Source organism: Strongylocentrotus purpuratus, unplaced genomic scaffold (genome assembly GCF_000002235.5).
Source record: "Strongylocentrotus purpuratus isolate Spur 01 unplaced genomic scaffold, Spur_5.0 spur5_scaffold_5, whole genome shotgun sequence".
NCBI lineage: Eukaryota > Metazoa > Echinodermata > Echinoidea > Camarodonta > Strongylocentrotidae > Strongylocentrotus > Strongylocentrotus purpuratus.
Window position 1 is genome coordinate 35,289,799 of NW_022145611.1, and position 122,158 is coordinate 35,411,956.

The 122,158-nt window shown below is 36.9% G+C and overlaps 1 protein-coding gene and 1 long non-coding RNA gene across 2 annotated transcripts; both read right to left on the bottom strand.

Annotated features, from left to right (window-relative positions):
* Positions 1-6,066: 6,066 nt before the first annotated feature.
* LOC105440438 lies at positions 6,067-7,983 on the bottom strand. Its single transcript, XR_971639.2, has 3 exons — positions 7,506-7,983; positions 6,723-6,792; positions 6,067-6,369 (listed from the first exon to the last, which is right to left on the bottom strand). It is a non-coding gene; the product is annotated as an uncharacterized LOC105440438 (long non-coding RNA).
* Positions 7,984-11,793: 3,810 nt separating this feature from the next.
* On the bottom strand, positions 11,794-117,676 carry LOC590972 (chromatin-remodeling ATPase INO80). The gene is made up of 31 exons (XM_030999185.1): positions 117,400-117,676; positions 106,204-106,428; positions 105,339-105,493; positions 104,436-104,503; positions 103,676-103,816; positions 103,234-103,357; positions 102,601-102,659; positions 102,063-102,203; positions 101,159-101,416; positions 100,139-100,334; positions 99,349-99,462; positions 98,711-98,913; positions 98,075-98,170; positions 97,256-97,549; positions 96,690-96,807; positions 96,219-96,304; positions 95,541-95,702; positions 94,496-94,623; positions 93,715-93,975; positions 92,911-93,238; positions 92,425-92,562; positions 91,721-91,940; positions 90,902-91,029; positions 89,128-89,222; positions 88,318-88,549; positions 71,543-71,645; positions 71,216-71,307; positions 70,765-70,881; positions 52,160-52,289; positions 44,359-44,559; positions 11,794-17,979 (listed from the first exon to the last, which is right to left on the bottom strand). Exons 2-31 carry the CDS (start codon positions 106,374-106,376, stop codon positions 16,397-16,399), a joined length of 6,144 nt encoding a protein of 2,047 aa, XP_030855045.1. The 5' UTR covers positions 106,377-106,428; positions 117,400-117,676; the 3' UTR covers positions 11,794-16,396.
* Between the last annotated feature and the right edge of the window lie 4,482 nt (positions 117,677-122,158).

Genomic DNA, 122,158 nt, shown 5'->3' on the forward strand with positions numbered 1-122,158 from the left:
TCATATATATATATATATATAAGATGGTGTCAAATGGAAAATATTAGTAATTGACTAAATTAGAATAGACTATTAAGATCATATTACAACTAAATAATATTTAGGAAAGTATCTAAAACAAACAAAAATTAAAAAATAATGTGCAAAAACAAAAAATTTCCCAACCATTACTTTTCTTCTCTGTTCCAGGGCTAAAATACAAAGCAGCATCGACACACTGGTTATAGAAACAATGATAACTTTAAGAACCCCCTCATAACCTCAGAAGTAAAAACAGACTTTTTAACCATTAGATTTCATATTAAATTATCAACTGGTTATTTCATGTTTCAGACATGCATAGGAAAGTAAGCTAAATTGTTCTGTTCGAAAGATTCCGTACATACTGTTCAGTCATATTTCTGATCCGTTTTATAATTTCTTAGAAATTATTATGCCCTCGAATTCTTACACACAAAACAATAGTCTAAATGAATTTTTTTATTTTATCAAACAGGATGGAAAGAACAGGTGCAACCAGTGGGTTATTGCAGTAGAAACCTTTCATGAAAACAGGGTCTAAATTAAATTCCATCATTTCACTTGCACATGTTCTGTATTGTTCTACAATATTTCATTAGTCCTTCACGAGAGGGGGCGTGTGATATACGTAACATTTAACGACACCGCTAGGTCAGGATGAATGAGGTTTCCAAAATGTCAGTGAGAGTTCTAAATGTCATTTATGTGTTTATCTAACTACAGTGACAATATGAATTCAATGGTTTCTAAGCGTTCAACCCTCAGCGTTAATTAAATTTCACCTTTCCTCATAAACCATTCATTTCTCCCTAAATTAATATCTGTAAGGCATTCAGTATGAAATCCTTCGTAATTGGGAACTGAATTGAGTTTCAGCTGGCAGGATGATATGAATGAGACCATAGCTGTGAAGTCAAGCAAATGGTGAATGTGAAAAAGGCTAAGTAGTTCATGGTGATATAAATGGAAAGTTTTGGCACCTCTTCTTCAAAGGGCAAATAAGATTGAAGACACAGATAAAATAGCATTCGAGGATAAGCACACACTTAAAATGTGTCAAGGTTAACATTCACATGAGGTAAGGAGGAACGGGTGGGGATACTAGCAAGGAGCGCTCAGTACAGGTATTCCTATTAACCATATTTGGTTGACCTTTGACATAGAATTAAAAACCAGTTTTTCTAGAAAATCTGACCTGAAAAATACTTGAATGGTTACTTAATATAAAAATTTGACTTCTGTGATAAACGATTTACATCTTGTCTTTTTCCATCATTAAAAACATGTTTATACCTGACACATGAATACATTGTGGGTTCACAATAAAAATTTCATAAATAAGAGGGTTTTTTCACTCAAAGAAAAGGCTTTAAAGATCAACTATACATAGATGTTTGCTTCAAAGGTAAACTGAAACAAAGAAAGTTTGAAAATGAAACACATGAACTCCCGTTACTTTTCTTTTGACTGTAGTTTAAATATCTCCTCTGCCTACATATCACCCTTCAACTGTCTCCATGTTTCACAGAGTGGTCTTTGTATACAGGTGGTCATACTATGCAGGTTTTAATTAGATGACCTTTAAGGTGGTAGTGGAAACTATAGGTCCAGCCAACAGATGGTCAGATAAGCAAAGCATAGCCAGAATGATGGCGTAGTGGTCAGGGAATGGTTTAACATCTGCATTAGATATGTAAATGACAGTGTGATACAATCACAATGCCTCTGGGAGCATGGTCAATACGTGTCATGTAATTAAAGCTATACTGGTTGCTAAGTAAATGTATTGAATTTTCTAATATCATAACTGACCTTTATATGCTAAATCATACGCAACAACTGGGATTTCCATTTATCATTGACATTATATTACAAGACTACCTATCTAGATTCATATTTGATCATGAAGAAATATAAACAATCTGAAGTGTTGTAAATGTATGACTACCAAATGTACACATTTTCACAAGGGATGCTTCCTCTACGACTTCATCATCAAATCAAGTCTGCCTTTTCATCACTCAATTTGAGCCATTTACAAATGTAGGTCAGAGAAGACATAACCCAATAGCGAAAACTCTGTTGATATTACGTCCAGGGCACCAACGTCAATTTAAGTATGTGCCGTTGCCATGTGCAGCGTTTGCTTGACATAAAAACCCATATAATGGTAATCTCTGACCCAGTGATACCCATCTACACTCTCTTGTTGTAACTAGGCTAATGCAGCATCGACTCCGATGCTCCCTCCTCTCCTCTCCTCTCCTCCGCCTCCTCTTCATCCAATGGAACCATCTTGTTTCATCTTCGTGTAGGTTCTCGTAAAATCAATTGGGTTGAAAATAAATAAAGGCTTGTCAGTTTCTAGCGGTCAGTAGCCTTTCTGATAAACAATTACTGGAAGGACCAAGGGTTCTGAGAAAGGTGACAAGAAGCCGCGGGTGGGCAAGAAGAAGAGAGAGTGATAGTATAGTAAAGAGTGAATGAGAAGGAGAAAGAAATAAAGAGGGAGAGAGACAGAGAGAGAGACAGAGAAACAGAATGAATGGAGAAGAGGAAGAGAGGGAGGATAGGAGAGCAAGATAAAAAGAGACAGAGAGAGTGGAGGAGAGAGAGAGAGAGAGAGAAAGGGTGAGAGGATAGAAAAGCCAGAAATGTACAAATACAAAAACTTGGGAAGAAAACTTTAGCAAAGAGGCAGAGAGAACACAGATTGAGAGAGAGAGGGAGGGAGGGAGGGAGGGAGGGAGGGGGAGAGAGAGAGAGAGAGAGAGAGAGAGAGAGAGGGAGAGAGAAAGAGAGAGTGTGTGTGTGTGTGTGTGTGTGTGTGTGTGTGTGTTACAAAGGGGAAGATATTGGGAATGACACCAATAGAGGTAAAAAAGAGATAGAAAGGAAAGCAAGAATTTCAGGAAAACAAGAGAGAGAGAGAGAGAGAGATGAAGGCACGTGGAGAGAGGATGAATGAGAAGAAGAAATTAGAGGGGAGGGTACCAATATCAACTTGCCATACACCACTGATAAAGAATGAAGAGGACATCAATAATAATCATGAGAGAAGACCTATTGTCTTAGCTAAGGCTTGACCTGAATACAAATAGATTGGAAGTCGTTTCTACATCTGTCTCAATCAACCCATTCTTAGTTTTGCCGTATAATTTGGGTGCCATTTATCCTCAGGGGTTTTACATGTATTGTCGGTAGAAATTGATTGGGTGAGATGGGCCAATACAAAAATGACCAGAGTCAATGAATGAGAGAGAGAGAGAGAAAGAGAGAGAGAGAGAGAGAGAGAGAAATGCTCATCATGTAAATGATATGCCACATTGTCTTATTCAGTAAGAAACCCACATGCATTGTACAAAATAGTGGTATCATAATCAAGTCTAAGATAGAACTTTAAAAAAATGTGAACCTATTTTCTGTTTCCTGCCTGCTATTCAAATTTCATTGTCACTCTCTCATTCTGTATTTTCATTCTCTTTCCTTCATTTCAAATGTTAGTTTTTCAGTATGAAAATTGCTAATAATCAAGTTTTGTTATTTCTTCATGGTTGTGAAGCAAAATAAAAATAGCCTGTCTCCCCAACCCCCTCTTAGAAAAAAGGGGCTCATAGATATCCTGAAAATTGAAATAATTGTGATACATCATCATCATTATCATTATCATAAGTTTGAATTAATTAAAAGCATTTTTGTTTTAGCTTAATGGCTTGCAAATAACAGATTATACATCTATCTATATAACTCTCCATGTCGTTTCACCTCATCACCCCTCATTTACATCAAGCCTACAGTTTTATTCCAAACTGAAGTAAACTGATATCATGCATTAGTCCAGATGGTATAATATGCAGTAAAATGAGCAACCATTAAAAACTGCATAAAATCGTCTTATTATCTGAAAAGTCAATAGCCCGGTTTCATGCCAAATTGAGAGTTGATTTGTATGCAGAAGTCTCTTTCTGTTTGCATTGCCTTACAGTCATCGGACCCATGCCACAAGACGATGACACAACAGTCAATTAAGCAAATTTTTATTGATCACCAAAAATCTATATGGGAAAACCAAATTACGTGGGGGCAATTACAGTGAATTAATCAGTCAAGTGTTAGAGACAATATGATTTTGTGCAGACATTTTTAGGTCTTGTGCCTTGGCTAAAATTGTTTTTCGTAGAGCGTATTAAGTAACTGGACCATGTGAATACAATGTAGAAGTAATAGATGTTCATGTAATGATAACATAGGATAAAAGCCATGTTCTATTGACATTTTGTAATTCTTATAGGCTTTGGATTACATACTTGTTTATTGTTCATTTATTATATTTAAGTCAAAGGCTAACTACATCTATAGAAAGCAACTAGTTATCAGACTACATCTTCAATATATAAGATGCCTGAAAAGAATATTACAATTGGACTCTGGTCTTCTTATTGTACATGTACATTATAATACATAATCTTAAATCTTGAAGTTAATCCATCAGATATTCAAGAAAATGAAATCTATACTTTCCTCTTTCATTAATACAATTCTAATCATCATTAACAGACCAATACTATCATTCATTGACTGAGCAACACCAATGGATTAATCAGTTACAAGTACCCATTCACTTCCCTTCTTAACTCTCATCCGCTCCCAAGCCACAGGAATAGAACCTAACACTGCAAGCAGCCCATGTTTGAAATTACAAACTGACGAAGAAGGCAACTCATCATCGCGCCTTAGAGAAACATCCTGCAAATTCCAAGCGGTCGTGCCGCTGCTGTAGCCGCGCGTCGGGTCGGAACGAGAAATGGATGGCTGATGAAGTGATAAAGTGGAAAGAGTTTAAAGAAAGGACAGTAATGAGACTGGAATTGAGATCAACACCAGGTTTTCTGACCATGGACTTAGGATTCAAGGGCATTAGCTTGGTGAGGTAAAGACAGTTTTCAGAGAGAAAGGTATATTAGAAGCAGAGAAGTAAGATGATACTCATAGATAGAAAGATAATAATGCAATAGGGGTAGAAGAAAGAAGGATTTATCAAATTAATATGGTTAAGTATTAAAAGGCCATTAACTTCAAGTGTTCCTATGTAGGTTATACATACAGCTCATACAGGTCAATTTCACCCATCTTGCATTTTGTTAGGTATGAACCGGGATATCTCTCTGCCGAGTCTTCAATGAGATTAGCATTTGCTTATTTCAGGAAAGAAAGACCCATTTGTATTAGGTAACAATTTCCATTGACTTGTGAAACATCTAATAGATATATCAGAGTGACACCAAGCAACTTATCTCTTTTCATATATGACAAAGGAGCTAAAAATAAAAAAAGGTGCGAGGATTGAAAAGGCATCGATGGAAAGTTACAAAGACATTATCATTCAGTAAATGATTTTGGCTTTTAACCCCATGTGCATTTGGTGTAAAGAGATAAGATAATTTATAAGATGTTTTTGCTTTGTTCAATTGGTTGTATTCCTACCATTCTCTCTTCAGCTGTTTGAGATACCAGGACAATTCATGGGGTAACTTGTACTACACACAACATACAGTCACGTCCCATTTCCAATCTAATACTCTAAACTTCGCTAATCATTTCTATAGGAACAGCATTAATAACATACCACAGATTCAGACTCTGTGCATCAAGTATGAGATCAGTTTTGTCTTTGAATAAAGTCGAAATTCCCAAGGACAGCTATTTGTCATTCTTGTCGGTTGAACATGTAAAATCTAATTCTCGACGCTGGTTCTACCAATCATCGTCGACCTTGGCTCCATTTTAAATCATCTCTAAGTCTGAGAGAGAAAAGTGATGTTCTCAATCAGCAATAACTTTATGAAATTGTGTCTGTTGCGCCGTGGTGCCCCTGCGGAGGCAAGCACTACGTGATGGTGCACCCATTGACGTCACCTGGGCAGGTCTAGTATGGTGTAACTTGCAGCCGGCTCCCCCCATGCGCAAGATGGATATCAACATGGGGTAGCCAGCTATCAATTTTCATAATAATCACACAAATTGAAACACCAAGGACGATGCATATTCACCGGTATATCTTATGTATTTGAGGGTTAGATTTATATATTAGAGTTATATTGATCTACACAAACATCCCAACAATGTTTACGGCTGGATCAAGATTACAATTCACATTGCTAAGTGACAGTATTTACCTCACAATGTCTATAGACTAGATAAACAAAAAACTAATGCATTTTAAAACCAATTTGAAACTTTTTTCACAATACTAAATCAATATCAAGAAATATAATTTAAATATTGAAGGATTAACTCACCACTTTAATCCCTTTCTCTGTCATGTTTTTAATGTTCTTGCTTCTTAACCTATACAGTTGGAAGAAGGAAAGGTAACAGGCATATAATGATAGGAAAATTAAAGTGATTTATTCTTCAGGATTACATATGTCAAAAGATTATTTCAATTTGTTGTTGTTTTAATTTCCCAATTTCTCTGTCTGATTGTCAGAAAAATAAAGAAACAAGCATGACAACATTTTTTTAAAAATTAATCAAGGAATAATTTTCTTGCTTGTGATTCCTAATTAAAAAAAGATGCAGTCTATGAGCTATGTATGGCTTTGTATCATTGAATATAATTATATAGCACTTAATTTCATTTGATTAATCAAATCATGATAATAAAGTAGAAACAAGAAACGAGCATGTACAGCACTTACCAAATAATTGTGATGTATGTCTGCATTAGGATGTAGATTGTACTTGGGTGATCAAGAAGCCCAGATTCATCTTCATATAAAATAGCAAAATACATTCATTAGAAAACCTCTTTAGATTTGACACTTCACATAGTGATATACCTCTAACATTGATTTCTATATCCCATTATTCTTCTCATTACTGCCAATGTACAAGATTGTTGTTAAAACATGTCATATTTATCTGGAGTGCCAAATTGGAAATTATTAGACATCTATTTTTTTCAAAGCAACACAAAGGTACTTCAGCACTTTACCTTACTGCATCTCATTAATGTAACTTCCCCATTCATGGCCATTTAAAGCATTCCTGAGTAGATTACAAGCATTCCTTTCATATACTTTAAATAGTGTTTACATTACAAGTACCATCAACAGCATCAAGTATTATGAGACATGCAATGTTTGTTTCAGCCTTTGAAAGAGGGTGAGAGTAAGTGATAGAGAGATGGACAGAAATAAACGAGGACAGAGTAAAAAGAGAAAAGAAGACAAAGAAGAAAGAGAGAGAAATAGGCACGGTTTAATGTTATCTTCAAACACAATGATAATCTATCATTCAGATCAAAGATGTTTCCTATCAAACTGCATGAAACGTCACAGACATGGTCCTAACAAGTATAAAACCGTACATCTGGAGTCTGACTTGAGTATGCACTGGCTACACATTTGCTGTTTTGCTGAGAAACGTTGAATCAGTAAGGTCATCTATCAAAACGATGTCAATCTCTGATCAGAACTCACCAGGGACCGTCATGTCTCTTTACTGCATGCCAGCAAGACGGTAGTCAACATTTTTAGGATGCTGGCAAGAAGCTTGGTGAAGAGTCATGCAGCTTATGTAGATCACTGCTTATGTACAGAGCTGCTAGAATTGGGAGAAGTTAATATTTCAAGGACAAAAACAGCAACATCAATCAATAAATGTGTTACAGCATAAAATGTATAATTCAAGTAATTGTATTATCCCTAAAACATCAATAACTACAAACAAACTTTTAAAATGGCTAGTACCATACATCTACTGCAGATGTGAATTCACTTTACATGTTTATTTTAACCACACATTACATTTTGTACTCCATGATTCTAGCTGTATATGAATTATCTTCTTTTCATAAACAGTATTTTTATTTGTTAAAAATGATCTTAAGCTTTAATTGACCCCTACAATAAACAGGTAAAGTGACAAACTCTATTTTGTAATAAGAAATTGATTCAAATGGTGGCAGATGAAATGATAATTGTTTTAACTGTTAGCTAATTGAATGCTTTCCTTTTAAAAAGAACTACGCAGCAATTACTATTAGGATGAAATATGAAGTGCACCTTATATTCTTTGCACACCTTTAGAGACCTGACAATGTGAACCAGAGGATGTAAACTGGGTGATGTCCTAGGAGGAAGATGAAGGCCGTCCTCAGCATGGTCTCTGGTAGGAGGGCTATGATACCAGCGGGTGGACTGCATCTCTATCGTACCATCACGACTTCTACTTCCCATTCAGAGGACTGTTTGTCAGCTTAAATTATGGACCAAGAGAGATCCTGTCCTGTGTTTGAGTTTAGGACAAGATCTACCTTGGGTTTTTCTTTTTTCTTTTTGATTTAAGGACACATTGGATGCAGAATCTTCTGCGTTTGAAGTGAAGTAGTGTCCTCTAGAATGGACTACAGTATAATTCATAGGATTGTTTGGTCAACCAAAATGTGGTCCTAGGAAGATCTTGTCCTAGTTTGGAGGCCATCTTGATTTCATTTCGACTATAAATAGTTTGTTTATATCATTTTTACATGGATGGCTGGATATACTACATGCAGAAACCTCTGCATTTAATGTGTTGCATCACCTCCATGAATGGACAACAGACTCACATTGTCAAAGTCATTTAGGAAGACAGTTAAACAAATATGCAACAACAATACTTCTAGTGTGTCTTTCCTTATGATTAAAGATCTGTTAAATTTGTAGAACTACCCAACAATGTCGGTAGTTGATACTTCTATCACATCATTAGAGAAAGGGCACTATGCTTTATGCTCATCCGTTGAGAGCCAGGTGGACAGTAACTCATTTAATTTTACAAGGCATTAACACCCTTCTGGCTCTCAGCAGACCATACAGTGTAACATGCAGTCTGCTCCCCCTGGTCCCCATCTACCCTATATACCTAATTTCATTTGCTAGAAAAAAAGCACAGATATAAATATCCTTTTTTCTGATAAATAAGATCTCATTTCATCAGGTTATCCTGCCCCAGGAAATAAAATTTGACACCAGCAACATTTGTGTTGCTTTACAAAGACTTTTGATATCACTTTGGACGACCATTCATATTATCTTCATTTAATGGCTCAAGCGCTAAACAAACATTATTCCTTATGGATAATGATTTGGGATTATAAAGCATTCAGACGATTTCATTTTCCCACATACATCACTGTCATGGCAAGGGAATCCCTCAGGCAATGTGAATGCGTCAGTGAACAAGTCACAACTCTAACGCATCATCCTTGAATTGGCAATGTCATACCCACGGTCGACATTTTCAACACCATCAACTTTTTTTTAATCAGTAAGGTAAATATCTTTTCTTTTCATCTAATGCATCATGAGACAGCTTTGTAAGAAGAGACATTACATACAAATTCACAAGAATGCTTATTACAAATTGCACAATAGTTTAAGTAAACAATTCAATGATAAAAGTGAATGCTTTGCTTGTAAACTCACATACAATAATACCCTGTTTGGGTTTGCTAAGAACATTCTACTTACATCAATATGCAATGGAGTAAGAAACAACTCTCAATAATTGCCGATGCTGCGAGACCCTAACCTCAACTGGATTGAATGGTAAACTAGGATGGCATGGAATTTTCAGATAATCTTATATACTGAATTTTCATTTTAATGTTTTGTCAATAGTTTGAAATGAACAGAAATAATAAGGACAACTACTTGTATAGGAAACTAACCTGTAAAAGCATTAGCTGCTTAGACAATACTAAGATGCCACTCTTAATAACCAACATGTTTGGAATGCTTAGAGTACCAATGCTTGTTGCTCTCTTCACACATCTATCTTCCTGGGAGTCCATCTCTTAAAGGTAACACACACCATTTATCAAGGACAATCGTCTTTCTAGATGTTTAACCCAATGCTTTCATGACTGACTGGTTCATGTATTAAGCCTATGGGAAAGAGAGAATCTGGTAGTCGGTGTCTTAAGATTAGAAGCCTGATCAATTTTTTTCTTCACAAAGCCTTAACAGGTGTATAAGGGGTCCTAGAAAGCTGGGATATATATCAAAGAAACAAATGGATTTACTCTTTGAATAATGTTTGAAATAAAAAATTCCCATTTAGAGTTTATGTTTGAGATTTATCATCATAATCAGAATCATATCATGTAAATTGCAAGCTCGCTAATCATTATATCTGTGAAATATTTAATGTTTAGTAGACAAGTTGTGAAGCAAATGATTTACAATTGGCAACACTACACTTAGAAATTTGAAAAAATGCAGTGATTCAAGAAGTTTTATTCTATCCTCTAGGAGTATTGAAACCATTGAAAATCAAGAAAAATTTAATTTTGAACCTTTTTGACAATGCCCAACTCCGTGCGCAACCTCCACACATATCTCTAAAATTTCTCTTCTTTTACATGCATGTTAAACACAGGCAAGCATTCTATTTTACACACTTAATCACTCACAACTTCTCTAGAAAACTCGTCATCACCATCATCATACAAACTATGAATGAAAATTGGCAATGCTATGCTACTTCTATTATTACCACAACTACGACAACAACCACTACCACCACTTCTACTACTAATTTTACTACTACTACTACTACTACTACTACTACTACTACTACTACTACTACTCCTACTCCTACTACTACTACTACTACTACTACTACTACTAATACTATTACTACTACAACTACTACTACTTCTACAATCATCAATATCATGCACTGCAATTTCTAAGAATATCACCATTTACCTAAATGTATATAAAAGTGACATTTCATATTTTCTCATCCTTATATGTGACTTTCATTTTTATAGAAACACAATTTTTTTCTTCTTTCAAAAACATTCTTATCATTGGATCAGCTGAAGTGACAAATCCTTACATTGTTCTAATTCCTCCTTATCTTTATCTACCATCAGTCATCCTACCCATAATGGAAACTAGATGTAGAGCATTCATTCACTCCACCCCCACCCCCCCCCCCATCCACATCGATCATCAAATATCCAAAGGGCTTTTTCACCGTTCCATACATAGCCATGATTTATTCAGCTTTCTAAAATTCTCCATTTCTCACTCAGTAACTCTGAAATTAGGGTTGAGAAGAAGGATGAATGCCCGGCCTGCCCATCATTTATCTTGTCTCGTTATCCTGCGTTATCCCGCATTACACAGCTCCCTTAAATTTGCTAATGTGTAAGGTGCTCTATAACATGGTTTAGATGCTCGGACAGACACCCATCTCTGCCTGCCTGTAGCGTACTGTCTCAATGTGAGGTGCATTTAAATGAAATCAGCTTATTTACAAGTGAATTGGGAGTTTGTTGGAGGAATTGGTTGATTCACTATTTTATCTGCCATCTGTGCTTGACTGAAGCAAGCCTAAGGCTGGGAGTAGGATGAAAACTGGATCTTCGTTTCCATTCATGAGACAACTAGTTAAAGGGATAGTCAACATATTATATTCTAATATAAGTGACTTTATATTGGTTTTGAATTTATACTTTAAGTAATTTTGTTAAGTGAAGGATTATTTTAAGGATCATCTTTGATCACTTAATAAAACAGAAAAGAACATGGGGTGTGAAATTGAAGTTTAGATTTAAGGATCATGATTTCATCATTATTTGTCATTCTTTTCAGTTGCCAATTTTCTAATTATTTCATACATATCCATCCCAAGATAAGTTCCTTCACATCTCTACTACTTCAATGTACAGACACATATACATAAGATTACATAATAACAGAAATAGCATTGTACATTTTTAGAATACATTAATCATTTATTCTTATTCAAAATCTTGATGCAGTACATCTCATAAACTTTCAGTCATACATAGAAGTGTCATCATCAGTCATATATACAATACCCCAAAATCATATCAGTTCCACTAAGTAGTACAAAAAGAAAGAAGACAAATTATATGTGATTAGGTGAAGTGCTACGTTCAACATGTGTGCATTGTGTGAAATACATTGCAATGACCAGTATGTTTCCTTTGAAGAAATATATGTAAAATTTGTCTATATATCATTATATATATATATATAACTTGACAAATATCTGCATAAACTTAAAAGATAATTCCCAGCTTGCCTACAATATCACAGAAAATAAAACAATGTGCCCTGATGGTACATGTATGTACCTATAATAATTGAAACCATTTCTACACAACAAAAGATTCTCAAAATGATAAAATTCAAATCAAATTCATCCTTACTGAGTGACAGGAAAACAAAGAAACAGTTATAACAAATAAAACAATACTTAAGACAATAGCAATTTCACACTGTAATTCAAGAATGTGCAATTTGATTTCAAAAGGAAACTCTTTCAAGTGCAGTTTAGTCTGTGCATCATTTATGGTCTTGGATTAAGAACCTAAGTTAAGAAGCATCTTTCTCCTAAACTTAGATCCTGAAAAAATAAATATTATGCCCTTTACTCAAGTAAATAAAGACATTTTCCCTTTTAAAAAGGGGCTAGCTTTGTAGTGATAGGTGTATATTACAATGAAACATATTTGTTCATACTATATCATTTGTTATTTTGACTTTGTAATAGATTAAAAGATCATTCATCACAGAAAACAAGCTGGTACATTTCTCTCAACATCGGTTTCTCAGTTGAAAATAGACCCTGTATGTGACTAGAAAAAAACCCTTCAATCTCATTAGATTTGAGAATGCTTGGTGGTGATATTAATATGGAATGACAGAGAGTGAATGAGTTCATGTTACCAATCAATTCAAAGCTCCATCTTCTTTAAACATCGATGACAGCAAACCTATTGGATCAAATGAGCCTTTCCTGATTCAATGTAATGCTCATTTCTCAATAAACTGATTGCACAGGATCAATGGAGAAGTCGCTGCCAATACACATTACTTAGAAATGTCCAGGGCAGTCAAGATTTGTTTTATATCACTCAAGCTTTCAAGTTTAAGTATCATCAGGAACAATCAAAAGGTTGCGTGTATTCAATTTCATGAAATATTTAGTTTTCAATGGTGGATAATTAATTCATGTATCATTGGCGAGGGGAACAACAGAACATACAACATTATACAAACAAAAAAACCTCAGAGAAAATGTGTTTTAGTCTAGGGCATCCCTATGCTAAACAGCCATAATAGTATTACAAGTGGCTTAACATATACAAACAGGTCCAAAATGTAAAATCGTTAGATATCATTTCAGTTAATGTTCTATGAAGCACCTCTATCATAGGCAAAAAGAGAGTAAGTAGGAATTTGAAATAACTGCTTTGTATGCATATGCATAAGTAAAGTATGCAATATCAACCATCCCAGTTTAAGAAATTTGTTATTAAATAGTAAATTTATGATTGGTGATCACATTTCACTGGGTAAATATATCTACTTATGGTATTATAGGAAATTTTATTCACAAATAGAAAAATAAAAAACACATAATATATGATAATCATCATAAACTTGTTAATTTGGGGTTGGGAATAGCCCCTTTCATAAGTTTTGAAGATCCCTCTCTGCTCTGCGAATTGTCAGTCTTCCTTTTTTATCTTTTAAGTAAGGTTGTCACTGTAGAGTTTGATGTTTTGAAATTAACCAAAACATCTCAGAGTACATTAGCAAACTGCTTCACCCAAAACACACCCATTTATGTTCTATGTATTGTTAAACATTTTTGTTCTGTAAGAATTTTTTTTCCCATCCATCAGTCACTGCTAGGTCATTCAACCCTTCTAGAGAGCTCATTTAACTGCCAAGATAATGATTTGCTTCACATGATAGATATAAAATATACAGTCTGTCAATTACTTATGCTATTGAGCAGAGGGGGTTCCCCCACTTAATACCCTTGCTGCATATAAATGAGATGCGATGCACGGCTAAAATAACATTCTGTGTAATCCTTTTAATGCATTTGAAAGCCTTCAGTTTAATTATTAACTGGATGAGGGATGTCTTTTCGAGCTTGTCATAGTAAAATAGCTATCGTAAATGCATATCTGCTAAGAAATTGCTTGCGAGATAGGACTTATCATCATCATCATATCGGTATATACTGCTAAGATAGTGTAATAGCAATGCACATGAGCTGTATCCCATCTCACCTTTATAAAATAAACTTTGAATTCTTTTATTTCTAGAATGTTTTTTTTAATCTCATAACGTAATGAAGAGTAAGCCTTTTGAAATATTGAATTGATAAATTTTCCAAATTATCAATATATTCTCATGAGAAGATTTATACAATCATATTGAAAGAAAAAAGCTGATGATCAACAGGAAGAGATAGAAATGAAGAAAGAGGGATAGAAAGAGTGAGATATGGAAAGATGTGAAAGATGAATAGATAACTAATAAATGGAATCATAGCGGAAAATGATTTGAGATTAATTCTGAGGGGACATTCATTGGAGAGTGTGAACAAGTCAATAAGATGCTGACCCTGGATTAGATCATGTTTTACCACCGAGATTTTAATTACATTGCCGCGGAAACATGATGTGGGCCGGGACACGTATCATGAACATGCACGTAACTTGGAGCCGACTTTGTTTGTGTTACACATACTGTTGCCACGACGACCATAAGATGCCTAGGAACACTATATGACGGCGATCAAACAACGCCTCTCGTCTGGTGGCATGTTGCTTTGCCCAACCCAATTACAACACAAATAGAGGAACAGTAGATGGCATAGAACAGAGCTGCTGGGATTGGGAGATAGTTGGATGATACAGGGTAAGGAGGTACAAGAAAAGAAACAAGAGTTAGAGAGAGCATTTAAGGGAGAGAAAAAAGAAAGAAAATGCAATAAATAGAGAGAAAGAGAGAGAGAGAGAGATGGAGGGGGAGAGATAGTTATAGTATACACACATATACCCATGCACACAAATATAAACAATTATAAAAGATTTTAAAAAAAATGAAATACAGCAAGAAAGAAAGGAGGAAAGAAAGAAGAAAAGAAAGAAGAAAAGAAAGAAAAAAGAAAAACCAATTCAGAAAAACAAGAAAGAAAGAAAGATATGAGCCCAACTCGTCTTTGGCAACCTACTTGTACAAAAATATACATAACATGGGTGATTTATCATCAAAGCTGGTGTGCATGGGTGAAAATACTTCATAGCCCCCCCCAAAAAAACAAAAAAAAACAAACAAACAAACAAACAACAACAACAACAACAAATGTTATGTAAATCAATCCTTTCAGTTGGCACATTAGTGCGCAGGCACCTACTGTCATAGAAAGATCACCCTCTGCCAAAAAAACAGTATGGAAGTAGAGAGAAAATGACATAAGTCAGATAGCTGGAATACCATGTCACTGTCAATGTCACTAGAATATGATGAGCTAGAAGAATGAGTTGAAATGAAATGGGCGTGTCATTAGAGGTAACATGCTTTCTCTGGCAGAGTAAATCTAGATCAGCGATAGCATCATCCTCTCAATCCTGTATTGCCTGATCCGCTATTATTAGGGCTTATCAAAACATCTTGGGGATTACGCTCCGGTGTACTCTGCCAACAGTGCAGCTAAACCCAGGCCAATTTAGACCCGTCAGCTCTCCTACGCTACAGCATCGGTGCTAAAGAGTCGTATAGGTTTCGACTTTGATGACTGAAATCATATCAACATGAATTTACCTTGCTAATGTATACACTCTCTGACATATCAAACATTCTGTGTTTGCAACATTCTTGTAGGATTGCATAGTGGTGAAGTGTAAGACACAACATACAGTAGTACCCATTTGTCAATATCCAACATTTTTCATTTAAGTCCAATGACAATGAAAATGACAATGACAAATACAATAAAAGTAATCACACCCAAAACATGATATTCTATTATGTAGAACATTACTTTTAAGTAGCTGTATTTAGAACCTATTTGTGCTAAGGATTTAACCAAGGTTGCACAAAGAAAATAATCAGTCTACATCTGATGTGATATCAGGCTTAATCTTCACTGATGACTCGGCTAGGATTTATCTTTAATCTTTGATGTTCTCCTTGCCCCTAGTCATGACATGATATTCCATCTAGTTTCTCCTCAAAAAATGGATATTACTTCACCAAAATAGCCCAAGCTTGGAATTGGAAATTAAAAATTCAGACTTCAAGGAAAGCGGCTTGGAATCTTCACATGAATGAGGAGTATCACATAGCTGCCTAAGGGGTGCTTGGCCTAGTTTATGAGTATGTCTTCTCACTACGAGTCTAATGCATCCTATCTCCTAAATCATAACTGAATGACTCAACAGAGGTAGATGACACCACATTATCTGTTGGTTTACGCAAACTGCCCAGTATTCCCTAGAGCATTTCATAGAGTGGATCCCTAGAGCATTGGATATAATGGATCAACTACTGTTCTGTATAGTAGTAGGAGGTCCTGTTGACGTAGCAGATGGCTTTGTGACAACAGGTTTTGAACGTAGATCTAGTGGGACTACTTGCCCAGGTGATTGCCTACCTGGGCTCTTATGAGAAGGAGACTTGGAGTTTGCATTGAGGCCAAGAGGGAACTTGCTACTTTGGGTTGCACTTACAGGAGACTTGCTACCATGGGCAGGGCTAACAGGAGACTTAGCACTTACAGGAGATTTGCTACGATGGGTAGAGCTGACAGGAGACTTACTGATTAGGGTAGGACTTACAGGAGACTTGCTACCATGGGCAGGGCTAACAGGAGACTTAGCACTTACAGGAGATTTGCTACGATAGGTAGAGCTGACAGGAGACTTACTGATTAGGGTAGCACTTACAGGAGACTTGCTACCATGGGCAGGGCTAACAGGGGACTTGCTGCTAAGAGCATTACTACCAGGAGCCGTGCTGCTACCAAGGGTAGAGCTTACTGGTGACTTGCTACGATGGGCAGAGTTAACAGGAGACTTGCTGCCATGGGCAGAGTTAACAGGAGACTTGCTGCCATGGACAGAGACAACAGGAGACTTGCTGTTATAGGCATCACTAACTGGAGATTTGCTACGATGACCAGAGCTACCAGGAGACTCACTACGATAAAAAGAGCTGATGGGTGACTTGGCACGGCGTGGTGAATATTGAACAGGAGACTTTGGAGGAGATGTCATTGCTAGCTCTCCTGATTGTCCTATAGTTTGAGGTTTAGATTGCTGCAGCATTGAAGACATCTGTGCTTGTTTTTCCAATTTCAGAGAATGCATACTCAAGGTTCCAGGCTGTTTCTGGGATTCCGTTGTCACAGTTACAAAATTATCAGGTTTCTTGTGCTGAATAGCATTTCCCAGTGATGTAGTGCTCTCAGGGTCGCTTGTCACCATTAGTTTGGACTCTTCGAGCAAAGCAGAAGTTGGGATTTGACCAGAAGCATTTTTGACAAGCGATATGGGGTTTGGATGTGACTCTTTGGGAGGACTCAGCCCATCGGATTTGGCCAGACTGATATGGTAAGCCATTCTCTCTTGATCAGCAGCTTTTAGGTTGCTTACTACCGACAGGATTGATTTGTTTTGTGTGTGACCTTTCGTCATGGTCAGCTCTTTGCCCAAGTCAGGTGACTTCCTGAGAGCATGGACTGTCCCTTCACTTGGACGAACTTGGAGTGATACTTTTCCTGGACTTGATGCTTTAGGAGGTGAGTTCTTTACCAAAGTTCCATCTGAATTTGATAAGAGAGAAGCAGATTTCTCTTGTTTGGGAGAGGTCTTTGTTCCCACCTTAGCATCACTTGCACTACATTCCTCTTGTGGCTTACTATCTCCTGTCTTTGTACCACCTCTGTCTTGAGTTGGCTCTGGTATTCCTGTTGCCTGTACTTCAAAAACTTGTTTCTTTGCAGGAGGAGATGTAGTAGAGCCAGCTATTGATTCTGTTGATGCGGATGGAGAAGTGAGCCCTTCTGATGTGGCTATGCTGGGAGGAGGAGTGGTGCTTGCTGGACTACTGGATTCTTGTTTACCTGGATAGTAGAAACAAACAGGGAAATTAAAAAAGATTCTACAACACTTATGTAATTTGATAATTCAGCTATAGAGATCTCAACTTTCCTATATATGGCATAAAAGCAAGCAAGGGTTGCTATGATAACTTCAATATGACTTATGTGATGCCTTGGAAAAAAAATTGAATATATTGAACTGAAACAATTACATTTCTAGTGGTAATTTTTCCTTCTTTCTGTAATTCATGACAATCTGAGTTTTTTCAAGACTACAAGTGAAATGTCCTTTAATCCTGCTGGTCACAACATTTAAGAAATAAAGGTTGTTGGTGTATACACAGAGATGAAATATAAACATTGCATTTTGGGCATCTCAAATTAATATCATGAAATTTAATAAATGTTTAAAGATGATTTGTTTACAATTACTTCTTTTAAAGTACAGTCAGCACACCTTGGAGTACATAACAAGATTTCACAATCATCTTGGCCATTAGAGAGAGGAAAATAAGGATCAATTCTTGAGTAATCTCTACGAAATGGAGTTTTGCTTGCCATTGCTTCTCAACCAACCCTAAGGGTGGGTGAGTAGAGCCTTTAAGAGCTTCCTGCCTGCCTGCCAACCATCCCATTCATTGTAGCAATGCATTGCGGCTAAGCAGTCACATGGGTATTTTCAGAATAAGCACACGCAACTGCCATCACATGATCACTTCAATTCTCAACATCATGCATCCCGGAGTCTCTAACCACGCCACCCTTTCTCTGTCTCCATCTCTCCCTCATCACTCTCCATCTCTCTCTTTCTCCGCTCCCTTCTCTTTCCTACCCGTCCACCTCTTCCACCCTCTTCTTTGGTCTCCTCCTCAACCTCCCTCTCTCTTTCCCGCCAGTCTCTCAACGGCATCCAGGGGCCGGGTAGTGAACATTTGTCGTATTTTGGCTCGCAGCCAGACCTTTCATCATCATCATCACTGGCATCATCGTCCTCCTCCTCTTGATCATGGCGATCCCTCTTGGTTGTCATTATGCATGCATGTGGCGTGCCCCCTGGCCGCGTGTGCTCCTTCCTGCCATGCTGATTTGCATGGAGAATCGGATCAAGCTATCATTCAACCGACTGCTTGCATTCAATCAGCCCTCATTACCAATGCACATCAACATCCTTATCTCTCACTCACTCTCTCTCTCTCTCTTTCTGCTTAGTATGCAGGAACCAATTCCTGTTTCTCTCAGAAAAATTCTCGAAAATTCCCTTCTTCAGTCAGGAAAAGAGACTTTGGAAGCTTAAAAGAAGTTTGTAGAATGGCCTCAATGTGAACACACTCCATACCTAATGCATGGTATATATCCTAACTCATTACTTTTCTTTCAGTTTTATTTTGAATACTTGAGAAACAGAAAAATTAATATAAGGAGCCGGAAAACTTAATAGATTCAAAACAAATTTGAATCACCCAAAAACATTTTGAAAATTAGCTGCAAATTTGTTCTTCTTCAAATAATGATTTTCATTACAGAGAATATCCAATTTCTTTTGGTGACCAATTTCAATTATGAAATTGTATATTCTATTAACAGGATCATTGACTTTCATTGTCATTTGCTGCAACTCGTCAGATCGTTGGAAGAGGAAAATTTAAAGTGATGAAAGTATAATGCCCCTAAATTGTTATACAAAAGCAAAACTATATATGGGATAGTGATAAAATGCCATTCAAAACGTCCACTAACATCCCCACTCTCTCTCTTCCTCTCTCTTTCTCTCTCTCTCTCTTACAAATTTCCTATCAACTCGTGCAACTGTATCCACTCTGCATCTTTCGTTCAGAAAATGGATCGCTGCCATCACTTCCATTCTGGTTGCATCTCTCTCAATTGCTCAAACCAATTTCCTTGAGAATGAGTTAGGTCTCCCTTCAGGCAAGCAGGCAGGCAGGTATAAACCAGTTGTCTCTTACACACGATGACGATACCAACTGAAATTCTCCAGGAAAGTGCTCAAATAGCGAATCATGCAAACAAGCCAATGATCAAATGGATGCATCCTTAAAAGGTATCCTTGTCCTTCTATATTGGGGGGAAAATGAGCTAAGCTTTCTGGTTTAATCAAACAGGGGAAAAGCTTGTGGAGTAGCAGGGTAATTCTTGAAACAAGTTTGGTTATCTGCATTCATGTATACAGTAGAAGCATAAACCTCATATGCAATACTAAGCAAAACAAATGTTAACTAATTATCTTTCATTTTTTCTTCTTCTTATATATTCATGTTTGGTAAAGCCAATATATTAGACCCATTATTCTACAGGTAACAGATTGACCATGCACATATACATGTAGATGCAACAGTTTGATAAAAGCTCGTTATAAATACATTCCCCTTTATGTACTAGTGCTTTGACTCTGAGACAATACTGTAGCACGTTATTGTTCAGGAATAATAGCAGGCACCTCTTGGGAGGTAAGGTGGAGGTAAAAAGGGGCAAGGATGCTTTTCTCCCTACTTTTTGTTATACAGTGTTTGACAGCGATCAGTATGAGATGAGGCTTCAAAACAAACCGGTGGGGGAAGGGAAAGGGGTTTTCCCCAATTTTCATAAAGTTCAATCTCATCTTACTCATTGCCAAGTGCACAGGCTAAAGCCTCACTCCTACATAACATGGTAAACCGCCTAGACAAACAAAAGTAAACACAAAATAAAACAAAACTGAACAATGACAACAAACCACCTTGGTAAAATATATGATATAAAATGTTGAGCACTACATTTCCCTGTAACACCAAACAGAGAAATGAGTACGTGTAATGGCCTAGCTTACTTGCCCACAGCTATTATTTTATCAACTACTCTTGCCAATCATTTATATAAAGTGGTTTTTATTTAACTTAACTTCAGACATGTGTTAAACTGTGAGGCTTTGCTTATGCAGGGATAGCCCATTACTGCTGCATTACAAAATACCCCTTTGATCAAAACTATCAATGTAAATATATATATATATATATATATATATATTTGGATTATATCTCACAGATTGAAATATCATCATCACATGGAGCTCACCAAAGACCCTTGTGTTTCTCATACATATCGTCAACGCATGCTGTACCTAGTGGTTCTTAAGATATCATAAAAGCTTTACTAAGCTAAGAGGGATTACATCTAAAAAAGCATTGATAAATCATGACTTGAAGGCTGTCAAAGTATCAATCTTTAAATCATTTCAAGATTATATTTGTGTGTGTGTTGGTGTTGGAGGCATAGTTTAATTCTCGATGGAACTCGCAGGAAATTTGCCACTAAGTTTTTTTAAAAGTTGAACAGTTCAACGTTGAACAAAAAAAAATGATATCCAATAAAATATAGAATGACTGTTATTTCTTTATATTTCATCAATTTATAATAGATATCTCTTAAAACCGTTACTTTGTTTTCAAGATTGAAACTGGTCTCCAATTGCTTAAACTATAGAGAAGATCCGGTCACATCGTCCTTGAGTCTGAAATCAAAGCTAGTGCTATCACAGCATCATCGTTTTCATGTATGCAGTTTGGTGTGATGGGTCGGGAGGCGGCGACACTACTGTCAAATTAGCTGCTTAATGGATTGCAGATGCAACGATCGGCACGTGCCACTTCAGCCAGTCCGTAACTCAACCCCACCATCCAAATTCACATCTCAATCCTACCAAAGGTGATTCATCTAGGTTGTCACATTATCAAGGCTTGTTTCTTAGAACATTCTAATGAGTTACATTCATCTAATCAATTGGATCAATTCAATGTGGTAATCGTAACCAAATCCCAATCAGTGCTATCCACTCTGGCGAGATGAATCATCCTATTCACTTTACCATAATCATCTTCCTAACCATCTCTTTAAGTGTTTTATCCTGGCTGTACTTCTCCTAATATAGTCCTAAAATATGATTTGAAGCGTAACTGTAATAGTAAACGATAAAGTGCCCTAATAAATTAATTCTACATAACAACGATATATGCCACCAATCGGAGTGCCTGAAAAAGAACCTTCAACTTCATAAAAGCTTAATTTTACACCATAAGAGTGGTGCACTGATGATCACGTCACTACTGGTTTAATGTCTTTCCAAGGACATAGCAGTATCAGTATCATTATACCAATTATATACTCTTCCCATTCTTAAGATGATACAACCTTGAACTTCATATCACACATCATGCATGTCTAATTAAATGCTTAGCAACCCGTCATCTACACATCTACAGACAGTACTTTCATTGCTTCATCTTGTTACTATGACAACGACCACCCTCTCCCTCCCACATCAATGAAGACACAAATTGGCTTTATGCATTACATTCATTTCGTTGATGCGCGTTTATACGTAGTGAAAAAGTGCAATGACATTTGCAGAGTTCCTCCCAATTTTTTCTGCTCAGCTGAGCATTGTGATAGCGAGGATTCGTACCAAACAGAATTAACGCCTAACAAGATTATTTCATATAAGTGACTCTGTACGAGCAAAGCAAACAAACGGATTACATGGCCGTGCAATGAGAGCCCTACAGATTAGCGGAATACACAGTTCTTGTAATCATTTGGCATGGTGACGCACCGTTTAAATAAAATAGGCACGAGTGAACTCTTCAGAGTGTTAGCCTCTTTTTGGTCATGCATTCAAACATCCGTACCCCTTGCCTATCCACTCATTCCCCACTCCAAAATTGGTCTTTAATAGTACTGCATCTACTTTCGCATCAATAGAGAACTATCAACGTCAGTGGTACATTATATAGGGTGGGTGATTGTGTGGGTGTAATGCTATATAAATATTTAATTCCCATGGATTGAATTATAATGGCATCATCGTCAAATATTAAAATTAAAGTTTTTCATCAACATTTTGCTCTTATAAATGTGCAATTTGCCATGAGAGGACATAATAGTAAAAGCTTGGAAGCAATAATATGAAGTCCTACTTTCTTCTTTCATTGTTCTTTGTTCCTGTTACACCTTTCTCAAAGCATTATACTAAAATACAGAGAAAATATGAAACACAAATACAGCATGCTACTAACCCATGCATTACATTACCATTATCTATTTTATTCAACTTAATGAAAAAACCCTGAAGTATAGAAAAAGTGTTCTAGGGCCATGTTTTTCCTTTTGTATGAAATTCAGTAATAGAGTGACAAGGAAACATTTTCATCTTGTCACTAAGTTGTATCAGGTTTTTCAATTCTAGGAATAAACTTTCAAAGGAGAATATAGAGCAATGAAATCAAAAGGCAGGAAAACAAATGATAAGTTGTATGCTTTCTAGCCAGACTTGAACTTTTGCAACCAACCTACAATGGTAAAGGTTATCGCAAGCAATAGTTTAATTTATTTATCTTTAGGGCTCAGTTGCTGTTGAATTCTCATGGTAACATTGGAAACGTAACAAATAAACAGCCCCTAATGTATCTTTTGTTTATAGAGTAAGGGAAATCTCCAAGGTGATTCAAGGCTTTAATACATAAGTGATGGAAATGGAAGTTTAAATAGACAGGCCGAGGATAAAATTGATAATAAAAAAAGGTAAAAGGATGAAGAAGAAAAAAGGCAGAAAAAAAGGCAGCAACAACAGCAAAGTTATGGAGTATTTTGTACAGTACATTTTTTTTGGAGTGAGTTTGTTTTCTTTGTTAAGTTAGTTCTTTAACAACTTACTTTACTATCAACTGATAGAAGCAATGTACAATGGTTTATGTCCATGATGATAAAATGGCCCATGTTTCTATCGCTGGAGCGAAGAGAGAATATGAAGGTGATGTGTTCCTCATGATCAATACATATTCACCTAATCTACATCTCGACTTCTGTAGCAATAAGAGAGCTTTAGCTCTGGCACTTGGAGGCGCATTAAAAATTCATGTTGTGCCTTATGTAAGGTGAGAGCCTGAGATCACTCCCCGAGACTGAGTTTGGCCTTGCTTGCCTTGCCATGCCTGTTCACTCCCTCAAAAAAAAAAAGCCCGTTCCTAATCCACCAATAACAGGGCACCTGGAGGATCTTCTAGCAATCCGATCTCAACGCGCCTCCGATTTCAAACGAACTGCTTTGACCGACTGTAACTCTACACCGTACCCTAAGCCATTATGATGCACCTTGCTAGTGTATCAGCTTCTTGCTCTTAGCAAGACACTCTTGTCTTCCCCTGCACCCGTCTAAAATCCCCCGTTTAACTAAGTTATGTCCCCAGGAAATCAATGTCTCTTCTTCTTTTTCTCAAATGGCTCCTTTTCCTGCCCCGGCTTCATTCAGTAAAAGGAACAGATGGATAGAGTCCTTCACACATGATATGTGTTTCACCAGAATTCCCATTTACGGGAGAAGGCCTTGTGATATTTGACTACTCCAGGCATTGTGCTAATGATAGATGAGACATCTTTAGAATCGCATTTAAGTGGATGCAACCTTCCTCTTTTGTTTTCTTCAATGAAAACCTGTCAATTTTATGGAATAATAGTTTTGCCTGTTGAAATAAGATCTTAAAATGCAGTCACATCTTTCAAGTAATCAACTCGCATACGAAGGCTTCATAATGTTCAACATTTCTCTTCTTTCACTTTATTAGCAAGCAGAATTCTAAATCCTTAAAAAGCATTTTCTTGAAAAACAAAACTGTTAAAAGGAACAAAAAAACTTTTGCACTTGCGGCATCCCCAGTTGCAGAAAAGCATTTTATAACATTAATAACAGAGGGACCACATGACTAATCTTCACTGGGAATTCATATGAACTTAGAACATTGCACTATTGCCGAGATGTTGCTTTACTAACCAGGTCTATCCCCACTGCTACGGGTTTAGTTTTTCAACAAAAAAATGCAACATGTGAATATAATCTCCATTTAATGCCTTAAAACATTGAATGCATGCATTCATGCATATAGCAATCACATATCTTGTTGTATACCACAAATATCATTTTATCCTACCCCAATTCTTCTTCCTCTTCAGAAAAATATACCCCCCAAATTCAACATCCCCCGTTCTGAAATAAAGCCCTTGCAGCACTCTGAGTGATCCAGGTGAACCATCCCTATATGCATAAACACTTTAAGTCCTTTAAAACAGAGATATATCCTACATACTGTAGATAAATTCTGAATTTGCAAACCATGTAATGAGTTCACATCTAAAGTAGAGAACCAAGCTACTCAGTAAATGGAAATGAGGATCTGGATGTGAGATGGTCTACAGAGGCATTCCTAGAAGATTGGTAATAGTATTTAAAGGGCATGTGTGAATTTAATGATCTACTTTAAGAATTAAAGAGGAAAAGGTAGACTGGGGGGGGGGGGATACAGAGATTATTAGGTACACAAAGGAGTATAGAACATAAACATTTTACCTCAAAGCAAAAAGCAGAAATGTTCACATCTTTACTTGATTTCATGATTATCATTTTTAGCTCAAATGCAAAGCTCAAAATAAGCTAAGGTGAAATCTATCACAGATAAGAAATAAAGCTACAATTAACCCATATCCAAATGGGTAAAATCTATTCCAGTCATTCAAAGTGCTAAAAGATATTTTGTCAGGTATAGTACAAAGTAAAAATCAACAACAAGCATTAAAAAATGGACTTTACAGCATCAAATAGTTCATGGACATAGTTAAGGAACTGTAGTAGAACTGACAGCATAAATTTCATTGCAAATTGAAATGGAATGATTTTTTATAGAATGAATTTGTGTGAGAGATGGAGATATGATTTGGATATGATGAACTTGAGTCTTATGAAGGTTGACACTACCCTATGGATGATGATCTTACCAAATGGTTTGAAATGAAATATATCCGAGTGAGGTCTGGGGCATGAACCTGGTCTCATGTTATGGTCTAATGACCTACAGATTAGAGGTGATGGGAACGGGAGGATTAGAGAGGGGTCACTGAGACATACAGGCAAAATAAAGAAGATGAGAGGGAGATGGATGTAGGGAGGGATAGAGGGAGAGAGAGAGAGAGGGGGAAGGAGGGAGAGAGAGAGGGGGAAGGAGGGAGAGAAGAGAGGGAGAGAAGAGAGAGAGAGAGAGAGAGAGAGAGAGAGAGAGAGAGAGAGAGAGAGAGAAATAAAGAGAGAGAAAGAGAGAGAGAGAGAGGTGGAAGAAAAAGAGGGGGAGAGATGGGCATGAGGAGACAGAAGAATATTGCATAGGTATAGATGGGAAAGGAGGAGAGAAGAATTTCACATAGATTACTATAGTTAGAGAATAATTTTGTTAATGTAAAGAGGGAAGAAGGAGCATAATGAATGGAAGGTAGAGATACAGAGCGAGAGCGGATAAACATTGAAGAAAGACAGAAAGAAATAGAGAGCAAGATGAGAATGAAAGAGATTGAGGAATAGAGAGAGAGGGAAAGAGGAGGTGAAAAGAGGGACCATGTACTGACTAAAGAAGAGATGGGGAGACAGAGAGAGGATATGGAAAGAAGGGAGGGGGGGGGGGGGTATTGCCAGGACCTGCATCGGAGGTTCAATGACCAGGAAGTCAAGACTTGATGCTGATTAACATTGCGTGACATTGAGATGAAATGGATGCAGGAAGGGTGACATGATGAGAACAGACAGACACACTCACTACACATTCATAGAAATTCTCTCTTTCTCTCTCCCTCCCTCTCTCCCTCTCTCTCTCTCTCTCTCTCTCTCTCTCTCTCTTTCTCTCTGTCTTATACTCTATCATATTATCTTAGGCTCCTATAATACAAGAATGATAATTTCTATCATGTTAATTTTTGTATGAAGAACGGCATTCTTCATAGAATAAATTTCTTTATAAACTTTCTTTTTTAAGATCTCCACTCCGACATATTGTATCCAATATGAACGTGATCAACATTTCCTCACACCACAACATCCTACTAACTCAATCGTTTCACTAGGCTGCAATGGTGTCAGAAGAATGGATATTTCCAAAGAGCAAACCAATCATTTACAAATTTAACAAACCATTCCTGATATTGGTGTCTTTGTATGTTTCTCTGTGTGAAGACATTTAAACTAAATAATAAATGTATTTCTTTCAATGCTGAAGTCCCAGAGTCAGGGTTTCATTAATAATTCACCAATATGGAGCTGTTACCCATAGTGAATGAATTATTTAATAAACAAAATGAACACTTAAATGTAATGGCTTCCGCTGTGACAATTTATGCCAATACATTTGAGATTATTAAAGTTTTCCTCTAGGGTAAGAACAACATTCTCACATTCTGTTCTTACATGTAGGTCAGTGAAAAACCTTTTACAATCCTTAAATGGAGAAATCCCCCTAAAATGTAAATATCTCACTTGGAGCAATATATCAAAACTTAAATACAAGCAAATGTTTTTTTCCCTTTGTTGTTGTTATTGTTTTATCATTACATTATTTTAAAGAAGAGATAGCAAAATATTTATGTCCATTATCCAAATCAAATTTAAGAGTGTTGTCCTCTGCTTTTACTAAGAAGAAGAAGTATATGTTTGATGGTTTAAAAGAAATTGAGTTCATTGAGAAGAACACTATTTACATTACCCGAGAGGTAAAATTAAACTAATCATACTATTTACAACTGCGCAACAAACACCCACATATACACACAAGCTCTGATACAGACGTAAATACATTTGTACATATGACACACACACTCACACACAACAGTTGTATATTTCAGTTGTGTATTTGATATGCATGTATACAGGTACCACAGAGTCAGACACGCTCTGTCACACATTGACATGTACTGGAGTACACGTGGGAAAGGCCGTCATGTGTCGTTCCCATATCATGAATCTAAGACACACAAGCACCGACACCAGTCCCATTAACCAAGTCACCATCTTATTCAAAAGAAACCTGACATGAAGAACTACTGGGTGATTTGCTTTTCTATGAAGGGTATTTTTTTCCTTCAATTCCCTTTCAAGCTGTATTTCTTCAGAACCAAATTAGCTGTGCACATGTTTGTAAACATCAGCATTTCGTGATTCTCTTTATCTGTGTTTTAGTCGTCATGGCGACATAATTTGATGGCGCACGAATGATTGATTGACTAATTCAATGCAGCAATACAGGGTGTGTTTGACATGACAGCATGTGAACTGCAATGTATAGTAATCTTTTCTCTTCATGCATGAAACCTACACCACCATGGGAGGTTTCTATAGAAAGTTGAAGGAACCCTTACCCCTAAATGTCCTTTATGTCTTCTTATTTGATCAAGTATCATTAAGCAGACACAAAACAAACATCCAATTTAACCTACCACAATCACACTCTAGCTTTTTATGCCTCGTCAAAATTTCCTCCAAGGTGTTTGACTTCTATGAGAAACACAGGAAACCAGAAAAAGATCTTGTAAGGATGGAAAACTAGAAGGCCTTCTCAAGCCATAGATCCTGCCTAACCCTTTGAATAATAACACCAGGAATACCTGGCCCAAACCTTGTCAAATATCCAATGAGACCGTCTTCAATGACTATTGAAGACAATGAAATCTAAGAAGGAATGAGGAAGAGGAAAAGTGTTGGCAAATTAAATGGATTAATGATTAAAGGGGAGAGATAATAGTATTAACAGGATTGAAATAATTAGATATCAAAGGATTAACTCTACTCGATAGAATGAGAACAGCATAGTAGTATAGAGAGAATGAGGAAACGTCAAATGCTGCTAAAAATCATGTCAATGCCATTCATCTTACAGACCAAGGTGACACCGTTCACACTGTCTTGCCAAGTGTGGGCGTTCAATTGGCAATGGTTGTCACAATGAACCTATTATTGGCCATGGGAATGCCGTCTTCTTCTACTGAATGATAACAATTAACCGCATCTGTTTGCGATAAGAGCATCTTTAGTATAGCCAGGAGCTGCAGCAAGGCAAACTTTGCCTGACCCCTTCTTCACTTTCTTGTCAACATCGTGGCATTGGCCAAAGTATGGATCACATGTTATAAATAGCGCATCTCACTGATTCGGGTCAATACCTGAGCCTTGTGGAGCAGCCATCTTGGCTGACTTCTGGGACCGTTCTACATGCATTTAGACTCTGCATACTAATTAAGTCAAACATCAGTATAATGCTGCTTTCCTTGAATTTAGATTTTCTTTGCTATAAACAAACAAGTTGATCAGTCTGAGGATCATGAGAAATTATTTAAAAGAGAAATGTGTTTTCTGAACTCAGAACAAAGAATTACCCGATGATGCACACTATTGCATTGTCAACATTGTCTATTATCTACTCGGAGGCAGACTAGTACCAACTCATGCACATTTACAAAGAGTTTTCATCCTTTTGCCTCTAAACAGATAATTTATACGCCTACTCCCCATTTTGTGTGTGCAAATGTCCTTTCCTTTCTTCTATAACTTTATTTTTGTATTCACTGTAAACTTTTCTATTCACTGTAAACACGATAGCAACTACTTTATTTTAAAAAAGGTATTAACCTAATACAATTTTAAATAGCCTCGTGCGTCGTCCATTGAAAAGTGTGAACATGATAATGATGTATTACGTAACCCGAACACACAATAGAGTATTGAGTTGATTTTCCAAAAATAGTTGCATCATTTTTGTATGTCTAAAAAAAAATGAAATGATAAAAAATGGAAAAGGTTTACCTAAAGATCAATAGAATTAGGACTTATCCATACTATTTTGTCATAACTGTTTTTGAATAAAAAAAGGTAGGGAAGAGCAAATTACCAGCAATATGATTGTGTAACTGCAATTTGCAGCAAAGAGAAAGAATGATGTGTTTATTCCCCCACTGCCTCTAGGTATCAGCGCCTTTATAATTGAACTCCTGCCTGCCATGGAATACCAAGGGCCAATTAGGGATGTATTTGTCCACCATATTGGCTAACTTGATCAACTGTGATTAAAGCACATAGGGTGACACTCACCTTGGCAACCAGAGACAACATGCATCTAGCGAGGTGGCAAAGGCTCCCAAATGCCTGTATAGGATCAGCATGAACAACTCTGTATGTCATGGTGGTGCACGATGGATGTGCCTAACTCTGGGACACTCAACTTTCACCTGCCTATCTGTACATACACAACTTATCAAGTATGATGATTGGTACATGGAAGAATAGTGTACCTTTGGAATGAGTCCCCAATGAAATAACTAAAAACTCATTCTATTGATGCATACTTTCCTCATCATTACCTCAGTAAAGTCTCACTCAAATATATTAACTGATTGAGGATTATGGATATCTAATGAATATTTGCCCCTTTTTACCCCTAGTCTTTTGAATAGGTAGTTATCACTTTTGTCATATTTTTTGTCACACTTTTTACACAAGTCTTTATCATATAGGATACCATTCACTTCATTTTAACTGATTGAGGATTATGGAAATCTAATGAATATTTGCCCCTTTAGTTTTAACCCCTTACCTTTTTAATTGGTAATTATCATTATTGTCATATTTCTTTATCATTTAGGATACCGTTCGCTTCTTTTTATTGGGAAAATTATTAATGTTGTATGGCTATTACTATACAAGCTCTTTGCAGAAAGAAATATTCTCTGAATGTTAGACTACATTACATAATGTTAATACCATCCTTGAAATTCTGATTGGATTAAATTGGAAGAAAACACAGCTCAATTTGGCTGGTACATGCAACATCTAAACCACAAGCCTGCATATTGCACAGACATAATCCATGTGAGATTTATGTGATTCATTTACGAGGTAGATTAAAAAGGGGGAATACCATTAACTTTGATTTCATCATGTCATGGAATGCTGATAGTGAGATTAGACCCATTGATACCCCTACAGCTGACCGACCGACCAGCCAGACATACAACAAGCACACACCTTATGTAATCAAAGATTTCCATTCTATTCTTGTAGCTCATATAGCAGTGAATCCCTGCTCTTGTTTACTGTCCCTCAATGAAAGGTGTTGTCTATATTCAGGTGAAATAGTGGCTCAGCTAAGCTTGGTGGGAATCCACCCTCTCCTGGGTTCTCATACTTGAGCCAAACAATAGAGCCACGCATCTTGTCATTGTTGGCGGATTTGGTAAGCAGCCATTGTTTGAGATTCTCCTGACTGGCACGGTACAAGAGGCTCTGCCCCCCCCCCCTTCAAATAACCCCCAGTGGCTAGTAGCCCCCCTGACTCGGGTCATTAAATAGAAGAGAAAAGGCACCAGACCATGGGACCAAACGTACCTCTACAGTCCAAGTGAATGCCCCCTCTTTTCTGCTGCATGCGATTATCAGGACTATCTACCTGACACAAGACTGTAAAGGTACTTAAGTGCTGTCTGTCATAGATATGCAAAGACAATGCATTGAATTTAGCTGTTGACTGCCCAGTGGATAATCTAGCTATCAATTCTGCCTAGCTATACAAATGCTCATGTTTACCTGCTACATACATTTTTCTGCAGGCTGTATAGGCACCTCTTCTATTTTCAGGATTGCAGCTATTTTCCTCTCGGATAGTATACCAAAATGTATTCCATGGAAGACATACAAACAAAACCATGAATAATTACACTCCAATGAGCTTGATGCACTGGATCAGGCTAAGAAACATTCTTGCTCAAAGACCACTGACACAGTATACAAGATCTATCTAAACTCTCCAGAAATGCATAGGACAGGGAACAGGGATGAGCAAGAAGAAGTCTTACCGTGTCTTATCAACCAGATGACAGAGGATATTGAAGAAGAGAATAGAAAGAAAGAGAAGAGGTTCAGGTTTCTAGGTATGGCTTACAAATCTGCATTGAAACTGTATCGGGGGTGATTTCCTAAGCAAGTCAAGGCATCCACGTAGCGGGATACTAGCTGCCTCAAATCATTGGAGAGGTCTTCTAAGGGAATGGGTGAAAGAGGGATCATGAGGTGGGTCAAAAGACAAGGATTGAATCAATTCATAGTAGAAAAAAAATAAGAAAAAATAACAATACATAAATCTGAAAAGGGGAAGTTTTCATGCTGAGCGAAACCCTTGATATGAGTACCATCACTTATTGGACTAGATTTAAAATCCCCCCTCCTTTGACATCTCATGGGAGGGGGGCTAATTGTTCCCTCATTCTGGCACGCAACCCCTTTAGATTGAGGAGACCCAGTACCCCCACTCAGTCCATCTGTATCCATTTTAAATCCAGTCCCCTATCTCTCACCATTCACTCCATTCACCTACTTCTTAAAGCTACCCTCTCCCACTCTCACAAGCTTATTCAACCAACAACTTTCCCACGCATCCTGGCAGTCTTTGATTGGATCCTTATTATCAATTCCTTTTTGACTTCCCCTTTCTATTAGGTATCATCAGATTATGGAGTCATGAGAAATGTTGGGGTATTTTGCTTTTTAATTCCAATCGCATAAAAGTACTCTTCTGTCATGGCTCTTTGATTAAGCTAAAGAAGGCACTTTTCACAGACCAGTCATCTTCATTTGGTATTTGTATTTTGAATGCTTGTAATTATGAAGCCTGAGAAACTACCAAGCAAGCCACTGGAATCCAACCTAAAACCCTTCACACAAACCTTTGTATTTTCTACAATACAATGCTTAGGCTGATGATGTTGGTGTGGTTTAGATGTTCTAAGTTTCTAAAAAAAATGCCATGCTTGCTATATTGTTATGTCAACATAAAGGAATATACAATGCAACAGTGACTTTTTAAAAGTTGACTGAGAGAGGATAAGAAGATAGGAGTTAAAAGAGATAATAGCTAGTACACATGTACATTTGAATGTTTGTCAAAATGGGGAACTCTTAATCTCTTTTCCATTTGTAATATAAAAGTCACAGCTGTATATCGCTTTCTGGTAGTTATTTAAATCATCTAAATATGTGAGAAATATATATATATATATATATCATTCATTTCTGTGAATCGTGTAGAAACCTATTTTATACTGGACAGATTCACATGCTGCACTTTGCTAAGTATGCAGTACAATAGTCATTCAAAAGCTTCAATATGACCAATCCATTTTCAAATTGCTCGTAAATAGAATGGAACAAGAAAATCACTGTCACTCAATCCAAATGTAGGGATTCTTCAATAATGTATGATATTCCCATAAATTTATGCAAGTAAATATCCATTGTAAACTGATGCTAATACATCAATCTAACCCAGTACAGTACATATGCTACCCTCCTGTACAGGAATCTCTACCAAACCATCAAACACCATCACAATTAGATTCTGCCGGTTCAAATAAATCAATACATTCACAGGTATTCAAACGAGACAGATGGTACTGGATTCATTAAAACGCTGCCTACAAAACAAGAAGCCTGCACTGGTGGTATAGGAAGCCTCATGAAAGCGGTGCCCATGTACTACCCCCAAAATAACAGGTAATAGTGTTTTGTAGTAGGAGCGAATTATTGTCACAAGCATTTTGGAGTCTGTCCAGTTTGAGATGCGACTTGGGGGGTTTCAGTTCTTATTTGTGAGCTTGCAGATCTGAATGAGTCATTGTCAAGATTTTTATGGGGCGAAAAATTGAGGATTGTATCAGGTTGGTGGGAAAAAAAGGAGAGGGGAATGGCTGATGAGAAAAAAAAATTGTCATACATGATGGAACTTTATTTGGATTTGTTTTTAAAGGAATAATCTGTTTTTAATGTCCAATTACTATGTGCAAGAAGTATGGATTCATGGTATTGGTACATATTTAAAAGTAAATATTAAACAAATTGCTGAGTGGTTGAAAAACTATATAAAACAATAAAAAGAGAAAGAGAAACTCAAACCTGTTATAAAAAAGGAGGAATGCAGTGTAAACATACATGTAAGAGAAAATCAATATCTGGTATTGATACATTATTACATATCTCTGATATCATGTTTCAGTGATTACTTTGGGAATCTCTGATGGTGCAGACAAATAAAGTCAGGTCTAATGATGAAGCTACTTCAATTGATAAGAAAATCATCATTTTCATTGTGAAGAGAGGGAACCAATTAGTAAAATTAAATGGAGCGGGCACAAAAATCCATTTCCAACTTGAATAAACGAGAAGAAGAACTTTGGCCTCAGTCAATGGGGCATGACACAAGCAGGAGACATGATCTAACTTTACCTTGGTTACCAAAAGCTATTTTGATGAATCAATTAGACCCTGTGGTTCCCAAAGTCATCTGGAATCATGAGAAATTCCCATGCTCTGAGAAAAACAGTCAGATTACTCACTCTGGGGTAAAATATGCCTTTTGTATGATTTCAATGAAATGAAATTTATAAATAAACATCACATGAGGTGGAATGGTTGAAATGTAGTGAAAGAACTACTTAGATCAGGGTGACTTCCTATGTCACAAGAACAGAGAATTATATCCATATTGGGAGATGTGGTGAAAGCGGTGCAAAGATAGTGTCATGAGGATTGTAATATCAACCATAATAGCAACACTTCCCTACTATTAAACTAACCACTAAGCTGGCATGAGGCATCACTTTAAAGCCCTTTTCTATCTGCTCCTGAACTGTCAGAGCAATGAGTTACCTCAAAGCTCAATAACAGTTGCAAGAACATCAATAACCATCCAAAACACAAAACAAAAAAAGACCAGGAAAAGTATAAAAAACATTTTATAAAGGCAAACATTAAAATCAAATACAAAACAATTTTCAATGACAAATCATTAACTCTGTATATACATACAACTTTTGCTGATATGAAGATTACAGGGCCTTTTTTTTTAAATCAAAATGCTTACCACGACATGCAAATTTAATTATCCAGAACCTGAATATAAAACAGAATTGACAAATTCAATCTTTGGCATGTAACCACAAATGCAATTTCTTTCAAAAACCTATTTATATTTGATATTGTCTATAGCCTGCAATGGTTTATAAAATTACATAATCTTGAATCAGACCTCTTACATGTATATTTCAAAAAAGGAGAAGTAATCATCAGCTCTTGCATGCTGCAATAAAATTGCCTTAAAAATCAGATATGATAAGAGGAAGATTAATAAACATGGCCTTGTTGTTTTGAAGCTGGGATAGTCAATAACGTATCAATATTACCATATATAAACTTAATACATTAAGAAATCTGGCTTCTAGATTTTAAGTATATTAGAGGGGTGAGGAAAGATTGAAGAAAATCAAATTTTTAAATTTTGAATATTTCAATCATGGTTATCTATAAAAATCTTTAACTGACTCATCTGTCATGCACCTGACTATCAAGGTTTGTTTCTCCTTTAAACGGTTAAAAGCCCAAAGAACTTGTAGACTGGATACAAACAAGTGTAAACCATGAACTACAATACTGTTTTTACCCCTCAATGATCTGATCAAATACACCAATCTGCAACCCAGGGGATCTTTCTTTCTAGCCTCATTGATACCAAACCTCTATTAAACTCCAATTACACAAGCATTCACCAGTCTCGCCCTTTCACGCTCCCTGATTTCTAATTGTGACTTTCATAAAGGGGACAATATAACATGCTTTACTGGGGACCTTCTCAGAGTTCAGGACGTGGGAAAATTAACAAATTCCTTTAGTAAGCCGACCATTCACAACTGAAACCAGAAAACAAATAAAGAGAAAACCAATCTATCTTACTTAAATTCATTAGCATAGAAAGGAAAGACAGAATGTGTTTCAATCTGTCTTAGATGCAATGACATCTATATCAATTATGGATCATTCTCACAAAAGAGTACCTAAACTGATTTGAACATGCTTTCTCAAGAAGGGTATCACCTATGCAATACTGACATGTTATCACAATGATGGGAAAATTCTGCGCTAGAGCCCACTCAGGCCACATGTTAAGCAATACCTTTACATAGAAATAATGACGATTTAACAATAGGATGGGCCTTGTTGATTCCCATGGTAGATTTCCACCACTATTAATAACACTACCTGACTAATCTCTAGCATTACTATCAAAACTCTTTTTCATCCCTTTCAGTTTCTATTTGAGCAGAAGAGAAAAGGGGGAAACAGGTGAATGGCGAGCATACAAACTTATTTGGATAAAGGTTTTTGAGAGTGCTAGTGAAGATTAGTGAAAGGATTAGTGAAAGAAATGAAAAAAGAAGCAGAGAAAACAGATTTTGTGAAGTGTGGCCAAGAATTCATCTCAAGCATGCGTACAACTTATTGCACAGTGAATCAGTGCATGAAAGACACAAGATATTTTGGAACATGCTAAGGGTTGAAATTGCCTAACTCTATGATTCAGTGATAGGATTGATGAATGGTTAAGCTCATGACTAACTGTGAAACAGTTGGGCTCATCACAATTTGTCTTCACTCGGGTGCATATATTTCATTCAGAAAGGGAAATCACATCTCATGTCAAAAGATATTAAATACAAGGTCATTCAATGTAATGAAATACCACAATAAAACAAAATCTACAGTAAATCTCTGTGTATAAGGCGCACCCCTTTTTTGAAGACAAAAAACAAAAAAAAAAATTCTGGAAAAAAAAAAATTCTGTCATCTTTAGTTTAAAAAAATAAATGATGTGTGTTCGAAAATACTTTCATTTTATTACGAGGCACAGTTGAAGTGTTTGTGAACTAAGTTAGACCTAGTAACAATGTTGTTTTTAAAACTAAAGATGACGGAAAAAATTTCATCGCGAGTCCAAACAGAAATTTAGACAGGCTAGTTTTCGTGAGTGAGTGAGCTGCATGATACAGGTGAGTGAGCTGAAGACACGGGAGAGTTTCGGCCGCAAAGTGCTTTGTGAAGGGGCATAATTTATCGTGACTGAAAAAAAAAAGAAAAAAAAAACTCTCTTCCCTTTAAATTAGGAACGTAGTTTAACTTCAAATAGTAGATCCTATTCTTTATTTGCATTATGTAATTCATGTTGAGACACAGAGATTTTCGAAAACCACCAAAAAGTGGCATTTTGAGGACTCAAATATCCTGTACCTGTGTATACGGCGCACCCCCGACTTTTGATTTTTGCCGACGGAAAAAAAGTGCGCCTTATACACGGAGATTTACGGTATATCTATTTGGTATTATAAGTAATAATGATAGAGATATTTCCTGTAAATTTATTTTTGCAAATATATATGAGATGTACACTAGAAATTAAATAAGTAGGTATGAATTCTGCAATAAAATAAATAGAATTATAGGGAATAAAGTTTAAAATAACTGTCCCATATTCTTCTGGTCTAAAGACTTTATTTTAGAAGAATCCAAGAGGATTTAATGCTGCATTAACATGCATGACCAGCTTAGTCAAATTGTACTCGAATGGACTTAATGCTTTCTTAGTAAACGTAGCAAATAAGCTAATCCATCTTATTTCAAACATAATGACATGTTAATCCCTCCAATATTTACAGCTTTCAATGAGATTTTGATGAAGAAAGAGAAAGATTTACACAATAAATACATGATAGCTTGGGACGTAGTCCATGTTAAAGTGCATTAATCACCAAAGAATAACTTGTTTTGTATAAAAATAAATATGACTTGTTAATAGACTACTCAACGCACCTGTAGAGGCTCGCTTCAATAGGGTTCGCACAGTAACGAAGACCGCCTTAGGTTTGGTGTGCAGGGTTTTCAGTTATTTCTTTATTTTATTTTTTAGGTTGGTTTGATACATTTTAAGTGTACACAAGTATTTTTTTTTGTGATTGGCATACTTTTAGCTCAAGTATACTGACAGCCATAAGGACAATAACTCATATATCTTTCTGGTTCTCAGCAGATGATTTGTACGTTACTAATGGAAATGTAGTTAATTGAAATTGAAAGATCACAATCATCTGTGTATTATTATCATGCTGTTGATAGGATATATTCAAGAGTGCTATTACTGAACTCATATTTCACACCAAATCTCTTAATTCATTTGTTTTTAGTAAAAAATAAATCATAATGAATGCTTAAAAGTTGGTAGATATGTGTTAAAGGGAAAGTTGAGTTTTGGTATAGAGGGCACTACACAAAATAATTTTTTGTGAGATAATAAAAAACTGATTGTCAAATTTGAAAAAGCATACAATTGAAATAACAAAATTATCATTGTTTGATCAAAATAGGGTGCTGAATTGGTACGATCATATTTCACACATTCTGGGGTCTATAATTACCTTCATAGCAATTTTAGGTCCTAAAATGGCACTAGAAATTTCATAAATAAGAATAAGAGCAATAACCTTTTACTTTGAAGGCATTTGCGATATGAAAGAGCTCAACTGTCCCTTTAAAAGGATAACTTTTAGAAAGTGCATTTTGAATGCACTCAAAATAAAGTAAAGAAATTTGTTTTTGTATCAACATAATGTGAGTTACTGGCCCTCAATACACACATCACTGAGAGGCTGGCCAACAAATCAAACAATCTGAATACACACTATACTCTCCTTCTTACGCCTGATTTCAATCTTGGCAAATTGTTAGAATATATGAAATTAGATTTGTATCTTTCATCAATTTGCACAAGGTAGCTTTTGGCAGTCAATAAATTATTTTATTTCAAATGCATTCATACATTTCATATCACCCCCAAATTATTCAAAATGAATTAAAGAACAAGCTGAATCAAATTAACAACAAATCTTTGTCAAATGAAAGTACACATCAACTCTGGTTCAAGAACAGAGTTTAAAGTAATTCATATTCCAGAAATGCATGTAGTTACTCGCAACGCTTACAAGTAGAGCAAATACTTTTACAAGGTATACTGGATTTTTCATTGGGGCTGTTTGTTGTTGACATCCCTCCCCCCTCTCAAGCCTGTCTCTGTCTCTGCCTGTCTCTCTCTGTTTCTCTCTTCCTCTCTCTCTCCCATACCATCATTTTGTCCACTTCAGTGGCAACTCTTTCTTATGGTCATCGCTCTTTTTGCAAAGCTTCTGCTGAACTTTGGAACAAACTACCTTTTCATGTCAAAAACTCTCAGTCTGTCAACCAATTCAAAATTTGTCTTAAGACACATCTATTCAAAATTGCTTGTAAGGATTAACTTACTCTGTTTACATTGATGTATATTTCATATGTATTTTAATTTGTAGGTTTATTTTTTATTTTTTCAATATGTAATTGTTTGTCATTGTATTTTGTTTGTTATAGCGCTTAGAAACTTTGGTTGAAAGTGCTTTATAAGCTTTGTTTTATTAGTAGTAGTAGTATGCATATACATGTATATGGCTACTAGTACTTGAACCTTATGCAATCATATGAACTAGGAGGCAGATACATGTTAATGCATTTTTTTCAAAACAATCCTATAGCTAAATATGTATGCACCTACTTGATCTATACGGTGATAAAAAGTGTTGTTATTCATTTTAAACTAATGCAAGTTTTGATTATGGATGATATCATTAACTCTACCTCTAACATTGGTTCTCCTATATTTGAGGTAAACTGGATACTATGATAAGGAAAATATGATAGACAAAGATAATGCCATATAATGACAGATATTTCTAACAGATATTCATATGAAAGTACTTTTACACTGCTGAAAAATACAATATGGGATTATGGGTAATCATATTTGAATAAATTCTCCAATATCTAATTCTCCATGCTTGAGTGATATATTACGATCATGTACAATCATATGGAAAAGTGACCATCTGCTTAAGACATTTGTAGCTCTATTTCAAGGTTGTTATAACGTTGATTGACACATGTTCTTCCAATTGATAGGCAAAACATTAACCTGTCTTATGACAGAGGTTGAAGTCTTCAACAAATGATGGCACAATGAAATAAGCTTAATCATTAATAGTCAGTCATTGGATCATGAATGCTCTACATCTAGAACATAGCCAGCGAGCCAATTCCATGTTAATTGGATGAGAGCATAGAAACGGGGATGGTCGGAGATCAGATGATGCAAATTTAGGTTTTCTAAATGTTGACAGATGTAGATATCATTGGCAGGATACCACAAATAACGGAGTGACAGTTTGTTATGAATCTCTACTCACATTCCATACCTGATAGAAGAGGTCTCAATGTGCCTAGTTATTCCCCTTTCGGCAAGCTCGGAAATGAGATGATTGGCTTTTGATCTATGAAACCTCCTCGGTAATTCATACTGGTTACACGCTAAAGATATTCACAGCCAAATACATGTTGTAGTTTATCACTCAAATGTTTCACATCAAAACTTCTCTGCTTTGCTGTGATAGATCATTTGTAATTAAATGGAAGACTAACAAAATGGGAAGTATACAAAATAGATATTTTCATAGAACATAAGAGATAGGGTAAGAGAGTATAGAAAAACAAACAAACAAACAATAAACAAACAAGCACACACAAAGAATCAAGTCCCTTCAATAATGAATGACCAAAGTATTGATATTAAGAAGACATTTATCTCTTTAAAAAACCCAAAGGATTAAATATAGCACCAGAAGTAGTGAGATTTCAAGGCAATGCAATGAATATTTAATTGCATCTTTAAAAATGCAGAAATGCCTCCGTATGTAGCGAACATAATTCAAAATTGTGACAATGCTTCTTTTTCTGTGTGTCTAAATCTGTTCTTCTCTTATTAACATGCAAATTTATAGACTCACTCTAAACAAGATAATTATCAGAGCCCCATTACGAGGGTCCCTAGAGAGGAACAGAGTAAGGCAGTCAGAGACAAGTGTAGCATTATGAGATGTTCACACTGGCAAACAAAAAATCTTTTCAGAGAAACATATGTTTAATATTTTTATTCATTAGATGAAGGTGTATGTAAATATTGGTTCATTCATTAGAAGAACCGGTAGGTAAATATTTATGAATCACAATGTATAATTTCTTGGACTAATGACATAATCACAATGATAAAAATCTTCTTAAAGAAGCACCAGGCTTCATATTTGCACGTCATATTGGATAAGTTACCTTACAATGTTGAAATTAAAGAAGCAAACACATTGCTTAAATGGTTATAATTCCCCCATTAGTTCTCCCTCTATCACCTTTCTATCTCTTTCTCCTCTTAAAATGATGGAAAAATGAATGCCACACTATCGGCATACAGATGAAGTCTATAATTAAGTTGAGGTAGTCTATTCAAAATTGTGTTTCATATCTGAAACTAATTCAAACTATACTATATATCTTGAAAAGCTGAACAAAATTCCTTGTTCTGACTTATTTTCATCATTACAACTCATAATCGTAAATAGGAAGTATTCTGACTATAATTTTTTAAGATTATCACTTTTATCCATGACATCACACCAAGCCAAAGCTTGCCAAGAGGATGAGAGCTGCACACACTTTATCGAGGACAAGGTTGACTTTTACATGATTTAAAAAAACATAAAGCTGTGCTTCAATGTCAACATCCAAGCCTTCTCCTGCAAAAGGTTATTGATTTTGTTTCTTGTGGCAAGCTCTAGTTGCAACCCTGATCAAGAGCTTCTCATCTGAACCTAGCCCAACCTGGACGGACACAAGAAGCTTTTTGGCAAATAGCCATTTATCATCTACCATTAGACAGCAAGCTTCATGAATAATGCATCGCTCATTAACATTTCACTTAGACACCATTCATAATTAATGAACATACATCAGCAAGTTCTTGACGTGTGTTACTGGCCTGCTCGGCTAAAGAACACACGCACCTCAGGCTGGGGGCGAAAGGTGCCACAACACAATTTGGAGAAAGGTGACAGATTTAGGAATAAAACACAACTGGAATTAGAAATGTCTCCCTCACACCATAGTTTTCCTGTTAATGTTCATTAATCCTTGATAACTACTTTGTATTTCCAAGTCTACTACCGTATTTGTAAAAAAGCAAACAATGGCAAATTATCACCAAATTAGTTCAAAATAAGTGTGTGAGAGAAAGAGAGAGAGAGAGAGAGAGAGAGAGAGAGAGAGAAGCAGTAGAAAGTCTTCACTGATGATTAGGCATCCTGGCAAAGCAAACTCAAGTGATTCTGCAACTACTATGCCACTGTTTCGCCTGTGTAAACTACCAAAACCTGCCCTTATCATATTAATAAGAAATTGAGTGACTTTCAATTGCTTCATGGTTCCTTTGATAATGAATTAGTAGCTATTATGTAACATTCAACCATGACCCATGTACCTACCTCCCTCACACCAATAACATGGCCATTGATCAATTGATCTTGTTACTACAAATTGGACAACACATATTACATAACGTGTCATTTGCACTTTCAAGATCAATTCTACAAATCTATTTCCGCAGGATTCTCGCAGCACTCTGTAAAATATTTTTATTACCGCTAGAAGACAAAAATCCAGGGACCATTTTGAGTGTGTGCGTGCGTGAGGAGGTATATATCGGAGTGATTGAATTCCTAAGTGGCCACTGCTTCATTTGTGATATGAGCATTTGGTAACAATCTCAAGTAATCATCAACAGAAGATCACTAGGTTACTTAATCCACAAGAATTGAATTTCTTTAAAATTAAACAAAATATGACTTTTATCCATTATGATCTCATTCACTTTCTAACTCAAGATTTTTTGGAGAGCTAATAACTTGCTGTAGGCTTTCTGAGATATTTCCCAAACAAAGGAAGAAAGGCATGTCCTCTTCAATCTAAACAAAATGGAAGTCTAAATTTTATTTTTAATCATTAGATTTTAAAAGACTTTCTATTCTTAATTATTGAAATGTCTATAACTGAACTAACTAAGGTTGCGTTTATCTAGCAAATTTTTGGCTAGAATCAGGTTTCTCAAACGTCTTTCTGGCAAATTTAGAAGTAGATAAACGCAAAGCCTTTTTCAAACGTCTTTAGATATGGGCATATCTAAAGACGCAAAAAGGTGCGTTTTGAATGTGACATACAGCCAGAATCACGTTTCTGAGAGATCGATAAACGCAAAGCTGTTTTGAACCTCACATACAAATATGACCACCCAGGTGTTGTGTACAAGCATACGTGTGAAGTTGACCTCCGAGAAACTGTCTGCTTCCCGGGTCAAAACAGCTGGGCAGACACAAGGCCTTTATTTTGAATCGTGAAGGGTAGATAAACGCGACATCCCGCAAATCACGATCGTATAGTGGGGTACGATAGTGGGGTTTGATAGTGGGGTACGATATGTACATATCTAGTGGCAAGCCTAGATAAACGCGCTCTAATATGATTTTGCAATGATAGAAAAGCTCACAAACCACTAGAAGGCATTTTCTTACTACAATTTTCCAATGGAATATATGATATTTGCATTTATGGCAATAAATATTCCTTCTTTTTGTTTGGTGAGTGTAAATGATTTTCTATTAATTTTTTGTCTTGTGTGAAACGTCTCCTCCTCGTGGTGCAGTGTCAATTTGAGGATTGTGAAAGGAGAACTGTGGGCAGCCCGAGGGCAGTCAACAGGAGATGGGAGCGCTGGGTCAGGCTTGATTGTAAATGTCAACAGAAGACTACCTGAGCCAACGCTTCTCCAATCAGCCATTTACTCACCTTATTACCTCACCTAGCTAGCCTAGCCTAGCCTAGGCCCGCGCCTATTTGGCTAAGGTGTGTTCACATTAACCACACAAGGTATGTTGAGAATCATATCATGCCTGCACATGAAGGAGTTTGTTTACATTACCATGAAACATGCATGGCATGAATTTTGAGGTGAATACCAACATGAAACTGATTCAACGATGTACCATCTTAATTTTTTTTGCAAATGAAAGGATAAATGTACATGTATAATTTTCGCAAACAGCACTTCTCAAACTGCACAACTGTCCTATAGCAGTAGTTCCATACTATTTGAATGTTGTCACAGCCACATGCTCCATTAAAAATATATTAGTCTCATGTACTCTTCAATGAACTTGTCATTTCACATTCCATTTTAGAACATCACTCATTTTTCATCTATTATGCTGCCACAAGTTCACTTTCATCACAAATCTCTCAAAGATCAAACCATTCATGCATTTTTCTGATCACTCTCTAACTCATCAGAAAACACAATGCTTGAAAAAGAACAATCCAAAGCAGAAACTTCTCATAAAGTGAATTATCTATCTACACAGGAATGCCTCTTTAGCCAAACTATATCAACTTCTTAAAAATAATAGCAAATACTGACAGAAAACAAAAATGAAAGAGATGGACTTAAAGTAAACTATACTTAAGTACCAGAAGAGATTTACTGCAATACTCTTGCAGCAATTGATCTATGATCAATTTCCTACACAAATCTAAGTTTGAACTTTAACCCAAGCTCAAACGTTACACCTAACGCTAACCCCAACCTTACACCCAACTTAAATCCTAATTGCAACCCAAACTCTAACTTATATTTTTCACTGAAAATAATGCCTGGAGCAATTATTGCCTTTAGAAGCATATGCTGGGTCAGGGACAGAGGAGTCCAGAAACTTTTGACTTACCCACAAGATTGAAGCCATAGGCAGCATAAGCAGCAGCAGTCCCGGCTACAGCCCCTGCTCTAGCTCCAGCCATTGCTGCAGCGGCTATCCCTTTCCTGGGTCTACCAATCCTCTGACTGGTCTTCTTCACTGCACCCGGGGATTGCTTGGTCCGCATGCCACGACCCACCCCAGCTCGAGATTTGCCAGCTGGTGATGTATCTGGAAGAAACAAATATGGTTGAAAATAATCATGGTATTTCATTACATAAATTCAGATCTCAAACACAATTAGTTCATGGGATAGTATTCTAATCAACATCAACAAGGAGTTCCTTGGTCTTTTCGTGACCAAGGAAAAAGGAGATTTTTTTCCCCCAACGGTAAGAATGTGTGCACTCTACAGTAAAAAAAAAAAAAGAAGACATTTTTGTCAAAAACCCAACTGCAACATCAGTTTAACTATTGGAAATATAAGCAGTAATACTTGTATGTATCTATTCTCAACACAGAGAATAAATACGCATCTGTAACATACAGAATAACATCATACTGGTTGTCTTTTTATTGTAGTAACAAGATTCCTCGTAAACTCTGCTTCAAGATTGAATGAATGGAACGAAAAAAGGATAGTTCTTCATATTTCCCACTATTTTGCCTCCAGGCAAGCCATCATATCTCACTAGTACTTACAACAAATATGCAATTAATTTTGTCTTCAATACTACAATAGATGCAGGGAAGTAGGCCTACAGTATTAACCTTGTATTAGTGCTTGAAATACAAATATTATGCAACAAGGACAATTTACAGCCTTATTAATTATGAGGTGCTTTCATCTTTGTACTGTACTCTCTTTCATTAGGATTATGAATGGTAGTAGCATTTGATGGACTGATAATAAGATAAATATGTTGACTAATACTATTTTCACACTTGTTTTGCTTAGCCCCATAATATCCTAAACCCCGGACTAACTTGTACGATTATAAACATGACCTTACGCACCGGTAGTGCTTTTTGGGAAATGCATATTCATGGATACGTTGTGTATGAGTGGACAGTGGGTTTCTTGCTTCACCTCTGGCCAACTCCGGACACGCCCCATTGCGTAGTACCAGACTTTTTTTCCATTTCTGTTTTTCATTCATTTGCTTGGCACCGGAAATGCAGAGTTAGCCCTGCTCTTTTGCAGGGCCAACTAACCCGTACTATAGGTGGGGCTAGCCCACTTTGGTAAATTTGTGTCTGAACAAAAAGTTGAATAGGCTTAACCCCGAACTATAGGTAGGGCTAAGACCCCCCTTTAGCCCCACCTATAGTAAGCGGCTAAGCAAAATTTTTACCAGTGTGAAAAGCCTATCCCAATGAGTTCGTAATGAAAAACTATCAGCAACAACCATGTCTGTAGCCCTAATAGACAAGAGCCAAATGCTATAACATATTATCCTTGGTGACAACATTAATACTATCAACATTTATATTACACATTCATACTGCCCCTATTGCTACATATATCTATATGTACATGTATCCCGGTGCCATGGTGTAGCTGTCCTTGCTTCTATTATGCAAAGCAACTGTCCTTGCAGCTCATAAAGAGGTAGGGACAACAGCATCAGTCACATGAATACGTCATACAAAGTAATAACAAGAAATTACATTGATTTGACATTTCTGTTTTAATTTCCTTTTCCCATCAATCTGTGACATCAGATAATACAATGATGAGCATGGACATTTCAGTTTGTGTTGTCCCATCAAAGTGTGATATATTAAAAATAGATCGGTGAAATCAAATAATACATGATACAGCAAAAATTTCCAATGTCTGGAAAAATTAAACATCTGCATTCAGGTAACTGTTGTTAATGAGATATTTTCATGCATATTTACATATATACATTATGAAAAAAAATATCCAGTTACTTGCCTCTCCTATGAAATGCAAATAAAAATATGCTCAAAATGTATGATTTATATTTATTTGCTCATATGCACTACATAATCTGAAATATTCTGTATCAATTGATAACGTACAGAAATCCAATGATTGTGAGAAAGATGTCAAATTCTTCACCCTTAATAACCTATCCTATTATAAATAGAAAGACATGACTGATACCCCACTATGTGATACAGCTAGCCCTTGTCTTATCATTACAACTTTCATTTTCCTAAAAATATACCCAGTATGCATCATTTACTAGTACGTGATACACACACTCTGCTATCTAGGTAAGATATGGAGTTCTTGTTCTATTCAAGAAGGGAAACCCTTTGACTTTACAACCTGAATACTGTACGAGGAAGGGTATGTTTGCTGAAGAAAAGAATGTTTACTTTCTGAACTTGTGTTATTCAAAATTAGATACCGGTAGCTCTTGCAGATATATGTACAAAGGTGTGATTGGTCCACAGCTCATCACATGAGCGAGGAATGTAAGTAGCATATTCACCCCCAATCATTTTTCAATGTTATATTGACCACTTGGTCTAATGAGTAAATTTTTGCGTCATACCGTATTCAAGCAACCCTGCGCGCACTGCGCTCACTAGCCCGTACTGATTGTTTGTATTGTCTTCATCGCGCATTTGACACAGAAAGTTAGGCGGCGCCAAGAAAAAAAAAAAAAAAATGTAATCCTCCCTCCACCCCTACCCCTGAGGCGGTCCTAAAATATGTTATATTATACACTCTACCAGTTAATATCTGTATACTATAAATAGGTTTTTATCTTTCTTATGACAATGATTTATCACCTCTCCATCTTCCCCGGGTGACTGGCCATAACAGGCATGCTCATCTGGTATACAAGGGTACAGCTGAGAGAAGTGGAATACTCTCCCAATATCTGAATCAAGTAGCACACATTGAATGTGTTTATTTTGCACAGACCAAAGAAGTGATGTCCTGTAAAACCTACAACCTTTTGTGACATGAAAATTACACATATTGTAAAAGACAGCTATTTCTGTAATTCAATAATCTTGTAGCATGGAAATTTCATGAATCAGAACCACTTGCAAATTGGCAAACAACAAATGCACACCAAAGTTTCTAGTTTTACAATAGTTGTCCACCCGCTGTAAGATGAAATGTGAAATAAACCTGTTCTATTTTCAAATGAGAAAATTAGCAACTAATGTTAGTGTCGTTTGGCATACAAAAACAAATATGTTAGATACGTCATACTTTTCCCCACTGCTATCAATGAAAATTGACCATACCTCAATTCATCCAGTAGTAAAAACATGTAATTCCAATAAAAATATAATCTCATTGGAAAACAAATATGAATGCGCTGATGCTGAGTCAGAGCTCTTGAGCGCCTCGTTACTACGATAAAGAGTTGCCTCGCATAGCCATCCTTCAAGAAAACATATTAAGACACACATTAGTACTGATGAATGACATAGATTAGGAAGATGCAGATTGAGGAGCCTGAATTCACAGAAACTCTCAAGTGTTATGAATGACATAAGAGAATCTTCATCATCCGCGAAACCAGAGGTGTAAAGGAAAGAGATACACATAGAATGATAAAGAGAGAAAAGGAGGGAGGGGGAGGGAGAGGGAGGGAGAGGGAGAGAGGGAGGAAGAGAGGGGAAGAGGAAGAGGGAGAGGAAGTGGGAGAGGGAGGGAGAGGGAGAGAGGGAGGAAGAGAGGGGAAGAGGAAGGGGGAGAGGAAGTGGGAGAGGGAGGGAGAGGGAGAGAGGGAGGAAGAGAGGGGAAGAGGAAGGGGGAGAGGAAGTGGGAGAGGGAGAGGAAGTGGGAGAGGGAGGGAGGGAGAGAGGGAGGGAGAGGGAGGGAGAGAGGGAGGGAGAGGGAGAGAGGGAGGGAGAGGGAGAGAGGGAGGGAGAGGGAGAGGGAGAGAGGGAGGGAGGTAGAGACGATACGAGGAAGGGAGGAAGGGAGAGGGAGAGGGGGAGAGAGGGAGGGAGGGGAATAGAGAGGGAGAGGGAGAGACGATAAGAGGGAGGGAGAAAGGGAGAGGGAGAGAGAGGGGAAGAGAAAGGGGGAGAGGGGGGGAGAGACATAAGACAGAAGAGACAAAAGAGAGAAAATATGGTAAGAGAAAGAGAGAAAGATAAATAACCGAGGCAGGGGAGGGGGGGGGGGGGGGGGGGGGGGACAAAGGAGGTTGGATCTACTGCCATAAAAAATGAAGTAGAAAGAAGTACGAAATCAACCTTCGCAAAGGCAAATCAATAATAGCGGGTTCTTGCGGAAAACTCAGAAAAGGTACAATTTACGAGGATAAGCAACAACTTCACTATCCTTCAAGGACGAAAAAAACAAATTCCCTGAAAGTCCAATTTGATCTTATTGCTCTTACTAACCAAGGCAGTGATAAAATGCTATTCTGTAGAGGGCACTGGCCATCTCGGGCGATTTTCACCTCCATTGAGAGGATATGATGGTTCTAAGAAACGAGCGGGGGCACGGGTCTGAAAAAACTAAAACCACAGAATGAACTGGGCAGGATGTAGGTCACGTGAAATGACGTTCAGCTAGTCTTATTTTCCAAGGAAGCGCACCGACTTCTAAGAAGAAGAGATGCAATCGTTCTTTTCAGGAGAACTGTCAATATAAGATACTTCCATTACTAGATTAATTCACATCCTATTTTCATATTGCATTGCTATTAAATATCTGAGTAATAAATATGTCACTGCTAATGGTTCCAATATCATTCCAGTGATGAATGGCAGCATCCGGTAGAAAGATGTTTCATACACCACATTAAGGATTGCATTTTCTGTCCTTTTAATCATATCTTTATGGCTCCATGACGAACACTATACATTTTGAGAGTTAACTCTCTCTTTCTCTCAATGTCACATGCTTCCAAATATTAGTGGATACTAAAATTTTCAGTACTGTTTTGTAGCATTCATTAAAAACAGTATACACCTACATTTGTATGATTCTTTCATTTCATAACTATTCTTCTTTCTCATTTAATATCTATATCATAGTCACAGATTTTTTTGCATTTTTTAATTCACTCTCTTTTCCTCCATCTCTCTGCCTTCTTTGCACTTATTTTCTATCATTTCATAACCTTTCTAAAGGAGAGCATATCCTCTCATCTCTCTCTATCTGTGTCTCTCTCTCCTCCCGAGCCTTTCTTTCAAGCTGGTATCACCCCATGAAAAGCTGGTAGATCATTGGAGAATGTGGGGCATTCCAACGACGTGAACTCCACAGACCCTGGCCGCCTGCAACCGCATAGCTCAGCTCCCGCCAAAAAAAGGGAAAAGAATAGATAGGAAAAAGGAGGCAGAAATATTTCCCATTATGATTTAAGGGATGTTTGGATGAAGAGGACTGCACACCAAGCTCACTACCCTGGATGCACTCCTCCATTTGTGTGGGCCAGAAATCCTCATCATTTCTGCATCATTTTTTTCTCAGCGCGACTTGGCATCTTTTCTCCCCCCCCTCTCTCCATGGTAGTCATAACATAGAGGTGTTGGCTATCAAATATCATTAAACTCTACCGTTGTGATGATTACACCCTACTGATGACGCTGACATCCTTTTCTTGTTTTTATCTGATTGCTTGTACAATCCAAGCTGTGAAGCAAGAATGATTTCTGGCTACCGAAAGACATCTACCGGTAACCTCAAAAATCTTTACAATCCAACTCGGATGCAAAAATATTAAATACTTTCATGAACTTAATATATATAAATTTAACATTAAATAATTCCATTCTGACATCAGACACACATGCACACATCTTTACTATCTTGCTATTAACTCATGAATACTAAGCCTGAGCTAAGTCTGGATGAAGTCTTTGGGAAAAGCTTGTTATACCAAAATCCAACAGCTTGATAATGTTTATAAATCTATACTTTTCATATTTATTATGTTATCTAATTACTGTTTTGAAAAAAAGAAGCATTCAGCTTATTCATAGATATTCCAAAAACAGCACAATAACTTTAAAGATTTATTTCATATTGAAATCTTTATTTTCAAATATTTCTAGCATAATTCAATTTACTTCCAAATAAAATTATCTATTATTACATGCCTTGTCAAAATTAGCTGAACAAATTCTCTATTGCTGAAAATTAAACACACATTTTATCCACCTGAATTTTCCCCATAAAAATGTTACTTTTAATATATCAACACAGGAAGAATTCCTGCAGTAATACTTGAGAAGGTCATTATCATCGCACTTGGTGATAGAGTTTGCTAGATTTTGATAAAATGACAGAGTTAAAAGCATCTACATGGTAAAGAGGTTCACATCTACTCAAGATTACCTGGTTAGTATACTGAACATGACTATTTTTACTCTAATGACAATAACTCTTCATTAATGTTATATCAAATCCAAACTATACAGATCATTGGTTGACTGTGCATAGGTGGCTGCTAGCACAGAAGACATCTATACCCACCGATATCAGTTTTAATATGAATTTGGTAAAAGAAGTTTCCTTTACTAAAATTAATCATGAAACAATTTTCAGAATACCATCCCTGATTATTATCTTGACTGGATGTCCAAAGCTACAAACATTAAGCCAACACACCCATCTCTTCCCTTCATTACAATCATACTCTTTTTCAGACGTTTTCCACTCAACCCGGATCCATTCAATTAATAACTCTATCCACTATAAAATAATACCCACATTTTTGGTAAATGTTTTCCTAATTTCTCAGTATTCACCCACACATTCTCTGAGTCATTAAGTAGTTCATTTGTATAACTGGTAGACATTCAATTAATAAATTTATCCATTATGAAATAATACCGGAATTTTTGATAAATGTTTTCCTAATTTCTCAGTATTCACCCACGCATTCTCTGGGCCATTAGGTAGTTCATTTGTAAAACTGGTAGACAGAGTACCTACCGGTATTTAATTCATTCATTAACAAGTTTTGCTACTTCTGATACATGAATTCATGCTGCATTCGGCAATACACGCATTCATTCAAACATCTTCCACCCTTATTCATGAAAAAGCTATTGACAAAAGATAACACAAAGCTGTGTAACCAGTGTTACATTCTACATGAAGTACACAATTTTCATGATCGCAAAGACTGTAACCTTGGCTACACTATAAATGCTTCCTAAACAATATCCAGAATGATCAAGTACTAGCTTCTACGTACCCTCAGGCTTTTCATGACCTACACTTAAATACTATTATCATTTGTCTTCTGTCAAGCAGAGGATAAAATTCGATTTTCCTACAATTAACAAGAAGGCTCCTCCTGTAAGCTTGCCATTGTATATCAATTACTGCCGATATGAAGGCAATAAATTGGATCCTTTGTTTCACCAGTCTTTTTAATTTCAAAGAACCTTTCGTTGCGACTTTAAATGAAATCCATTTTTACTCTTATTGTTTTCAAAGTCATCAGTATAACAACTTGTATGACAGGAAAATTAGATGAATTAAATCTTAACTCCTTTTCATTGATAGGATGCTTTCGCATATTTATGCAATTTTTTTTTATCAGTCGCAGCAATGCTTTTATAGGCTGTTCACAGCATCGTGTTTAAACCATACGTTAGGCCTAAAAAGAAGATGTTGTATTGCCATTTACGACCGACCTAAAAATCTTGAGTTTTTTTCTTCAAAACCTTTTTTTTAGAAGAAAAAATGTTTAATGAATAAAAAAAAAAAGCCATATCTGAAAAATATCAGCCCAAAGAGGGGGGAAAAATAGTTTAAAAAGTATTTTTTTAAAATTCTGACCGACCGACCCATGTTTAGCTCCTAAAGGGCAATACAACATCTTTTATTTAGCCCTATTATAAGGAGTGCTTTACTTACCATCGCCCTCTATGGACTGACTGGGTGAGGCTTCGTCAACGATGAGCAGACCATCGTTACTGTTCTCATCCTGTGGTACCGGTGTTAACGACAGGGAACGGGCGTGGTTGCTCTCACTTCCAACAGATACCTGAAACGAGAAGATGCATATTGAATAGAAATTTACATGAGGAGGTACATGAGGCAAGGCTGCTTTTGCCTACCCTTGACATATGGAATACAAAATGCCAAAATTGTTGAAATCATATAAGCTGTAAACTATGAGTTTGTGGGTTGATCCTTTCGATCCCTTTTTTTTAAAAGAGAGGTTTTTTGCATATGAGGTTGAGATAAAATACAAAATACATCTCAACTTTCTCAGTACTTACAGGAAAAAAAACATAAGAGAACTTTCATGAAGTTTGAATTCAAAGTCTGAATCTTTATTGATGAATGCAATGCTCGATTCAAATTCAGACCACATTTTCAATGCTGATGACACGATTTGAGTGCACATTGATGATGGGAGAATAATGAGCTGATTTTCCACCTGGGAGTTGAAATGGTGACTGGGTAAGCTAAGATGGAGGGATGCAGGCAGAGTAGCGGCACTAATACGACCATTAGCACAAATGAAACATGAATGAGCCTTTGATAAACGAGACATGTTCAGTCATCTGAAGTCAATTATTGGAACGATGTTTCTCTAGTTCATTGTCTGCGTTTTCTTTCTCATTTAATAGCTCCACACACACTCTGAATTCAACAAATTATGGCAAGAGTACCCCTCCCCCCCCCCCACAAACATGGACATACTGTATATGATAGATGAAAGACGGAAGAGTAAAATTCATTGTCATGTATTATTTGTTAATAGGTCACAACTACAATTGATTGTAAGAAAGTCAAAAACCTACCTACAGTATAACTGTATCCCATTCAAATTAGAAATGCAAAGCATATTTTCAATCTTTCTTCGGCTTTTACGATCTTGATATATCAAAAATTTAGAAAAATACAATGAGAGAAAGAGAGTGATAGTGAAAAAGTGAGAGAGAGAGGTGGAGAATGAAAAAAACATGTATATAATGTCAATCAATAGTTTTTAAAGTTCTTGTACAACAGATTTTTTTTTCTTTCGTCAAATGATTGATTGCCTCAAACCTTCCACCAATCAAATCTCAGGAATGCAGCGAGACAGTCCCACTAAATCAATTTCATGTTTGCAACCCATGCGTATCACTGCAGGTACGCCAAGAACGAAAGAGGAAGACGGAGGGAGCGCGTGAGAGGAGCAGAGCACCAAGGACGTACTTGAATGCTCAGAGGCGCGCCAGTTCGTGACAAGCATTCACGATTTGATGTGGTAATAAACATAGCGGAGTTGACTCTTGACGCAAGATGGATGAGAACGGAAGAGCCCGAGTAAGAGGTTGGCAGGCAGGGAGAGGAAGACAGAGAGAGCCATCATTCAGCCTTGATTGCCAGGGTAAACAGAATGTGAGACGACAACATTCAAGACCCTTCTCCAGACAGAAACGATAAAAGTAAATCATCTGCTACACCCTGTTTGGAGAGAAGCGCTGCAAGCTCTGCTCCTTTCCTCTTCCTCTCTCCATTCTTCCATTTCTTTAGGAATTTTATATACCGTACAGGTTAATAAAATGAAAAATACATCTAGTGAAAATTGTAAGGAAACCCCCACAGTCTGACAATAAGCATTCTAAATTTCATTTCTCCTGTGAGACGGAAGCATGATTCCAAGAAAGGGAACATCCCATTGCACCATTACCAGTCAAGGGAAGTCGGGTTTATTACCCGTTAGCTAGCCCTTCCATGAAATATTGATATATAAGGATGATAGGTACCAAATTGTGTTAACCAATCCCTCAGTGTGTTTCTATTTCACAAAGATTTATGCTTTAAGAGATACCTTACTGCAACCTATAACCCAGATCTACTTAGAATGTACATACACAATAGTTATGTACCTGCTGGACTCGGATAAGATATCCTGTTTTCAGCTTTGAATTATGTCATTTAGGAGACAGGCATAACCCTTTACACCGCCTACATAAGGGCTTATTTGCAATTTGGGGGTTGGTTGAAGAATAAAGTAGTCATTTTTTAGGGAAAAGAGTGGTATCATAAGAATCAACGTTACATGATTATAAATAAGTGAAAGGACATGGAAAGTGACAGACACTTTGTGACCAATTGGACAAAAGAGAAGATTGGAATGAATATAAAATAGCAAACAAGATATCGAAACTGATGGAATATACAGGAAGGGAGTTTAATAATGAATGAAGTTTGCAACAAATTCTTATTCCCTATCCCCCGGACCCCCCCCCCCCCCCCCCCACAAAAACAAATTTGCTATTCATGACAAGTTATTGTCCTAGATGTCTTTAAAATACTATTGTATCAAAACTATATTCTTGAGTGATCCTGTTGTTTTGCCTTTAACTTTCCAGCCATCTGGCAGGCACGATGATGTGAGCCTGGATGACATGGAATCTTAGAAACCAATCTCATGCATCACAGGCTTGCTCAAAGTACGTATCTACGGCAACAGAAACATGAAAGCCTTCGCTCCAGACAAACATTACCAACTCAGAAGAAGACATTGGAATACATCTTCTTGTTTGCTCATGATGGAGATGAATTATCCCTCCCTCCATGCTTACTTTGTGCAATCAATTTTCTTTGAAACCAAGGTTGGATGACGTCTTTTTCCAGAAGAGCTCTACAGTATGGGCTTTTGAAATGAATGAATAATCCAATGTATGCATACTCATTTATCTAAGATGTAGGTTTAAGATGTCCTAGCATTAATGTTTAGTGGAGGCCATAGCTTGCCAGACCAATACACATTGGGATAGCGTGATCTAATGAAAGAAAAACTTTCAAAAATTGTGCAAATACAGCACAAATTTGAAATCCTTTGGTCAATGGTTCTTCAAATTTGAATCACTTTTTTCGAAGACATTTTATTGTTTCTGATCAATAACAAAAAATAATGCAAATACAGTACATTCTTTACACAGACCCGTTTCTTCTTGTCTATCACGTTTCAATCGAAACATTTATAATTTTACTACTTTTTTTTAATTCTTTTTTTCTCAAGTTTTGACACTTCAACATGTCTAACTGCCTAAATATTCATATCTGGCATACCCTGTCTCTCATTTTTTTATCTCTTAACTACTCATCTCCTACAGCATCTTCTCCTATCATTTTCACTGTTTCTTTCCCTAAAGGCAAGAGTGCAGTTCCCTTGGATTCTTCTCCCCTTCAACATCGCCACAAAACCCTTTCAAAATGGCCCTGACGGTCGGTCGGTATAAGGAGCTCATGAAGTCGACTATTCAAGATATGACAGTTAGCAGGGCCCGGTGATGAGGTATGAAGGGTAGTCAGTCTGCTAGATTTTCAGCTGTTTTCCCAACCGGGTATTATGAGCTGACTGCCTTCATGTGCACCTGGGTACTGTACAAACACTGCATTGTGACGACAGAGAGGCTAAGAGCGCCAGACTTTTATGACGGGCTACTTTCCTGCACCACCAAGTATCACATGCAGCCTCTTCAAAACATAATGCACATATTTTCAATCCATTCAAACATATCCATCACTGAAATTTCCTATTCTGCAAAAGCCAGGAACTACAAATACATTTAGAGAAACATATTAGACATTCTGGATTCTTAGAGAGCTATGACAATAGTGAAGAAGGATTCGAGTGTGTGTTCTTCTATATCAATTATTGATTTCCATCTTCTAAAAACATCCATCTAGATTATTCTATTCTTGTATCATCTCAGTCCCTTGTTTGTGTTTCCACATTTTTTTCTAAATTTTTATTATAAATCAACCTTTCCTCTTTTTTTGGTAACACTTTACATATCATTGTAATGTTGAAATCTATTTCATCTAAATATTTTCATTGGAGGAGACAAACACTCAAAGAAAAAACACAAAATGAATAGATAAACAAACAAAAAAGAAAAACTTAAGAGACTGCTAATATTTTCCCTATAGGTATAGACAAACCTTTCAACTTTCTCATGTGAATGATCCCAAATAATACGGGAATAAGTACTGTATGGTATAAAAAAAGCTGAGTCAGGTTTTCGTGACAACTTTTGGTTTCATGATTAATGCATATTTGCACAAACAACGCTTAGAAGAGAAACGTTGATTACCATGCCAATTAACTGCCCTGCCCAACCAGACAATCTTTTTAAAAATGTATGCGACAGTGAGGTGCTCCTCTTCAAATATTAACCAAGAAATAATCACAAATGTCTCCATCATGATTTATAGCCCCCATCGTATACTGGGTGAATACGCCAGGGACTGCCGTTCCCCCTCCCCAAAAAAAAATATAGAAAAGAGAAAATGTGTTCATATATTTTTTATTAAAGGCTCAGTGGTAGAACAGTTAGAAGTTGAAACTTAGTTAAAACCCATGCCCTAAAATAAAATTTAAAAAATAAAAATGTTATATTAGGACTAAAAGCTGCCCCCCCCCTCTCATGTGTTGCTTATAAATTTGCTTTCTTAGAAGTCGGTTAACATTCTGAAGTATAATGTATATTGCTACTATGTATATATTGCCGGGACTCCAAACAAAAACAAAACAAAACAAAACAAAAATATAAAACAAGGTAATAAACAAACACACAACAACAAAAACTGCATTACAAAGTTATTCTTCAAAAAATTCTAGTAAGGCGAGGATTCTGCAAAAAGATGATCCAAGGAGACAGGGAGCCTTTATCCCAAAAGGCATCCCGAATGCTCATGTCAGGTATACCTGTCCAGCATGAGTAATACGTACTTTATATGAGCAAGTCTTCATTACATGTGGTTACCTGCAAATCAATTCCCCTGACTGGATTTCCAGTCCATTAGCTGTGCCTTTTATTCAGACCACTGTAAGTCAGTCAGTGAGTATGAACCAGCAGGTGCTACTAGCTAGCTGTCCCAGTCGCACAGGACACTCAAAAACTCTCTAAAGATCTAAGAAGCTCCTCTTTATAACTCATTGGATGAGATGTGATTTTGGTAGAACACATATTTTGCACAGACTCCACCCTTACGTATGATTTGGTATTCAGTGGATTGAACTTCATCATGGATAAACGGACCTAATCTTGAATGACGCATAAACTAATCGACATAATTATACATGAATATTCATATAAAACTTTACAAACAAAAAAAAAGACATGCACTTCACTACGATGTCAATTAGAAAATATAAATTGCCTGTCAAGAGCCATATAAGGGCATTGATACACAGAATCACATCACTGTTACATTGCTGACATAAAATTCATTACCACTATAGTCAACATATTCAGGGAAGTGTAACATTTTTTTTTGTCTATTCCTTTTTGCTCTCTAGAGACGATATATAGCCTTATCCATTAGTAATGTGAAAACAAATTTCTCTGAAAATACTTCAGGGAGAGTCTTGATGTGAGCCTATCTTTACTCAACATTTCATTCACGTTTTCACTGGTTAATATCCCCTGAATGGAGGGATAGAAAAAAGGGTTTCACTGTGAATCTCATCATCATTACATGCTCTTGGCAATCTGCAAAGGAGATAAATAAGCAACACAGGGGGAAGAGACAAGACACTTTAAATGAAGAAACAGGAAACGCTGCAAATTAAGTGGGGTTAAGAAATACGATTTAAACATGCAGATATATAATTGGATTAATCCTGAGATTTTTTCCTCTGTCTAATTGTTCAAAGGGAGCATTGCAGGAATCTAGTACTGTTAGTAAATATAAAATAATAAGCTTGCACTTAAATTTCAAAGATGACTAGAGAATAATTTGTTGCTTACTCTTAAAAATATTGCTACCTATTTTGTTTTTTTAAGTACCATATATGACCATAACTGACTGCAGTATGATTGGCATTTTTAGTGATTTTCTGAAAGGTACAAGTTTTTCACCTAATCATTCTCTCACAAATAACACATGTAGCTAAGAATCAAGCTTGTTGTACAAATCTATTTTCAAGGTAATGTTTTAGAGTGGTTTCAAGTTAAGTTAGCTGGACAATACATATGATTTCATTGTCTTTCTTTATCAACAAAAGAAGGAAGAGGATATTTTTGATTAGCTATGATCATGGTTTCATCAAGCAAATGTTATTTGTAGAGCGATGATGTATTATTGATATGCTCCCACCCACGTGTGCGCCTGCTAAAGTACATCTGGTAAGGACGTGAGAACATCCTCATTGTGTACCGTATCTAGGCAACAGCACAACGCTTCTACTTGGTGAGATTATGTCTGGCTTCACAGTGTACTGTATTATGGTTTATATGGTCTATTCCTCTCTTAAAGTGCAAGAACAAAAGTACATCTGCAATGCTTCAATTATGCATGCACGCACATGGATATAATGGTATAGAGGAAGTAAATTGAGATGGGTATAGAGAATATCAGATTCGGTATGGATTGTAATTCTCACTATTTATCTTCTAAAGTAATTTTAAAATTGATTCCTCATTTGTGGAGACATGGGTCTTAACTGAAGTCCTTTCTTCAGAAAGTACCCACACAAGTTTCATGCGACCCTTTTTTTTCTTTTTCTACAATAGCTTTGTGGAAAAGTGAGATTAAATCAAAGGGTAATCTTTTATTTTTTCCCATTTCTAAAGTGGATTCTACAGAATGAAACCATCAGTTTTATCAGAAGCAGTACAGGATAATTCAAAGCAAAAGCTCAAGAACATATCAGGAAGAAAGTTTTGTCAGGAAAAAAGAATTAAACTGGGCTATATTGCTCTATACTCCCATATATATTTCTCACTAATTTACTTTACGAATCAGAGTTCCCCCTTTAAATAATACTCCTCACATTTAAATACATCTACATATGTCCCTCAATCATGATGGACAAAGATTCATTGTTAGGAATGATAAGGCTCCCATCTGCTTCTCAAATCTACATGTAACATCAATGCTACATGATATAGAGTAGGAGAAACATAGTCTTCTAGACACTACCTCATCACCAGCTCTAGTATAAATGCAATATGGATGTTCCACACGCATCATCACCCACCTATAAAAGCCTCATTTTCACCCCACCCTTCTACTCAATGAGCCATAGAAAGTTCAAGATCATTCAGATGAATGAGAATGAGAATGTGTGAATCTCAAAATCTCTCTAACACCAAATCTAATCCTTCATAATGGAATTGGCTGTGTCATATTGGTCTAGAATGAAGGATACATTTAATGTACCGGTAATGTTAAAAGGTAAGGCTAAGTTTATAAAGGTCAGAAGGGTAGAACAAACTTGAAGAGCCATATTTTCCCATATCCAGAATTACCAATTAAGGGTAGAACGGTCTGATTTTTTTGCAGGAATAACATTTCTGCCATGCACTAATGTAAGATATGACAATGTCCAAACAGTTTCTAAACATTATTTGTAGTAAATCAACATAGCTATAAGACTTGTTTTGGATGGATCTAAATGGTCAACAAGATGTGTGAATGTAAAAATGGGTACTAATGTGACACAACTTGGAGCCCATCTGGATTTATGGAATTTCACAATTCTATACCCTACTGCTAAGAAAGCATGTGAAAGCTTGTATGTAAGCGACCAGGGAGTTGGTGGCTTTTAGTCCTCTCTGAAGGACTTGGTAATAAGGAGTACTGCCTTACCAAAGGGCACTAGCTTATCAAATTGGTTTTGAACCCAGGACCTCCCTGGTTACAAGACTACTGATCTACGACTGCACCATCGCAACTCCACTTTTTTTCTCCAAATCATTTGAATTCTGAAAAGCAAACGAACTGAGCCATAGAGACAGAGTGTCTAAAAGAAAGAGAACAAATGTTTATTTTATTTCATCACAAAATCTGACTGTTTCTCATAACTGGTACTAGAAGCCTCCTACTCAGAAAACTGTAATGCAGCTTAGTTTATACTCAACCTCCTATAGATTTGTTTCCTTTACTCTACTTGACTGAAGTGCACATATTATTTTCTGAGAGCCAGAAGGGCATCCTTTTGATCTACTGCCCTTCCCGCTCTCAGTCTCAGCTCATGATATATAAAGGGCAAGGACATACGGCCATCCTGTGAATGGGACAGGAGTTGATAGTTTCTAGAGAACGCTACCAGGTGAAACCAGAGGCAGGTTCTACTAGCCCTTTGGCAGATTAATTATCACATGTCTTTTATCTCTGCAGCTCAGTCAGTGCAGGTATATCTTTTCTAGATTGGGTGCAGGGTGGCAGGGCAGGTCGGGTGGGCCTGGGAAAGGATACCAATCCCCAAATTAACAAAATCACATCTCTGATTGAGTACGCTCTCCAGCTTCACACGCTGGAACCGAACGACGGTGACGATGATGACCGACCGGCACACAGATCCGCACGCACGCACACGCACGTTCAGCATGCATAATCCTTGGTTTACATTTGTGTGGAACGTTTCGTGCGCTGAATAATCAATTGGATTATGTATGCTCAACAAACTTGGAAATTGCATCGGGGCATGACTGGATTGATGGGGGAAGGGGAGGGGGGTCAGGACTGGCGGGATGCAATCTGAACTAGGTGACGCATGAAGTCTTACTCCATCAAACAAATGCACAGTTGTGACAGAGTAAGAGCTTACCCAGCTTCACAGGTTTCTTAATAATACTCTTAACATCTCCACTCAATCAAAGAAATATCACCATAGCAATCGATCAATGGGTATGAATGGAAGGAGAGGGAACAGGGGGGGGGGGGAGCAGGGAAGGTAAAAAGATGAATGAACATTAATCAGAGGAACATAAACCATCACTCAGTCATGGATGACTCAGCTCGAGTCTGGCAGACACCCTGGACCATTGCCTACCTGGCCTGCTTGCCTGCCTGCCTGCCTGCCTGCCATACTCTACAGAAAAGATCAATGATACGTGCGACACCCATTTAAAAAACAGGGTAGTGGAGAAGTAGAAAAAAAATTCCCCAGGGCAGCGGGATGGGGATGAGAAGGAATGAATAGAGCTCAAGTCAATTTAATCACTTACTCCATATGATGGGACATGAATGAAAGTAAGATGAAAGCCAGTGGCTTGCTCAAATGGTTTGCTATTAACATGCCCAAGGAAAAGAAAAACAATTTGCAATTGAAATCCTCTTGATTGTTATGCACTTATTGTGGATTCTTCCTGTACAGCTCTTCTTTTTATTCTATGATTGTTGAAACTTCAGAGTAAAAAATAACCTGATTTTCAAACAAAAAGTACATAAAAATACACATGCTCCCTCTTTTAAATTTATATAGTCTTGCAGGACACAAAGTGTTTGGCAGATTTTACATCAATTACACTTCAACAAAATATAAAAAGAAAATATATTTATGTGTTTTCAGTTTTCAGTTTGCAACATGTATGGATCAATTCAATGGTCTTGAAGTTTTCACAAACAACATATTAAGGGTGTTAAAAAATGAAACAAGAATGATGGAACAGATATTGTGAAAAATACCTCAAAGGGAGGTCTTTAAAAAACCCTTCTCCAAATTTCCATGACACATTATCGGGCTTGACGCTCTAGCTTCTGTCAGTGAATTTGGTGTCAAGCATTAATTATATGCAGTGAGTCATTGTATCCCAATCTAGCCCAGACAAAATCTAAAATGGCTTCATTCACAAACCGGCCGGGGTCCACCTTTTCAGACATGCTCAATTGACGACAAAGCATGATTTACCCTCAAATTTTCCTCCCTCCCTACCTCCCATGCTTGTCTCTCCTCCATAGCCGCCTTCTGCCTTTTTCCTCTGTGATTCTTCTCAAAATGCACCTTCCTTTGTTGTCTGGAATATTCTTTTCCTTTTTCACCTAAATCTCAACCTTAATTTTGCCTTCTTATCAAAAGTAACCCTTACTCTTTCTCCCACCCCCTTCCAATGTATTCTATCATTCTTCATCCTACCACTGCTAACATGGTCATCTCACATATAACAACTAAACTGATAAAACATAAACTCTATTCTCACCTCTTTCCACAGTTTACAATTCTAAAATCAATAATATGAGATGTATCAGCACATGTTGAGTTTCATTTTATACACACCTGGGAATCCAGGCACTCAATTCTATCATAACACTGAAACAACATGAACATTCTGTTAACAGCATAGCACAGTTAACAAGATATTATATAAGGATAAAAATCTGACGTAATGGCTTTGATCAAGAGGGAACTAGCACGCGCCATTCACATGAGATGGTTTAATTAGAGCCTAAATTACAGGTCCTTTTGCAGGCTGGGCTGATTAAAAATCTCTACCATACGCTCCCAGGGCAGTGCCAATCTCCTTTCATTTGCCACTTTAATTTACAGCCCTCTACAAAATGAGCACCTCTAGAAGATTTTCGCCAAAACAAGTAAGCCGTTATTGTTGTTGTGTCCCACATCTGGTAGTGGATGTGGTAATCTTAAGTTAGTGATTAAGTTACCGAGATGGGACGGAAGAGAAACGGTTCTTCATGTTCTTCTCTACATTGGGTTAATGATTCATGATGCACAAGGGGCAATTGGAAGTAGGTAAAATGAGTGGGAGAAATTGATGAGGAATAGTCGAACGGGGAGAGGAGAAGGTTATAAATTCATCACATGATATATGGCTAAAACATTTGTTCATTATCATCCATCACCGGGGCCGTTTTGAGTCAACAAAGCTGAGAAAGATGCAGTGTTAAAATAAAGAAGTCTTGGTTATAAACGAAAGGCATAACATACAGCAAAATAAGCTCACTTAATAGAACTTGCGACACCGATCCGTGGCTTGGAAAACCCAAAAGCTTTTAGACCACACTTATTGGGCCTATAAAGGTGTCATGCCTTCGCTATGGTTTATAACTAGATGAATATTGATGTAAGATTTCCCATTAACAGGAGTTAATCATTGATCTAAGCTCCAAAGTTCTAAAGAGTGTATATTCTAAACCAAAAGTACCCTTGATGGAAGAGAGTAAAATATACCAAGCTGAGAGCTGGCTGGAGCAAAAGAGGTACAAAATATATTTTTGAGATCTACAGTAACATCTTTATCAGCACTGCGTATCACTCCTAAAATATCATATTGAAACATTTCCTGCAATGTATAGGAAATTGAAACTTGTCTGTGCCAATTTCATCAATTTGGGTGAAATAGTGTGTCTCCTTTATATGTTGCAGTGCATAAACCGCAACATATATAAGTCATACAAAATACCAGCATATATCGATGAGATATAATCTACATACTGATTATTTTCTCAATATTTACAAAGCTTTGACGACCATGATATTTTCAAGTTGAAGGATAGTAGAATATTTTTGTTGTTGGTTGAAATTTGAATTTCTCTATGACTGAAACATTGTAATTTTCATACAAGGATTCATATTAACCAGATAGATACAAATTGCTACATATAACATTTCTTTGTAACCCTGTTCACAACATTGAGCAACTGCAAATTTACCAAGTCTAAACTTGACCACAGACAAGTACACATAATATAGTACTCTAGCAAATTGGGAACATGACACCCAAGTTCCATCTTATCGCAGTAAATTTTGTGTTAAAAGATTGGATGAAATGAATCTTTCACACCTTGGAAGATCAAAAATAGCAGCAAGGTCATTTGTAAATTGATACTGAATATTTAAATTGCCGAATCTCATATTGTATTGATTGAATCGGGACAGATGGAAGGAGATATACATCATTGGGAAGGAAAAAACAACTTTAAAGTGAGGGATACATACGATGAACACACTCCTGCAGGTTTTCAAAGAAATATCTGAAAATAGCAAATAAAAGGGCTAGGGTAGTTGCAGAGTTAAAAGTCCAGATAAAAACACCATTTTGCACTGGAAAGAAAGTAATTTTCAGACATTTCCTATCAATAAAACAAAACAAAAATTTGTAGTTTGCTAGTTACTTTGGCAGCTCGGCTACGGCTAGGGTAATATGTGCAAAGGACAATGAGCGTCAGAGCTTGACGGATACCGGCACTATATAAATAACCATATTATTATTATGTTAAAACTAAAATAAACCCTTGGTCAACAGTCACATTGAATGACTTTTCATTGTGGGCTGAACTAAGTCCTTTACGACATGTGCCAAATCTCACTATACACATATTTTACACCAAAGTGACCAGTAATTCAAATGGCACTTGAATAGTTTTTTTATGATTACCCTAAAATTGATCTAAATTAATTTACTTGAATTTTGGAAGGCTTGAACCTGTTGTTAAAATGTTATTTTGGGTTACACAGAATTGCCCCCACAAGTAATTTGCTTTGTCTTTATGACCTGGATGGATTCAAGAACATCAGTTCCATTCAAAACACAGCTGATTGAGACTTCTACACCAGCAGAGTCAAAGCGCTTCAATGGATGCCAGCTCTTCTTCCTAACTCTAGCAGCCGCATCCAAGCCAGCATCCAAGCCAGAAATAATACCAGCAAACATTAAATCAGCAACTCTCTTATCCCTACTCTGCCTGGCTGGTTTGGGATCTTGCCAAGTTCCAATTACCCTGCCTCACCGTCTGACTCAAGGGGGCACTATACCCTATTTGACGATGGTTATCTACAATACCTATCTCATTGGATGAGCTCTGTAACTTTATATCTATAGTAGAAGTGAGCTAGCTGATTCTATGCCAAGATAAATGCGTGCACCAGAGAGAGGGAAAACAAAGGGGATAGTGGGGTGATTGGGTGGTAAGGGAGACAGAGATAGAGATAGCGAGAGAGATACAGTGGGCATTGGGCAGGGAGGAACAGAAAAAGAAAGAAAGAGATAAAGAGAGAGAGAGAGAGAGAGAGAGAGAGAGGGGGTGACGAGGGGGGGGGGGAGGGCAGAGTGGAGAAACTGAAAGAGTTCAAAATAAGAATGAAAAAGGCCATGTCAAGACAGAAATTAAATAGAAGATGACGACAAATGAACAGATAAGAGATACAGATATAAATAAACAAGTATCCAGAATAAGAAACAATACAGATGGAGAACAAGAAAAGGAAACGTGTGGAGACAGACAGACAGACAGAAAAAGAAAAGACACAGGGGTATGATGACATGCTTAATAAGTTTTGATGACACTATGATGTGATATATCTGACCTTCAATTCACCCTTATAGCTTCCTGTGTCATATGAAGAGGATTGACCCTATTCCCTTGGGGGTGGGGTGGGAGGTAATCAGCAAACCACCAGGGTGGGGTGGGTGGGGCAAGGTAGGGGTGTTGGGGTTCATAGGATAATCACAGCATGATGGATGAAGGAATAAGGCTTCCTGGACCACTGGTATTACAGAAATAAATTGGGTGCCGACCATTTGGCAACCATGATAACAGCAATGATGAAAGCATAGTCAAAATGTAAACAACAAAATAGTAATCAACAAGTCATCAAAAAATTAAAGAAACTAGATGGAACTTCGACTGCGCGCAGTCGAAAATGATGCCTCCGTCATAGAGCAATTGTACAAACCAAAACAGAAGAAATTTTTCAAATTCAAGTTCAATTGTAATCCATTAAGAGGTTCTCAGAATATCGTGATTACAAGCAATTTCTCATATACATATATGACCCTTTGATCTTTGACCTGATGACCCTAAAATCTACTCAGTTCATTGGCTCTGCAAGATGTCCTGAGTTAAATAGTAATCCATCTGTCATTTCTAATGAGAATGCGTTCACAAGTTATTTTTGGATACATAATGAGCCCATGACCTTTGACCTCATGACCATGAATCTACTCAGTTCATTGGCTCTGCAAGATACATACATGATCAAAATTTGGCAGGAATCCATCAATCTGTTCTAATGAGAATGCGATCACAAGCTATTTTTGCATACATAATGAGCCCTGTGACCTTTGACCTTTGACCTCGTGACCCCAAAATCTATTCAGTTCATCGGCTGTGCAAGATACATACATGACCAAAGTTTGGCAGGAATCCATCGATCGGTTCTTGAGATAATGCGATCACGAGCTCTTTTTGCATACCTAATGAGCCCTGTGACCTGTGACCTTTGACCTTGTGACCCCAAAATCTAATCAGTTCATCGGCTCTGCAAGATACATACAAGACCAAAGTTTGGCAGGAATCCATCAATCGGTTCTTCAGATAACGCGATCACGAGCTGTTTTTGCATACATAATGAGCCCTGTGACCTTTGACCTTTGACCTCGTGACCCCAAAATCTAATCAGTTCATCGGCTCTGCAAGTAACATACATGACCAAAGTTTGGCAGGAATCCATCAATCGGTTCTTCAGATAACGCGATCACGAGAACGGGACGTACGGACGGACGGACGGACGTACGGACGTACGGACGTACGGACGGACGGACGGACGGACAACCCGAAAACATAATGCCTCCGGCTACTTCGTAACGGAGGCATAAAAACTAAATTATAACGATTGTTTCAGCATGCCAGCAGTTCAAAATTGTGATGTATGTTTAACATTTTAACACTGAAGTGCTCACTTATTTTGGGTAACTTATATATCCCATCATACTGTATTTCAACGTCCCAAAATGTATTGTGATGTTTTGTATAAATATGCTGGTCCACTATTAATTTTTTTTTTAAATGTGAAATCTGATAGAGAAATAGACAAGGGAAACCCCTTCACACATGTTCTTGAGTTTTGTTTTTCTTTCCATTTTCGTGTACCTTCGTACCATTCTCTTTCCATACTTCATGAAAACTTATAGATTTTATTAGGAGAAAGAAAGAGAGAAAACAAATGTTTCAAATATCTTTTCTAATAACATCAACAGAAATCAATATATGGGTAGGATGTAAAAATCAATTGAATGGTTTCACGAATCACGGAAGCCTGTCCCTTGCATGAGTGAGTTATAACTTATACCTGGCCTGGTTGGGATGGGGCAATGGTCTGGTCTGACAAGCCTTGCAGCTTTGTTGACATAATGCAGCCATCATGTCAAGTTGGAATGCCTTCTCAGGAAGTAGGAGAGGGCGGGGTGGGGTAGGTACCATGCCAAACCAAGATGGCTCAACCTCTCCTATCACTTATCACACTCATTAAATCCAAAATATCCCATCCATTCTCTCTCTTAATGGTTGCTTTATTTGTTTGTCTCCATTACGTGTTTCAATTAAGAGTGCTTTCCAACTCAGACGTTATAAATGAACTATGATGAGGTAATACCTAAATCATATTTTACTACCCAATTGAAAATCATTCCATTCTATAAAGCTTTCTTAACTTTATCTTCCTATAGTCCTTGGACAATATGTTATATCATCAAGACTTTCTCTTTTAGCATATCACTCCCACCACACTGGTAGTATTTCTGCTGTCATTTGTCTCCCTCCAGCTTGCAAGTTCACAGGGGTGCTATTACTCTCTGCTCATCATAGCCACCCGAACTCTCACTTTTTGAACCTACAACACCCCCCCCCCCCTGCTCTCCCCACCACAGAATTGTCCCTTGCCCCATTCTTAACATCCTTGCTCATCTTATGACACCCTTCCTCTTCTATATGCTTCTAATTCATGTGTTAAAAAATACTGTCATTTCTTGTTGGTGTTCTCTCTCTCTCTCTCACCTCATCCCCATCCCCTTCTCTCCCCTTTCTCTCCTTCCCTGCCTCTTTCTCCTCCACTCTATCTTCTTCTTTCTATCTTCATCCATCTATCTGTCGATCCATGGCTCTCATTAGACATCACAAACCATGATCATGAGCGACTCTCCTTAGACATTATCTGCCTTTCATCTTAGACGGGAGGAATTCCCAGTGGCCCGGCACGGGATTCCTCCTCAAAGCTTAATTCGCTGCCAGGAAAGAGTCCCCGGCGGGTTGGAACGCCGAAGATGCCGTCACATTCACCGGTGTCATCTGTTCAGGATGTCAAAGTTGTAAGCAGAGGGCAGCACAGGGGCGACGGGCCAGAAAGGGGCTTACTTATGAGGATTTGCTTAACGACACCGCTAAACATCAAATATCTCAGACATTGGACAAACTATCGAGGATTTGCTAAACGACACTGCTAAATAGCTCAGACAGTAGTGATTTTGAAAACTAATCATGGATACAAACTTCCATTGAAAAGTTCATACGATGATCAATTTAAAGAAACCTCCAACAATAATAGAAATTAACACAACAAACAAACAAATAAACCAACCAATACATTCAGAGACAACCAAAAGTGAAACTGCACACCAGAAGAAGGATGGTAGAGGGTTTAGATGATGAAGATTTTAGCGTGGAGTTTGGATGAGTAATGGTCTATTATCTAGAGGAATCCATGCCCAGTGGGTGGGTTTCTGAGAAGTAAAGTCTAAACGGAAAGCGTCTGTCTTCATCTCCCGATTGGATGTGGCAAAAAGACAAACAGCATAACTTAATCTATAATAGTAAATTGTGCATGGTGATTAAAGATAAATTTCCAATCATTAAATTTCTTATCATGTTTGGCTCCTTATATTTGATGCATCTACAAAGTAATGTGAACATTGAAAATAAAATAACATTTCCAGTGTACTAGACTAGTAGTTCAACAAGAAGAGAAGGGAGATTAAAATGAGAAAATTAGTATCACACCTAAATTACGTTCTTCACAGCATCATTAAATTGAAAAATTGGCTTATATATAAAACAAATGAATGAAATATGTATTTCAAATCAAGAGGGATCTGCATCAACAGTAAGTTTCCTACTGAGATATTGAACCCCACCCCTTCAAGTTTATTTATTCGTCACAAAACAACTAGATATCTGCAACATTAAACAAAGATCTGTTATTTAGGTATATTATGATTATACTGATAACTTATAAGCAGTTTGTGATGTACACAATGTACATAAGACCATGACATGGGAGACAGTCTGGCCTCTAGTAGCAGTCAAGAGGAAGAGAGAGGGAGGTTGAAAGGGAATACTCTAAAGGTTATCGTCCTGCTAACATGATAGACCAGCAGCTTAGCGCTAGCTGCTAGCTGTCTTGATTGTAATCTCTGATCTTCTAATAGCTAACATGCTCACACTCTAACGACCAAGATGTCACCTTAATTGCATGCAAATTAAGATCAAGGTCATTGCCTTCTACGAGGAGTTAGCGACCAATGCTAACTGGAAACGTCTCTTGTCAATTGTCTGATGCAGCTTCATGGAGAACCACACAGATGACTGAACAATGTTTCTGGTTATTATTTCATTCATTGCAAAAGCTTCGGAAAACAGCAAGGTACATCATGGAAAAACAATTGGGTGAACAGGCATTCAATATAGATAGGGATGAATGTCCAGTCATATAGAATGTCCAGTCATATAGCATGATGGGGATGTACAAATACATGACATCTACATTGCCAAAACATCTCCTTAATATATTCCCTATTTTAAACTAATAAATAGCCCTAGGATAACTTAATTAAACACAATTTCAAACATCCATATGAAAATTAAGCATTCACTTACAGATTCACTTATACATTATAGATGGTATCATGCTGCTCTCTCACAAAAAAACAATATTAAAAAAAAAAAAAAAAACAAGGATAGGGTGAATGGTTTAGCATTCTAATTTTCAGCACCGATACTGTAGCCAAACTCACTCCGTATTTGACTGATTTAATTTGTATGTATTAGACATGGTTGATTATTCCCGACAATCACCATACTCGTTCGGTCGGACCAGAGCTCTCATAATTGCATGACTAATACCACTAGCTTCACCCCAATACCAATCAATCCAACCAACAAGCTGAAACTCATTTAAAACCAAACTACTTCTGACTCCAGGCTACAAGGCAAACAATCATCTTGACACCCCTTCCCAAACAAAAACCAAATGTGATCAAATTGAAAAAATTACCAAAAAGTAACACAGGCTAACTTTTTCTACTCATTCTAACAATGATTTATATCTCACATCTACACTAAATTGTCCTATTCGCTTATACAAGGAGACTGGCTAAAAGTCAGTCACTTGTAGGTGCTTCTAATTCACTCATAGGGCATTGGTTAAGAGTTGGTATGAAGCTACAGACAATAAATCAGAGAGTTATTCTTGATTGGCTGACCACACTGAAGCATATTTTAGATCAGTGGAGCCACTATTAGCACCAGCCTTGGTGCTGTGGTCTTCATAACATCATTCATAGCCATTTCATGGTCGAGTTTTCATAGAACATTTCAAGGGAAAAATTAAATACAATGTGGTATAAAAGTGACATTCCTCATCTTTCTCAGAATTATGATAACCATTTGATCTCATTAGCACACACAAGTCATATCTAATTAATATACAAGGACCCTATATTAACTTGTGATGAAATGTCATGCCTCATGGGCCAGGTTAATTACTGAATAGTAGATTCACCACCAGTACCACCAACCTTCACTGTATTTGCTAATGAATAGTGTTTCAATAATCACAAGTTATACAAGCTCTTCAATTTAAATAAACATGAGGAAGGACACTAAAATAGAAAAAGGTAATATAAGAGAGAGAGAGACAGAGGAAAAAGGAAGAGATGATGTAAGCTGGCAATACAAAGACAAACTTTACATTTTTTGTACGTTGTACTTACCACACTGACTGGACTAGGAGCAGCAGAGTCCACACTGAGAATAGAATCATCTCCATCAAGAGACACGTTAGCAGTGTCAGATATGACCTCGGTTTTGACCTTCTTCCAACCTTCCTTCTAGAAACGGAAGGGGAAAAAAGACAAAAATAGACATAAAGATTGAGGCATTGATGGGGTTCATTTGGAGAGTGAAAGGAACAGGGAAGGATGGAAATGAGAGAGAGAGGGAAAGGGTGACAGGAGAGAGATAGATAGGAAAAGAGAGGAAAGGAGTCTATCAAGAGAGACACGGAACAAAGAGAAAGTTGTAAAATTGTATTTCGGTAACAAATCTTAAAAGTCTTGGTCAACTAGGCAAGTTTCCAGGAATTTAGCATGTCACAAAGAAATATTCATTTTTTTCAATTGTTTGATATCTGATAGCAATTTACATGTTTGTATGAAGACTTACCACACTTTCTCCATCTTTATCTCTCTTGCGTTTTCTTTCTTTGCTTTGAGGTCTGTCATCTGGGCTCTTCTTCTCAGATTGCTTCATCCGAACTGGAAGAGAATTTAAAAAAACTACATTATAGGCTTCGCGTGAAGTGGTTAGCAAAGTAATCATTCCGTATTCATTACACACTGAATTGTGGTATTCACTAAATTAATCTTTCCAAGCTTGACATAGCCCTCAAATAAAGCGTGAGAGCCCGAAGTCAGATAATAGGCTAATAGGCACATTCAAATATATGAATATCAAGAAGGCGACCCCCCTCTTAATCTAAATCTGACTTACACTTCATTTCAATGTCCTCATCATCAAGAAGGAGTGAGACAACTTCTTTGGGTTTGAGTTGCTCCAGCTTGAAGTGTCCACCAGATATCACCATCCTCTGGATCTGAAATGATAAAATGTTTACAAAAACATTTGTTTGATAGTCCAAAAGTCTGTATTCTAACCCCTTTTCATGACTTTGCAGTTATTCTATTCACAACCTAACTCTAAGCAGGTGTAAGTTGTATCAATCAATAGAGGAAATCTGTTTGCCTGTATTGCACATGAGACCGTATCGAATTAAAGCAGAAGTAAAAAGTAATAAACTTTTGATGTTTTCAATATGGTGTACTTTCAAAATCTTTGTAAGATGTAGCTTGGTCAAATATCCAATGGTCACCCAAAGTCAATCCATATATTGATACAAGAGAAAGGTAGAGCACATAACAGAGAGATAGGGGGAGGGAGAGAGAAGAAAGAGACAGAGACACAGACAGGGAGAAATATTGAGTGCCATGTGTTTTCATTTGATATCAACATCTGAAACAGGCCGACATAACTAAGCATGTCCTCTGCCTAATCATTGAATTATTTTTAGCAAAACGACTTTCGCAGGGAAGGCAGCCTAAACTCACAGTTAGCAACAAGTTGATACCGCTACGCAACAAAATATTTTCTACACCTCTAGCTGATTATCACATCAGCTTTGGCATTCTAAAATTGGAAGGCTGATCCACATCAAAACGGGAGACCCTCCCACTTAACACTCCCGCCCAGTCCCACATGTGAACCAGCTTTTAATCAATTGGATTTCCCCTCATCCCCGTTCATCGCCAGCCCCAGACTCGACCCCAAAAATGCAGAAAAGTGGGCAAATTTGAGGCTCGCACCACGACGCTGTCATCAGTAATCTACAGTGACGCGTTCCCCCCTCGCACCATTCTGGAGCCCATCCATGAGTTTGCTATTTTTTACTCAATCATATTTACCTTCTGACTGGCATGCTTTGAGTTTGTAACCAAGCCAAGTTGAAAGTGTGTGATTAAAAACATCATGACTGTGTCATTCCTGCTTACTATAGAGCCCCCTGGATAAGGTCAATACACTTTTTATTGTCTTCCAATACATTGCTATTAAAGGCCAGCAATGATTTTCACACCTCACTACTTTAATACGGCCAAATCAATATTCATAAATATAGCTTCAGAAGGCATTAGATTTCTAAAAAATTTGGCAAGCAATCAATAAAATTTAACAGAATTATTAACAAGTTTTGGGGGCTTATGACCGTGATTTAAAGATAAAGACCAGTTATGGTCGTGCGATTGCATTGTGAAAGAAACGTTGTGAAATCGATCAGAAAAAGTTGATCATCTAGCATAGATGTACTGCAAAGTTCTGGAATCATCAAAATGATAAGAAATTTGGCCCAATCTTCATAAAGTTACAAGCTTTGGGGGCTTATGACCGTGATTTAAAGATAAAGACCAGTTATGGTCGTGCGATTGCATTGTGAAAGAAACGTTGTGAAATCGATCAGAAAAAGTTGATCATCTAGCATAAATGTACTGCAAAGTTCTGGAATCATCAAAATGATAAGAAATTTGGCCCAATCTTCATAAAGTTACAAGCACTTTACACAGAAAGATGTATATGGGACCACGCACACGTGCGCGACACATGCGTTTTTATCTCTCACACACCAATAGATAAACTAATTTACCAAATATATCAATTAGTAGGCGGTTTCCCGGCAAATTTGTTATCATCATGTATTATTCAAAACATATTCTTTCACATGACTGGTAATAAGAGCTTCCATTTCATTTTTTGAAATTGGGGCGTTTCCAATACTGGTCTTTACCTTTAAACAAAAAAAATAAGACTCCCTACCACATAGCATATTATTTTGTTTTCAACAAGATTTTACATGCAGGGCAGTACTAAACAAGTGCTAAATTTCTTAATATTTTAAATAAACATTAAAGCTATTTACTTTAGGATATATTATGTTCTGTAATTTGTCTTCATTGGCTCTAATGCATCAACAGATATATGATATTAGGGCCTACCCCCTCGCTTTGCCATTATCCTAACTTCTAGTTCACACTGTCAATTCAGGATTTACAATGATGAAATAAAAATATCACTCCTAATTTGAGTATGATCCACGAAGAATCCATACATTGTAAGAGATCACCTTATGATGTATCTATGAGAGACAGGATAATGTCTGTCGTCACTCCACATGACTATGAGAGCATGACAAAGCAGTGACAAGGGAAAGCCTAGGAGTCAAGGGACTGGTCAACGTGGAATTCACCTTCAGAGCTATTCTCTATTTAACCCCCTTACTACCGAATTCCTTCTTTCCAATAGACTTGACACAAGAATCACCTGCGCATGGTGGAAAACGGGTTTACCCTGATGCTTGTAGGCTTTAAAGAGGGCTAATTGTCTATCATTCTATCAGTCTATCAAGTTCAAAATAAATCTCGAGAAGCTTACCCTACATATGTCAAAATGCAAGTTGTAAGACAAACCCTCCTTGATTCTTGTCTCTTATCCCCTTTCACTATCCCTTCACTCAGTTTATCAACCTAAAAGACATTTTTTTCTTCAGTACACTTTCCAAAATCCTGTGTGTTTTTTACACTCACCTTCCTTAAATTTTTAGAATTATTTAGAATTATTAAGAATCTAGAAAAGGATAATGGTTACCCTCATTTACAAAATCTGCCCCCTCTACAAGTTATTATTCTATGGATAAAGCGTATTTACAAGAATTCATGAATTTCCTTCCCTTTTCAAAAATTGCTTATTGATAGTGGGTAGTCTCTTCATTCACAGGACAGGAAAAGAGAAGTGACAGATGACAAATGATGAGATCTGATCTCATAGCGGCCATTCTTGATCTCTACTCAACCAGTGAAGAGTGGATGTATCACAGTAGGAGGTTAGTTTTTAAAGCTAATCATTCCAGCACTCCTCCAGGCATCCCCATGTTTACCAGGCTCAAAAGCTCGGTCATTGATGAAGTCCAACATTCATCCCGTTTCTTTTGCACCTTTCTCCTATCGCCCTGCGGTCCTTTCCAACGGTCAAATTGCTACCGCTTCTTTGATCTCTAGCTATCCCGGCTCGCGTCATCGACCTGGTCGGCTTCTGGTGACCTCTGAACTTGTGTTGTTTCAGAAAACAATGTGACTTCTCTTCTCCAGAGTGGAGGATTACCAATCTTCTGCCATACTGCCACTCATCTACGACACATCTCAACAAAATATTCTCAAGATGATGGCTCCACTCCCAAATCAACACCTTCTCTACAACACATTTTTTCCTTGACCCCTATAGCGAAGAAGTGATCGTCATTTATAGGTACATTCTAAAATTATTTTCTTAAGTAAATAGATAAACTATAATTGGTAAGAGAGTAAGGAAGGCAGCCTAGGGACATCTCATGCCTCTTGTTTCGCTTTCCATTTTTTCATAGAATTTCATAACATTTCTAGAAAGTGCTTTGCCACTTCCTCACTTACTCGTGACTTCAAGTGGATACCCTTTGAGCCATTTCTTTAAAGGAATTGTTGGACTTTTTGATGAGCAGTATTGATATATAACTACCAAACTTACCATTCAGATGGTAGAAATTGATTTTATTTATTTTTGCCAAATATACAAACCATCACATACAAAGAGAAGGACAATATATTACTGGAGGGGAAAAATGCACTGGATTGAATTTTATGATTGAATGAAGACATTAAAATGAATGCTTGAGACTGAAAGCATGATAACTTGCTAACTTTAAAACATAAATCTACTACATACTGTTCACAAAAACAGACACAACCAATTAGATGATTCATTTGGATAGCACTGAGAAAGCTTGATAGTGTTGGAGTAAGGCTCATTCTACAGATTTCCATCGACTGTTAGCCACAAGCCAAGCTGACCTGTCATAATTGCCATCTACTCTAAAAACCATCATTAATCACAAGATATTTAGGTCATCCTTGATTCAGCACATAACTGATCAAAGTTTTGAACAGGCACGACAAGTTTAACCTAATACGGACATAGTGCGTAAGCTCTTCTAATAATAAATAAAAAGAGGGAATTCCTCAACCTGGAGATGGCGCCCATGTAAATTGCTGGAGAGACATCACGTTTAACACAAAGTGCTAATGCTATGCTCTGTATCTCATTCTTCAAATGATTCTTCCTTTCCTATCTAAGATCTATATTTTTTGAAGACCATCTTCATGAGTTATTATGATCCATTCCATACAACTACATGTACATGTATGTACTGCATAAAATGACCTAATTTGGTGGAAAACATCTTTCATTCTCACAGCCAGTATCTCCCATTCCCCTTTTTTCCATTAGTTTATATTATGACCACAACTTTATTTAATTTAATTGTTTTCTATTGAAGAGGCCCTGGAAAATAAATTTAAACATATATGATTCCTATACAAAAAGAAAAAAAAGACTACAGGTACTTCTATAAAAACATTTAGGATTGCAAAAGTGGACCATAGACGCACTGTAAACTAGGAGAAAAGAGGGTAATTTGTTACCTTTACCTTCGCAAATTGAGAACTAATTCAATTATGGAATGCCTGTAACATATCAGTGATAGTTTCTTTCTTGATCTCACAGTGGTATCCCACTATGTAGTCCAAGCTGAGCTAATTGCAAGCACAACACTCTCAAACAGCCAATTGGATTTCGGTTTCAATTTCGTGTCAGCTTTCATGCTGCGCTGTTTTCTGCACCACAGGGTAGGGAGTCCCCCATAACAACATGTAGGCTAGGCTGTGAGTGAGTGAGGGCATGTATAAACTGGGACAAGTCAAAGGGGCTCTTCACAAAATAGCACTTTTCTGAAAGCTCTCTGAGCCATCTAAAACTAAATGAAAATAATGTATTTTTCTTCCTTGGCTTCTCTTTATGCAGATTGTATGATTCATCGTTCACAGATTTTCAGATTTTCTCTACATTTTTCATGAAAAGTTACTGCGATTTGACTTACAGCTTACTTAAGCATCATGTAACAAACATCTAACATGAATAAATGAAATGAGATTCTCATAACACACCCCATTTGGTTACCACTTTCCCCCTTTATTATTATCATTTATTCATTCCACAATAGTTGTAAGAATAGGCCTATAACTGGTGGCCTGGTAAAAACAATAAACAGATCAAGTAATGGATAAGGAGCACTACAAACAATTAACCCCAAAATCCGTAGACAAAAATAATTATTGCATGAATAGTGTGAAATATCAGCATGAACTTGATGAAAATATCCAGGTGTTGATTACAAGGAAAGTCTTTAATTGCCCAAATGCTTTCCATCAAACGATTAGGCCACCCAGTGAAAGCCTACCTTTATCATCAGGGGTCCTACAATCAGGTATGACCAAGTTCACAAGTAATTAAATCAGTTCCTCCACATGAGCTCCTATTTACTTTTAAATGGCCATTGTCAAGTAAAAGGAAAAAAGTACAATTCAATTGAGCTCAAATATCAATTAAACAGTTGATAATCAGTCCTCTAGTTTGCATTTTGAATTGTGTATATTTTCTTTTTAAAACTTAACTTTTTAAAATTCCTAATCATTCTTTTCTTCCCTTCATAGCTTTCAAAAAAAATAGTTGATTAAATGACATAACCACCACACTTCAAGCAATGTAAAAACATTGTCATCTGCATGATAATACAGTCTTTTATCCAAAAAGTATTTCAGTTAAGAATGTTCTCTCTCCCCCTCCCTTTCTCCCCTCCTATCTTGCTTTACCCCCTAAATGAAACACACTTCAAATGTAGAAAATCAGCAACTGTACTACTGCTATCAAACCAGCGGGACCAGCTTAATTCTAACAATGTTACTATACACCTTTAACACAAAAGGTCCCTGTACTTACTAACAGGCATGGCTAAGCTACACACAGGGACACATCTGCCAACAATTACAGCTATCATACAGACCAGATAATTAAGAGTTATATTCACCCCGCTTCATCGTCGATACTAATCCCATTTAGTAAATGAGATAGATTTAAGCAGCTAATGTATGCATTATCAATTGGACAGGGGGACAATTGCATTACAGGCTCAAACCTATACATGTTGGTGCAACACTATCATAAGCTGAGGCTTGGTGATCCAAGCAGATAACATCAGGCTAGTAAAGTGAGGCCTGCACAAATTGTGATATCCCCCCCCCTACATTTGCATTTTATCTTAATACTTTTATTAGAAATGTACAGAAGAGGACGAAGGGATGAAAAAAGAAATTAAATACTATTAAAGACCTGCCTATTTGTCAGTAAATAGTTCTTTGTCATGTGAAGACAGTAAAATTATTTTTCAGAAAAATTCTTAAGGGCTTACATGAAAAGAACCAAGGTTTATCTCACTGATTTATCAATATATGTTTTTTTTTCTTCAAATGAGGAAGTCAAAAGGTAGTATAACAATGCATCTTTATTCATAGGTGAAAATGGGTCAAATACTCAAATTGACCAATCCCATCATGGGGTTCCAGGCAGGTTCCAAGTTTGGCAAGACCCAAGTCACTTGCTGGGTAAGACAACAATGTCCCCAAGCATAAGAGTAGAGAAAGAGAACTTTGAGAGTCTACCGCAGCAGATCAAACAAGAAATGTCTACAATCTGGAGATGGTATAATTGAATCTCCCAGTGGGAGTACACAAGTCTCTATGACTTTCACTTTTCCTCCTCTGCGGCCGGTCCATCTTGCGATTCTATCCTTCTTTTTTCCTCCGCTTGAAATTGAAATGTGCTAACAGCAATGTTATGATAGCGGAAATAGTTATGGAAATATGACTAGCTGATTGGTAGACAGCATCAAGAGACAGGGGATAATGGAGGACTAGGAATGAAGAAGGGTTGGCTGGATTTGATAGGAATCTTTCTTGTGATGATGGACAAAGTCTCTGATGATGTCTCAGCACTTAAATTCAAAGAATGCTCAACTGTAGCAACTTATATTTCTATTTTATTACAAAGCAATCCATCATTTTTCCTCCAGTGAAAATTCCAATGAATGTTATATTTCATTCTTGTTTTAAAGAACATATGACAAACCATCTTGCTTCAAGAGGTAAATATGCTGTTCATTTATAGACAATAGTGAATTGTGAAAGCCTAAACACAAATGACTCCATCTGCTTTGCAGTACTAAAATTTGAAAATACTTTAAAAAATAAATATACTGCTGAAACTGGATTCATACAATAAGTGCTGCAGAAATTACAATTTATAAAATTGAGAATTACTCTATTGTAGTTTGAAGGTAAAAAGAATTTCTATCTACAGGAGCCCTGTGATATCCTACTGGAAAAAGTAGAATATCTCTAGCTCTGACTAGCTGTCTTGGTTTTCTTGTTCATATCATCTATCTAATCTTCCAGGTAACCTTTTTTCCATCTTCATCTTTTCTTCTCTCACCATGCCTCCTCTTATCTATCCCTCTTCTTCTCTAACACCATAAAAGCTTTTTTTTATCAGCATCCCTCATGATCGTTTCTCCTTCTTCTTGATGGGGATGTAGATCATTAACCATGAATGTTATTAAGAGTGTTTCGATACTCCTCTGCCTCTCACTACATCACTTTGTAATGATCAACTGATCTCAAGTTTGGCATATCTTGGCAATGCTCTGGTTGCTTATTCTACTCTTGGGAGTGATTCCCAATCCACCCTGTTGCAGCTTTCCTCTCGATACTTGCTCAGTTGACTTTCCGATCGAAAAATAAATTTAAAACAAAGAGCAAAATGCAAGTTTGCAGGTGAACACCTACGCATGTTTCTCGTTTCCTTAAATGGTTCACCTAGAGAATATCATTGGGTTTAAAAACAAATATCTCTACATAATATCAATATCTTTGTTGGCCATCAGGAGTTTTCCTGATTTAAAACCTACAAGCTATGTACATCCTCCCCCCCCCCCCCTCCAAAAAAAGGGTTCCTTTTAATAGAAATCTGAATGTTAACCTAATTCTACCAAATCAGTGTTATGTCATGGATAATGAGGTAAGATAGTAAACCTATGGATTCCAGCTGTCCATTTCATTGCAGTGAATGGTGCAAGCATGTATATGGGAGGAACTTAAAGAAGACCCCCGTCCCTTGGAAAGCATCTCACCACTTCACCAAACCAAACAACATCCCCAAGAACCCTCTTCATATGACTGGGGGAATTTACAACCCTCTCCAAACCAAACAGGCGAAGTCATCCTGCCAGTCCCGATGAAATATATGGACTTCATCCGCGCCATTAATGAAGCCCCAAATTACAGGCCAGATTCCCTCTTGCCAACGTATTTAATGAGCCGTTTATCCAGGCCAGCCTGCCCTACCCTGCCCTGCCCTGCCCTGCAATCCAGGCACGTTAGAAAGATGGGACCAACATGACATTGACTGGTAGTAAGTTGATTGTCTCATTTTCGAGTGAAAAATATACAACACCACAAGTTTGGAATAATATCCACCTTGCACAAAATCTGGAAGACTTTTTTCCCCCTGCGGAGTGAAAAGGTTTTCTGCCCATAGCCAACACGTAGGAAGGAAAGATTTCTATAATATTGCATAAAGGAAGAATATTTAAGGCATTTTAACGTACATTAATTCATTTCTATTCAACCATTTTAATATTAATCCTTTTTTAACTCTTTTAGTACAAGTTGTGGAGGCAGCATCGAATACCACCTCAAAAAATAAACTCATATTTACCTCAACACAGAAAAAAAACATTTATGAACAAAAAGGAGTTGCGATGAGCCCCTAAAACACAATTTGTACACTGAGAGGGTAAAGCCAAGACTTGATTTCCACAACTAATTATCTCATTCAGGGATCTAATGCAATTTTACTCCATCACCATCCTGTATCAAAGGAGAGATTGCGAGAGTGACAATCACAATAAAGGGAAGCGTGACATCGCTTGTATAAAAGTCTATTAACGAATATATGCGTGACGCCATGAAAGTATGAGGCATGCCGTTGCGTGGTAGGCAAACACAGCCTTCTATATGACATGGTTCAAACAAAGGTGACTTCTCTCAATATCTCTGAAAAATCAATAATTCATGTAATTGACAATAAATATTTGATATCATCTGAGACACAAGTCACCTCATTATGCTAGTCTCTTTCTTACATGAATGCCTCGAATGTTGATTATACACAGAAAATGACATCGATTAATCATGTTGAAAATGTAATTAGCATTATTTGCATAAGGTTCAATGACAGAGGTCAATCGCAAGATGCCAAGTGATTTTCATTAACAGCAAAAGTCTCCTTTGATTTTCGTTTTCTAATACGACTGAGCTCTGCACAGGTTATATTAAGTACAATAATATAATGACTACTCAAAAATAGTGTTTTTTAATGTTTATTTGTCTTTGTTGTCTATAAAATATTTTTTTTTTTTATTGTCTATATATGCAGAATAAATTCACAATGTTATTAAACATTCCTGTATTGTTTGTATTTTTGAAGTATTTTAGTAGTATAAAAGCCTAATTGATCAATACATGTTTTTGTTTTTTTAAATATAGCAAGATATCTTCCTCTTTCTGAACTGGTGTTCAGAGGATTTTTCTCAAACAAGAGCTCATGTTATGCAAATACTCACGATGCCGATATGGAGATAAATGATTTCAATGTGTAACAGCAATTTTGATTGGCTAAGTTACGTCCATAGGTGGCAGTATTTCTAACAGATCACAGTGGGCTAAGAATTTAGTTACTGGCATTGAACCAGGGCCGCACACTACTATAACCTTATCTGCAAGGGGTCCGGATTGAGGTTGGAGGGTCTGCTTGAATGAGCCCCATTGTTAACATTTTAAAATGGGGGAGAGGGTGGGGGGGGGGGGGGGAGTGGCCTTAGGTTTTGGCATCGAAGTGTCCTGTGCACCATAGTGTCCGGCCTAAGATTATTTCTTGATTTTTTGTTTGTTTTACATAATTATCACAAAAGCTCATACAGCTGTAATTTAGCAGTGTATGGGTATATTGAAAATGAGTGTTGCATGCATGTTGCAAAGTCAATGTCTCAAAGGGTGCGTTTATTGGGTCTCACCACTAGATATGTACATATCGTACCCCACTATCATACCCCACTATCGAACCCACTATACGAAAGTGATTTTCGGGATGTCGCGTTTATCGTCTCTTCACGATTCAAAATAAAGTCCTTGTGTCTGCGCAGCTGTTTTGACCCGGGAAGCAGACAGTTTCTCGGAGGTCAACTACACACACATGCTTGTACACAACACATGGAAAATTAACCTGGGTGGTCCGATTTGTATGTGGGGTTCAAAACAGCTTTGCGTTTATCATCTCTCAGAAATGTGATTCTGGCTGTATGTCACATACAAAACACACCTTTTTGCGTCTTTAGATATGCCCATATCTAAAGACCTTTAAAAAAGGCTTTGCGTTTATCACCTTCTAAATTTGCCTGAAAGACGTTTGAGAAACCCGATTCTAGCCAAAAATTTGGTCATTAAACGCAACCAAAGTAGGATCAAACAGTCAGATGTTGAAGAAATAAATTACAGCTAGTGTTAGCCTAGATTTTTACTTATTATTCTACTGAAAAGGGTGGCAATAAATATCAAAACCGTCATAGATCATAAAATGATTAAAGAAAAAGGATCAAGTAACAAAATATTTAAAAAAAGGAAAAGAAACCTATTCATATAGACAAATTGAAATCACCATAGGAACATGGACAAAAGAAAAAGGAGAGGTGCAAAAGACATTTTTTTGATACAAAAGAGTGTTCTAGTTGTGAAAGAAAGGGAAGCATTGTAAAAGAAAGGCTATTACCAGCACTAGACAGATGGTCATCACATCTGGACCATTGACTACTCATGCTTGTTTTTTAAAATATCACACACATAATAGTGAGCCTCATTCATACAAACAATTATGCACATCAAGGCCCATTCATAAATATAGTAAAAATAATCAAGAAATCTGCCATTTCTGAAGATTTCACTATATTAAATGCTGTTCATTTCATATACACTCATTTAGGTGGTCTAATGAAGGCCACACAGACAATTCTCTGTCTCTGTCTGTCTGTCTGTCTGTCTGCCTCTCTCTCTCTCTCTCTCTCTGTCTCTCTCTGTCTCTCTGTTTGCCTCTCTCTCTCTATCTATCTCTCTGTCTGTCTCTCTAATATCATTAAATTTTAGTCAACGCTTAAATCTCGTTCAAAAAGGAAAATACTTAATGAGAAAGTTGCTACGCATTTGTAAATACATGTAACAGTCAGGCCCAAACATTTTAAGTCTCTTATAAAATCATTCAAACTATCATGTAAAAAGATGGAGTCTGGCATTTTTACACAACAATATTGAAAATCAACCTATATTGACATCAATTTCTTTTAAAAACCCCAACTAAACATGATTCATGCATCTTCCTGCCACAGCCTTTCTAAGCAATTTAGGCATATTTCTGCTTCTTTGATATTAAAAAGTATAATTCCTTACACTAATTTTAAAAATTGGATTGTGGCCAAAGCTCTTTTATAATTTCTGAGAGTTCTTATGGTGTTTTTCCAGAATTAAATTGCTCATCACTCTCTTGTATTTTTTTCCTGTTTTTATTCAAACTCATGTTACAAGATAGTCTTGACTCTGGACACTTTTGATGTATATTCTTAACGCTTTATACAAATCTATCTGTTTGATTTCTGATGTATCCTACTGACTGAATATAACCTAGTCATGTATCATTGGGTTCCTACACCCTAGCCTTAGTGGTCATGCCTCAGTGCTATTCCACTGTCCTCTACGCAATGACCTCGGCTCAGTATTAATAGGGCTTAATGATAGGCACAATACATGAACAGGGCTGGTCTTATTAATTGATGACAGTCACCCTGGTCTAGGCTTACTCATCATGTCATTCTTAGACACAATAGCTCAGATTGCATCCAGTCTATACACCAAGACAGGTAAAGTATGGGGCAGTTGGGTTGGTGCTTCATATCCTGCGTAAAAAACAGGGGAAAAAATACACGGGGTTCAGGGCGATTAGCCCCCTGAATGCCCAAAAGAGCCCCCCCCCCCCCCCCCAAAAAAAAAAAAAAAAAAAAAAAAAAAATTGCATACAGTTCAATGCAAAACAAAATAAAGAGTGTTATTTTGATGCAAGCAAGCTTGAAAAGTAGCCCCCAAAATTTATTTTTTTCCCTGGTAAAAAAAGGCTGCTTGTTTACAAAGAACAAAGTGCTGTAGTACAGTGGCTGAAAATAGAATCTCTATTCCATGTGGAGCTGATATTGCCTAGTAATAACAGAAGTATTAGTTTAATTGCGAGCCCGTGCTTAGATGAACATAACCAAAAGGAAAGATAGGAATTCAGAGAAAAGGGGAGGAGAATGAAGTCTTCCATGACAATCAGGAATGAATTTACTTCCCATTAATATTGCAACATTGGATAAACCACTCCAATGAGAAGGGGCATGTGAAAAAGATGCACTTGCCACAGCTAAGTTAACACAAAAATAAGTCAAGAGGCATGTTCAATGCATACATCATCAATTTATCTAACAACAAGGGACTTAGTAACATTGTTCAGATTAGAGAAAATGGTGCTAAGGTAGTGACTTCAATGTTAGATGTACAATTAAAGATAATCTGAAAGTTTTAGTGAAAACAGGCTGTTATCAATGATAAAAATTGGGAAAAACTGATCTATTTGATTCATTAATTCTCCCAACTATATTACTATAAAATAATTTTTGCATGTTAGAGGGTTAGTACAGTAGAGGGAATATACCGTATTTGCCGGCGTAAAGGCCGCAGTATTTTTTAAAGAGAAAATATCAAAAAGTCGGGGTGCGGCCTTTGCGGCGAAAGAGTAAAAAAAATAAAAAACGTAAGTCAAACCAGCACAAATTTGCACATATGGGACTACAAACGGTACAATAACTATACCACTATGGTACAGGACATTTCCACACGTCTTACCAACAATTTTATCTTGCATTGTTGACATGAAGACGAAAATAACTTCCTAAAACAACATTTGCCGATATATCTTGATCTAAGTTTGTGCCAATGCATTGTAAAAGTAAAGGAAGGGACCATTTAACGGAGCTGCCGCGAAGCATCCATCCGAAGTCGCTATTTTGTTTTCCATTTCATGCAATTTCCCATTACACCGTACATTGTGGTAGGGGTATATCGGACACCAAATCTGCCTGTGATCACTTTTTTAGCTAAACTTCTGGTAAATTATAAGAATATTAATGAATTTGGTATCCGTTTGTAAAAAAAAAATACTGTTTTACAAGAAAATTATTATTATTTTGTTTTGTCCGTTTGTTTGTTTTTTCCTTTGTTTTTTTCCTCTTTGAAAAGTCAAAGTTGGGGTGCGGCTATGCGGCGTTGCGGCCTTATCGCCTGCAAATACGGTAATAAGTAATGTTACTAGTTCACTTTAAGAAGTGATGTTCAGAAATTAACAGGGGTTTAATTTCTGCACATGAAGGTATCAGCGTCTCCAAGGATAACATCCTAAGTCAAAGATTAATGAAGAGTTTCCTTATAGCAGACTCTAAGATCCTTGACGTCCATGTGAGTCTACAGCCGAGCGGTTTATACAGGTGTCATCCATATGCGTACAGGAAATAAAGGCCACTCTCTTCTAAAATAGCCCTCCCTCAATTGCCAACGCTAAATTAACTCGAATGACAATGACCCTTAATTAACACCCGTAACCATGTTCATCCAGGGCTTGCATTTTACTGTCTCTAATAAGCCAGTGACAACTCTCTACTGACCGAGGCAATGAACCTCATTAGGAAAGAACGTATGTCCCTGTAGAATTATCTCAACAACTAACTAATTCTAGAATCAACCGTGCTATTGTGCACTTGAATGGATGTAATAAAGATATATCCTTGATGGGGATACAGAAGCTAAAGTGCTATTACAGTAGGGTAATAAAATGCATCTTAATTACTGATGTGTAGTACTGCAATTTGAAGTTGAAATTATTATTGTAAATAGTGATGGCTATCCTATAGGCAAAATTATTTTGTATTCAAAAGAAAGTTACTCCCTTTTAAACAAAACAGTGCATTGTCTATTTTCACTAGTTTCTTATTTATTTCATCTCCTTTTCTGCAATTTAGTTTTAATGCATAGATGGCCATTACAATTTTTAAATGTAACATAACATTACATAAGTGTTGAAGAAAATAAATTCTGCTAACTTTATAATAAATTACCTTTTTTCAAAATCATACACTAGATATAATGTACACCGTAACATCATTCTTTTATCTCACAAAACATAATAGAGGAGGTGTGCAAACACATGTATGACTGGACAAAAACTGACCGCAGTATAGGTCAGTTTGTGTGTAATTTGGTAGCAGATGGTCAACTGGCTGTTGACCACATCGTTAAAACCCAATGCTTGTCTTGTACAAACTACTGCAATTAAAGTAATTAAACATCACACTCGTATGGATCACTTGAAACCAATCAATTTATCACTAACAGTATACCATGTCTAATGCAAGTTGTACCTGATAATAAGCTGGTGTACAATCATATTTATGTACTATGTTAATATGTTTTAAAATACCAGTTGATATTATAGCCATGCACACCAAGCTCATATAACTCTGTTTGAATAAGTACACCCCCATACATTGTCACATGTGGTAAAATCAAATACGGTTTGACTTGTGTTCTTTGAACATAAAGAGATGAGGAAATTTTTGAAAAAATTGGGCCGGAGAGGCTCTGGATTTATAAACAATATTTTCTGCACTGCATTATAAAAATAGTGCTGAACAAGCAGGTAGTATTGACTCCCCTTAAAGGGATCCGGTAACTTTGTCTCAGATTCTGAAACAAAATTCTGGATTTAGCTCATGATGCAATGATAATTATAAATTTTTAGGTCAGTCAGGAACCCCATGACTTTTACAAGTTGAACGCCTGTCTTATTATCAAGATATTTATGATTGGAATTACAAATTTTGAAAACCGTTTGCCTGACGGTTTTCATAACACTACAGTCTATTAGGGAAAACGAGTATGGTAAAACCGGTCACTCAAAGATTTTTACTTTTTTGAGGCACTTCTTGATCATTTTGAAGCGCGATTTTTTTTTAGGGCTTCAATATTACACCATATCACAGACACTAATAACACGTAGGGCCGTGTATCTCAGATTTAACAATGTTAAACGATCCCTTTAACATAAAGCAATATATGTGGCTTAATATATTTCATGAACAATATATCATACAAATTGATGCGAATAACAATTTTTGCGCCTTCTGACTAAAATCTATGCTTCACACAATAACATTTTCTCTCTCTCTCTCTCTCTCTCTCCTCTCTCTCTCTCTCTTTCTCTGTATATCATACTCAATCACTGCATCATTTTCAACAGTTATTTATCAAGGTTAGGAAGTGGATATACTTGTTACCATGTAATCATTTTGAATAACTCTCATATGTATTCAACTACATCAAGATTATTTTACCAGCTTTTCTACACAAACAGAATGAGCAAATGATTCTTACATAAATACATGCATACAAATATCATTAATAATTGATGATATTGAACACAATGTTCCCAACTGCTTTTGATGCAATCAGTGAGTCTCAGAATATCTTTAATCTGACTGATAAAGAATGTAGAAGAATGTCCATCCATCCTCTTACTCTCCCACTTTTAAAAAGAGTTGAAAGAGGAAAGAGCAAGGTATTCAAAACAGGTTTCTCACCACAGAACATTAGACATTGGTCAATATCTGTACAATTTCATAGACCTTTCTGTAGGTTTGAAATTTTAGGAGGATTCATCATTCACATGATAGTTTTCATGCATTAATGGATGAGCGACAATCTCCTTTTATGTATACCTTGAACAAGTAGAGCAAGGAATGGACTACGGCACACTAAAGCCAAAGAGAGTTGAAATACCATGTAAATATTGGTGTGTGTGTGTAGCATAAGGACTAATAAATCTAAAACCACAAAATGGTAACAAAACTTCTTGCCTGAACCATGTTATATATTTAACGTAACTTATTAAATTTAGAATTATTGGATGTGTTTTATTGACAAAAGATACTGTATACTCGATGTAATAGAGCCTGAAAGTGGTAATGAATGTCAATGCAAATATTAATCAGTGTAATCAATTCTTTCATCCAGGATTCTGATCTCCCCTTGGTTTACATTCAATTTTGTTTTCATTGTTGATTTACTACGAACATGTATCATCCCATAAATGACAAGGATATAAGCAAGTAACAATAAGACAGAACATGCTATATGAGCTGTACATAAACAGGGGCCTGGTTCACACACAAATACCCTAAATATTAGTTTGTCACCCTTTAGAAAATAGTTTGAATGGAACCCTGGTGATAAAGATATGCATGATTCCATAAAACTAGCGATTTCTGTATGAATTAAACCATTACAAATTTTGCAGGTGGTTCAGGTTTGCAAAAGTTTCTACACCACAAAACACTTGAATCACAACTGATGCATTGCGGATTTTTTGCTATTAGTAAAAGCTTCTTCCTTGAAAATGGATGTTGTTCAAAATTTGCAAAAGGTTTATGTCAAGATAGGTCCTGGATTCATACAGTAGTCAATAAATAGACTGACACATATGTAGTAGTAGACTATCCACTGTGCTACACTTATGCGCCATGAGAAAAAGATAAAAAGACTCTTAATTCTTACCTCGCTCTTCTCCCTGGCTCTCTCCAGTATATGCTCCTCTATGGTACCCTTACAGATGAGCCGATAGACTGTGACCTGCTTGGTCTGGCCCAGCCGATGGGCCCGGTCCATGGCCTGCTGGTCTACTGTTGGGTTCCAGTCACTGTCATAGAAGATCACTGTGTCTGCAGCGGTCAGGTTGATACCTAGACCACCAGCACGGGTACTCAGTAAGAACACAAAGATGTCGGTTCTAGAGAATATAAAGTATGTATGAAATGCTTTCAGTTAGTATTGTGATTATCATCTATTGACTGCATTTTTCAAGATAAAATATATAATCAATGCAATCAAAGGTGTATTGTGCGATATGTTACCATGGACTTTTAATTTCAAATAATACCATAAATCAAAATTAGGATGCTCGATCAATAGCAGTGAAAGAAAAAAAAGGACATGTAGCTCTGTAGAGCTCTAAAAGAGGTTCCGTAATAGATAACCCCGAAATACATCTCCTTTAGCCCATGTACATTTGATTTTTAGTACCAAAATGCAAGGAGCTCCAATGAAACAAAAATTATTATTATGCTGATTATTACCATACAGAATCTACACATTGGTAGTAACTAATACTGAATCAGGACACACTGAGGAGGGGCAAACCTAATTAGAACCCGAAACTCCTGCATGCATCAGCATGGAACATTCACAAATTTCCCAGATGGTTACAATTTGCATAAGATTTTCATGTTGCAAAATAACAGAATCACGACTGGCACAAGATTGAATTATTGCAAACTTGGACAAATTTCTTCTGGTCACAGAACCCACCTTGACTGAAAGCCAGCCACCATGTCCCTGCGATCTGAGATCTTAGAAGAACCATCCAACCTCATGTAGGTGTGTTTGCGATGCCATAAGAATTCCTGACATGAAGAGACAGAGAGAGAAAATCAAATATTTTTAATGTAATGAGACAGAGAGGTTGTTACTTGGTTACTTGGTTGTTGTTCCTCCAAAAGATTCCTGGTGGAATTTAAACTGGAGGTCGTGGTGGCAGAGAGTGGACTTATTTCGGAAGGAGTGCTACTTTAAACTTTGCTGAGTCAGTCAGGGATACTACGGTCGGATTGAGATTATTCCACGCTTCGGTTGTGCGAGGAAAAAAAGAGTTCTTGTATACATCCAATCTGGCTAATGGTATTTCAAACTGACTTGAGTGCCCGCGTCTGCTACGATCTGGTTTAGGTTTAATGTGGGTTCGGGGATCTATGTCCAGCTGGCCATGTAACATTTTGTGGAAACAGCTTAGACGGTGAGCTTCGCGTCTGTCTTGGAGGGAGTTCCACTTAAGAGAATTTAGAAGGTGGGTGACGCTTGCTTCTCTCTGATAAGTGCTTGTGACAAAACGGGCTGCCTGCCTCTGGACTCGTTCGATAGAAGAAATGTTCTTAGCTGTGTATGGGTCCCAAGCAGCAACTGCATAATCTAAGTGTGGCCTAACGAGAGTGAGATAGAGTTTCTCCTTAATGGAAGTTGAGCAGTGATGAAAGTTGCGTCTCAGAAAACTCAAAACCCCAATAGCTTTTGTTGTTGCGAGGTGAGTTTGGCCATTCCATCGGAGGTCGTTCTGGATCACAACACCAAGGTACTTTGTCTGCTTACATTCTTCCAGGGTGACACCAAGGAGGTTGTATGAAGATTTACCCGGTTTCTTCTTCCTGGTGACACGCATTGATTCACACTTCTTGGGGTTGAATTTCATGCCCCATTTCTGAGACCACTCCACCATTGCATCAAGGTCTTGTTGCAGGATGTCCACGTCGTTCACTGATTTCACTGGACGGTACAGCATGCAATCGTCTGCAAATAGCTTGGTGGTGCTTTTGACTTTGTCGTGAATGTCATTTATGAAGAGCAAGAACAAGTGGGGACCGAGCACAGTGCCTTGCGGGGTTCCACTTAGAACTGGCTTCCAGTCGGAATGTTTTCCATTTACACATACGCGTTGAAGTCGTTTTGTAAGGAAATTTGTCACCCATCTTAGGTTATCTGAACGGATTCCATAATAATCTAGCTTGTGAAGTAACTTCTGGTGGGGGATGACATCAAAGGCTTTAGAAAAGTCAAGTGTTATCAAATCTGTGGTGGCTTTTTCATCTAGGTTCTTAGCCAGGTCGTTTATCGTCAAAATAAGTTGAGATTCACATGATCTGTGTCTCCTAAATGCGTGTTGATTTTCTGCCAGAATATCGAGTTCGTTAAGGTGGCTCATGAGGTTACTTTATTAAAGGATACGAACAGTGTGTGCACTTGTATTAAAACATGTTGACATACACTTGACATGATTCATCTCAAGCCCTTTGCTTGGTATCCATGTACATAATTATAAACTACAGGGGAAAAAATCTAAATATCATGCACATATAATTATATATATGTACAGATGCTAACTTTGGTTCAACCAAGAATTTCAGGTTTGTAAAGAATAACGACTCAATGATTTTGGGCTGTTAACTCCTCCTACTGCATGTATACTTTTTGAGACATCACATCAGTGACAAGTTAGGTTAAAAGAGCTTTAGTTGAGATGGTGTTGTCTTACCTCCAAGATGTCGATCATCCTTGTCATCTGAGAGTAGATCAAGACACGATGACCTTGATCTTTTAGCTGAGACAAGAGGTCATCTAGCACATGCATCTTCCCTGAGTCCGTCACCAAGTAGTCTTTGTCTAAAAAGGAAGACAAAATTAATCACATATAATCATTAGATCATCATTAAATATTAGATCTTGGTAGTTAACCCTTTTCTACATACTGCAGGCAAAGGCATCACTAATCAAAATCCACTTTTAGCACCTCAACTGCATATATAACTGTAAAATTTTGCCTATTTCCATATTCTATATGACAGAATAAAAACAAATTAAAAATTTGGAGACCTGAAAGCTTTTACGATCTTAATGGCCCGAATTCACAAAGCAAGGTTTGAGCTCAGACCAAGGTTTGAGCTCAAACCTCCTTTTGTTTCGCCAAACCTCTCTTTGTTATTTACAAACCAGGTTTGTAAATAACAAAAGGAGGTTTGGCGAAACAAAAGGAGGTTTGAGGTCAAACCTTGGTCTGAGCTCAAACCTTGCTTTGTGAATTCGGGCCAATGTGTTCAAGGGGAATTTTGCCACTTGTATCAATGGTTTTGAAGTGTATTTAAAGTATGTGTCATGTCTTTTTCTTCTGACACCTATTTGACAATCCTCATTAGCAAAATAAAAGTAAGATAATAATGAATTTGTGTATTTAAAAATACTTCAATCAGTTTTATAGGGGAAGTCCTCCCTGATAATAAGTTTGTTTTAATACAAGAAGAAAAAAACTGACTAAAGACTAGGAAACATTGCCGAGGTAAGCAATTGAATTATGTACCTGGTATCTGTATCTTCGTATATCCATAATGTGGTTTGAGAGCAGAGAGACCCCCGACAGCAGGCGGTCTGAGTAGATTGGACCTTCTCTCCTGGTAGATCTCTGGTGAACCATACTTGACACATTGCATTGCTTCTATGCTATCACCATGCCTCAGTCTAGAGAGTTGGTAGGTTTCACGACGATCCTTGCAGTAGAAGTTCACAGGTGCAGCATTTACCTGCAATATAGCATGCATCATGCAAAATGTTGATGATATCATTCTTTCATAAAATTGTAATTTATCCCCCAAAAACCGAACTTAAAGGCATTGTTTAACAATGTTCCCAGTCCTGGGATTCCTGACTGACCTAAAGCTTATAATTATGATTGCAGCATGAATTAAATCCAGGCTTTTGTTTAGAATCTGAGACAAAGATACCCAATCCCTTTAAAAAGGGTACTGAAAGACATTGCCATTTTTTACAAAACACCTAACCCTTAAAAAGAAAAAAAATTGTCGAGTTATTTGTCCCTTCTCTTATAACTTTAATCCGATTTTGTTTCCCCTATTTATCTTCACACTGAAGTTAAATATTACTGTTCTTTATTCACACTTAACATTTCTTACAATTGTGCAAACTCATTTCTTCCAGACAAATTATATCTTATCCATACACATTACCCAATATGTTTAGGAATGAATGGAAGAAGTAGAAACACACCTTTGGTATAGTATTGAAGAGGAAGGCAGGCATATCAGTCCTTTGGCATCTTCTGACAGTAACCGGTCTCATACGAGGAGCGATCAGAGAGCTCACCTGTTTGAATGCAGGACTCTCACTACCCTGGCTGGAAGGACTCTGTACAAGAAAAACATCGTTCAAAAATAAGAATTTGAAATGTAATATTTAATCAAAAATTAAAAAACAAATATCACGATCATTGCATTATGTCACTGTATTTATTTATAGACAATGACAAACCACCAACTGTAGAATTAAATTTAACAAAATTCTTGGTCACAGGAAAAAGAAGAAAATAAAAACTTCATAAATACTAAAATATCACACATCTCAGCAACTTTCCAGAATACGGTTATTGGTAGGATCTATATGAAGAAAGTACTTCATTACAAGTCATTGTTCTACTTCATTAAATGTATTGATGTTTAAAACAATATAATAAGACAGATCTCAACTAGCACCCACCTTTCCTGATCCAGCAAAGGTGAATCCTGGTGACTTTGCCCCACTGGGAGAGGCATGTGAGGTGCTCTTGTGCCTGAGAGGAGACAACACTCCTGATGAAGATGAGGATGATTGGGGTGATGATAGCACCGTGGGGGCGGGGGTCAGGGTATGGCTAGTCCTGGTCCGAACCCTCTTGTGCCATCCCGTCTCTGGCATGTGATGGAAGAGATGGGTGTTGTGAGAGGACAGGGTGGTAGTCCATGAAGTGAACAACAGCTCCTGCAAGATAGGGCTGCAGGAGCGGCTGGCTTGACTGGTTGCACAGAGTGGTCGCACAAGGAGGAGTCTGTAACAACACATACAAAAAGAGCATTTACATCAGTATTAATGCCGTAGAAAGGAGAGGATGAATAAACTATCATAATAGATGCAGAAACAGAGATTTAGACAAGATTCTAGTTGGCAATTAAAATCAAATCTTAACTTATAAAAGAGGCATAATAAAACATTTTAAAAAGTTGTAGGAAATAATCCTCATGGACATGGAATGTTTTACAAACAATTCTTGTTAAATATAGTATATATATTCTGTAAATTTCTCACAAAATCAATGAACTAGTAGCAACAGATGGTGATTGTATAGCAATGTTCAATTCAATTCATAGGGAAACAACCCCACAATTTGTTGATTTTCCAGCTTGAAATCTCTTGTAATTATGTATACAATATTTTGGAGCTCTTTCAACACTTTTACAAATATAAACAATCAAATACTTTCAATAAGATGCCATATAGATTACTTTATTTAAACTTTGCTTTTACCTCCTATTGCTGTTGACTGTCTCTTTCCAGATACCATCAAGGTAGACCCTGTAGGCGGCCTTCATGACTAGGAAAAGCAGGAGCCAACTAGCCATGAGTCCAGTCTTGAGGGACTGGAGCTGAGCTGGTGTGGTCTCCACAAAGCAGGAGAAAGAGAAGGCTGATCCACAGGAGGAGGAGCCGGGGCTGGAGCTGGGTTCACCAAACAGAGAATAGTGGATGTTCTCTGCCGTGAAGATTGAAAGCATGTGGTACAGTACCCTGTAATATAAAAAAATAGAAAAGGTGAAGGTCGTTCAAAAAATGGCAACTGCAGTGAAAATCAACATACAGTATTCTTTAAATACATTGAGCCATCTTGACAGAAAACCAGATGGGTTAAGTGTATAGAGTACTTTATTTGTCATCTCTACATAAATGGTTACAAAAATATTATAGTTATAACATACATACATTGTGCAAGAGGTTAAAAATTGGTATGCAAAATTCAGATTACCTTCTGCTCAAGCTCTACTTACATGCAATATTGACAATAATTCATTATTTCCGTCTAAATAACATTTGCAAAGAGCTTGTTCTAAACCTACTTGCTAATCAAAGTAAACGAATGTCTCTTCCTTTCACACTTAATGCACATTGTACATTCCATGGTACTATTGCATTCAAAATTAGGATATTCACAAACCAATAACATTTATCTTGTAAATACTAAATCATTGTTTAATTTATCAAGTCAGTTTTGTCTATCTGGATACACCAGAGCTTCATGCATACAACTCACTTGTTTCTCAGAGGCTGGTTTTGGATGATATCTTGCAGCAGTAACCTTGGTAGTGTAACCTCATCAAGATGAGTGTGGAATGGAGAACTGGTGTCCCTTCTCTCAAACAGCTCAGGATGATTGCACACCTAGGATAACGCAGAGTAACAGATAACAATCTGATAACAATCAAAACAATTGCCTCAGTGGTGGCCTTCAAGCCAGGAGGTCAAGGGATTTGAACCCCATCCAGAGGACCGATACCCTTGGGAGAGGCATCAACTCTCCATTACCGAGTCCTTAGGATACGAGTTTTAAGCTATTTGTCCCAATGTGATTGCTTATCTTACACAACTCATAAAAATAAACATCAACATTCAACTAGTATTTTATCAATCTGTTCATTGTATGCACTAACTCTAGCTCACGTTCACTGGAAGTCCAATATTTAGTTCTCACAGTTATATGGTAATATAATTAAACTCATATTCCCCCACCCCCCCCCCCAAAAAAAAAAAGGATGAGATAAAAAAAAATTAAAAAAATAGCCTGTAAAACAAACCTTTCTTAACAAGAAACAAGTTCACCTAGCTTAATTAGTAAGTGCTGAACTCTTAAACAAGGTACTGATGCATACATGCCAACATTTGAAAATCAGAAATCTGTACAAATTATGCTATTTTCAAAAAAAAAGAGGAACAATCCTAACTCTCCTATTCAATACTACAGACAAATTTGTACAGGAAGAGGAACACCTGCATTAAAATGATAATTATCTTCTCCCAAAAAGAGGAATGTTCCTCTTTAATCTGAACAGTTGGCATGTATGCTGATGAGCAAAGCAACTGACCCTCCTAACCTGCATGATATGGTTCATGAGATCATTGTTCTCTGAGGTGGTAGAGGAGTGAGATTTGAACAAGTCTTTGAAAGAGATGCTGTACAACAAACTTATTTGGGCTAGAAACATTCTCTAGTTTGACCAAATGGAATTTTTGTCTGTTCGACTACATTAGAAATACTAAAAATGTTGAAAAGCTAGTTTGACTAGCATATATAAACAGACCTTCCTGAACTGCATGACAAGGTTCATGAGATTATTGGTCTGTGTCTGCGCGGTGGTAGAGTAGTGAGACTTGAACAGGTCTTCGATGGAGATCTTGTTCTTGATGGCTCGGTAGAAGAGACGTTGACGAGTGCTCAGCTGACAGTACATCAGAATCTCAATCTAATAACGTATAATACAAAGTAAAGAAATGAAACAAAACTTGTGTTAATATTTGATACATTACTCTCAAAATCACCAATGATGAAAAATTAATGCACTCTTCAAAATATCAAGACAGCACTAAACCCTTTTGAACTTCTTCATCATGATTCTAGATTTAGTCTTGTTGAATATATGAAATTCAAGTTTTGCATACATGTTATTCAATCATCATTCTCCATTGCCACATACGATGTTCTAAAAAGTAAGTACCAAATACTTACTTTGGTCTCATTTCACACAATCTCCATTCACTACCACCATCTAATAAATCATTCTCAGTGACAAATACTTTGTCATTATAAACTTTATTATATTTTATGATATTGTTCAATCCATTCAATATATCATCTGTTGAGAGCCAGAAGGGTGTTAACTGTGTACGACTGCGAGTTGATACCCTTTTGGCACCCAACCAAACTAATACCCATGAAATTGACCTCAGGACATGACTTTGTCTATGACCTTGTCTATTACCTTGTCTGAGAGCTCGTTCTCCACATCCTTCTTGACTCTCCTCAACATGAAGGGTTTCAGTATCATGTGCAATCTAGATAGTTGCTCTAAAGGGATGAGAAAAGAACACATGTCCATGAATTTACAATGCAATGATATCACTCTCACAAGTAATCCTTATCACTTCAAAACAAAAAGAAGTATACAACTTGTTCCTATCCGTGACAATTGTTTGAAATCTCCACACGTCATGATGCAAACATCAGCAACTATACCAAAAACATTTATAAATGATAACTCTTTATATACGGTACAATTGAGATTCCTTTCTGAATGGTTAAATTCACAGTTGGTAGAAAAGATGATCAAGCTTGATAAGTAAATTAATTTGGAATATCTTTTCATGTGAAAGGCAAGTATGAGCCTCATGCATACTTCATGACAAGGCCATCCTATCTCATGATAGTACTTCACAAACTCATTTGGACATACCTTCATCAAATCCAGACTGTTTCTCTGCATGACTCTCTATGTCCTTAGAGAACCAATCGTTGAACTCTTCATGGCTATCAAACAGAGTTGGCATGATGAAATGAAGCAAGGCCCATAACTGTGAAAGAAAAGAAAACAAATACATAGTTAAAACTACTCATGTCCTGAAGAACATAAATGGAATATTTTCTTTTAAAGCCCCACTTAACTACTTGTAGCTACTTGCTCATGAACCTCTTTTTCTTATGTTAATTGAGAGCTGAGTTGATGAGATAGCCACATGTCAGTGACCATGCTGGGTGGTCTAATCCCTCCTGGCCAAACTAGTACAGATGGGCTTTAAAAAAATAAAATACTGAGAGGCTTAACCCAATAAGCATATAAAGGTTAGGGTTAGGTTTAGGATTATGATTATGATTAGAATCAGGGTTAGAGTTGCTTGTGGGAAGAGATATTGTGCAGTTGTTCCAAAGAAGGAAAGTCGCCCTTCATTTTTACAAATCTATGATATATCATTTGCAGATCAAATGTCCAATTTGAAATTTTCAAAATACAAGCATTCTTACCTCTGCCATGCTATTCTGGATAGGTGTACCGGTGAGCAGAAGCCTGTTCCTACAGTTGAACCCTAGCAGTAGTCTCCAGCGAACACTAGAGCTGCTCTTGATGGCTTGGGCCTCATCAAGGATCATGTAATGCCACTTGATGCGTTGGAAATACCTGATGTCCTGTACAACCAGCTGATAACTGGTCACTAAGATGTGGAACTCTGCTTGTTCCGTGTGGAGTACAGAGGAGCTTTGACCCCAGAACTTGCGGAGAGTCTTGCGGTCCTGAGGATTCCCCCAGTAGGGCAATACCTGCAAGAAATGAGAATGAAGGATGTATACAAGAGTAAGAGCGCAAAACCAGAGCAAGTTCAGAAATTTATTGAGCAGCTAGTCTAGGTAATGTCCCTTTGCTCCAACAGAACTCATCTCCATCTCCTTCAATATTTTCTTTTCTCTCTTTACATCTAATACATATCTTTCTCATAAAACTTATTAAAATTGTACAATTTGCACTACATCTATTTTTTATAATGAATATGTATATATGTAATTATTTCTATATATGTCTTTATTTCTTTTGTCTTCTGCATTCGTATCTTGATTTTGAAATGTTTGTAAAGCGCATTGGTATTACCTTTGGTAATTAAATTCGCTATATAAGAGCTAATTATTATTATTATTTTTATAATGCAGTTCAAGACAGCAGAGATATCCCCCCCCCCCCCCACCGAAAAAATCCCAGCTGATCATCTGTTTTAGGGAGCTGCGTAGCAACGCATATCTCTATTTCCTACTGGGTGAAATCCTGTTAATGTATGTATGCTTTTAACCTACCCTGAACTTTGGCACGAATCTACTGCACTCTTGAGTCCAGTTGTGTAGAGTTGATGCTGGTGCAACCACTAGAAATGGACCCCAGATACCTTGGCTCTGTGGAAAACAATCATTAATAATCATGCTAGTTATAACAACTTACTCACAAATTATTTACAATGTCATGATTAAAAGAGCTCTTGCACAAAAATTCACAGAATTTTATCAGGTCTAATCAAAATCATACAGACATGTATACTTTTACCAGACAATCATTTCACATAAATGCTTTATACTATTCACACATGTATAAACATCTTCACATTGCTACATGGACTATCATCAAGTACTGATATCAAAAAATCAATAGCAGCAAACATGATTTGCTGCTACTTTGCTAAAAAAAAAATCACACATGATCGGAGCATGATTAAAGATTGTCAATGGTATACTTTCAACTCAACAAAATCGGTGTTCATGGAAATTCATGAGACAATGAAAAAAAAGTGCAATACTTTGTAATAGATAGACTATAACACAAAAGACACAACGAAGCCCAAGACAGAACAATGCTTTTCCTGCATTTAGCTTTAAGAGATCATGTTATGACAAGACATGTATGAAGATGTCACTACTGAATCTCATAGAGGAACATACCTCAGCTAGATGAGCTAGAAAGGCAATACTCTGTACTGTCTTCCCCAGACCCATCTCATCAGCTAGAATGCCATTGATACCACAGTCATACAGGTTGATTAGCCAGTTCATCCCTTTAAGCTGATACGACTTGAGGGTCCCTCGGAACATGGAGGGTTGCGGATGCTGCTCCGTGTCCATAGATGTAGTAGACAAACTAAATGCTAAAGTGAGAAAGGGGTACAGTCTTGCAAATAAATAACCTTGTTCATTCTCAATCATTACCCTTCAAACATCTAGAGTAATAGCTTTCAACACAGGTTAATGTATCACAAACATTTTATTAAATTAACTAAATATCTAATAAAAATTTGGGGTCATTTTCATAAAGAAACTTATTCCTAAGAGGCCAGGCAACCAGAAAACTGGAAATATTGTGCCCTAGTTTTTATGCCATGCCATTCAGATTGAAGGCTTAAAAGCTCCAATGGACATATTTTGTGTACAATACATGCATTTCAATAAAAGGATCAACCTATTTACTTCATCATATATGTTTATATGATTGTCTACAAGCTTTTCTCTAATAAATAAAACCCTTAAATTTAAAATGGAAACATTAATATCATACTGCAAGTAATGGTGTTATTTGTTCTTACCCGAGTCTTGCTGTGGCAAATGTAATTCAGTATCAAAATCATTCTTGGAGTTCTCAAATGAGTTGTATGCGTGGGTCACATTCAATAAGGCACGTTGCTTCATCGTCTCAGTATCTGCCACAAGAAAATACCCAGACAAATTGTCTTAATTCAAAATAACCAAAAGTATATTATTTTGTGGTGTGTGTATACATAAAAATTAAAAAAAGTCATCATACATCATTCCTAATAGATCATTGCCCGATTGTTTCTCAATGTTTATATACAGGTTTGTGTGGATAATATTCACTTCACTAAAATCTACATCTCTAGTCCAATGATTTAGAAAAACAACATGATGTAATTTGAATGAAACCTAATTTTACCTATCATCAAAACTACTGACAGCCTGACTAGAGATTCCTTATATGGAAATAACAAGAATATTCCTTCACATCTCAATTAATTCTTGTCTCTTGTCCTGCACTGAGCAAATATTCCATACTTAAAAATTTGCCCCTTACTGAAATTTCACAAATACTTATGGGCATATTTTGGAGTAGTTACATACAGAAGCTTAATCAAGAGTCTTATTTTACAAGTATAGAACTATTATATATCTAATCCTAAAGTGTATTCTCCTAATCACCGACCCCCTCCTCCCTCCACACACACACACACACACACACACACAAATGTTACAGAATGGCTGAAATTAAATTTCCATATTCTAAATGTTATTTGTGACATAGAGCTACATAAATATTTTGTAACACATTGACAGAACAGTCTGTAACAGTGATGGCTTTACCATAATCATCTGTTTCTATATCCACAAGTAGGCCCTGTTTGACAGTACGCAGTCGTTTAGGTGTCTTCTCATCCAGCATGTTGAGTATACGATTCCTTTCCTCATCTCCCTGGCCCGTCAGCTTACGGCTCATGAAATGAGCATAGAGTTCGGTCTGGGTGATCAGGAAGTTCAGTTTACGCTGCGTTCGCTTTGCCTAGGAGGGGGGAAGCAAAGATCATAAATACAACTCAACCAAAGTCATGAAAGTAATAGTTAATTATATTCAATAGGAACATTATGTAAGATAGCTTTTAAAATCAAGTGATTTTCACGTTTAAAGTGACTTGGTAACATTGTTGAAGGTTGATGAAAAAATTGCTTAATTTTTGTATAAAATGTTACATACTATATTCCTTCTACTGTACTAACCCTCTGACATGCAAAAAATCCTGAAAAATTCTCAAACCACAAAGATATCTATGGTTTTCTTTGAAGGAGTCGATGTATGACACCCTCTAACAGTGATTAACAGTAAATTCTCCCAACCATTTTTGAATTTTCCCAACCGTTTTTCCATGAAAAAAAAAACATAAAACAGGCTATAAAAAATCTGTCAACACTTAAATGTCTGGGATGGAAATGTAGAGTCATTTTATTGCTTTGTGACGATTTCCATTCACCTAAATTGTAATTAAACTGTAATAATATAGTTGGGAGAATTAAGGAATCGATCAGATCAGTTTTTCTCAATTTGTACCATGAATAATGGTCCGTTTTCACTCAAATTTTCAGATTATCTTTAATTGTACATATAGCATTGAAGTCACTACCTTAGCACAAGTATCTCGCATCTGATCAATGTTACCAAGTCCCTTTAAGAACCTGTTTCTGACAAATTAAACCAATTATAATGAGCTTGGAAACTTAGATAAATGACAGTGAGAAAAGCATGTTTCACATTTCCTGAGATTTCAGATATCTCCTGAACCTTATGAAATCCCAGGGATATACAATACACAATATTAGAAAGTAAGTCACCTCTCTGAACTCATCGTCAATCCTTCTCTGTTCCTGGGCTTCTTTCTCTGCCTTCCTGCGGTGTTCTTTCTCCACCTTCTCATAGTGCTTCCAGAATGCCATCATCTCACGGGTAAGACGTCTTGCCCTGTAAGGTGTCTCCTTGCACACCCTCTGGGACTGGATGGCAGCTCGGCGTAGCTCCTTCTGGCACCCCTGAGCCATCTTCCGACAGTTTGTGAGTATGTTGTTGTGCACTGAAGCACGATGTTTGTGAGCCTGTGTATGCAGGAGTAAATTCATGGTCAGTAATTAGCTGAATGGTTTCTGACATTGTTGAATAAAATACTCCCTCTAATGATATATTTTCACTGATGCAGTGTGTTCAATAACATATCTGAAGAACAGAAATGAGGAAATATTCTCTTTTTAGAAATAAAATAAACAGTAAAATTTCTAATTAAAAAAAAGAGAGAGCTGCCCGAAAAGGTAATCCCAGAGTTGCCAATAAGTGCTTTGATGAATACCTACCTCATAACTTTCTACTCCTTCACAGGATTTTCCTCACACTTTCACTTTTCTCTTCCACCATTATCTTCTTTTACTGCAGTCAACTTAATACCAGGGAGGACTTACCTTTAAAACAGGACATTCCCAAAAATGCACTAAAAAACAATCAATTATAACTGTAAAACCAGAATCTTTCTACCATTGGTAAGCTCTGTCTTTTTCTCAACAAGAAACTTGCAAGATACTAAAAAATTAATACTTGTTATCATTGTTGTTAAATCAATTACTCTGCGGCAAGAAAACATCGCATATTTTCGCCATTATTTGAATATTTGTTGAGTTTCAAGTATCAGATATTACAGAATATCAATGATTCCATGACAAGTGATATGTTATGATATAAGAGACTTCATACCTTGGGGATATCTCTCTTTGCAATGGCCAGCCATATTCTCTTCCTTCGGGCATCAACGTCCTTGATTGAGGTGAACTTTCTATTAGCATCCTGAAACACAGCTACTGAGCCATCATAGTCCGAGACACACTCCTGCATCATCTACGCAACAACAAACACAACCAGACTTCCTTTGTTACAATGCACTCAAATTAATCATACACCTACAGCTAAAAGAATCATAATACACTACATCATATAAACAAACGATAGCTATACAGAAGACTTCAGAAGTCAGAACGAAAAAAAGAATCATAATCTCACTATGTAGGATATTTCAGGGGAGGGCAATGGTGTGGATATTTGTGTACAGGTCTCAGAAGTTTTAAAATGAAGAACAGCATTGATTTGATGAGCATTGGCATACATACACCATTTGATACAATTAAAAATGACATATTTTAAATGTGAAGATGTGACAAATCAATGAAACATGGTCGTATATTTAACAAGGTTAAGCAACATTTTTTCCAACTTCAATCAGATTCAAATATCTTACCTGTGGCTCACCCTGATCCTCACTTAGTTCTTTCCTATCTCTCTCTCGCTTGAGTTTTTCTGAACGTAAATAAAAAAGAACAAGCAGTTAAGATTAATAGATTATCAGATATATATATTCTAAGCTAATAGCAGTGAGCTAAACACAGAGATTATACCAGTTTCATGTGACTCAGGAGTTTATCGATTTCTATTCTCATGATCAGCAATTGCCAAAACATGGATAGAGTGGTAACGGAATTGAATGATTCAATTAAATGTATTTCAAGTGGGAAAGTAAGCTACGCTCTATCCATTTTTTCTAATAGATGTAAATCTGACATAAGTGTTCAGTAAGTATGGATTTCGTTATTACTTTCCATGACCATTTTCTCAAAAACAAGCCTACACTAGCATTTCAAATAGTACATAAGAACTGAATCCTTTCAATTATTATACTTAACATACAAAGTAAACAATATAGTCTCATTCATATTACGCAGTAAACTCCTGTACTTTTTTAAATTTTAACTAAATTTTTGCACACATCCAAAGCCCTACGCATACTAACTCATTCGCATGCTATAAGATAGGGAACTATAAAACCTATTACTCTTCTACCACTATACTGCTCTGAGAATAAGTAACGTCTCACCTTTGATTTTACTACTGCTAGAAGTTTTCTTAGCTTTCTTGGGACCAACGATTGTCCTCTGATGGTCCAGGAATTTGTCGTAGTTGGACAGAAGTCCTGCACTGTAGTACTGATATTGCTGAAGCTAAAGATAGCAAAAAGTAAAATTATACATATATGTTGAGGTATACTTGTCAAATAAGAAGCAGACAAACGACGGTATCCTCAAAAAATATCAAAACAAAATATACAAATTCTTAACGAATTCTCATTAAAAACATTTCTTCTTTGAACACTTAAATCAAAATTTCATCAAGCAGCCACCTACATTCCATAAAGATTACAAAATCAATTCCTAAAGAATGATTCATAGATCACTTTGGATTCTTATTTCATTTGAATTTTGCTGACATCAAACAACATTACATTTTGTCAGACCAGGTGAAATTTCCTTCAAACTTACTTCGCTTTCTATATAGACCTGGTTTTTACACTGTCTCCCAAATTTATGTAGTCTCAGCATTTCCCGGAGGTCATTTTTTGAGAGAGACTTGTCCTCTTCTTCCTCATCCTCAAGATCGGATGAATCACTCAACAGGATGGCCTGAAATGATGAAAATAATCAATGATTATAATTTGTATCTCACATTCAAAGAATCTTGCAACGACCTTAGTCAATATATGGTCAAATGATGCATGATAGATTGCCTATCATGGCAGTCAAAGGCGATAACTACCACACATGCCGTAGTCGTTTTTCACTTCTTTTGCAAGACAAACACACTAAAAGTCTTGTGAAAGTGAAAGTTTTGTGAAATATTAAATATTTTATGATGAATGCTTATTGTTGACTATGCCAATTTCCAGCACCACTTAAGCTCCTGAAGGTGGTAGCCCAGATATAAGCCTCAGTACAGACAGTTTGTCCAACTGTCCTTCCAGATTATTCTTCCTGTTCAAAAAAATTAGATATATGCTCACATTTTGAAATTACTTCTCTTTATATAAACAGATGCAAAACTATTAATTTTGTTTTTGATATTTAAAAAATGGAAGGATATTAATTAGCAACTTATAAGGAAGTCTGAGATACAAATATAATAAGCAAATTAATGAGATGCACAACTATCCTTTCAGGGTAGGAAAACAAGATAATTTTCACAGGTTTTGCATCTGAGTAGCTAATATTTTAATCACCAAATTGGAATATAAAACAATCATACCTTGAGCCACCTCCTATTCTTCTTCACTTTCCCAAAGTTGAAAAACTTCCTCTTGTCTGCTCTTCTCTCTGTCAAATACAAAAAGAATGCAAGTAGATGACAGATGATTGATGTTCTTTCATTAATTCCTGATCACATTCCTGCCATCGATGTATGCCTGTCATTTATGCCTTTCCACTAATCAATAACTGTACAATTTTTACGCATCAACTATAGTATCAACATTTCCCGAGAAAAATTATTTCAAAAGGTTCTGATAGATGAGATAATTATCAAGCAAAGAGCAGCAAGAGCTTTTAAGCAATTCAGCTTCAAAATATTTAGTGTAAAGATTAGTGTACAGAACTAAACAACTGGATTGGTGTATTGCAAAACATGCCTACATGTACATGTATGAATCAGGGTACAATATGTTTTCACAAATAATTGCTTTTCAAACTCGGCATAAAGCTATGAATTCAGTACTAAGAAGAAAAAAACTTGAACAAAACATCAGACAAATATATAAGAGTTGGGTTCTGGTTTGGTGAAAATTTTGGTAAAGTGCACTCTTTCATTTGTTTGTTTTTTTTAATATAAAAACTTCCCATTTCAAACCACTGTTACAGTTTACCTTGACCCCCCCCCCCCCCCCCCCCCCATGACACAAAAATGAAAATTGAAATGTTAATGAAGTTTTTATTGTCCATTCATAATTTTTGTTTCATTGCTGTGAATTTTACAAATGAATTTACAAATAGAAGTAATCATAAGCAGATGTAATAATGATTTAATTTACAATGCAAAATACAATTATTTATCAACCCCTATCGTAAAATTAAAATAATTGCTGTAAGTGTAGCAGATTTGCTTTCTGAAACACTTTTTAAAGGGATATGCACAAAAAGTTGAATAAGACCTCACCTGCTTTGGCTAGTGTATCACTGTTTACAGTATCTTGGTCACATTTAACATCTGATAGGAACCCCTGGTCAATGACAGGGTTTGGCAGAGTCTTGGGCACAAATTCTCTTCCAATCTCTTCTAAATCTTTGTCTTTTTCTGGTGATTTTCCCTCTCTGAAAAATGAGGTGGGAAAACAAGTGAACTATACATGTAGTTAAATTAATTCATTATAATACATACATTTTTTTTAATGAATATTCGTTTGTCCTGAAATATCTCTGGATGTTCTTTCTGGCCATTATAGAATGCTACAAAGTGATGATCTAACCCAAATACCACCAACAGGTATGCTTGTTGTTGTTGAGATTAATGGCGTTTCCATCGTCATTTTAATGGATCATACGGTACTTAATTTATACTTTTCTATAACACATTTTTAACTTTTGTTTACAATGGATTAGATATTGTTTTCATCTCCACTTGATACGAAAATGAAAATATTCAACATGCCAGCCCCCCTCTCTACCCCCACCCCCCCCCCCTTTTTCAGTAAGAGGGGGGGGGGGGGTGATGTTACATGGACATCATGTTTATATAACATTGCATAACCTTTGGGTCTATAATGTTGATTTACCATGAAGATAGAGTACTTCTAAACATGTTTGGCTATGCCTTTTAAGCTAAACTAAATTTAAGCAAACATTGTTATGGTTGATCAGAGACATAGTTTCTCGCTTCTGGTATGTCACAAAAATTGCCCCAACCCCATACAATGACCCCGAGACATTAACTGCCCACAAGAAACATGACTACATGTACATGTACTGGAATGAGGCTTATTCCAGCAGTATAGCTGGCCAAGGCCCACAAAGAATATACTTACAGTAAGGGCTCTTCCATGCACTGATCTACAAAGTCAAGAAATGAGTCCAAACGAACAGCGTGTTCCAGACGCTGGATATGAATGGGTTTGGCAAGTGGGACGCCCCCTACTGGGCCGTCGGGCGGAATCGCTTCCACTACTGCAGACCCGGCTGAAGTATTTTCTTCACTCATTCTGAGCAAGCCATGACATTATCCCTTGTCACACAGGCTGTACTGTCCTTCACTGTGACAAATAACGAAAAGAAAATAAATAAATAAATGGTTTATGGGGTGCAGTAATTCATGCCTACATTGATCTGTAAGTTAGTGAATTAGGATTACTATGGGAAAATTTGTGACTTTCCAGAAAACACTGCGTATTAGCCTTTACATTTTGTAAATATTTCAAGTTCATACATTATGTAAGCGGTCGGCCAGAATAAAAAAAGTGTGGTTTGATTGCACTACTTCACAAATAAGTACACCATGTTTATTCGAAAGATATTATCATAATACACAATATTTCATGTGTCTTTCTTTTAAATTGTAGCGGTCACCTCTAAATTGATCCACTAATAATATTTTAAGGAAACCTGGAAGTTTTGGAACCACCATTTGGTGTCATATAAATAAAAGAAATGAATTATTTAAATGTTGATACCAATTTCAATTTAATTAATTTCAATGAACATCACAATTGTAAGTAAAAAACATTTTGTGTGTTATTTTTTTCCCCCCAATTTTTTTTCTCCATATTTGTGGTTCTCAGAAAATAATGGACTGGAACACAAGCTGGACAAAATAAAGAACTGCTCATGAGTAAATTCCCCAAACTCCCCACGGCCAATCCGCCCCTGGATGTTTCCTTAGGAAACATGCAAGTATCTCTTTTTCTGCCAAAAGCGACAGGTGTTGTCAGTGGAAAAAGGCCCTTTGTAAAAAGCAATTGCATAGGGGTCACTAGACAGAGGAGGGAGGGAGGTGGATGAGAGGTGGATGAGAGGTGGACTCGACCTTTACTTAACAATTTTATAAACATTTTACCCTAGAATTTGATGAAAAAATCTTAAAACTTAAATTATAAAAAAAATATATACAGGTGATAAATCATAATGTCATTTTTGACGTTGACATAAATGCAGTCTTTATCTTGTGTTTAAAACAATAAACAAAACACTTTGTGAATCAAACAATGTACCATGCTCCTGATGATTCAAATCTCAAATGTTCATCCCACACTCATCTCTATAATAAGCACTGTCTTCAGGTCTGATGCCTCAATATCTTTAAAATTTCAAAACTTGTTTGTATTCTTTAAATGACAAATATTTACAGAATGCTACATTACTAAATGCATAATTCTCATAAAAGGCCTGTATTCCTGATTCAGCAGACACGTTACAATGTAAACCTGGCTTAACTTGGTCCAACTTATTATGCAAGGCCAAAGGTCATCTCCAAAATCCAAATATATACAAAAAATTTCATATAGCCAAGTTTTTGTGTTTCAAATCTCTGCGCAAGCCTTAGTACACCAAACTTATTGCTGCTGTTGTTAAGCCTGCATTAAATTGGCAATGCGAAATCAGCCCCTGTCGCGTACACCATTTGTATATGCTTTTCCGGCTGAATCAATATTGCCAAATCTCATCAATGATCAGCGCTTTTGTAATGTAAATAACATGTTTTTTACATGTAAGCTAATTATCAACCAGACACATGGAAGGTAAGCAAATCGCTATCACTCCGGTATCAAATTTTCACATTTTTGGTTAAATTCTTGACCTATTTCAAAGTGCTTTGCATGAGTAGGGTGCCAATTAAGGCTAGGTGATATATATTCCACATACTGTACTAAGAATCTTGCTCTATGATTGGTCAAAAGTAAATCATGTGATGAAAGATAGTTCGCCCATCATTGATGGGAGAAGAAAAGTTTGTTGCACTGTGTAGATAGTAGTATTGTATGCGTTACCAGAGCTGCCAACCTTTGGAAGTACAAATTAGTACTCAGCACCTCCAAAATTAGTATTTTACCATCAAAATTAGTATTTTTCAGCACAGCGCAAATGCATACCGTAAAGACCATATTTTTGCTGTAATTAGTTTTTTTAAAACATATTCAATTGTACATGTTCATCTATATACCTTGTTTTAACTGCAAACTCAGTTCTTTTTAGTTCCAAGCTCTTGCTTTAGCCACAAAATCACCTTGAAGATTCACACACAAGTGACTACCGTATTTGCCGGCAATAAGGCCGCACCGCCGCATAGGTCGCACCCCAACTTCGACATTTCAAAGAGGAAAAAAAAAAAAAAAAAAAAAAAGGAAAAAAAAACAAATGGACAAAACTAAATAATCATAATTTTCTCGAAAACACTATTTTTTTTTTACAAACTGATACCAAATTCATCCATATTCTTATAATTTACCGGAAGTTTAGCTAAAAAAGTGATCGCAGGCAGATTTGGTGTCCGATATTCCCCTACCACAATGTACAGTGTAATGCGAAACTGCATGAAATGGAAAAACAAAATGGCGACTTTGGATGGATGTTCGCGGCAGCTCCGTTAGACGGTCCCTTCCTTTAGATCAAGATCTATCGGCAAATGTTGTGTTAGGACGTTTATTTTCGTCTTCATGTCAACAATGCAAGATAAAATTGTCGGTAAGATGTTTGGAAATGTCCTGTACCATAGTGGTATTGTTATTTACCGTTTCTAGTCCCATACGTGCAAATTCGTGCTCATTTTGACTTTTTTTTTTTTTTTTTTTACTCTTTCGTCGTAAAGGCTGCACCCCGACTTTTTGATATTTTCTCTTCCAAAAATACTGCGGCCTTTATGCCGGCAAATACGGTATAAGCCACTCCATATAAAATGATGCACTGAATTCACAATATGGCTCTTGTAAAAATCTGCAATAATGTAGCAGAGATGCCAACCTCTTGACACAAAAAAACAGACGGAGTATCCTAAAAAATCAGATTTTGGAGAGAAAAATCAGATTTTCATGAAAACTCGACACTACCAATGGCCGGTTGGCCCCGGGACAGTAAAATTTCAGAAAAATGTGATACTGGTACGTACAGTCAAGTAAAATGTTTGCTCTTTCATTAAAATTTTAAAAGAAAATTGTGAAGCAAAGTTTTTGTTGGGGCTGCGGGGGTTTACTTGTTCATGTTTTAATGCGATTCCGTGGTTTTTATGGGTATTACAAAAAATATATTAAAAATATTTGAAAAATCTTATTTTAAGAGGTGATATCTTATTATCGTATGCCACTCTTATTATCATACTAAATACGATTAAATCATACTGGTTAGATGTTAATTGATGACTTGGTGCTCTAAAATGACGGAAGAAGTGAAATGTTTCCGATGTAGAATATAAAGGGAATACCGGTAATTAGTGCTGTAGTCAAACGTTTAACCGTCCGGTATCCGACCGCCCATGGCGGATTCCGTTTTCAATTGGACGGTTTCGTTTTCCCGATTTTTTTTTTTTTTTTAAGTTTCGATTTATGCCCCTCCACCTGGCACTATGCCTGGCAATGTCTCCCAGCTCAGTAATCTGTGTGTTGACCAAAACTAGAACAGAATACTAGAACAACACTCCAATTTGTCTGTCATCTTGGTTTGAAAGTAATCTTTGTAATAGATCTCATCATCTCAATATGTAGTTTATAATAATAATTCATCCAACTTTTACACAAGGTTCTATCCTAGGTCCTCTACTGTTTTTAATTTACATTAATGATATTACACATTCTTCTAAAAACGACATTGTTACTATTATTTGTTATAAGTTCACAAGCACAAATCGGCCCCTTTAAATGCATCTCGCAGTTAAATGAAAGCCCTTCCCGCTTTTTCACACGGACCTGCTGCCGAGTCGGTAAAAAAATTTTTTTTTTAAAAAACGATTTTTTTAAAAAAATCGTTTAACCGAAAACCGTTCGGTTTTGACTGGCGGTTAACTCTTTGTTTGCTTTGTTCGCCGATTTGCACGGACGTAGGCGTGCCAACTTCGCATTTTTGCACAGATGTATACGAGTCAATTAGACATTCATAATACCGCTCGCAGTGTGTAGCCACGCGTTGCGTTTACTATTGTTTACATTGTATACATCGCACACTTTCCGGTAAACTGTTTTTCTTCATAGTGTTACATTCGAAATTACCGTGTATTTAGCGGTTTTCTTTGGATTTTTTTTACTGATGTTACGATGGCACCTGCTGGAAAACGTCAACGTGTGTTTAGTGTAGAGGAGGCTCGAGATCTTGTTACTATGGAAGCATGGAGCATGGACTCTGATTCCGACGAATCGAGCAGTGACGAAGACTCTAGTGATAAAAGTGTTCCCTGAGAGTAGACTGATAGAATAAGAATGAATAAAAATTAATGAAAGAGCTAGAGATGACAGCAAGAAAGAGAGTAGACTGATAGAATAAGAATGAATAAAAAAAATGAAAGAAGGAGATAGAGATGACAGCAAGAAAGAGAGTAGACAGTGATAGAATAAGAATGAATAAAAATAATGAAAGAAAGAGATAGAGATGACAGCAAGAAAGAGAGTAGACTGATAGAATAAGAATGAATAAAAATTAATGAAAGAGCTAGAGATGACAGCAAGAAAGAGAGTAGACAGTGATAGAATAAGAATGAATAAAACTAATGAAAGAAAGATGTATCCTGTCTTGCCGTCATCTTTATATCTTTCTTTTATTATCTTTATTCATTCTTATGCTATCAGTGTTTACTCTCTTTCTTTCCGTCATCTCTATCTTATTATTATTATCATTTTCCTATCTATATGTACCCTATGTCTTGCCGTCATCTGTATATCTTTTTCTTATTATCTTTATTCATTATTATGCTATGAGTGTAATACTCTCTTTCTTGCCGTCATCTCTATCTCATTATTATTATCATTTTCCTATCTATATGTACCCTATGTCTTGCCGTCATCTCTATATCTTTCTCTTATTATCTTTATTCATTCTTATGCTATCAGTGTTTACTCTCTTTCTTTCCGTCATCTCTATCTTATTATTATTATCATTTTCCTATCTATAATTATGTACCCTATGTCTTGCCGTCATCTCTATATCTTTCTCTTATTATCTTTATTCATTCTTATGCTATCAGTGTTTACTCTCTTTCTTGCCGTCATCTCTATCTTATTATTATTATCATTTTCCTATCTATATGTACCCTATGTCTTGCCGTCATCTGTATATCTTTCTCTTATTATCTTTATTCATTCTTATGCTATCAGTGTTTACTCTCTTTCTTGCCGTCATCTCTATCTTATTATTATTATTATTTTCCTATCAATATGTATCCTATGTCTTGCCGTCATCTCTATATATTTCTCTTATTATCTTTATTCATTCTTGTGCTATCAGTGTTTACTCTCTTTCTTTCCGTCATCTCTATCTTTTTATTATTATCATTTTCCTATCTATATGTACCCTATGTCTTGCCGTCATCTCTATATCTTTCTCTTATTATCTTTATTCATTCTTATGCTATCAGTGTTTACTCTCTTTCTTTCCGTCATCTCTATCTTATTATTATTATCATTTTCCTATCTATATGTACCCTATGTCTTGCCGTCATCTCTATATCTTTCTCTTATTATCTTTATTCATTCTTATGCTATCAGTGTTTACTCTCTTTCTTTCCGTCATCTCTATCTCATTATTATTGTTATTTTCGTATCAATATGTATCCTGTCTTGCCGTCATCTTTATCTCTTTCTCTTATAATCTTTATTCACAGTAAAGTCCTTTCATTTCATATCACTATTTCTCTCTCATAATGTCTCTCACGTCCGTTCTCCATATTTTATTCATTGCATACTCCACTCGTCAATCATTTCTGATAATAAGCTCTCTCACAATAAAGTAAATGGAAAACAATGCAATATAGTTTATATTTTAAGATTGATTCATTCTTTCTTTGTATATCTATGGCTGTGATAAATGTACTTGAAATCAATTTTATTGAGGGGTAAAGAAGGTGAGAGAACAGATGCGGTGAACATTCATAATGAGACATTTCAATAAGATGCTGATTATGTCATGTATATCACATATAATATATTATGCCTATACCATTTTTACATGCTCATACCAGTGGGCAAAATCAATAACATTCTCTTATTTCTTATTGACTTATCATGGCACAACAAAGAAAAACATCCCCACGACGTCCCTTTTCATGCCCCGCTAAACCGGACATTGACAATAACCTGGGGTAATAGGGATTTCAATGGGCAGATTAGCCCATTGTCAAGGGTGGCTGAGCGGGGTACTTTCAAGTCTCTCCCTATTGAACTTCTTTTCTTCAACAACCTAAATACTAACCTTCTGAATTGTTAGAATACTTGAGCAAGGTATGTAAAGAAAGGTAAGAAGTCCACCTTTCTAATAGATTCGATTTGAAGATGTCTTATCATTGCTAAATAAGAAATTCTAGAGGGATAAAAAACTGCCGTAAATAAGAAAAATTAAACATTATATAATTATGATTATTATAAAAATGATAATTCAAAATATAACAAATGACGGTTCATCGAAAAGCACGTTTTCCGGTCTACAACTTTGCTGCACAATATTTTTCATCATGATCATCCAGTGAAGAGTTATAGCCTCTTGATTCAGCAGAGTCAATAAAGATTCCCTCGAAATGTGTGACCCTAAAAGAATGTGGCACAGGGGGGTTTTTTAAGTGGCGCATAAAGAGTTAAACGGAATTGGAGATATCCGTGATGTTACAGCACTACCGGTAATCACCTTTTGGTTTTGGGCGATGGCAAACTATCACTTCCTCGGCGATCTGAATTAATACGCTATCTATTATTATATCCCGCATACTAAGAATCTTGCAATCTGATTGGTCTAAACGAGGTCACATGATCAATGATAGATGAGTACTATATCCCTGCGATAGGAGTTTTGTACCATAATTTTTTGCTGCTGCCCCACTTGCCCATTGAATAAGCATATAGCGCATAGCAATGTAGGTTACGCGAAATGTCAATGTCAATGTCAAATGAGCGCGCATCGACTGTATTACACATGTATGCATGTTGCGCTTTGTAAAATCTAGCTGAAGCTAAACTGTCTGCAAAATCTGTTCTTTTAATTATGTAAAATTCACTTTAAATAAATGATGTGGGATATAAAACAAATATTAACCTCCTTTACTCGGGCAATGGATACAAACTACCATCATCCCGAGCCTAGATCACCTCGGCGATGATAGTTTGTACCATTACCCTCGTAGTCAATTAATATTTGCTTAATAGCTACACGTACATCCAGATCACCTCAGAACTTTGGAAGTGATAGTTTGTCCCATCACCTTCACCAATGGTTTGCTTACTATCATCTAGCCCTTAAAGCCTATCTGCACTAGTTTGGCCAGGAGGGATTAGACCTCCCTACATGTTCACTGACAGTTGGTTATCTCATCAAATCAGCTCTCAATTAACATTAGAAAAAGGGGACCATGGGGGACCAATGGTCACCGCTTAGGCATTGTTTGCAATATAGGGGGGCGCAAGTAGCTATAAGTATTGCAGTGAGTGGGGCTTGACAGGAGAACTTAACCCAAACTACATCGATTGGTGATCTAAATGGGCATTAATAACTTCCTACATTACCCCCACGAGCCACATTTGAAAGATTCACCAAAAGAGAGAAAATTCGTGAAATTTTAGGGCCTTGAATAGCTGAATTGGCCTACGTGTACATAGCCATTGTTTTGAGTTATACCAGTTACTCTTTTTTTTAAATGAATTATTTTAGTTTGATATATTCGAAATAGACATACAAAATCAGAAATTTGCTGTATTAAATCAAATCGAGCACCCACTGCATCAATGTACAACAATCGCTTACTTACGTACATGGATCACTTGTCTAGATCACATCATGATGGCTGCGTTTGACTGTTTGTAGCTATTTTTAAAGAAATTTTCAACTTTAATCGCCACAGCCCATTGCCTAAACAACTCTGCTTGCTTTTCCTTGTTACATGTAGGAATCAAGTGAATGGACTTCTTGAGTCTCGCTTGGCAGTACACCTTCTTCTTTGCGATAAGTACACACATGCATAATACAATTCCTAATGCAGTTACATACCAACTGACACGTCACAAATTGGCAGGGGTATAGGCTCAGGCCGTGAAAATGGAGATTCCCTAATAATTTGGTACACAAGCAGACGACGCGTGTTATATTAAATAGTTAATAAAACCACCTTTGAAGGATTGAATGAGCGAGTTTTTGTATCAAACATGTTTTAATATTACTTTGTATACGATTATGAGACTAAAAGGGCCAAGTTTCATTCTCCTTTACGGCTAGGTGTTTGCATAGTTGTCACTTAGACATAATTATGAATATCTGCACTTTGACTCAAAAGCGCCCTTTACATCTACATGTACGTACAACATCCACATTTTCATCACAGCTAACAAGTTTTCTGAACAACATTTTGTGAAAGAATCCCTTATTCCAATTCCGCTCTCAGTAAGATGAAGAATGTTTCACTAGTTCTTGAGTAACGCAAATTTTCTGTGTAAACAACTGCAATTTGCTTCGTGCTTGAAATGTATATATGCGCGCTGTTGTCAGAAGGGGCGCTGGTCCAAAAGTATATAAGGATCGTCCGCACAAACTAGGATTGTTTTCGTAAACATGGACAGACGCGTCCGCAAAGATAAGGATTGTTCGCAATTTCACTGAAGATTCTGATTTCTGATCCGCACGTTGGCAATGGGAAAAAAAAAAAAGGATTTCGCAATGACTTTCTTGACTCATATTACATTGACTTTGTACAGAGACTTTCACGTGATGAGCAATAAATCCTCGGGAAGACGGGGAACTGGGGGATATGACATGTTTTGTCCGCGTATACGAGGATATCCTTGTTTATGTGGACGATCATCATTCTCAGGCCAGCGCCCCTACTGCCACTGGTTGTAAGCTTAACCTTGTTGGGCTGGGTAACAAGCGCATGTAGTTGCATGTTGGTTAACTTGTCAAAATGCATTGACCTTTCGATGCATATTTTTAATTCTTAACATAATGTATAGTGTCCGGTATTAAGACTTTTAAAGAGGCCCCCGGTATTACGTTAAAACATTTATTTTTATGTTTTAGTGACCATGGCACGAAGAACTTGGCGAATTGAGCACTGTACAGTGAGTTTACGCGCTCCCATTGGCCGATCCGCTCGAGTGGCTTCAAATTTTAGTGAGAGAGGGCCTAATTAACTTAAGCGCATGTTATATTGTAAATTAGGCCTAGGCTATAATAAATCGGTTCCACTTACCAACTTGACTGAAATAATCCGTTTAATGGTCCCTTTTTAAGAAATTATGGGTCAAAATCAAAATCCATGTTAAAAATCTTGCAAGACGTATTTTAACTCAATTTCGATTTTGACCCATAATTTCCTAAAAAGGGACCATTAAACGGATTATTTCAGTCAAGTTGGTTAGCTTAACCTTGTTCGGCCGGGTAACAAGCGCATGTAGTTACATGTTGGTTAACTTGTCAAAATGCATTGACCTTTCGATGCATATTTTTAATTCTTAACATAATGTATAGTGTCCGGTATTAAGACTTTTAAAGAGGCCCCCGGTATTACGTTAAAACATTTATTTTGATGTTTTAGTGACCATGGCACGAAGAACTTGGCGAATTGAGCACTGTACAGTGAGTTTACGCGCTCCCATTGGCCGATCCGCTCGAGTGGCTTCAAATTTTAGTGAGAGAGGGCCTAATTAACTTAAGCGCAACTTGAATTCAATGGCAATGTCAATACGTAATATTGCGTCACACCACAGAGATTTTGACATGTCATGCTTTTAACTAGACCGAATTTTCTGTCTCTTTCGTTCGTTAATAGCCTCTTATTGGGGTAGGGTCGGCTCTCTCTTTAGAGACGGAAGCCGACAATACGCATTCCCTTGCTAACACTATGGCCATTTATGGCCATATTTTTATGCCCCGAAAATCCCCCCAAATGTCATCTTACCTCGTGCATGTTATATTGTAAATTAGGCCTAGGCTATAATAAATCGGTTCCACTTACCAACTTGACTGAAATAATCCGTTTAATGGTCCCTTTTTAAGAAATTATGGGTCAAAATCAAAATCCATGTTAAAAATCTTGCAAGACGTATTTTAACTCAATTTCGATTTTGACCCATAATTTCCTAAAAAGGGACCATTAAACGGATTATTTCAGTCAAGTTGGTAAGTGGAACCGATTTATTATAGCCTAGGCCTAATTTACAATATAACATGCAAGAGGTAAAATGACATTTGGGGGGATTTTCGGGGCATAAAAATATGGCCATAAATGGCTATGGTGTTAGCAAGGGAATGCGTATAGTCGGCTTCTGTCTCTAAAGAGAGAGCCGACCCTACCCCAATAAGAGGCTTACGAATGAAAGAGATGGAAAATTCGGTCTAGCTTTAAACAGGTGACGCACTTCACACATGAAATTGCACACATATAAAAATTAAAATAGAAAAAATCAACAAACATTTCAAAATAAATTTCCAGTTTGACGAAAATGAGAATTGTTCAAACTTAAAAAATAGTTACGTAAGACTTATACTTTAAGTGAAATACTTTGAGGATGCTGAAAAAAACGTAAATAGAGAATTTGACTAAAATATCTTAATTTTGGTATCGAATCAAACAAAATCGCAAGCTTGCTCCTCGCACCAATGGAAGCCAGCGATGGCCAATTAAGAAGGGCCCTTGTCGGTGCCAATTTAGTAAAATGAGGCTGCGGTTCGCCGAGATCAGATAAATGTTGTGCGCATGCGCTAAACGTAAGCTTAGGTTCTACGTGCATGGCAGATAGTCTAGAGTCTATAGCCTTTTTAGGCCTACAATAATTTTGAAGATTTGTTTACATCACTCTTCACACACACTCAGGCCAATGGATGCCCATTATTTTAAGGCTTGGAAGTTGGAGTTGGACCTTGGACTTGGGGCTTAATTTAAAGATCAAGTCAATTGTGAATTTAGACTACAGAGTAGAATCTACTGTGACATAAGTTAGTGTGACTCTCCACTAAGTTTGTGAGCTGAGTGTGTGATTTTTCACAAGCGAGACCAGACATTATGATCATTATGCAAACTCCAACATTTTGAGAAAAAAACTGACTCCACTCACCCATTCAGTATTTTATGAAGTCCGCAGTTTATGAGGGAGGTGAAAATGTGAAGTCAAAATAAACGGCTTTCGAGAGGAAGCAACGCAAAATGGCAAGTCGGTTCACTGTGCAGAAACTCAATAGCCACGAGTTCAGCTGGCATGTTGAATATTGTGGCTTGTGTATTCATAAACCCCACAGTGCAGGGATAGTCCGCCATGAGAGAGAGCATCCATACTCTCGGTAATTTTCGACAGCCATTCGGCGTGCCATTCGGATACCAACTATGGTAGCCTCTCTGCAAACAAAAAAAACAAAAAAAACACACACACAAATTGAAACAATTTATTGTTAAAATTGTTTTGGGGTGGAGCCTGTTTGAATTAGACCAATAAGAAATTCCATCTCCATCGATTCTGTGACATGCGGGGCACTTTTGGGAAAATTTTACTTTCTGTTTTCTTTTCAGGAGGACAGTCTGCAGGAGGAGATATCTTGCTGTCCCGATTTATACATTTCTGAGCACTCAAAAGCAGGTGCAGAATTAAGATTTTGTGGGGGAAGAGTATTATGATATCCCAATAATTTTCTGTTTAGGAAAGAGAAAAGCGCCATCAAATATTAGTTGCCTTTGCCTTGTCGTTTTCACTCCCAAATTCTCTGACAAAAAAATAACGGGCGGAGTCATCATTAGAGACCATTACAAAGCTTCACTCAAAACTCACATCTTCCTTCAGACATTTAAATGCTAATTGTATTGAAGGAGCTCGCGCCTTTTATTGTTTTTTAAACAGATGTATGACGCCATACAAATGCTGTTCATCATCATCATTTGCAATTTCATGTAGGTCTTACATTAATTCTTGCATGGCCCATTTTGGAATATTACATCCTGACCTAAACCAATATGCTGTTGTTGCATCTAAGCCCTATACAAAATACACTGTTGCTCATAAAGTTGGATTTATTTTTTTTTACCCCAATTTATGGAATTATTTTGACAATGATTTATTCCTAATAGATCTAGAGTAGTATACATTCTCATATTTTATTGAATAATTATTTGCCAGTGTTTGTTTTGAGTGACTGCTAAAGGATATGTATGGTACTATGCTTATCAACTGGGGGACCTACGCCCTCAAGTCATAAATGAGAGTAATGAGCATTAGTGCCCCAGGCGCGGATCCAGGATTTCTTAGGGGAGGGGGCCCAACTTTTTTTTTTTGCTCCCGAAAATTTGAAAATCACGCCGGCCGAAAATTTGCTCAGTTGGGGGGGGGGGGGGGGGAGGGGGGGGGGGGGAGGGGGGGGGGGTAGTGAGCACTTTTTTTTTTGGTCCTCAAAAATTTGAAAATTTGCACCCCCCCCCCCCCCCCCCCCCGGGCCCTCTGGATCCGCCACTGTTAATGCCCCACAAAAGGGCACTAATATAGCACATCGACACTGTTTTGATCCTGGGGCCTCACAGTTACGAGGCCATTGCTTTGCCACTGAACCATGACTGTGTACAGCGGGGGCTAGTGTAGGGGGCAGTTCCCCCCCCCAAAAAAAAAAGAAAATGCAATAAATTGAATAATTCTTTGCCTTTCACCCCGGCCCCCAACATTAAAAAAAAATCCTCTGTACGGCCATGCATTATGGCTCAAGGCATGGGCACACAGAAGATTTTTTTTTTTTGGGGGGGGGGGGGACCGGGGAGAAATTCAATGAATTATAGAGTTTTTTTTGTTGGGAACTGTCCCCTACCCTAGCCCCCGCTGCTTACAGTTATGGTTCAGTGGCAAAATAATTTCATAAATTTGGGTTTTAAAAAAAATATTCCAACTTTATGAGCAACAGTGTATATGTGAAACGTAAAACTAATAATAGGCCGACAACTCAACATCTTCTTACTGAGATATATTCTCTTTGAATTGGCGTGGAAGAAACGAGAAAAAAAAACCCTCTCATGGCTGAGTCGTTGCGATTTTAAAAAAAAAATGATTTATTATTTATTTTTTATTCGGCAATTCACACAAAAATATAACAATGTAAATACAGGTAAACTAACATTAATAATAATAATAACATTAATTACAAATGCAAAATTTTCCTGGAGGTCCGCTGAGTGCATCAGTTGGCTGCCGGGGAAGAGGAAAGCAAACTAAATCACTGTAACCATGATGGTCCCTCTTCCCGACCAACTGGTGCACCCAGAAGACCTGCAAAATATAGCATGAAGGTAATTAAAATGTATTTGTAAAACATTTCATAAACAAACCAGCTAACAAAAACAAAGCACAAGGAGGAATTAATATTAATATGTATGATGACACTAGGTCATGACATGATACTGAGCATTAACATGAGGAATTAAGTCTGGCTTAAAAACTATTGCATAAAATATCTAGTAGGTAAACTGTAACCATGAAGTATAAAACTGAGCAAAGAATAAAATATGAGAGCATGTAATAGCGTACTGACAAGAATTTCTAAAATCATACAGATTAATCGGTATATAAAGTTACGAAAACATGGTAAAGGAAGTGAATAGATACATATGCTTAATGGGCTTTAGGTGAGTACCAATATATATATATATATATATATATATATACATATATATATATATATATATATATATATATATATATATATATATATATATATATATATATATATATATATGTGTGTGTGTCCTCTTACCCCCCGTGTGCCCCCCGGGAAGAAATTCCGGGGTCCGCCCCTGATACACGTTCTGATATCACGTGCTTTTACATGCATGGGGTTCAATCACCAACCCCAATATGAATGTGGGGAATTTGTCAACTTAATTGTGTCAAATTGCGTATCAATCAATTCAATCAATTTAGTATTAATTGTCCATTTCTGGATATTTGATTTTCACAGGTGTAACATTACAGATTAACATTTACTAATGAATTTACAAAAATGTAGACATTAACAGTAAATAAACAATGTTTAACATAAATTATGATTAAGCACAAATTAACAGAGGATCAAATGTTGTTTTATAAACACTAATTCAGAACAATAGTTAACATAGTAATTGAAGCAGAGCAAGAGGAGGTGTCAGGTGATCAAACGAATTAACAGGTGAGATAAATATAAATATACTGAGGAGGTTTGGTATCCATACATGTATTTGCGTCTTAAACCAATTTGGGAATTATTAATTAGATTAAATAATAATATTGAAGTACAACACTGGGTCTTCGAGACATTCCGTTGTACATAATTATGGATGGAGTTTGGATGAATGATTGCCGAGTTCTCACTCGTGCTGACCTGGGCACACACAAACGAAAGCCTGACCTATTGTAATTGTAATTGGTGTGAAGCGGGTGGGTGGGGTCGTTCATGATTCGTTTGACTTTAGCAACTACTCTTTCTTCATACAGTGTGGATACTTCGTGTACGCTACTGCCAATTATCCGTTGTGCTACTCTCCTCGTACTGTCTACTTCATCTTATCTTTTTGAGTTGCATTCCCAAAATAGCATATTATGTTGTATGTAGCTATGTACACTCTCTATCAAAGTGTAGAAAGTGATGATGCTCAATGTAAAAAAAAAAAAAAGGGGGGGGGGGGGTTGGGGGAAATGCATAATTATTCAGCGTTTTAATGACCCGATAACGTCTTTAATCGCTTAATTTTTTACCTTTTCAAATAAGTTTAGCCTCAAAATTAATATATAAAGTATAACTCACAGTTTATTATGTTATAGAGATTATATCCTCGCGCAGGGGCGGCGATTTCTTACATGTTACATGCAGGCCCCGCGGCCCGCCTTACGGCCCCTGGTGGGGTCCAGGGGTGGAGCCCCCGGAAGCTCAGGGGTTTTAGATATTTGATTTCGGTAAGATGAGCGTATTTTGTACCTTATTTGTGACACTGACATGCAGGTCACTAATTGGAGTAGGGTCCAGGGGACAGAGCTTTAGGCATTACATTACGATCAGATGAGCAACCAGGGGCCAGTCTAAGCCCTTGGTGTGGTCCAGGGTGCAGCGCCCCCGGAAGCTCAAGGAAAAATCTGGCCATTTCAGCAACATTATTAAATCACCGGTATCGAACTAGAAATAAACCATGTTTCAATTTTATTGGGGGAGGGGCCCCAAGCCCCCCCCCCCATTAGTACGCCAGTGCAAGGGAGCCTAGTGAACTAACTAACCCTTCACAGGTTTTAGAAGATTTGTAGCAAAACTATAGTATAAAAACAAGCAATATATACTTTTTTCACACTTCACTTTTTTTTACAATATTTACTTTTGAAGGCTATTGTGCGAGAGGGCGTAAATACCGAGCGAGAAGATTTTTGCATTTTTATTTGTCTAATATAAACGCTGCACTCTTGGGCCCTCCAGAGCCTAAAAGTGTTTTGCAGTCTTTAGTCAGTATTTTCTATACCTTTTAGGAGGCACTTTTTCAAAAAATTGAGGGGGCGTGTCCCCCGTCCAGGCACGTAGCCACGGGGAGGGGGGGGGGGGCGTGGGGGGGGGGTTGGGCACGTGCCCCCAATTTTTTTTTCCAAGATCGGTTGAACTTTTTTAGACCCCTTTTTTTTTTTTACCTCAATCGATTACATCTATGTGCCCCCCAAACATCAAACTCTGGCTACGTGCTTGCCCCCGTCCCCCCACCCCGGGTTCGCCGGCCCGTCCTCGCGTGACATATATACATCATACATGTAATATGGCGTAATCCTCAAGTTCACTGTTGAGGCAATCGGACCTCGGTTTATTAAAATTATTTCAGAAAAATCTTTAAAAACGTGA

Excerpts from the sequence above, each read along its gene's own strand:
- LOC590972 (XM_030999185.1), bottom strand. The coding sequence starts at position 106,376 with ATGAGTGAAGAAAATACTTCAGCCGGGTCTGCAGTAGTGGAAGCGATT. Across the intron at positions 97,550-98,074 it reads GATTCGTGCCAAAGTTCAGG|GTATTGCCCTACTGGGGGAA; the intron begins GTAGGTTAAAAG and ends CATTTCTTGCAG. Across the intron at positions 92,563-92,910 it reads CCTTTGCTGGATCAGGAAAG|AGTCCTTCCAGCCAGGGTAG; the intron begins GTGGGTGCTAGT and ends TTTCTTGTACAG.